The sequence below is a fragment of the Mobula hypostoma genome, chromosome 2, assembly GCF_963921235.1.
Source record: "Mobula hypostoma chromosome 2, sMobHyp1.1, whole genome shotgun sequence".
Taxonomy (NCBI): Eukaryota; Metazoa; Chordata; class Chondrichthyes; order Myliobatiformes; family Myliobatidae; genus Mobula; species Mobula hypostoma.
This window is the reverse complement of record NC_086098.1, coordinates 214364473-214508651: the sequence shown is the minus strand read 5'-3', so window position 1 is coordinate 214508651 and position 144179 is coordinate 214364473. Positions and strand designations below refer to the sequence as shown.

Sequence of the window (144179 nt, the reverse complement as noted above, 5' to 3'; positions counted from 1 at the left end):
GAGGTTTTACTCTCTTGAAAGATGTACTGAAGTTGGCCTCTGAAGCAGATAAAGCAGAGTTGCCAGGGATTCGCATGGGTATAGTTTTATTCTCTCTTTCAACACATAGGGGATTGAAGCATCATAGCCATTTCCGATTTTAAGGGTCACATTGTAGGAGGTAATAGCCTGAAAACCCTGCCATTGCTGACATCCATTTATTTCTTTCTCTAGCTTCACTAAGAATTGCTTTCACTCTTAAGATAGCCCTTGTAAGTTGTAACTGGGCATTCTGTAAAGCTCTGGATTACCAGTCTTGAATGCCACAGATCTAGCCCTCTGTAGACTGCAAAACCCATGTTTCATCCACAGCTTCTGGTTAGGTTGTGTGCAGTAGGCCTCAAAGGCACACATTCATCCACACAGGTTTTGATGCAAGTGATAACTGTGGAATATTCATTCAAATCTATAGATTAATCCCTGAATATGGTCCAGTCCACTCATTCAAAGCAATCCTGTTGTTGGCCTGTTTGAAATTCCCTACAGTGACTGGGAAGGCATCAGGGTATGCATTTTTTGACCACTGATCATGATGCTTAGCTACTCTAGTGCCAGCCTGATATAGACCAGGGGTGGAATATACACTGCTAACAGGAAAATGGCAGAGATCTCCCTCAGAGATAGATTGGACAAAAGTTATCTGCCAGATGTTCCGAGTCAGGGGAGCTGGATTGAGATAGACTTTACACATCTGTGCATTTTCATGAGTTAATCATGAAGCAAACACCACCACCTCTGCCTTTATTTGGTGCAGCTCTTCATCCATGCAGTTGATGGTGAAGCTCTCCAGAACGCTAGGGGTGAGCCATGTCTCTGTGAAGCAAAAAACACAGCAGTCCCTAATCTCCCACTCCTACTGTAAACATTCTCTGAGACCTTCGAATTTTATTTTCCAGAGACTGTACATTAACCAGAAAGATGATAAGATGTGGAGTCATTAGGGCCCTGCAGTTCCTGCCGCCCACATTGGCCATGCTTTCTTAAAAGAAAACTGCAATTACTACCTGGGTATTATCAGTTCAGAGTCTGCCAAATTTGAGGATTGATAGAATTTTTAAACATCTTAACACAATGTTGCTTATTGAAGTACCTATAACTATGAGGGTAGATTTCAACTATAGTAATCCTAAATGGAAATATTTGATGATTCCCTCAGGAGCTGCACACAAAGAGTTTGTGATTCTCCAGAGCTATATTAAATTTATCAGTGAAATGATGGGATATTTCAGAAACCCAAATGAACACTGGATAAGTTGTTTTTTATTGTAAGATGTACTAAGGTACAGTGAAAGAATTGTCTACACGCTGTCCATACAGATCATTTTATTACAACAGTGAACTTATCCAGAGTGCATTAAGGCAAAACAATAACAGAATCCACAATAAAATGTGACAGCCACAAAGTAAGTGCAGAGCAGTTAGATGATAAGGTGAAAGGCCATACTGAGATAGATTTTGAGGTCGAGTCCTTTTTATTTTAATTGAGGAGAGTTCAATAGTTTTAAACAAACAGGCTTTCCTTGAGCCTGGTGTTATGTGCATCTGGATAGGAAATGCTTTATGGTGCATTAATAAAAATCAGTGAGGGTCAAAGGGGACTTGTTACATTTCTTTAGCTTTCTGAAGTAAAGGTGCTGATGAGCTTTCTTGGCCATGGCGTCTGCATGGTTGGACTAGGACAACCTATTGATGATATTCTCTCCTAGGAACAAGAAACTGACAATCCTCTCAACCTCAGAAGCTTTGAAGTAACCAGGGGAAGTGCAAAGCCCCCCTTTATGAAATCAATTAGCAGCTCTTTTGTTTGGATAACATTGATGGAAAGGTTGTTGTCATGACACCATGTTATTAAGTCCCTATCTCTTCACTGTACTCTGAATAAATCTCATTATTTGAGATACTATCCTCTACGGTGGTACTATTTGCAAACTTGTACATGGAGTTGGAACTGAATCTGGCCACTCAGTTATAAGTGAACAGGGAGTAGAGTAGGGGGCTGAGGGTGCAGCTTTGTTGAAAATAAACGTAGGGGAGGTGTTGCTACATATTCCTACTGATTGACCTGGGCCTCAATCCCTCCTTGTGGAATTGGATTCTCAAGTTCCACCAGACCCCAGTCAGTTCGGAATGGCAGCAACATCTCCTCCACAATCTCCATCAGCACAAGACAGTGTGGTTAGTCCCCTGCTGTACTCACCTTACACTTATGACTGTGTGGCTAAGCACAGTTTCAATGCCATTTTTAACTCTGCTGATGACTCAACCATCCTCATAGGCTGAATCAATGGTGGTGATGAATCAGCTTATAGGATAAAGATTGAAAACCTAGCTGAGTGGTGCCACAACAACAACCTCTTACTCAATGTCAGCAAGACCAAGAAGATGATTATTGACTTCAAGAGGAGGAAACCAGAAGTCCATGAGCCAGCCTTCATCGGGGATCAGAGGAATAGAGGGACAGCAACTTTAAATTCCTTGGTAGTATCATTTCACAGGGCCTGTCCTGGGCTCAGAACATAAGTGCAATTACGAAAAAAGCATACCAGCACCCCTGCTTCCTTAAAAGTTAGCAAAGATTCGACATGACGTGACACTCAAAACTTTGACCAACTTCAGTTGATGTGTGGTGGATAGTGTATTGACTGGTTGCATCACAGTCTGGTATACAAACACCAATGCCTTTGAATGGAAAATCCTGCAAAAAGGCCCAGTCCAACAGGGGTAAAACATTCCCCACCACAGAGCACATCTACATGGAGTGTTGATGCAGGAAAGCACCATTCAACATAAGGTACCCACACCACCAAGATTGTGCTCTCTTCACACTGCTGCCATCAGGAAAAAGGTAAATGAGCCTCAGGACTCACATCACCAGTTCAGGAACAGTTATTACCCCTCAACCATCGGGTTCTTGAACCAGAGGGGATAACTTCGCTTGTCTCATTCATGAAATGCTCCTACAACCTATGAACTTACTTTAAAAGCAACACTCACAACATGCTGCAGGAACTCAGCAGGTCGGGCAGCATCCGTGGAAACGATCAGTCAACATTTCAGGCTGGAACCCTTCGTCAGGACTGAAGAGGGAAGGGGCAAAGGCCCTATAAAGAAGGTGGGGGGAGGGTGGGAAGGAAAAGGCAGGAAGGTTCCAGGTGAAAAACCAGTAAGGGGAAAGATAAAGGGGTGGGGGAGAGGAAGTGGGGAGGTGAAGGGCAGTAAAGGTGAAGAAGGAATAAGGGAAAACACAATGGGTAGTAGAAGGAGGTGGAACCATGAGGGAGGTGATAGGCAGCTGGGGGAGGGGGCAGAGTGAAATAGAGATAGGGGAAGGGAGGGGAGGGAATTACCAGAAGTTGGAGAATTCTATGTTCATAGCAAGGGGCTGGAGACTACCTAGACGGTATATGAGGTGTTGCTCCTCCAACCTGAGTTTAGCCTCATCATGGTAGTGGAGGAGGCCATATATGGACATATCCGAATGAGAATGGGAAGCAGAGTTGAACTGGGTGGCTATCAGGATCTCCCGGTAGCCACCCAGTTCAACTCTGCTTCCCATTCCCATTCGGATATGTCCATACATGGCCTCCTCTACTGCCATGATGATGCTAAACACAGGTTGGAGGAGCAACACCTCATATACCGTCTAGTTAGTCTCCAGCCCAATGGTATGAACATAGAATTCTCCAACTTCCGGTAATTCCCTCCCCCTCCCTTCCCCTATCTCTATTTCACTCTGCCCCCTCCCCCAGCTGCCTATCACCTCCATGGTTCCGCCTCCTTCTACTACCCATTCTGCTTTCCCCATCCCTTCTTCACCTTTACTGCCTATCACCTCCCCCCTCCCCCTCCCCCACCCCTTTATCTTTCCCCTTACTGGTTTTTCACCTGGAACCTTCCTGCCTTCTGCTTCCCACCCTCCCCCCACCTTCTTTATAGGGCCTCTGCCCCTTCTATCTTCAGTCCTGACGAAGGTTTAGGGCCCAAAACGTTGACTGATCATTTCCATGGATGCTGCCCGACTTGCTGAGTTCCTGTAGCGTGCTGTGAGTGTTGCTTTGACCCCAGCGTCTGCAGAGTATTTTGTGTTTTATGACTTACTTTAAAAGACTCTTCATCTCATGCTTTTGATATTTATTACTTATTTATTTAATATGTTGATGATGCTGAGGATGATGATTATTATTACTATAGCATATTTTTCTTAGCTCAAGCTGGTAAAACCTGAGGTGCAGGTATAACCAAGCTAGGAATGTTCAGACTATTCTAGTGGCATTTAGCATTGTAGCTTTCTGAAGATTTGCATAAAAATTGCTCTGTAGCCCTATTTGTTTAATGCTATTGTGTAGTGTCTTTGGGATGATACCAGTTGTAGATAATACTATTGGGACAATGGAAACCCTGTTCATGTTCCAAAATCTTTCTATTTCCTCTTTTAACTCAGCATATTTCTGGTATTTTTTCACTTATTAATTTCTGTAAGTTGTGCCTGTTTAGAATGGCTATATCATTTAATTAAGTTGTTTCTTGTTTACCTTGTATTATTACATCTGGACAGTTATTATAGATTGTTCTAACTAATAACAGATCAGTTGCAATATGATTTATGTGATTCTGACTCTAAAACTGAATCAGGCTTGTACTTATAGTAAGATATGATTTATTTTATGAGTTTGTATGTTAAGCAAAGGCTTTTTTGAATAATGCTTGCCACTTGATTGTGCCTGTGTAAGTAATTAGATTGAGTTAAACTGCTACAGAATCCTCTAATGTGTTGGATTATTTCTCTTTTTTCTTGCCATTTTCCACATCTATCATTTTGAATTTGTTGGTCTTTTATTATGAATTTTTGATAATTTTTTGTGTTAACTACCTGCTTCTGTATTACAACAAGGACCCCTTCTGATTCTGGGAAAAGGTCTTCAACTCTGATGCAGGCATTCAATGCTTTCTTCTCGACACCTAGTCTGCTCAGATCGTGGTGATGTCTTCCATGGAGGGTCATGCTCTTCCATTGGTTAACTTTTCTCTTTGATAGTGAAAATTTCTTCATATTGCTGAGTTGTGCTCTCATTTAAGTTTAGTGGTGTGTACTTTTAGATTAGATTAGATTATGAGTCCATCCATCCGAAAACTTCGAGCCTCCGACCAGCCCTTCCGATACAGCCTCCCGAGCGCCATTCTCTGCCGAGCACCTTCGACCTAGCCCTGGCTGCTGAAACAAGCAAAGCCAAGGATTTCGGGGCCTTCTGCTCCGGAGATTCTAGTTATCACACAGTAGCAGCGGCAGCGAAGCGGGCATTTCAGAAGTTTTCCAGATGTTCCTCTGTACTCTCACGTCCGTCTCCAACAAATCAGAATTGTGCACAGTCCCCTACTTGACAGATAACAGATATTCATCATCGGAAAGGCAGCGCACGCTGCCGTCACGCTGCCATCTTCTCCTCCTCCTTCTTACTAGAATTGCATATGCTCACCTGGAGTGCTGGATCCAGCTTTCATTGATGGAAGTGTATGTAACCTTGGAAGTTTTATCTGACTGTTGTGTAGATTTTTAATGTCCGTTATTCCTCTTCCCCCTTCTGTCCTAGGTAGTGTTAATCTAAGCACATCTGAGTCTACATGTTTTCTGAAATTAGTTATTTCCGTTCTTATTTTTCTTTGTAAATTTTCCAGATCAGTTTCAGACCAAGATATTATGCCAAAAAATACGTTCATATAGGTGTAGTGAAAATGTTCATTGCCTTTGTTAACTTTTCATTGTTGAACTCTGTTTGGCAGATTTTTGTAAGCCTTGAAGTAATTTCCGTCAAAAGTTTTTCTTTTATCACACTATGACCTATTTTCATTGCTTATTGATATCCAAGATCCTTATATGTTTCATATTTTTCCATCAGCTTTATTGTATCCTGCTGCTCTGTTTTGTATTTTATTAGCTTTATTGCACCTTACTTTATCTTTAATATTCTGCATTTATCCAGTACAAAGTTCATGTTTACATCTTTCAAATATGAACTTCTAATATTTGAATTAATTGCTTTAGCTTTGCTCGTGAAGGAATGTATAATTTCAAATTATCCATGTATAGAAGGTGTATTATTATTATTATTATTATTACTATTATTTATTTTTATTCATTTTTTTGTATTTGTACAGTTTATTGTCTGTTGTGCACTGGTTGTTTGTCCAGTGGTCTGAACATTCCTATATTCCATTATGGTGATTGGATTTATTGAGTATGCACACAAGAAAATGAATTTCAGTGTTGCGTATGGTGATATTTATGTACGTTGATAATAAATTTACTTTGAACTTTGAAATTTTGAACTTCGATTGTGGTCAGGAAGTCAAAGATCCAGCTGTTATGAGAGGTGCTGATTCATGGGTCTAGCTGTTTGGAGATGAATTTGCATGGAGCTATAGTAATAGATTGGTTAGGAGAACCAAACAACCTGTCAGTTTTGTCAAAGTGAAGACTAGGATTTTATTCAATCTTTGAATTAACATTGCTTTTACAGTTATTAAACATTGACTGTGTTGTATTTCAAAGGTAAGAAGAAAGAGCCAGCTTGAATATTGTTCTGAACTATATGTCTAATTTTGATTACACAAATCTAACAATTAACTAAAATGATTTACAATACCTGATGCTGCTGATGTGTAATCGGTGTTACAGTGTTATACTTCATCTCTTTATACTTACTGATCATGTGTATTTAAAAGTAATATGCAGTACTGTGCAAAAGTGTTAGGCACTTAAATATAACTAGGGCACATCAGACTTTTGTACAGTATGGTATTTGCCAACGTGGAGCAGAGAGCAAGTATGTAAATCTGGCAGGAACAAAGGATATTGGGAATGGCAAAGGTGGAGCACCATTGGAGGCTAGAGAAGGAATTCCAGAAGCAGGGGGCAGGGATGCAGACTCATTTGATTCCAAACAGTTGGTTTATTGATCATGACAGAATGTCTCTCTGGTGGTCCAGCTCCATACCCACTCTATTACTAACCAAAATTTTCCTCTCCCTATCCCTCTTCCCACACTCACAATCGCTGTCATGGTCCCGACTGAACAGTGGCAGACGTACAAGTGTTAGCGCTCCAATTCCCCTGACTATGTTCATCTGCTGCTGTCCCTTTGAGACTCAGACTGCCAATAATTCCTTCATGGAAAGTCTGTACTTAAAAGCCTTGTACTACTGTTTGCATTTAGATTTTATTTATGTTGTCTTGTTTATTTCGAGTTTGAGTCTGTGTGTATTCTAGACCTTACTCTGAACTTGGGTTCACTGCCATCCATAGTTCTCTCAGTACAGCACGACTGAGCTGTCATGAACCCAGCAGAGTATGAATGTTTGCAAACTACATTGGTTTACTAGAGAGCAACTGTAGGCAAACATGACAACATGGTCCAGGAGATCCTCTCCACTGTCCAGAACGGTAGCGGAGTGGTTAGCACAATGTTTTACAGTACAGGTGACCCATATTCAATTCCCGCCACTGCCTGTAAAAAGTTTGTACATTCTCCCTGTGACCACATGGGCTTCTTCCTGGTGCTCCAGTTCCCTCCCACAGTCCAAAACCTGCCAGTTGGTCGATCAATTGGTCGTTATAAGTTGTGCCATGATTAGGTTATAATTAAATTGTGGTAGTGTTGGGCGACACAGCTTGAAGGGCCAGAATGGCCTATTCTCAATAAATAAATAAATTCTCTGACTTTGGTAGGCAGGATTCAAGTTCGGCCAGAGCGGCTGTTCAGGCTGGAGACTGTTAGTACTTACAGATGATTGCTGCAACTATTGGGTCCTGAAGGGAACGATGGTAACCACAAAGTATGCCTAGGTTTCCAGGTATAATATTCCTTGCCCTTTGAGTTACAGCCATCTAAGTTCCCATCTCGCTCCTTACTGGAAGAGCCCTTGCCTGGCGGTTCAGAATAACAGAAAGGAGAAGAGATAGATGAAGGGCATTAATCTGAAAAGACTCTCTCCCTGAGTATATGCCATCCTCTCCAATTTCCTGGGATAAGATTCCTCCTCAACCAGTGCAAATCCCAGCCTCTGAAAAGCCGATGCAAATAGGCTGGACCAGGCGATCGTAAGCCAAAAGAGAGGGAAGGAAGGAGAGACGCTACATTTATTGTGGCGAGACCAGACATTATTGGACCTCTTGTCCCAAGCTGCTGGGACTGTTCAGCATAAGGAGGACTGTCACTGTTGCTAGCCTAACTCCCTGTTGAGCTTCCTCTAGAGTGGTGCTCTCAATGTTGCTTTCATGGTGAGACCAAAAACATTCCCCAAGTAGCTTTACTGACTTCGGTGCAGTGAGGAATTGTTTGGACCATGGACTGGCCAGACAATTGAAAATCCACTTTTCACATCTCTTGCTGCAGTTCATTGCCACAGCCCTGGATGGGAGAGATTTGGTGCTGGGGCAGATCAATCCCTGCTCGAGGTCAAGATTGGCCAGCACGTGGAATCAATCCATCTCCATTTCATTCACTCCCTAGAAATACCACTCATTCTGGGTGATCCCTGGCTGTCACCCCACAACCCAAGAGACAATTGGACTGCTGGCATCATTCTGGGCTGATCAAACCAGAGGAAAAAGAAATGCTTTCAAAAGACGCCTAAGATACCTTCTGAGTTACCTCCTGGAATACCTCATGAATTAACTTCTGAGACAATCTCCAAGACAACTTTTGACATTACCTGTCGAATTTACACCTCTAATCCCCAATATATTAGATTAGATTAGATTAGATTAGATTATGAGGACACTCAGTCCTCGTTTATTGTCATTTAGAAATGCATGCATTAAAAAATGATACAATGTTCCTCCGGTATGATATCACAGAAACACAGGACAGACCAAGACTAAAACTGACAAAAACCACATAATTATAACATATAGTTACAACAGTGCAAAGCAATACCGTAATTTCATAAGAGCAGACCATGGGCACGGTAAAAAAAAGTCTCAAAGTCCCAATAGCCCCAACATCTCACGCAGACGGTAGAAGGAAGAAAACTCTCCTTGCCATGAGCTTCCAGCGCCGCAAATTTGCCGATGCAGCACCCTGGAAACACCCGACTACAGTCTGACTCTGAGTCCGTCCGAAAACTGCAAGCCTCTGACCAACCCTCCGACACCGAGCACCATCTCTGCCGAGCGCTTCGACCCCGGCCCCAGACGCCAAGCAACAGGCAAAGCCAAGGATTCGGGTCCTTCCCCTCTGGAGATTTCGGATCACACAGTAGCAGTGGCAGCAAAGCAGGCATTTCAGAAGTTTCTCCAGATATTCTTCTGTGCTCTCACATCTGCCTCCATCAAATCAGAATTGTGCACGGCCTTCTACTTGACAGATTACAGATATTCATGACCGGAGAGGCCGCGCGTGCTGCTTCGCGTCGCCATCTTCTCCTCCTCCCGATATCTGATTTATTTAGAGTACCTCCAGAATATTCAGATCTGCTGGAGGTCTTCAGCAACAAAAATGGCCACCACTCTACTAACTCACTGAGACTATGACTGCGCCATTGATCTGCTGCTAGCTACTTGTCCTCCCTGAAATTGGCTCTACTCTCTATCAGACCCAGAGATAAAAGCCATGATGATCTGCATCTAAGAAGCTCTGGTTTCAGGGTTTATTCAACCATCTACATCTCCTGCTATGGCTGTATTTTCTCCATCACTAAGAAGGATGGAGGACTAATGGCCTGCATGGACTCTAGGGGGCTAAATAAGATCACTGCTAAAAACCAGTACACTCTCCCTCTCATGAACATGGTCTTTGAAATTCTCCAGGGAGCTACAATATTTACCAAAATTGGACCTCCATAGTGCCTAGAATCTAATCTGTATCTGTGAGGGAGATGAATAGAAAATGGCTTTCAACAGACCTACAGGTTACTACAAATACCAGGTCATACCTCTTGGATTGGCACGTGTTCTGATGGTATTTCAAGTTTTCATCAATGATGTGCTCCAAGAGATGCTGCACATCCTCATCTTTGTTTACCTTGTTGATATACTCATTTTCTGCTGGTTCACTCAAGAACACATCCAGCACATCTGGAAGATTCTACAACAGCTTCTCGAAAATCAACTAGTCCTGAAGCTCAAGAAGAGCGAATTCAATGTATCCACACTCTCTTTCATTGGGTATGTTATATTGAATGGCAACATACCAACAGACTTCAATAAGATCCAGGCTATATGGAATTGGCCATAGCACACCTCCGTGAAACAACCCTAGCGGTTTCTAGGTTTTGCCAACTTCTAAAGTAGTTCATCCACAATTTGAGTTCAGCAGCGGTGCCACTCACTAAATTCACGAAGAAAACTACTGGGCCCTTCCACTGGACTCCAGAGACCAAGACGGTTTTTACAGAGTCAAAACAAAGGTGAATTTCGGCACCTATCCTAGTTCCACCAGACCCGGACTTAGCTTTCAAGGTGGAGGTCAACACCTCAGACATGGGAATATGGACCATCTTGTACCAAAAACCATGCCTCGGACCACAAGCTGCATCCCTCTGCTTTCTCCAACATAGGCAAACTATGACATCAAGAATCAGGAACTGCCGGCAACTAAACTAGCTCTGAAGGAATGGAGGCGCTGGTTGGAGGGGTTCAAACATCCGTTTTTGGTATGGACCGATCACAAAATCCGAGCCTATATCCTGGATGTGAAGAGGCTGAATTCGACACAGGCACGCTGGTCTCTATTCTTTAATAAGTTCAACTTCCTTTTTACTTTCCACCTAGGATCAAAGCATCAAAAGCCAGATGCTCTCTCTCGACTGTTCAAAGCACTCAACAGATGGAACCCTCTTAACGTAGGCTTGTAATGAGATAGCTATTACTGTGAATCGAACCTAACAGCAACATAACTCTACAATGCATGGTGAATAATGATGAGAAGGCCATTTCCGATAAATAAACATGACTAGCGTAACTATGACTCAGGTAAATGCAACACATAAAAGTTTGAATGTTTCTTTAAGGGAAAATGAGGCTATCGTTCAGATGAACACTAACACACCTATGCAAATTTACTGTTTGCAGGAAGCAATAATTTAATTCACACCAGTATAAACTTAAATTGAAATTGTATTGATGAAATATTTTAAACCAGTGATTCCCAACGAGTGTGGTATTTGTTCTAATGGGGCATTGGATAAATAGAAGTAAAAGGGGCTATTTAAGATTTTTTTGGGAGGGAGTGGTAAGCAGCACTCTAACTTGAGGCACAAGATCTGACTGATCAAGTCAACTTGCTGCCGTTGTCAATATTCGATAGGCATTCCCAGTTTGTGTTAATTTTTAATTTTAATTTAGCCCCGCTAATGATAGATAAATAAGTAAGGCACAATCTTGAGTCTGAAGACTTGAATTCTAATCCTGCTAAGAAACAGAAACTACAGAAGGTGCATCAATATAATAGTGCGTCAATACCTGGAGTATGGTTTTATTCCATTCCTGTCAGATCAACGATGCTCCGTATGGTTTAACTGTAATACTATACTGTCTAACGAAGGCATGAAAGCATCAAGATTTCAGGAACACTTCGATAAAAGACACTGTGAAAAGGTTACTTACGGTATTACTCTGTTCCAGAAGATAAAAAAAGCATTTGAAAAATGTTGCACACTTGAGTGATTTGCCAAGAAAACTAAAAATAACCTTGATAGCGGTCTTATAACATTTCCAAAATTATAGCAAAGTGTGTAAAATCTCATAAAATTGGTGGAAGATTAATAATGCCTGCTGTATCAGAAGTGCTCACCACTGTTCTCAAACTGGATACCAGTATTTTAACATCAATTCCTCAGTAATAACTCTGTAGCTTGTCATATTGATAAAGTAAGTGAAGACACTGAAAATCAACTATGCACAGAGCTACAAAAAGCAGAATTTTGGATACAGCTGGATGAGTCAAATGTGCAAGACAGCGAGGTATTGATAATGGCATATTTATGGTTTATCAAAAATGGAAATGTTGATGAAGAGGTTCTCTTTTGTAAAAAGTTAAGAACAAATACCAATGGAAAATCAATCTATGACGAACTCAAAATGTATATTGAGGATAAAAGTATTCTGATTAAGAACATGATTTCATATATGGTGCAACAGATGGAGCACCATATACGAAATGTCACCATGCTGGTTTAGTGGCAATTATGAAAAATGAAATTTCAAGTATGTTTGCAATCCACTTTGTAATTCATCATCAACATATTGCAGCCAAAAACCCCAACCAGCAACTTTTTTCAAGCATGACCCTTGTAATATCTGCTATCAACAAAATTAAAGCTCATCCATTAAACATAGAACATAGAAATTTACAGCACATTACAGGCCCTTTGGCCCACAATGTTGTGCCAACCATGTAACCTACTCGAGAGACTGCCTAGAATTTCCATAGCGCATAGCCCTCTATTTTTCTAAACTCCATGTACCTATCTAAGAGGCTCTTAAAAGACCCGATTATACTTGCTTCCATCACCACCACTGGCAGTGCATTCCATACACACAACACTCTCTGTGTGAAAAACTTATCCCTGACGTCTCCTCCGTACCTTTTCCAAACACCTTAAAACTATGCCCCCTCCTGTTAGCCATTTCAGCCTTGGGAAAAAGCCTCTGGCAATCTACATGATCACTGCCCCTCATCATCTTATACACCTCTGTCAGGTTACCTCTCATCCTCCATCACTCCAAGGAGAAAAGCACAAGTACACTCAACCTTTTCTCATAAGTAACACCCTCCAATCCAGGCAACATCTTTGTAAATCTCCTGTAAGTATCCACATCCTTCCTGTAGTGGGGTGACCAGAACTGAACACAGTACTCCAAGTGGAGCCTGACCAATGTCTTATATAGCTGTAACATTACCTCATGGCTCTTGAACTCAATCCCACGATTGATGAATGCCAACACACTATTAGCCTTCTAAACACCACTGTCAACATGCGCAGCAGCTTTGAGTGTCCTATCGACATGGACTCCATGATCTGTCAGATCCTTCACACTGCCAAGAGTCTTACCATTTCTATTATATTCTGTCTTCAAATTGGACCTACCAAAATGAACCACTTCACATGTATCTGGGTTGAAACCCATCTGCCACTTCTTCATCCTATCGATGTCCCGCTGTAACCTCTGACAACCCTCCATACTATCCGCAACACCCCCAACTTTTGTGTCATCAGTAAACTTGCTACCCACCCTTCTACTTATTCATCCAGGTCATTTATAAAAATCACAAAGAAGAAGGGTCACAGAACAGATCCCTGCTGAACACCACTGGTCACTGATCTCTATGCAGAATATGAACCAACTACAACCACCCTTTGCCTTCTATGGGTAAGCCATTTCCGGATCCACAAAACAAGGACTCCTTGGATCCCATGCTTCCTTAATTTCTGAAAGAGACTTGCATAGGGAACCTTATCAAATGTGTTACTGAAATCCCTATACAATACATCCACTGTTCCACCCTCATCAATGTGTTTTGTTAAAGAGCATAATATTTCACTAGTTATACTAAGATAATGATGAAGAGTTTGAACGTTTGTTTCTTCACACTGAAGCAAATTGGTTGTCAAAAAGTTGCTGCTTAAAATGTTTCTATGATAGTTTTGACCCTGTGGTTGAATTTTTGCTCAATGTCATCAAGAGCTTGAAAAGTAAGATTGAGCTTCTACGTGGAGGTGTGACATACCTAGCTGATCTCTATGACAAAATGAATATTCTAAATATGAAACTGCAGGGTGAGAATTTCAATTTCATCCAGGCAAAAAGTGCAATGTCCACTTTTATCGAAAAATTGGAAATATATAAGAAAAGAATGTTCTCACAGTTTCCCTGCATGGAAAGTATGGCGCACTTTTTCATAAATGGTGATTTGCAAGAGTACTGATTACAACTGCAGTCACTGAAGAAGGATTTTCAAAATTGATTTAAAGATTTGAACAATCTGGAAATTCCAGACTGAATAATTAACCCATTTCTTTATAAGGTAGAAGATCAGGAAGAGAGCTTGCAAGAAGAAATTATGAAAATTGAAAATGATGAAGAAGCAAAAATGCTTTTCAAAAATGTCAGCTTTTGTGGTATGAGGCTACACTGTCATACGAAGTTTCCTTGTCTTTGGAGAACAACCAAACTACTTTTCACTGCATTTCCATCCTCCTATCTTGTTGACAGAGGATTCAGTGTAGTAAACCACATACTCAAAAAAAAAAATCAGAAACTGCAGGAACCTTGTTATGTGTGGGGACTTAAGGCCTTTGTTGTCACAACTTGAACCAGATATTTCAACTCTTGCTAAAAACCATCAAGCTCAAGGATTACATTGATATCGAAGCTGCTGTACCGTACACTGGTACTGTATAAGCTAGGTTTAAAGACAAGTAACAGTTTAAAGCAAGAATCATTTTTCTCATGTCAGCTTATGGTAGACATGTTTTTACACTATGGAGATGCTGGAAATTATATTGTGCCTAAAAGGGGATTTGGCAAATATGAAGGTACTTTCAGACGACATTGGCAAGTATGAAAGTACTTTGGGAGGTGGAAGTCATTAGGCTAATAAAAAGGTTGAGAAACACTATTTTAAACTATAACAAATAAAATGAAGAAAAGGGCCCTTTACACACATATGTCTATAATATGCATATATTCGTTGGAGCTCACTGCTGCATAGTCAATCCGATTTGCTTCATTTTGTTTACTCAAGGTGCTGAACAATTGTGGCTGATAGCACAGTCCAAGCAAAACATACATAAATATCTATACCATGTCCAAGGGCAAGGTGTCGAACATTCTGCAAGGTCATGTGATAACTAGCTAATTATAAGTTATCTATACATTCTCCATGAGATTACTGACTGCATGAAAATTTTCTGACAGCAGTATCTGTTCTTCCAAATGGTTTCTATGAATGTTTCAGCATGTTCTTCACACTTGTTTGTCTTCCATCTCCATTCTCCTATATCTCTCCTTCCTGCAGCTATCTCTAGAAAATGGCTATTCCAATCCCTTTAGAATGTTCCGGGCATCTTATTGGACAAAATGTTAACAAGAAAGATCCTGGAGGAACTCAGCAGGCCAGGCAGCATCTGTGGAATAGAGTACAGTCCAGATTTTGGGCCAAGACCTTTCAGCAGGAATGGAGAAAAAAATTAGATGAGGAGTAGATTTAAAAAGTAAAGGGAGGGGAGGGATAAACACAAGGTGATAAGTGAAACCAGGAAGGGGAGGGGTGAAGAAAAGAGCTGGGAAGTTAATTGGTGAAAGAGATACAGGGCTGGAGAAGAGGGAATCTAACAGGAAAGGCAGAAAGCCATGGAAGAAAGAAAATTGGAGAGGAGCACCAGAGGGAGGTGATGGGCAGGTAAGGAGATAAGGTGAGAGAAGAAATAGTAGATAGGGAATGGTGAAGGAGAGGGGGAGGTGGCATTACCAGAAGTTTGAGAAATCGAAATTCATGCCATCAGGATGGAGCCTACCCAGATAGAATAAAAGGTATTGTTCCTCCAATCTGATTGTGGCCTCATTGCAACAGTATAGGAGGCCAGGGATGGACATATCGGAATAGGAATGCGAAGTGGAATTAGAATGGATGGCCACTGGGAGATACTGCTTCTTCTGGTGTATGGAACATAGGTGCTCAGCGAAGCAGTCTCCCAATTTACATCCAAGGCAAGCTGTTTCGTACCCATTCCCTAACTGCCATCAGCTTCAGAGACTGCCAAGTTCAAGTTACAGCATGTCTTCATGATTCATGGTTTTCCCCAGGACATTGTCTCCGATCACGGCCCCAGTTTGTCTCCAGATTTTGGCAGGCAATTTGTGAGCTCATTGAAGTTCCATCCACAGACCAATTGGAAAATGGAGTGGGTCAACCAGGACCCAGAGAGAACACTCAGATGTCTAGCCATATCACCTGGAGTGAAGCTTGCACAAAGCACACTTCTGCATTCATTTATCAAGACATTTCTTTTCAAATGCCAATTTGGATACAGTCCTTTGCTGTTCCTGGAACAAGAAATGGAGGTGGGGGTTCCATCAGTGGACAACTGGTCCAGAGGTATCACCAGAAATCGATTTAGGTGAGAGAGATGCTGTTGGCCAATTTGTGGCAGCAACATGACCAAGCCAACTGCCAGAGAAATCAGGGACCAGCACTCCTTCTCAGTCAGTGGGTCATCTGGCTCTCAACTAGAGATATCCCCGTGCAGGTTGAATCCCAAAAATTGGCCCCTCATTATATTGGTCCATTCAAAATGCTGCAATGCATCAACCCAGTTACCTATCTTCTCCAGCTCCCAAACACAATGCGGATTCACCCCACATTCCAGCTTCCCACCTCAAGCCATTGAGAGCCAGTCCCTTGGCTCCAGTTCCCAAACCTCTTCTACCTCCCAGAATTAATGAGGGACAACCTGCTTACACTGTCCAGTGTCTTTTGGACACTCGCATTGATCAAGATAAAAGACAGTACCTCGTGGATTGAGAGGGATATGATCCAGAAGAAAGAAGCTGGATTCTTTCATGGGACATCCAGGACCCTACTTCAATCAAAGACTTGATTAAGTGTTGCCGTCCCCTTAAGACTCAGTCTACCACATTCCTTCATGGAAAGTCTGTTCTTAAAGACTCTGTGTTGAGCTCTCAGTTCTCAATTATATTTCGTCTTTGGATTTAGTTTGTGTTGTTCTGTCTATTTCAAGTCTGAGTCTATTCTAGATGTTACTCTACACTTGGGTTCACCACCATCCATAGCTCTCTTGTTCCATCCATATCAGAATCAAGTTTACTATCACTCACATACGTCATGATTTTATTTCTGGCAACAGTACAGTGCAATAGATAAAATTACTACAGTACAGACATCCCACCTCTCCCGAAGGTTCCGGGAGTCTCCCGCATATCGATAGTGGCTCCCTGACGCCCGGAAATTATATACAATATCCTGGAAATAGATTGTTTTGAGAGGGAGCGGGAGATGGGGAGCGAGCATTCTGATTGGTCTCTCTTCATGCTCAGAATGGTCCCCAACCACCGGGCTGCGAGGAAACAATATGATTTGGCTATATGAAACGATATGAGTTCAGCTTCACCTTTTCTCATTCCCTGTCAAGCACAGTTGAATTTTAACGCACTCGAGGTCATCAGTGATCCAAGACGTGCAAAGGAATGGGTCAAGGACCGATTTGTGAATGTCCCCAGTGAATCATCCATGGCAGCACGGGAAAAAGAGCAACTCCTTGAGCTTGCAAATGACGTCTCTGATTGCGTCGTCTCTGATCTGGGCCGACATTTACGTGCCGGGCGGCACCTAATCAATCAGCTTGTTTATTTTGGCTTTTTTCTTAAAGATGTGCTGGTTGTGTTCTGTCCACCGCTGTACCATTGCATTCTTCGCGGCCTGGAGGTTTAGGACCACTGTTATAAACCACTTATCACTACATTCATGCGAGGAAAATATGCGCTGTGTGTTTAATATTAAATTCATTAGATAAACCCCTCTAGAAATGAAATTGAGTGTATTAGCCACTTACAAGTGACTTATAGTTGACTTATCATCTATATTCCGGTCGTGATTAACACCTACCCCCCTCCCCGCCCCGGGTCAGCTGGTCCGCAAGAATATTGTCGATATTAAACCGGTCCGCAGTGCAAAACAGGTTGGGGACCCCTGGTTTAAACTAGCTGGCTAGCTGCCAAGGAACTATGCTATTGATATCCTACGTGATGAGGCCAAACTCCCTGTAGACTTGATTAAAGTTGTAATAGAATAAACATGATAGTATAATATAAGTACATATCTTAATGTCACATTTGCTGCATATACTCAAATTCGTTTACAGATTAGACAAAATAACTAAACAAAGTATTACATACACCCTTGGAGGTCAACGGAAGGGGATATAGGATTGCGGGAGTGGGGGGGGGGGGGTGCTACCTCCCTGAAATGAGTTTTTGCAGGGTGGGATGTCTGACAGTTCTGTGCAAAAGTCTTGGGCACCCTAGCCATATATATGTGCCCAAGTCTTTTGCACAATATTATACATATTAACCATGTTTTGTGGCCTGCTTGCTAATTTTTAGTTGGTTTATGACCTTGTTGGTCAAGAGTTTTGACAAAGCTTGACTGGATGAGTTGCTGTGTACTGGATTCTACTACCCATTGTGTTTTCCCCTATTCCTTCTTCACCTTTCCTGCCTATCACCTCCCTGCTTCCCCTCCCCCATCCCTTTATCTTTTCCCTTACTGGTTTTTCACCTGGAACCTACCAGGCTTCTCCTTCCCACCCTCCTCCCACCTTCTTTACAGGGCCTCTGCCCCTTCTGTCTTTAGTCCTGACGAAGGGTTCCGGCTCGAAACGTTGACTGATCGTTTCCACGGATGCTGCCCGACCTGCTGAGTTCCTCCAGCGTGTTGTGAGTGTTACTGGATTCAAGGATGCTCTCATTATGAATAGAATCACAGTTAAAATCTTTGATGTGTTCCCATGACAGCGCAGATTGCCTCTCTGTGCTTGATGATTCACCCCAAATTTTGGCTCTTATTGAGAAGGGGCAAAGGGTATTTGGGCTACAGATGGCCTTGGCAATACTGCAGAGTCAACACATGATCTGGCTGTTGGTGGATTAGCTGCCGCACAAATGATACCAGGGTTTTTCAGAGGCCAGATTAAGTGGCTAAACTAAAACAGCAAATTGTTAACATATCAGTGAAGTGCTTTTTCTTTACAGAAGGTTTGAAGCCTCCTGTGCTCAATTCTTTAGCTCGCTGGTTTTCTGCTGCCTACTGAGCTATTTGTTTTCCCTTGAGAAATGGTGGAGCTTCCAAACCAGAAACACATTATGTTTGTGCTTAATTAGCTTCTTTCTCTCCTGGGCACTCTCCGTGTTCCAGTCCTGGTTATTCCTGAAAGGGAAGGCAAGGATCTGTTTGCAAGTGCCTTTTATAGCAGACTTCAACGCATCCCACAAGTTGTTAACACTCTGTGGCTCAAGTACAGTGGGAGTTCGTTTCTTTCGGTCCGTGAGAGCTCTGACATTGTTCACATTACAGCACTGCTTTTATTGATGTTGATATTTTGGGCCTACTAGACACAATCACCCTTGAACCCAAGAGGCTGTTAAGAAGAAGGATGTTACCTGTCAAGAATAATAGACTATATTCCAGTTTGTGAGCTTTCATGTGCCCTATACAAAATTCTGCATGCTCAAAAATAGGGGAATGCATTCCAACTTCATTGATAAACCTTACCCATGAATAGCTGTCATCAAGTCTGACAAGTGATTGTGTTCTTTCTTTCACATTTAGCTTAAAGGGAGTTATCAAAGCTTTTTATCTGCAAACAAAAGTGAAAAATGTAATTTCAAGAAGAATGACAGAACTTGATTATTCCTCTAGAAAGTACACCACTTTCTAACACTGTTCTCTTCTTCCTGTATCCTTTATTTAGTGCTAAAAGCTGTATATCACAGAAGTACAGAATTTACTATTCCATCCAGACATAGATTACACTGTGTTTGGCATTCAATACTATCTGCTAATCCATCATTTCAACCAAGTGAGAATGTGTAATGGCACATTAATTAATTGGTCCTGTATCAATGTTTGCATTTCTCGAAACCAGTGCAAGTGCTTTTATTGCACACATACTTCGATTAATTTGGTTGAAGAAAGATATGGGTTTCATGATTAAATACTCACAATTCTCTAGGATATAATTGAATTTCAAATATTTTGCAAAGATTTCTTTCAGAGATAAATGAAACTTCTGTGCACATGATTAGCAGCAAAAGTATAAATATAGATTTGCTGGTTTGTGTGTGTGTGTTTAGGGGTGTAGTGAAGTCAAGCGAGAATGGGAAATATGGGGACATTAAATAAAAAGAGTGGGTGTATTTACGTTAGGTATCATCCAACATCTAGTTTCAATTTACCCAAGACATTCCCTTTGTTCTACCCATTTCACATTCACGTATTCTTTGCTACCTAGACTAACTTGTTTCTGCCTATTCAGTTCTGATGAAGGGTTCTGGATCTGATCCATGTCTGGTAGTGTGGTGAGAATGCTTGAGAGTTTGTCATTTCACAGATGCAGCTTGACTTGCTGACTGTTTTCAGCATTTTCTATTTTTATTTTAGATTTCCAGCATCTGCAGTTTTTGATTTGCGTTTACTGGCACACTGAGATTGAGATCCCACACCTTCTCACCACGTTACCAAGCTCCCAATTGTGGAAGTCTCTACCCTACAGCCTTCTGTTGCAGTTGCATTCTTGAAGAGGAAACATGGCTTTCAATGAGGTGAACCCCTGAAGTGGTTTAAGCTTGAAAATGATGCACAAGTCAAAATGGCACAATATAGAGAGAAATGTTGGCTCAGCGACTTCCTAATCCCTCCCAAATTCCAAATTCCTAATCCCTCTCAAAATCCAGCAAGGAAACATTAAGATGACGACGTACACCTTGTAAAAATGTTTGAATATAAGAATAATGTTTTCTTCTTTCTTTTCATTATACTAGTCAGATGGATGATGTTGGAAATGCTGGAATCTGAAAATATTTTTAGTCCCAAAACTTCCCAGTGGATGAAATATCCAAGTAATCTTCCAGGTTAGTTCTTGTTTTTGAGTTATAGATACAAAATAGCAAAGCTCCATTTACACTCATGACCAAAAGCCAACATTATAGACCCTTCTTATATATTTATAATGTGGATGCTACTGGTAATATCACCAATACTGCCTCTCCTTTAGTTGTCCTAGAGTTAATGACAGAGTTAAGATTTATCCACATTGTTTGGCCTTAAGCAACTGCCGACCATAAAAGGTAAGAACAGCAGATTTCTGTCAACAGAAGACATTGGTCAACCATATTAATTCTTCCACCAATCATGTAATTTCATGGTTATTGCTACTGATTATTTTTTTATATAAATACAGATGTATTCATTTTCTTGAATTTATTTCCCAGTTCCCTTCATTGAGATCAAACTCATGGTTCTGGATCAATGATCCAGATTGTTTGTTGTTCATTCTGTAACTTAATAATCATTTTGCACTTTATCCATCATGACCAAATATTTCTTCCCTTCCCTAACTACAAACTACCCCTGCAACATACACAAGATACTGGAGGAACTCAGCAGGCCAGGCAACATCTATGGAAAAGTGTAAACAGTTGACTTTTCAGGCTAGAGAAAAAGAGGAGGTAAGAGTAAGAAAGTGGCGGGAGGGGAGGAAGAAGTACAAAGTAGTAGGTGATAGTTGAAACCAGAAGAGACGGAGGGGTGAGGTAAAGAGCCAGGAAACTGATTTGGTGAAAGAGATAAAGGACTGGAGAACGAGGAATCAGGCTCTTCGATCATGTGACCTTCTCCTATCAGATTCCCCCTTCTGCAGCCCTTTATCTTGCCTCGGCCCAAAATGTTGACTGTTTACTGTTTTCCATAGATATTGCCTGGCTTCCTGAGTTCTTCCAGCATTTTGCATGTGTCACTTGGTCTACCAGCATCTGCAAACTTTTTGGTGTTTACGAACTAACCCTGCTTTATGGATCTCTTACCCTAATCTTACCACTTTAACCATAAGAGAGAATAAAAAAGTAAGAACTAAAATATAATTGAGAGGAAAAGAAGACACACTGGAAATTCTCTCAAATAACGGACATAGACCAAGAAGATCACATGGACTTTTGTTATCCATCCATGAAGTCTTTCTCTGGTTCTGTCAAGAACCACCAGCTCCAGTGTATTTTGTAGGATTGTAAAATGAATCAGTCTCTGTGCCAATTAACCCTCAGTCATCTATCCAATACCGTAGACAATAAAAGCACGGAAACTAAAAATTTAACATCACACTAGCAAGACATATTAATGGACTTTGCAATAGTTACAGCTGATTGGCAACTCATTCACTACTCACAGCAGTCACTCTCTCCATCTTCAGTGCATAGTGGCTGCGCTGTGTGCTGTTACTCAATGCTCTGCTGCTACCAGGCTAGGTGACGCAGGCATCACCTCCGAAACCAAGGCAGAAATGAGCAGCATTTCCATGGGAACATGAGAAGAAAAGCAGCAACAAAAGTTGAAGGAAATAAATGGAGCTGTGCCTGCAGAAATCCAGATGGAAGAAGGCGAGTTCACAGCAATTATAATCCTCCCAAGTGAAATCTTAGTTTTCAGATATATCAGGAACAGTGCTTGAAAAGTTTTATTTTTTGTGGAGTATTATATTGAATAAAACGTTGCTCTAATTTTATCAATAAAGGCAAACCAAAGGATGGCATGATGCAATTAAAAATGCACAGTGGTTAGGTTATACAGGTGCCAAATTTGTCCCAAATTGGCTTCCATAAGGTGTATTTTTTGCTGCAAGTCAAACTGGACACCAGATTGCTAAGAGTATTAAAGTAAATGTAGCTAGCATCTGCTGGAACTAGTGAGTGTAAGTAGATTCTTGTAGCAGTCAATGTACAATGCTGACCAGAAGGCTTATTGCAAGCCGGATTGCCTACATACAAGTTGTAGAAAAACTGGAATGAATGTGATATGTAGGTGTGAGCTTTGCGACAGAGTTTAACGTGGATTGGTGAGATGAACACTGATACTGTTATGTATTAGTGTTCATCTCACCAATCCACGTTAAACTCTGTCGCAAAGCTCACACCTACATATCACACTCATCCCAGTTTTGTTATGTAGCAAATTATAGTAGCATTCAGACGATCACGCACTGAGACCTGTCAACCACAAACGGTCAGATGAATACCTATGGATTTTGGGGGTGAGTTTATTTGTTTTAGTCACACATATAATGCCAGGTGTCTGTGGTGTCTGAAAACTGTTCAGTGAGCTTTTATTTGTGGACCTGGTGAGTGAAGATGTAGATCATCTCTAGAAAGATATCAGGAACTCCAGACTATATAAAAAATTGTATTGAAGACTAACAACACCATAGGGATTTATGATACATATGCAATTATGTCATTACTTCATATACTACACTCCTTGAATTTTTTGGAAGTGTCTTCAACTGTTTGTAAAGTTCAATTTGTAAGATGATTTTCTCAGGTAGTTGGAGATTCTTAACTCTATTTACTTCTTAATATTACTTCTTAAATTGAGAACAATGTGATAAGATAATTTATCTCAGTGTTAGCCTGTGTTTTCTCTTAAATAGCTGGATTATATCCATATTTAAAAAAATGCTTAATTATATCTTTTGTTTTGATGAATTGGTCAACATGGTAACCTCCACCCTCTCCATCAATTTTAATACATTTGGTTTAATATGGTAGATCTGTATTAACCCACCAGAATTCCACTTCTGCTTGTTGGAATTGTCCACCTTCCTACTCTCAATTTATCTTGTTACTTAAGGTGCTCCCTTTTTTAAATTTTTCCTTTGAAGTATAAGTTGCAAATCGTGAGCTTGTTTTTGTTTAACACTTGCACCCCTGTTTCAAACTGTAGCAAATGTGATTATGATTATAGTCTGTAACGCAACAATGGGTCTGCCAGGGAATACCCTTGGTAGAATGTAGCACCGTGGTACCAAAATAGGAATCTAACCACAATAACTTTTATAGTTAGACTCTAGTAATATCTGAAAACATGCAAAGAAGATCTTTTTGGCTGAAATATTAGAGACTGGATAGATTGGAGAGATTAATAAATACTTTTTAATTGTTCTTCCTTAAAGAACCTTCAAAGAAAATCCTGAATTGAGGTAGATTATCTCACATCAATTTGTCAGGTATATCAGGAAAATTGCTCTCCACTCCTCAGATATGCATGATCCAACACATCTGCATATATTTAATATATTGATAAGAGCATCAAAAACATAGCAAAATTGACAAAAAACTAATTGATCTGTTTTTCTGACAAAACTCAATGCTGTCTCTACGATATAGTCACATTGTTCATTTTCATGTCTACAGGTTTCTCTTTATGCTTTTATTTTTGCATCGTGGCAGACTACTTGTTGAAAAAACATTCTTGAGATCTTCGGCAACAGACCATTATATATTGCATATTACCGTTATAAATACTCTGCCTATAATTCATGCAAATTTGTCTTCTTCGTGCTTTGACAATGTCCTCAGATGCTCTTGATCAGGGGACAATTTAAGTACTGTGGTATAAATACAATTGCCTCAGTACTGTCTATGAGAGTGCATTTATAGATGTATTTCAGAAGGTTATGCTACCTTGTTATCTCAGTTATTTCTGTAGTTGCATTTTGAGAGTCACTGTCCTCTAGTTTTAACATAGTGTTCTCAGAATTTATTCAGAATTTTCCTGAGCCAGCATGAACAAAGTATCAATGGTTACATTTTGCTTGGAAGACCAAAGATTGAGTATCAAGATGGGAGGGGTGGAGTTGGGAGACAGCAGCTGGTGGTGATAGGTAAATACAGATGAGAGAGAAAAATGGCAGCGGATGGAGCCATGTGGGGGAGGGGCTTACATTCTGTCCACAATGGCCATGCTGACCTCCCCCTCCTGATTTTAACCATCTAACGTCTAACTCCTCACTTGGTACTACCTATCTCCAGCCAGACACTGCCTCATCCCTCCCTCTTACCTGTTCATACCTGCCATCTCCCCTCTACATGCTCAGTTTTGATACAAGATCTGGACCTGAATCATCAACTATCCTTTTGCCTTTATGAAGCTTATGAAAATAGAATGTAGAACATAGAAATTTACAGCATATTACAGGCCCTTCGGCCCACAATGTTGTGCCAGCCATGTAACCTACTCTAGAGACTGCCTAGAATTTCCCTAGCACATAGCCCTTTATTTTTGCAAGCTCTATTTACTTATCTAAGAGGCTCTTAAAAGACCCTACTATAACTGCTTCCATCACCGCCGCTTGCATACACCCACTACTCTCTGTGTGAAAAACTTACTCCTGACATCCGCTCGGTACTTATTTCCAAGCACCTTAAAACTATGCCCCCTTGTGTTATAATGCTGCGTGACCTGCTGACTTCCTGCTGTTCTTTGCTATGAACTTACTTTGCTGTATGTCCTTTTTCTAACTTCCATTACACTTCGTTTTTTCTAAAGAACAGACTTGGAATGAATGGATACAATTGAATTAATAGCAAAAATATGCACTCTTTTGATCCAGGCATTCTTTCTCAACTTAAGATATGAGTGTTGTCCTCTAATGATAAGCCCCTGTCATTATTATGCCAACAATACATAAAATATCTTGATAAGTTTTGTTGCCATTTCCAATTTTGCAAGCTGGATGAAATATAAGGCAATAGGCTTAACATTGTTGATTAAATCAGTTCAAAGTTTAAATCACACTCAAATCTAACCACTGCGCATAGTTTAAGAATTCAACAAAATTAGGAAGTCTGGACAAATCTTTTAACACAGCAATATGAACACATGTAATTTTCTAATTTTAAATTTGATGGAGACATAAAACAATCCTCTGATTTCAGCAAGTTATGTGAATAGAATATCTTTGGCTTTCAGTGGGAATATCAGATCAAACATTTGATCAGTTTCAGAACTAGCCTCTATCAAGTTCATCTTTAAAAGATTGTAAGCCATTGAGAACCTTCTTATGCTGTCATTGTCTGCCTGCACATTTTAAAAGGATCTACCACCTCCAAGATGCTATTTATGATAGCAGACACTTCCATTCTTTCTACATAGGTATGCTCAATTGTACACTCCTAAGCTGAATATTTATCCTGTTTAAACTTGACCTATTATCTTGTTCAATTCCTCACCTAAGCAGTGACAATGCAACACTCAAGCCTTCTGTGCACAATATTCAATTCTTTCTTGATTTATTCTCCAGTGCTTTTACTGCTTTTTCTATCTCAAATCCACCACTCTTTTTTTAATGTCTGACAATGAGACTGACTGACTCTTTGACATTGTACGTATTCCCTTTTCTGTGAACGCAGTTTTTGCCTTGTCCCAATGTAATCAATCATCAATTGTTTGTAGCTTCTTTGAAGAATTTGGTACATATTACCTTTTTATTTCTGGACCTGAAATGCATGGTATTTTAGGCTACTTTTGTCACCAGTTGCAGCCTACTTGACAGGAGTTGTGAACCACTATCATTAAGTTGGTCATCATCGCACTAAATAAGCCCTTAGAAATATCAGGAGCTTCACAACATATGTATGTCAACTTCATGGTGAAGGCTAATACCAGGTATGTCAACTTATTATAGCACACACATATGTGGCTCTTTTATGTAGTTAGATACCATAAGACCTGGGTTATTCACCTGGGATTGATTGCCTGGGATATACTTTTCTGCTGCATTTGCTATTTGCCTGAGCACAACTCCTTACTGTTATGTAGAACATTTCTCAAATTTCATCTCCACCTCTAGGCCCTTCAGAAAAACTTGTGGCATATTTATCTGCATTGTTGTGGTTTTCTTCAATATCTGCCAGTTCATCAGCCTGAAAGCAGGCTCAAGAACAGCTTCTACCCCACTATTATAAGACTGTTAAATAGTTCACTGGTACAATAAATGAACTCTTGACCTCAAAATCTAACTCATTATGATCTTATCACAAACAAGAGAAAATCTGCAGATGCTGGAAATCCAAGGAACACACACAAAATGCTGGAGGAACTCAGCAGGCCAGGCAGCATTAGTGGGAAAAAGTACAGTCGACATTTCAGACAGAAACCAGCCCTGCTGAAGTGTCTCGGCCTGAAACATCGACTGTAATTTTTTCCATAGATGCTACCTGGCCTGTTGAGTTCCTCCAGAATTTTGTGTGTGTCATTATGATCCAGGACCTTATTGTTTACCTGCATCACAGTTTTTCTGTAGCTGTTACAATTTATTCTGTATTGTTATCTTTCAGTGGGCCGAAATTAGCAGAAGAAATTGTATAAAAAGAGCTCAGGAACTTTCAGCTTTATTTCTGTGGGCTGAAAGGAGGTGTAAGTGGAGTGGTGATCGTTGGAATGGCCATTCTAGGAGTGGCCCAGCTTTGCCTCAACAGGCTTGGGCACACACAAGCTGAGGTTCTAAGTAAGTAAGTTCCTGTTAGTACAAAGCTAGTGTACAGAGAATAGGTCCAGAATTAGTGGTCTGTTCCTTGTGTGAGATGTGGGCATTTTGGCACACCTCTAATCTCCCTGATAACTACATCTGCACAAAGTGCATTGAACTGTGGCTCCTTAGAGACAGTGTTAAGGAACTGGAGCCGGATGACCATCGGCTCATATGGGAAAATGAGTAGGTGATAGATGGGAGCTACAGGGAAGTAGTCACCTCTAGGTTGCAGGAGGCAAATATCTGGGTGACTGTCAGAAGAGGGAAAGGGCACAGGCAGGCGGAGCAGACTACCTTTATGGCAGTTCCCCTCAAAAAATAAGTACACCGCTTTGTATACTGTTTGGAGGGATGATCTATTGGGGGAAGCCGCAGCTACAAGTCTCTGGCACTATGTCCAGCAGTCCAACTCAGAAGGAGAGGGGATGAGAAGAGGAATGCAGTAGTGATAGGAATTCCATTATTAGAGGAGCAAAAAGCAGATTGTGTGGACGTGAAAGAGACACCCAGATGGTGTGTTGTTGCTCAGGTGCCAGGGTCAGGGATGTCTCAGTTCTAAAAGGGAAGGGTGAACAGCCAGAAGTTGTGGTACATATTGGTACCAATGACATAGCTTGCAAAAAAGGACAGAATATAGGAAGTTAGGCAGTAAGTCGAAAAACAGAACCACTAGGGTAGTAAACTCTGGATTGCTGCCTGTGTCACATGCTAGTGAGTGTAAGAATAGGATGATATACCAGATGAATTGATCCCCCAGGATCAATAAAGTATGACTATGACTATGACTATGACTATGAATGCATGGCTGAGGAAATGGTACAGGGAGCAGGGTGCAGGGTATCAGATTTCTGGACCTTGGGATCTTGTCTGGGTAGGATATGACCTGTACAAAAATGAGGGGTTGCACATGAACCTGGGGGGGGGTGCAATATCTTTGCAGGCAGGTTTGCTAGAGCTGTTGGAGAAGGTTTAAACTAACTTAGCAGGGGGAAATAGGGCAGAGGATGGAGCATTTGGTGTACAATTAGTTGCAGTGTATAGTGAGGCAAAATTGCAGTCAGTGGGCTGAGTTAGAATATAACAGGAACCAAAACCAATGAGTGATAAAATCAGAACTGAAGGTGTTATATTTGAATACATGTAGTATACAGAATAAGGTAAGTGAGCTTGTAGCACAGTTACAGATTGGCAGGTAGGATGTTGTGGGGATCTTAGCATTGTAGGTGAAAGAAGATCATAGCTGGGAGCTTAACATCCAAGGATACATATTGTATCAAAAGGACAGATAGAAAGGCAGAGGAGGATGGGGTGGCTCTGTTGGTAAAAAAATCAAATAACAAAAATCCTTGGAATGAGGATAAGATGATGTAGTATTCTTGCAGGTAGAGTTAAGAAACTGCAAGGGTAAAAAGATCTGGATGGGAGTTATATACAGGCCTCTGAACAGTAGCCAGGATGTGGGCTACAAATTACAATGGGAGATAGAAATGACATGTAAAAAGACATGCAATAATATTTGGGGATTTTGATTTGCAAGTAGATTGGGAAAATCCGGTTGGTGCTGAATTCCAAGAGAGGGAATTTGAAGAATGCCTACAAGATGGCTTTTTAGAGCAACTTATATTTGAACCCAGTAGTGGAATGGATATTCAGTATTGGGTGCAATGTAATGACCCGGATTCAGGTAAAGCTTTAGATAAAGGAACCCTGAGGAGGCAGTGATCAGAATATGATAGAATTGACCCTGCATTTTGAGAAGAAGATAAAATTGAATGTATCAGTATTACAGTGGAGTAAAGGGAAATACAAAGGCATTAGAGAGGAGCTGGTCAAAGAAGATTGGAAGGGGACATTAGCAGGGGTGATGGCAGAACAATGACGGCTGATGTTTATGAGGGAAATCTGGAAGGTGCCTAAAAGATATCGTCGTCGTCATCGTCGTCATCATGGCTATCCTTCGAGGTCGAGGAAGATGGTCTTCATTCTGAAGAAGTGGCCCACAGAGTGAAGACTCCTGTGCATGTATTTGTTTAACGTGTTCTTGATGTTGCACTCCAAGAAGCACACGATACTTCACAAATCAACCAACTGATTCCAATTAACATACATCAAAGTTGCTGGTGAACGCAGCAGGCCAAGCAGCATCTATAGGAAGAGGCGCAGTCAACGTTTCAGGCCGAGACCCTTCGTCAGGACTAACTGAAGGAAGAGTGAGTAAGGGAAAATCCCTTACTCACTCTTCCTTCAGTTAGTCCTGTCGAAGGGTCTCGACCTGAAACGTCGACTGCGCCTCTTCCTATAGATGCTGCTTGGCCTGCTGCGTTCACCAGCAACTTTGATGTATGTTGCTTGAATTTCCAGCATCTGCAGAATTCCTGTTGTTTGCGTTTAAACTGATTCCAATTGCATGGAAACCACGACGATTGGAGCTGATGGATTTGTTGCAGCCTTCATTCGCCTTCACAGCTGTTGAGCTCAAAGTAACTTCATCCGCCTGTTCCACCGTTGAGGTCTTGGTTGGATTGTTCTTTGTCAGGGACCTCACCCTTGACCTTACCGCCATGGGTGACCCTACCAGGAGCATAGCTCCAGACGGCATTGCTCTCAGGATCACAGGACCACATACGCTTCTCCACAATGACAAGGTGACAATCCACGGAGGAGAAAAGATATCACAGTGATCAAGTGTCATTCTGAAGGGAGGAAGATGCAACTGTGGCTGACAAGGGAAGTCAAAGACAGCATAAAAGCAAAAGAGAGTGCTTTAGTGGGAAGATACAGCATTGGGAAACTTAAAAAAACAACAGGAGGCAACTAAAGCCATAAAGAGATAAAAGATGAAACATGAAACTAAGTTAACCAATAATATAAAGGAGGATACAAAAAGTTTTTGTTTTTAGAGAGATAAAGAGTAAAGGAGACAGGAGAGTGGATGTTGGACAATTAGAAAATGATGCTGGAGAGGTAGTAACGGGGGATAAAGAAATGAACATAATAAGTATTTAGTGTCAGTCTTCACTGTGGAAGAAACTAGCAAAATGCCAGAAATGTGAAGATGTCAGGGGGCAGAAGTGAGTGTTCTAAGGAGAAGGTGCTGAGGTAATTGAAGGTCTGAAAGGATGCAAATCATCTGGGCCAGATGGACTACACCCCAAGATACTGAAAAAGGTCGCTGAGGAGAATGTAGAGGTACTAGTAACGATATCTCAAGAATCGCTAGATTCAAGAATGGTTCCTGAGGTCTGGAAAATTGCAAATGTCACTCCACTCTTGAAGAAGGGAAATATGCAGAATAAAGGAAACTGTAGTCCAGTTAGACTACAGTAGTCAGTGTTTGGAAAGATTTTGCAGCCTATTACTAAGGATAAGATTTTAGAATACTTAAAGGTACACGATAAAGTACGCCAAAGTCAGGATGGTTTTCTAAAGGGGAAATCTTGCCTGACAACTCTGTTGGAATTCTTTGAGGAAATAGAAGGCAGGATAGTCAAAGAAGAGTCAATGGATGTTGTTTATTTGGATTTTCAAAAGTCCTTTGACAAAGTGCCACATATGAGGCTGCTTAACAAGATAAGAACCCATGGTATTACAGAAAAAATACTAGCATGGATTAAATCTTGGCTAACTGGTAGGAGACAAAGAGTGGTAATAAAGGTGGTTTTCTATGGTTGGCTAATGGTGGCTAGTGGTGTGCAACAGGGGTCGATGTTAGGACTGCTTCTTTTCACACTGTATGTCAGTATTTTTAATGAAGGAACTGATGACTTTGTGGCCAATTTTCGGACAAAAGGAAGACTGGTGGAGGGCAAGTGTTAAGGAAGCAGGGTGTCTGCAGAAGGACTTAGGCAAATTGGGGGAATGGGCGAAGAGGTGGCAGATGGAACATAATGAAGGGAAGTGCAGTTGGCAGAAGGAACGAAAGGCATGGAATATTTTCTAAATGAGGAGAAAATTCAAAAAACAGAGCTACAAAGGGACTTAGGAGTCCTTGTGTAGGATTCCCTAAAATTTAACTTGCAGGTGAGTCAGTGGTAAGGAAGGCAAATACAATGCTAGCATTCATTTTGAGAGGACGAGAATGCAAAAGTAAGGACATAATGTTGAGGCTTTATAAGACATTAGTCAGATTGCACGGAGTATTGTGAATAGTTTTGGGCCCATTATCTAAGAAACGGTGTCCTGGCATGGAAGAGGGTCAAGAGGAGGTTCAGGAGAATGATCCCAGGAATTAAAGAGTTAACATATGAAGAGCATTTGATAGCTCTGGGCCTGTAATCACTGGAGTTTAGAAGATTAAGGGCATCTCACTGCAACCTCAGGATAAAGTGGATGTGGAAAGGATATTTACATTAATATGGAAATTTAAGGCCGGAGGGCACAGCATCACAATTGAGGGATGTCCATTTAGAACAGAGATAAGGAAAAATTTCTTTAGCCGGAGGTGGTGAATCTGTGGAATTCATTGACATTAATGGCTGTACACGTCAAGTCATTGGGTAGAATTAAGACAAAGGTTAACAGGTTCTTGATTAATCAGTTCATCAAACGTTATGGGGTTATGGGGTTATGGGCAATGGCGTTGAGAGGGATAATAAATCAGCCATGATGGAATGGTGGAACAGACTTGATAGGCCAAATATCCTAATTCTTATGAACATATGGTTATTGTTTTACCTTCATTTACCACAGTGCAGTGTATAATGTTTTGATCTATATGAACAGTATGCAAGACAAGTTTTTCATTGTATCTTTGTACATGTGACAATAGTAAACCAAATCCAATTGCAAGTCCAGTTCCAGAACTCTGCTGCAGCCACAATGCACCAATTTTTTAAATTTTCAAGAACTAACCTGAGATGGTCCTCACCACTCATGATATGGATCTATTAAGAATTACCTCCATTTACTGATGCAGTTAGCAATGGTTGTATGTGGAATTCATACAAATTGGCAAGTAGCATGAAGTTGATAGGCTACTTATTTGCAAGTTCTTAATTCAGGGATTTGTCATTCAATATAATCCCCCTGCCATTTCACACAATTTAATTTAGGTCCCAAATACTATACCAGCAATTCAGTATGTGTTACCGTTTTCATTTTAGATGAGATTTTAAAGTAATTTTTAAGCTAAGTACAAAGGAATGATTTAAAAATGTTACCATTATTTCTTTGGTTTTGTATTCTATGTTCTTTGTATGATGCCATTTGTTTTATTGAACACCTTTGTCATCACCTCCTGAGACCTTTAAAGGTTGTTGTGGATACACAGCAAAATCCTTTTGTTCCTACACCTAACTTTAAAATCATACCATTTGTTTATGCTGCATGGCGACACGGCAGTGTAGCAGTTAGCGCAATGCTATTACAACTCAGGGAGTCAGAGATCAGAGTTCATTCCTAGCGTCCTCTATAATGGGTTTGTATACCTCCCTGTGAAATGCATGGGATCCAATTCCCTCCCACAGTCCAAAGATGTTCCAGTTAGTAGATTGATTAGTCATTGTAAATTGCCTCATGATTAGTTTGGGGTTAATTTGGGAATTGCCGGGTGGTGCAGCTCGAAGGGCTGGAATATCCTATTCTGCGTTGTAACTGTAAATGAAAAAAAAATTTCCTCTCCAATGCATTAATCTGTGCTTCTGTTCATTTCACTATCCTTTTTAAACCTTTCTGAAATTTGCATCCATTCCCCTTCCCACTCCAGACAATTACAAATTCATCTGTAAACATTGAAATAGACCCTATTCACAAAACTGCAATCAACAGCATATATTAAAAGTTGAGTTTTAATTCTGACCATAGGGACATTGCAGTAAACTTATCTCAAATAAAGACCAACTAACACTGCAGCTCTCTACATTTTGTCTGTCAGCTAGTTTTATACAGTACTTGTGCTACGATATTTGTGTTAATACCAAGATTTTCAGTTATCCAGAGAACGGAAAAGATTGGGCTAGTGAACAGAATCATTTTTATCAAGTCATACAATACAAAAAAAATTTCAGCCCACCAAATCTGCAATAACATTCAAGCACACATTAGTATTAATCCTAGGCAATGATTCCTCTTATTCTGAACAGAAAAAAAAATTTACAGATGCTGGAAATCCAAAGTAACACATACAAATGCTGGGGGAGTTCAGCAGACTGGGCAGCATCTACAGAAGAGAGTAAACAGTCGATGCTTCGGGTCGAGACCCTTCAACACGACTAGAAAGGAAGGTGAAACACGCTAGATTAAGAAGATGTGGGGAGTATCATGCCCCAAAACATTGACTGTTCACTCTTTTCCATAGATGCTGCCGGGCCTGCTGAGTTCCTCAAGCATTTTGTGTGTGTTGCTTAATTAAAATGAAATTAGACACTGGTTCGGCTGTTTCAGTCATTCTGCAAAATACCTCAGAGATGGTTTTTCCCAGCAGCTTGTGGTTGAATCCACTAGGGGATCAGCAATTATGGATTGGCTTTTGTGTAAGGAACCCAATATGATTAGGGAGATTATAGTAAAGGAACTCTTAGGAAACATGCAATCTGAGAGTGAGAAGAGTGAGAGTCAGATGTATCAGTATTACACATCTCATACACTCTCCTACACAGATGCATGAGAGAGAAGCTGGACAAATTTGATTGGAAGGTGACACCAGCAGGGATAACAGCAGAACAGCAATGGCTGGAGTTTCAAGGAGCAATTTGGAAGGTGCAGGACAGAGGCGTCTCAAGGAAGGGGAAGTATACTAAAGGCAGAATGGTGTAACCATGACTAACAAAGTTGAAGTCAACATAAAAACAAAAGAGAGTCAATATAATAAGAGCAAGAATTAATGTGAAGTTAGAGGATTGGAAACATTTTTAAAAACGACAGCAGGTAGCTAAAAAAACATAAGGGGAAAAGATGAAATATGAAGTTAAGCTGGCCAATAATATCAAAAATGATATCAATTTTTTTCAGGCATATGAAGAGTAAAAGAAAGACAAAAGTAGATATTGGACTACTGGAACATAACACTGGAGACAAGAAAATGACAGACAAACTGAATAAGTATTCTGTATCAATCTTCATTGTGGAAGACACAAATAGTATGCCAGAGGTTCAAAAGTGTCAAGGGGCAGAAGTGAGTGAAGTTGCTATTACTAAGGAGATGGTGCTTCAGAAACTGAAAGGTCTGAAGGTAGTTAAGTCACCTGGACCTGATGGTCTACAACTCAGGGTTCTCAAACAGGTAGCTGTGGAAGCATTAGTGATGATCTTTCAAGAGTCAATTGTTTCTGGCATGGTTCTGGAGGACTTCAAAATTGCAAATGTCACTCCACTCTTCAAAAGTGGGGGAGTCAGAAGAAAGGAAAGTATATGTAAATTAGCCTGACCTCACTGTTTGGGAAAATGTTGGAGCCAATTGTTAAGTATGTGGTTTTGGGGTACTGAGAGGCACATGACAAAATAAGCCTAGTCAGCATAGTTTTCTTGAGGTAAAATCTTGCCTTTCAAATCTGTTGGAATTCTTTGAAAAAATAACAAGCACAATAGTAAAAGGAGAATCGATTGATGTGTACTTGTATTTTCAGAAAGCCTTTGACAAGGTGACACACATGAGGCTGCTAAACAAGGTAATAGTCCATCGTATTACAGGAGAGATAGCAGCATGTATAGAGTATTGGCTGATTGGCAGGAAGCAATGTGTGGCAATAAAGAGATCCTTCTTGATTGGCTGCCGATGACTAGTGGTGTTCCACAGTGGTCTGTGTTAGGATCACTTGTTTTTACATTATATGACAATGATTTAGATGATGAAATTGATGGTTTTTTAGCCAAGTTTGTGGATGATACAAAGATAGTTGGAGGGGCAGGTAGTGTTGAGGAAGCAGAGAGTCTGCAAAAGGACTCAGACACATTAGTAGAATGGGCAAAAAGGTGGTAGATGGAATACAGTGTCGGGGAAGTGTATGGCCATGCACTTTGGTAGAAGGAACAAAAGGATGGACTGTTTTCTGAATGGGAAGGAAATTCAAAAATGCAATGTGCAAAGGGATTTTGGAGTCCTCGTGCAATATTCCCTGAAGGTTATTTTGCAGGCTGAATTGGTGGTGAGGAAGACGAACGCAATCCTGTCATTCATTTTAAGAAGACTAAAATATAAAAGTAAGGATGTAATGCTAAGGCTGTATAAGGCACTGGTGAGGTCTCACTTGGAGTATTGTGCACAGTTTTGGGCCCCTTATTTAAGAAAGGATGTGCTGACATTAGAGAGGGTTGAGAGGAGGTTCATGAGAATGATTCCAGGAATGAAAGGGTTTTCATATGAGCAGCGAATGAAAGATCTGGGCCTGTACTCACTGGAATTTAGAAGAATGAGGGGGGATCTCATTGAAATCTATTGAATGTTGAAAGGCCTGGACAAAATAATGTTCCCTTCAGTAGGGGAGTCTAGAACCAAAGGGCACAGCCTCAAGATAGAGGGATGTCAATTTAGATCAGAGATGCAAAGGAATTTTTTCAATCATATAGTGGTTAATCTTTGGAATTTGTTGCTACAGATAGCTGGAGGTCAGATCACTGGGTGCATTTAAGGCGGAGGCTAGTAGGTTCTTGATAAGCCAGAGTGTGATAGGGTATGAGGAAAAGGTGGGAGAATGGGGTTCAGAGGGACATGGATCAACTGTGGTGAAGTGACAGAGCAAATGGCCTATTTTTATTCCTATGTTTTATGGTCTTATGGTCTAAAATGAGTTTGAATGGCCTTTCAAAGATATCGAACTGAAAACTGCAGATATCCAACTATGAAGAAAGGATAACTCCTGTGGGGTTGTCATTTCCAACAGTGACATACAGCAACCAACAGGCCATATTAGGCTTGTCTGTGGTAAAAACAGGACGGCCAGCGTTCTGGGGCCATGATTGTCCAACACAATTATCACTTGATTGGTGATCCATCCACGTTTGCATGCAATATTCCCTGCAAAAGAGTCAACTGAAAGCAAATTTAAAAAGGTACTGGATGGTGCCACAGCAGTGTTCAAGTTTGGCATAGGAAAACTCTAACATATCAAGGGCCAAGTAGTGTTAAATAAAATGGCACACTCAAATTTTAGAAAGCACATCTGGTTCCTTATGCAATCTGTGATAAAGTAGCCAGTGAGCTAGATCACAAGGAGGCAGAAGGAATTATTTCCAAGGTTTAGTGGAGTCCATGGGCAACACCAGTAATTCCAGTAGCCAAGAAGAACTGGTTTGTCAGGATCTGTTGGGATTTTTATGGTCACCATCCACCTAGTACCGAAGGAAGAATGATACCCTCTGCCTAGAATAGATGATATCTTTGTAAACCTTTCTAGAGGAAAACACTTCAGCAAAGTGTTAGCTGAGGCTACCTACAAATGTAGATGGAGGAAGCGTCCAAAGTGTTTTTCACCATAAGTGCTCACAAAGGGCTTTGTTGCTATAACAGATTTATTTCTGGAGTAACATCTGTATCTGCACTCTGGCAGAAAGCTGCAAAGCTGCCCAGGCACTCACGGTTACCTGGATGACATCATTGTTATCAGTAAGCATGACAAGGATCATCTCCAAAATCTCAAGGCAGTGTTAAAAAGATTAGAAGATTATGAGCTCAGAGCAACAAATGTACATTCTTTAAAGCAAGCATCCATTGCTGTGGTCACACTATTGATGCACAAGAATTTACACATGTGTGCTGAGAAAATTGAAGCTGTGCTAGATATCCCAAGGCCAAAGAATATGTCATGGTTGCGGTCCTTCTTAGGATTTGTCAATTACTACAACAGGTTTCTTTCAAGCCTGGCTGCTATGGTCCACCCCATGAAATTATTACTACAGATTGGGAAGAAATAGCAATGGACCAAAGAAGTGTAAGATGGTTTTCAAAAAGATAAAGGAAGTGGTGGATGTCAGACACTGTACACACAAATTATGATCCACACTATCCAGTGAAGCTTACCTGTGACATCTCACCATGAGGTATAGGTGCAGTCATGTCACGTGTTATGAGTGATGGAAGTAAATGCCCTATAGCCTTTGCATCACATTCCCTTACAGCCGCAGACAAAAAATATGCATATTGACAGCGAGGTCTTGAGTCTGGTTTAGAGTGTAAAATATTTCAACTAGCACTTGTATGGTAGAGAGTTACCCTCATTACTAATCATCAACCACTAATGTTCATTTTCAGTCATCAGTAGGGTGTTCCACTAACAGCAGCAGCACAAAAGCACATTGGAGGACACATTACACATTCAAGAAGACGACCGTTCATGGAAATGCTGAAAGTTTGACCCACTTACCCTTGAATAAAGAAATACCTGAAATATTTACAAAAGAGGACATTCCTCTTAATGTATTCTTCATAATGCAAATTGAAGTTCTCTTTATAATGGAAGAGATGATCCAAAGGCAAACCAGAAAAGACTCCACACCGTTTCAGGTCTACATGGCAACACAAAATAGCTGGAATGTGCAGCAGAAATTTCTGTTCCCCCATTTTTATCAGCACAAGGATGAACTTGCTCTTGATGGGATTTGCATTTTTTGGGGATTAAGAGTTGTTGTACCATACAAGCTGAGGGCTAAAGTGTTGGAGGAGCTATGTGCTGGTCACCTAGGCATTAGTTCGAACCTTTGTCTGGTGGCCTGGAATAGAGCAGCAGATCAAGTAGCTTGCCAAGCACTGTTCAGGATGCCAACACGTCCAGAATATGCCAAGAGCAGCTCCTCTCCATCCCTTGGAATGGCCTGCATTGCCGTGACAGAGGATCTGTGTGGATTTAAGTTTGTTATGCTGTGGATGTCTATAAAATAGTTGTACTATACAGTATACTGTGAATATTCAAAGATTCAAAGTACATTTATTATCGAAGATTGCAAAAATTAAATGACCTTGAGATTTGTTTGCTTACGTGTAGTTACTAAGCAAGAAACCTAAAAGAACTCAGTTATAGAAATAAAGAAATAAAAGACAAACACCCAATGCACAAGAGAAAGGAAAGAAAACACAAATCCTGCAAGCAATTGAAGCGAACAACAACATTCCAAACCAAATTGAGTCCTCAGATCTGAACCCCGGAGCAGCCTCGCTTATCAGTTTATGACAGAGCACAGCAGCCGTAGCAGTCTTCATAGCCTCAGTGCCATGGGGAGAGGAATAACCATCACGGAGAGCAAGCGAAATTGGTTCTCATCTCAGATTCTGACACCCTGTTTTTTTTAGTCTAGCTGGGGCAGCATTTAAACTGATCAAACAACAGAACAGCGAAAGGCTCTGGCACCCTGGAAAGAGGAGTGAACATCGTGGAGAGCAATTGAAATCGGCTCTCATCTCCGATCTGGGCTGGCACTTCAATTGTTTAAACAGCAGATTGTACCTTGCACTAGGACCCGGCTACTGCGAAGGGCTCAGGGCCTAGACCATGTTGCCCAGTGTCTTGCTCCAGGACCAGATTTCACCACCCAGCCCGAAGCCGCTCTTAAGATCTTCAAATCTGCTTGGTGCCCAGAGCAATCCAACTTTCCAGCTGGGTCAGTTGTAAGTGAATCAGAACCCCACTGTGCCAACTGCTCCTTTCCAAATGGTTCTCCACATATGCATCGATTCTGCAAAATGCCATCTCGACTCATCCCCTTAACTCATCTCACCATTGCTCACCCCTCAATGGCTGCAGTGAAAATATAATACAATTTACTTCAGAAAATGTGTTTTTAGTGATGTTTTTAGTCAAATTTCTTGCCTTTTTAACCACCAATGAGCTGTCACACACGTTCGGTAGCACTATTTTAACCGGAAGTCATACAGTATAAGTAAATAAATACATAAATATATGTAAGAAGGGTTATATGTAAGAAGTAAGTGAATGCCAGACGTTATTGCGCCTCCACGTAAAAAATGAAGTAGACATGTTATACATGGCTCTGTGTTTTTCTTTTGATTTGTTTTAAGTTTTGGAGCTACAAAAAAATAACAATCCTTCAGGATTAAAAAGGAAGGGGGAAGAGGACACAATAAAAAGTTGGGGGGGAGGGGAAGGAGGATAGCTAGAAGGTGTTAAGTGAAGCCTAGTGGCTGGAAAAGGTAAAGGGCTGGAGAGGAAAGAATCCGATAGGAGAGGAGAGTGGACCAAAGGAGAAAGGGAAGGAGGAGGAGGAGGAGCCAGGGGGAGTTGATGGGCAAGTAAGAAGAAGTAAGAGGCCAGAGTGGGGAATTAAAGAGTGAAAGGAGAGAGATAAAAATTATGGAAGAAGATATCGATGTTCATTCCATCAGGTTGGAGTCTATCCCAGATGGAATATAAAGTGTTGTTCCTCCAGCCAGAGTGTGGCAGCATCATAGCACAAGAGAAGTCCATGGACCGACATGTCAGAACAGGAATGGGAATAGGAATTTAAATGTTTGGCTACCAGGAAATTCTGCCTTTGGCAGATGGAGTGGAACTACTCAACAAAGCTGTCCCCCAATTTATGACAAGTCTCACCAATGCAGAGGATCCCACATCAGGAGCACCAGATACAATAGATGACTCCAACAGTTTTGCGGGTGAAGTGTTGCCTCACCAGGAAGAGCTAATGGAGGCCCTGAATGGAGGTAAAGAGGTGAATGGGCAGGTGCAGCAGCCAAAGTGCTATAACGGCCCAGTCACCTCCTCTTCCATATCCATTTAGAGCCCGAAGCAGTCCTTCCAAGTGAGGCAACACTTTCATTTATTCATCTAGAGATACAGGGCAGAGTAGGCCCTTCCAGTCCTTTGAGCCATGCTCCCCCAAAACTTAACATCCAAGTTTGTTGGGGCCACCTCTTGTTTCTGGTGCTCCAAAAGCAGCCTTCTCTGTATTGGTGAGACACATTGTAAAGTGGGGGACTGCTTTGTTGAGCACCTCCGCTCCATCTGCCAAAAGCAGAATATCTTGGTGCCCAAAGATTTTAATTCCTACTCCCATTCCCTTTCTAATATGATCGTCTACAGACTCCTCTTATGCCATAATGAGGTCACTGTCATGCTGATGAAACAACACCTCGTATTTTGTCTGGTTATCCTCCAACCTAATGGCATGTAGTAAATCGATTTCTTCCTCTGGTCATTAAATCTTCCCCTCCCTTTTCCTACTTCTTCTATTATCTGCTCTGGCTTCTCACCTATGTCTATCACCACCCCCTGATGCCCCACCTTCTTCCCTTTCTCCCATGGTCTACTCTTCTCTCCTATTTGATTTGACCTCACCAACCCTTTACCTTTCCTACCCACCTGACTTCACCTATGATCTTCTACTTATCTTCCTTCCCCTCCCCCCAACCTTTTTTATTCTGGCGTCTTCCCCCTTCCCTTCCAGTCCTAATGAAGGGTCTCGGCCAGAAACATTGACCGTTTATTGATTTCCATAGATGCTGTCTGACCTGCTAAATTCCTCCTGCATTTTCTGAGTATTCCTCTTTATTCTCCAAATTTCCCACCTATTTCTGCCATATTCCACCACTTATTACAACATAGGGGCAATTTACTGTAACCAATAAACCTACCAACATGCAAAACTTTGGGAAGTGAGAGGAACTGGAGCATCTGAAGGAAACCAGTACAGTCACAGGAATAGCATCCAATGACTCTGGTTGCCAAGAATGAATCTGAGTCACTGAAGCTAAGAAGCTAGTAACCTTGTCACAATGCCACTGCATTGTGGTATATAGTTGATTACATCATAAATGAGACAGCTGTAGAAACAAAGTCCACATCCTATTAGTTCCTCTAAGTTAGTTTTGCTTCACTGTTCTAACTTCCCTGAATAGACCTCGCCTGGCTGGCGGTGAGAGGGGCCCTCCCAGTCAGATCCCTCCTGTATGACAGAAATGTCATCTCTGCACCGCTCTGCCCACGGGAGGAATGTAATGGGGTGGAGTCGGTGGCTCACCTCTTTGCCCACTGTGGGTTCACAAAGAAGGTGTGGAAGTGAATGGAAGGGACAGTACTAAGATTCATGCCCAGCAGCTGCGTTACCGAGGACTCCGTGATCTACGGGCTGCTCCCGGGGACGCACACGGAGACAAAGATCCGGTGCTGCTGGCAGATCATCAATTCGGTGAAAGACGCGCTTTGGTCTGCCCGAAACTTGGTGGTCTGCCAGCATATGGAGATGTCCATGACTGAATGCTGACGACTGGCTCACTCTCACCTGCAGGGGTACGTGCTGAGGGATGCACTCAAGCTTGATGCGGCCACTGCGAAGGCCCGGTGGAGAAGGACCACAGTTTAAGGTTCATCACCCATGGGAGTGTGAGGGGTCAGGTGGGGAGGAGAATAATCCTCATCAGCGGTGTGGACAGATGAATCAACATGGTGCCCCAGGAATGGGTGGAATTGTTAATTTGGAAAAGGAATTAGAGCCAACGCCTGCCTTTATTGTTGATAATTTTATTGTAAATAATTCTTAACTCTTGACCAAGGGTTGAGCGTAAATGAACGATTTATTGTAAACATCTTTCATTTGTATATGAACAGAGAGTCAATGCATAATTTTATTGTAAATAACTTTATTTATTGAATAAGGACTCGGGGTCAACAATTTTTTTTTTATGCATGTAACTTTATTTTGTAATACTTCTGAATAAAGTATTTTTGGAGGAGAAAAAAAACTTCCCTGAATAGACAATGAAAATCCAATTCATGTATACAGATGATATTTCTACTGCAACACACACAAAATGCTGGAGGGACTTAGCAGGTCAGGTAACAACTGTGGAAAGGAATAAGCAGTCAATTTTTCTTGCCGAGACCCTTCTTCAGGATGGGAAAGGACAGGGAAAGACACCAGAATAAAATATGGGGGGAGGCTTGGAAACATAAAAAGCTGAAGAGGAGGGTATATAACAGGAGAGGAGAGTGGACCATAGGAGAAAGGGAATGAGATTGAGAACCAGGGGGAGGTGATAGGTAGGTGAGAAGAGGTAAGAGACCAGAGAGCTTAATGGAGGAAGAGGGAACAGGGAGGGAAATCTTGTTTAGCAGAAAGAAAAATCATTATTCCTGCCATCAGGTTGGAAGCTACCCTGATGGAATATAATGCGTTGCTGCCCCACCCTGATGGTTGGCCTCATTGTGGTACGAAAGGAAGCTATGCCCCGACATGTCGTAACGGGAATGAGAATAGGAATTAAAATGTCTGGCCAGCGGGAAATTCTGGTGCTCGACTGGTCTCACTAATGTAGAGGATACTGCATCTGGAGCACTAGATACAATAGATGACACTGACAGATATGCAGATGAAGAGTTGCCTCACCAGGAGAGACTGTGGGGAACCCTGGACTGAGCTGAGGGCAGAGGTGAATGGGCAGGTGTGCGGCCAAAGAACTATATCTGACCATTCCCCTCCTTCCTTATTTCCATTTCAGGCCTCTAGCATGAACATCAAATTCTCCTTCTGGTAATTAAATTTTTCCCTCCTCCTTCCTCAACTTCCGTTTCCCACTCTGGCTGCTTACCTCTTCTCCCCTGCCGATCACCTCTCCCTGATTGCACCACCTCTTCCCTTTCTCCCATGATCCACTTACCTGTCCTATCAGGTTATTTCCTCTCCAGCACTTTACATTCCCACCCATCGGGATTCACCTATCACTTTCTAGCTATGCTCTTTGTCCTCTCTCAACCGTTTAATTCTGGCATCTTCCCCCCCACTTTCCAGTCCTGAAGAAGGGTCTTGACCCAAAATGTCAGCTGTTTATTCATTTCCATAGATGCTGCCTGACTTGCTGAGTTCCTCCGATAATCTGTGTGTGTTCCTCTTTATTCTCCCCATTTCTCACCTATTCCTCCCGCATTCTACCACTTATTACATTATAGGAGCAATTTACTATAACCAATAAACCTACAATTATGCATAACATTGGGAAATGGAAGGAGAGCATCTGAAGGAAACCAGTACAATCACAGGAAGAACATCCAAATGACACTGCCTGCCAGGGGTGAATCTGAGTCACTGAAGCTATAAGACAAAGCTCTAGTAACCATGTAACAATGGCACAATATTGTGATATTTTTGATTAAATCATAAATGAAATTGCAGGTGAAACAAAGTTCACTTCCCATTATTTCCTCTAATTTAGTTTTGCTTCACTGTTATAATTTCCCTGAATACACAATGGAAACCAATTCATGTTTACTGATATATTTCTACTGCAACACACACAAAATTATGGAGGGACTCAGCAGGTTCTGCAGCATGTAATGAAATAAATGAACAGGTGATGTTTCATGCCGAGACCCTTCTTCAGGACTGGAAATGAAGGGAAAAAATGACAGAATAAAAAGATTGGGGGGGGTAAGAAGGAGAGGTAGAGAGTGGTAGGTGAGGCCAAGTAGTGGGAAAGGCCAAGGGCAGGTGAGGAAGGTATCTGATAGTAGATCAGATTGGACCATCGGAGAATGAAACAGCAGAGGTTACCATAAGGGTGGTTATAAGCAGGTGAGAGGAGGTAACAGGACAGAGTGAATAGGTGAGGAGGTGGGAAATATTTTTAACCAGAAGGAGAAATCAATATTCAAGCCACCAGGTTGGAGACTCCACAGATGGAATATTAGATTTTGTTTCCCAATACTGAGCGTGTCTTCATCGTGGCACGAGAAGGCCACAGATTGATATTTCGGAATGGGAATGGAAATTGGAATTAAAATATTTAGTCACTGGTAATTTCTGCTTTTGGCAGGTAGAGTAGAGGTGCTCGACAAAGCAGTCACCCCATTGATGACAGGTTTCACCAATATAGAGGAGGCTGCATCAAGAGAACCAGATACAATAGAAATGTTGCCTCACCTGGAAGGACTGTTTGTGGCCCTGAATGGAAATGAAGAAGGAGATGAATGGGCAAATGTGGCAGCCAAAGTGCTATGGCTTCCCATTCCCCTCCTCCTTCACTTCCATTCAGAGCCCCGAACAGTCATTGTATTTGGTCACTTAGCGATGCATTGCAAAGCAAGCCCTTCCGGACCTTCAGGTTATGCGCCCAACAGGTAACCCACGAATCTGTTGGGGTCAGCTCCTGAAACCGCTGCTCCCAATGCCCCCCATTCGGCCAGCTCTACATTGGTGTTACCCATTGTAAATTGGGGGACTGCTTTGTAGAGCACCTCCGCTTCATCTGCCAAAAACAGAATTTCCCAGTGGCCAAAGATTTTAATCCTTATTCACATTCACTTCCTCTACCTCTTCTCACCTGTCTATCATCTCCCCCTTGGGCATCTCCTTCTTCCCTTTCTCCCATGGTCAACTCTCCTCTCCTGTCAGATCCCTTCCTCGCCAGCACCTTACCTATCCCACTTAGCTGGCATTACCTACCATCTTCTGGATATCCTCCTTCTCCTCCATGACTTTTTTTTTAAATTCTGGCCTCATCCTCCTTCCTTTCCAGTCCTGAAGAAGGGTCTTGGCACAAAATGTGAAATGTTTTTTTTCATTTCTATAGATGCTGCCTGACCTGCTGAGTTCCTCCAGCATTATGAGTGTGTTCCTCTTTATTCTCTGCATTTCCCACCTATCCCTCCCACATTCTACCACTTATTACATCTTAGAAGCAATTTAATGTAACCAATAAAACTACCAGTATGCATAACATCGGGAAGTCAGGAGAAGCCAGAGCATCTGAAAAAAACAGTGCCGTCACAGGAATAACACCCAAATGACACTGGTTGACAGGAGTGAATCTGAGTCACTGCAGCTAAGAGATGGTAGCTCTAGTAACCATGTCACAATGTCACAGGATTGTGATATTATTGATTACATCATAAATTAGATTGCCATTGAAATAAAGTTCATAAACCATTATTTTCTCTAAGTTAGTCTTGCTTCACAATGGAAACCTGATTCATGTTTACTGATAATATTTCTACCGCAACACACAAACTGCTGGAGAAACTCAGCAGGTGAGGCAGCATCTATGGAAATGAATAAACATTTGATGCTGCAGGCCGAGACCCTTCTTCTGAACTTGAAAGGAAGGGGACAGACGCCAGAATAAAATGATGGGGCTAAAGGAAGGAGCAGGAGCTAGAAAGTGATAGATGATACCAGGTGCCTAAGAAAAATAAAGAAAAAGAGAGGAAGAAATCTGAAAGGACCATAGGAGAAAGTGATGGAGTTGAGACCACGGGTGTGGTTATTGGCAGGTGATAAGAGGTAAGAGGCCAGAGTGTGGAATAGAAGAGAGAAAGGGGAGAGAAGTTTTTTTCTTGAGAAGCAGAAATCAATATTTATTCCATCAGGTTGAAGGCTACCCAAATGAAATCTAAAGTGTTGGTTCTCCACACTGAGGATGGACCCATAACGACACAAAAGGAGGCCATGGACTGACATGTTAGAACGGGAATGGAAATTGCAATTAAGATATTTGGCCAAAGGGAAACTCTACTTTTGTTTTGGCCAATGGAACAGAAGTGAATGACAACGCTGTCCCCCAATTTACGACAGGTCTCACTAATGTGGAAGAGGCTGCATTGGGAGCTCCAGATGCAATCAACAACCCCAACAAATTCACAGGTGAAGTGTTGCCTCATCTGGACTGACTGCTCGGGGCCTTGAATGAAGGTGTGTGATGAGGTGAATGGGTAAGTGTGGCAGCTATATCTGCCCATTCACCTTCTCCCTCACTTCCACTCAGGGGCCCAAACAGTACTTCCAGGTGAAGCAACACTGTATTTATCTATCTATCTATCTGACTATCTATCTATCTATCTATTTCTGAATCTGTTGCATTTGTCTCTTGTATCCAGTGCTCCCAATGTGGCCTCCTCTACATTGGCAAAGCAGGTCGTAGACTGGGGGACCACTTTGTCGAGCACTTCCGCTCCATCCACCAAAAGTGAAACTTGATCAGTGGCCAAGGATTTTAATTTCTATTCCCATTGCCTTTCTGACAGGTCAGTACATGGCCTCATCATATGCCATAATGAGGCCCCACTCAGTCTGGAGAAGCAACACTTCATATTCTATCTGAATGTCCTCCAACCTGGTGGCATAAACATTAATTTCTCCTTCCAGTAAATAAATTTTTCTCTCCTCTTCCCTCTTCTTCTATTTCCCTCTCGGGCCTCCTACCTCTTCTGACCCGCCTATCACCTCCTTCTGATGCCCTTCCTTCTCCCCTTTCTCCCGTGGTCCACTTTACTCTCCGAACATATTCACTTCTCTCCAGCCCTTTACCTTTGCCACATATCTGGCTTCACCTATCATCTTCGCACTAACGCCTTTGCTTTCCTCCACCCCTTCACTCCTTTCAAGTCCTGAAGAAGGGACACACGCTGAAATATCAGCTGCATATTCATTTCCATTTACATTGCCTAACCTACTGATTTCCTTCAGTGTTTTGTGTGTTCCTCATTATGCTCCCCCTTTCCCACCTAATCTTCCTCCATTATACCACTTATTACATCTTAGAAGCAATTTAGTAAACCTACAAATATGCATAACATTGGGGAGTGGGAGGAACCAGCGCATCTGAAAGAAACAGATGCATTTACAAGAATAACATATTAATGACACTGGTTGCCAAGAGTGAATCTGAGTCACTGAAGCTCCAGCACTAGTAACCATGTCACAATGCCACTGTATTGTGATATAGTTGATTACATTATCCACATATTGAATGGTAATCCATGCAAGGAGGCAAAAGAGATAGGGAGATCTTAAGTTGATTTTTTGCATTTTTATTTATTCAGGATAGACACAGTCTGTAGAAGTAATGTAAAACAGCAACAACTTCATGGACCCTATAGAGATTAGACAGAAAGATGTATTTGTTGTTTTGAGGCAAATTAGGGCGGATAAATCCCTAGGACCTGAAAAGGTGTTCCTTCAGACATTGCAGGAGGCAAGTACAAAAGTTGCCAGGGCCCCAGCAGAGATATTTGCTGTATATCATCCTTGGCGACAGGTGAGGTGCCAGAGGATTGGAGGATAACCAATGTTGTTCCACTGTTTAAGAAAGGCTCTAAAAATAAACCAGGAAATTATAGGCTGGTGAGCCTGACATCAATAACGGGAAGGTTATTGGAAGTTTTTCTAAGGGACAGGATATATCAGTACTTGGATAGACATGGACTGATTAAGAAGAGTCAACTTGGCTTTTTGCCTGGTAGGTTATGTCTAACCATGTTTTTTGAGGAAGTTGCCAAGAAAGATAATGTCAAGGCAGTGGATGTTGTCTACATGGACTTTAGCAAGGCATATGGTAAGGTCCCACATGAGAGATTGGTCAAGAAGTTCAGTCACTTGGCATTGAAGATAAGGTAGTAAATTGGATGAGACATTGGCTTTGTGGGAGAAGCCAGAGAGTGGTATTAGATGGTTGCTCCTCTGACACCAGTGAGGATTAATTTGAATTGACTTGAATTGAATTGAATCGACTTTATTTATTACATCTTTTGTATACATGAGGAGTAAAATTCTTACATTACATCTCCACCTAAATGTGCAATGTGCAATTTATAATAAATTGCTACTGAAGTACTGCTTGAATGTAGGTTTTGATCACCTACATTCAAGGATTAGGGTTCAAGGTACATGTACATTTATTATCAAAGTATGTATGCAGTATAAAAGCAAGAAGAACATTAAACCACCAAACCTCAACCCCCAACCCCTGCTCAAAAAACAAACAAATAAATTACAGAAGTGGCAACAACAACACAGAATATAAAACACAAATCTGAATGAGTCTGAGAGAATCACAGTCCAATCCATAAATTGCAGACATAGAAGCTTGGTATCATCCTCTGACAGCACCATGTGATAGAGAGAGAGAGGGAGGGGGAGAGAGAGAGAGAGAGAGAGAGAGAGAGAGAGAGAGAGAGAGAGAGAGACCACCCAAATGTAATGGCTTTCCTCTAGAGCAGCAAGCCTACCTACAGGAAAGATGTAAATAAGGTTGAAAGAGTACAGGGAAAATTTACAAGGATGTTGCTGGGTCTGGAGGACCTGAGCTATATGGAAAGATTGAATAGGTTAGAATTTTATTCCTTGGAATGTAGACAATTTAGAGGAGATTTGATAGAGGTGTACAAAATCATGAGAGGTATAGATAGGATAAATACAAGCAGCCTTTTCCATTGAGCTTGGATGGGACAACAAACAGACGCCATGAGTTATGTGTGAAAGGTGAAAAGTTTAAAGGAAACATGAGGGGAAACTTCTTCACTTGGAGGGTAATGGAAATGCAGAACAAGCTGTCGATGGAAGTGGTGCATGCCAGCTCGATTTCAACGGTTAAGAGAAATTTGGATAGATACATGGATAGCAGGGATATGGTGGGCTATGGTCTCAGTGCAGGTTGATGTGAGTAGGCAGATTAAAAGACTCAGCACAGACTAGATGGGCCAAAAGGCCTGTTTCAGTGATGTACTTTTCTATGACTCTGTGGCTGTATTATAAATGAGATAATGATTGAAATAAGGTTCACATCCATTTATTTCCTCTACTTTAGTTTTGCTTCACGGTTATAGTTTCCCTGGATACACAATGGAAACCCAATTCACATTTACTGATTATATTTCTCCTGCAATGCACACAAAATGTTGGAAGAATTCAGCAGATCAGGCAGCATCATGGAAATGAATAACAAGTCAACGTTCTAGGGTGAGACACTCCTTCAGAACAGGAAAGCAAGGGAAAATACACCAGAATAAAAAAGTGGGTTGAGGGAAGGAAGGAGAGGTGAAGGTGATAGGTGAAGCTAGTTGGCTAGGAAAGGTAAGTGGCGGAGAGGAAGATATCTGATAGTAGAGAAGATTGGATCATAGGAGAAAGAAATGGAGGAGGTCTCCTACAGGATGGTTAAAAGCAGGTGAGAAGAGGTATAAGGCCAGAGTAGGAATAGAAGAAGAGGAAAGGGGAGAGAAAAATTTAATTACAAGAAGGAGACATTGATGCAATTGCCTCAGGTTGGAAGACACCCAGGAGGAATGTGAGTTGTAGCTCCTTGACACTGAGAGTGACCTCATTATAAGAGGAGGCCATGGACCAGAATGTTGGAACGGGAATAGGAACAGGAATTAAAATTTTTGACCATGGGGAAATTCTGCTTTTGGATGATGGAGTGGAGAAGCTTGCCAAAGTGGTTCCCCAATTTTCAATGGGTCTCACCAATGAAGAGGAGGCTACTTTTAGAACATTAGATTCAACAGAGGACCCTAACAGATCTGGAGGTTAAGTGTTGGGCAGCGTGGCTCAAAAGACTGGAATAGTCCACTCTGCACTGTATGGTTAAATAAATAAATAAAATACAATATTCCCTCACTGGGAAGGACTGTTTGGGGCCCTGAATGGAAGTGAGGGAGGAGGTGAATGGTCAGTTTTAGTACTTTGGGTGCCACACTTGCCCATTCACCTCCTTCCTCAACTTCAGTCAGGACCTCAAACACTCCTTCCAGGTTAGGCAACACTCCTCTTGCAAATCTGTTGGTGTTGTCTACTGTATCTGGTTCTCCCGACGTGGCCTATTTCTACATTGGTGAGGCCCGTTGTAACTTGGGGGACTGCTTTGTCAAACACCTGTGCTCCATCTGCCGAAAAGTGGAATTTCCCGGTGGCCAAAAATTTTAATTCCAATTCCCATTCCTGCTGTGACATGTCAGTCCATGGCTTCCTCTTGTACCACAATGAGGCCACCCTCAAGATAGACGAGCAAATCCTTATATTCCATCTTGGTAGCCTCCACCCTGATGGAATGAATATTGATGGCTGAGGCAATAGGCTCCAGGCCTAGACCACGTCACCCATAGACTCACTGCAGGCCTAGATTTCACCGTCCAGCCTGACGCCACTCTCAAGCTCTTCAAATCAGGTTGGTGCCCAAAGCAATCCAACCTCACACCCAGGCCAGTTGTTCGGGGACCAAATCTTTCCTGCCCGGATCCCAGTTTCTACTTATGGTACCCAGAGTGATCCAACCTTGGTCCTCTTGGATTTGCAACACACCATCTTGGCTCAACAACCGAACTCGCCTTGCTATCACTCTCCTCTTCACTGTTTGTGGCAATAATTTAACACCATTTACCTCAGAAAAGGTATTCTTATTTATGTTTTTAGTCAGATTTCTTAGATGCTTGATGACCAGCAAGCTGTCACACATGTTCGGCTGCGCCATCTTAACATTTCTCTCTGTCAATCTGTGCTTAATTTTCTCTGCAGCGGTAAGGGAATATGAAGCAAAGTCTATGGGGCGTTCACTTCCATCACTCATAACATGTGACATGATACCAAAATGTGAGGTATTACAGGCAAGCTTCACTGGACAATATGTATCATAATGTGTGAGTACAGTGTCTGACATGACCATTTATTTTCTGCTTTGAATGCCACTTCACACTGCTTTCTCCATTGCCACTTCTTCCTGATCTGCAGTAATGAGTTCAAGGGGTGAAGCACAGTAGCCAGGTTTGGCTGGAATCTGTTAACGTAATTAACAAATACAAAAAAGGACTGCAACCGTGACAAGTCTTTTGGCTATGAATCTTCTCTGCACACTTGTGTCAATTGTGTGACCACAGTAAGTGATGCTTCGTTTAAAGAATTTACATTTGCTGCGTCATTCCCCGAGTCCATAATCTTCTAACCTTTTTAGCACGGTTCTGAGACTTTGGAGACGACCCTTGTCATTCTTACCAGTAACAATGTAAGCAACACTGAGTGCCTGGGGAGCCTTGCAGTACCTGATCCACAGCTTTCTGCCAGAGGGCAAGTGCACTTGTCACACAATAAATAAGCCTATTGTAGTAATAAAGCCATTTGTGAGTGTTAATTGTGAGAAACACTTTGGAGTCTTCTTCCAGCAAAACACACAGAATGCTAGAGGAACTCAGAGTTCCTTCAGCATTTTGTGTGAGTTGCTTGGATTTCCAGCATCTGCAGGTTTTCTCTTGTTTGGAGTCTTCTTCCATTTCCATTTGTAGGTAGGTAGGCCTCGGCTAAGTCCAATTTGGCGCAGTCTTTTCTTCCAGAAAGGTTTGCAAAGATATCTGCTATCCTGGGCACATGTTATTAATCTGCTTTCAGTGTGGGGTTGATGGTAACTTTGAAATCAGCACAGATCCTGACAGACACATTCTTCTTGTCTACTGAGACCACTGGCATTGCACCTGGGCTCCTCTCAGCCTTTGAAAGAATTCCTTCAGCCTTCATGCAATCTAGCTCACTGGCTACTTTATCAAGGTTGATATAAGGAACCAGACTGGCTTTCCAAAACTTTGGTGCTGAACTTTCATTTAACACTACTTTACCTTTGATACCTCTGAGTTTTCCAATGCCATCCGTGAACACTGCTGTGGCATCATCCAGTATCTTTCTTAGTTTGATTTCATATGGCTTTATTCTTCCAAAAAGAATGAGAATCCTATCTACAGGCTGAGAATAAACGGGGAAGACATAAAACAAGTACAGAACTTTTGCTACTTAGGAAGCTGGGTGACATCAGAATGCAGGTGCGACATAGACAACAAAAGAAGAATAGGGATGGCAAAAAGCACCTTTATGAGAATGAAGAGTATACTGACCAACACTAAACTAGGCATGACAACCCACCTCAGAGCACTGAAATGTTAAGTTTATCCAGTGATGTTACATGGCTCAGAATGTTGGACAATATCTAGTAACATGAGGAAATGAATTGAAGCAGCAGAGATGTATTTTTTGAGGACGATGCAAAGAATGTCATGGATGAAATGAATATCTAATGAGGATATCATGAACAGAGCAAGCACAAAAAGAGAAATAATTTATGAGATCATGAAAAGGCAATGTAACTTCATTGGACATGTGATTAGGAAAGAGGAGTTAGAATGCATGGTAACTATGAGAAAGATCGAAGGGAAGAAAACAAGAGGAAAGCAAAGACAAATGATGATGGAGACAGCACCCAGAGAACTGGAAATGAAGTCCAATCAATTGAACCAATTGACCCGAAACAGGAGTATGTGGGCCATGACAGTCAAAGCTCAAACTGGGCATGGCACCTGATGATGATGATGATGATGATGATGGTGATGATGATGGCTTTATTGCAGAAGATGAGGCATGCAAGTTATGGATGGATCTCCAGTGAGGCTATAGTTGTCTCAGCCAATCATGCTCCCACAATGCCGGTCCTTCAGTTTTTACCATATGTTGGCTCAATGTAGCTTGGTGGTTGTTGTACTTCACTGTTATTCTCACAGGAATTATCTTTTCTCTACTATAAGAAAAAATATCAGTTGGATATCTGCAGGCTTAAGTTTTCTACCATTGAAATGCCATTCTAACTTATTTTCTGGAACGTCTAAAAAGCTGAACCAGCTTCTAATTCCATTTTAATTAATTTGCCGTTCACTTCTGGGATAAGCCATATTGCTCGTTCATTGTTCATTTTCACACTGTAAATCTTAAGGCTACACAATCCTGTTTTTACAAAATACAAGTCCAATGTGGCTTGTTGTTGGTTGTACTTCACTGCTACAAATGTCAGTCCCACGGAAGTTATCATTTCTCCATTTTAAGTCTTTGTTGGATATCCGCAGACTTTAGTTAGTTGCCTTTGTAATGCTGGTCAATACATTTTGTAGGATGACTGAAACAGCCAAGTCAGTGTCCAGTTCAGCTTTAATTAATTTGCTATTCATGTCTGGTGTAAGCCTGTTGTTTGTCTTTTGTTAGTTTTCATATTGTAAATCTCAAAGTCTCACATGCTCATTATATGTGTCCTAATCATTGCATCTTCTGCAAGTTTTGCCCTTAAATCTGCATTTATTTGGTATATGTCAGCCCCTACCATAATGGTAACACAATTTGTTTGGTCAAGCTGATTTCTATTTCTATGCTGTAATTTTATTCAAGCTCAATTTCATTCCCAACTACAATTCAAATGCACCTCTGTGAGCAGTTTCCATTGAAATAACGATTTCCCTTGCTTGTTTAAATGTAAGTTGTGCATCAATTATACGTTTTTGAATCCGCAAACACGAGGAATTCTGCAGATGCTGGAAATTCAAGCAACACACATCAAAGTTGCTGGTGAACGCAGCAGGCCAGGCAGCATCTCTAGGAAGAGGTACAGTCGACGTTTCAGGCCGAGACCCTTTGTCAGTCTCGGCCTGAAACGTTGACTGTACCTCTTCCTAGAGATGCTGCCTGGCCTGCTGTGTTCACCAGCAAATTCAATGTGTGTTGCATACCTTTTTGAATGCTTTCTTTTAAAATTCCACAAACTAAACCATCTCTCAGCACATCCTTAAGCCCATTACCAAATTGACTATGCTCAGATAGTCTCTTCAATTCAGCCCGTACACTGAAATGGATTCTCCTTCTTCTTGATTCCACTTATGAAACCTAAAGTGTTCTTCAATTAACAGTGGCATTAGTTCCAAGTGTTCCTGCATTACTTTGCCAATATCACCAAATCTCCTTTCTGCAGATTTAATTGGAGCAGTCAAGCTTTGAAGCAAACTATATGCCTTTGACCCAGGCAACCTTCTCTTATTCTAAACCTTCACAATATGGTCCAGGTCAATTTTGACCTGGCCCAAGAATCCCCTCATAACAAATGTCTATACAAAATTTTGAACCACAGATCTATTTAGAATGCCTATCTGACATTAATAAATGGATGATTAATCCTTAATTAATATTTCAGAGATCTAAAATCCATTTCAATAGATACGGGTCAAATTTGACCTGGAACAGCCTCAATATACAAAAATTTGTAGCACCTGTACAAAAGTATAGAATCTTTAAATATTCTCATTTTTGCACATTTTGGGTCACTTTAGAAAAAATTTCGGCTGAAAAAATGGCATTTAGGGTGTTTTTACTGCTGTTAAATGTCAAAATGTGTCAAATTTGACCCGAGCAGCATGTAAGCACCTAATGCACTCAGCAAAACTGGCACTCGCTCCTCATTGGTTATTTCATTTGCTTCAAAATACTGTTCCAATAGTTCAGTGTATATGAACCAATTACCTATTGTGTATCGAACTCGTCAATCTTTCTGACGTATTCCACCATTTCTGCCCTTTTTTAGATGATTATTATCACACATTACTCACTCTTTATGAATCTTTAATTCTTCCGTTTAAGGTCTCTCAATCGCATGTTTTTTTTCGGAGGAATGGTGCTTTATCTTAAAAACTCGACCTGCCTGCATATGTTGGGCTGTTTCTTTCTACTCACTAGTACAGCTGCCTCATTTTATTTTATTTCAAACATTTCACTCACTTTAGCAGGTCGGTAGCCATGTCAGGTTTGTTTTAAAAAATACATTGTTGCCAATGTTATGTTTTGTAACTTCAAAACATTAAACACATTAAAGAAAACACAGAAGTCTAAAGATACATGAGTAGTTCAAGTTTACTTTTTTTAAAAAGGCACGCATGTATCATTTGGTAGCATGATGATTTATATAGTTAATGTATTTCTACATATAACCTGTAATTATTAATTATGTAAAGAACAAGAATGCTTAATCAATCAATATATAAGCAAGATTACTCAAATATTATTGAAATATTAAATACACAACACCTGCACAATTACCGCTTATTACATCTTAGGGCAATTTACTGTAACCAATAAACCTACCAACACGAAAACTTTGGGAGGTTATGCATGTTGCTAGGAAACCAGTGGGATTACAGGAATAGTATCCAAATGACACTGGGTGCAAGGAGTGAATCTGAGTCACTGAAGCTAAGAGGAAGTAGCTCTAGTTACCATGTCACAATGTCACTGCATTGTGATATAGTTGATTACATCATAACTGAGGTAGCTGTTGAAACAAAGTTCACATCATATTATTTCCTCTAAGTTAGTTTGCCTTCGCTTATAATTTCTTTATGATTGAAAAGGAATGGGAAAGAGGAAAGAATAAAAAGGTGGGGGTGGGGAAGGAGAAGAGCTAGAAGATGATAAGTGAGGACGTGGGTGGGAAAGGCAAAGGGTAGGAGAGGAAGCTATATGATAGTAGAGCAGATTAGTCCATAGGAGGAAGGAAACGAGGATGAGACCAAGGGGGTGATGATGAGAAAAGATAAGAGGTGAGAGGGAGGAATAGAGGAAGAGAGGAGGGGGAGGCAAAAAATTTTACCGAAAATGAAATTGAAATTCGTGCCATCAGTTGTAGGCTACTCAGTTGGAATATAATGTGTTGTTTCTCCGCCCTGAGGGTGGCCTCATTGTAGCACAAGAGGAGGCTGTGATCCGACAAGTCAGAATGGAAATGGGAATTAATGTTTGGCCCCAGGAGCTAAGCATTTGGAAGATGTAGCAAGGGGGCTTGACAAAGTGATCGCTCAATTTACGATGGGTCTCACCAATATAGAGAAGGTTGCATCCGGAGCACCAGATACAGTAGACGATCCCAACAGATTTTCAGGTGAAATGTTGCCTCACCTGGAAGGACTGCTTGTAGTCTTGAATGGAGGTGAATGCATAGGTGTGGCAGCCAAAGTGCTCTACTTGCTCATTCCCTTCCTCACTCAGTTCCATTTCAAACCAAAGATCCTGCCAGGTGAGGCAACATTGTATTTATTTATTTATTGATTGATTGATTGATGCAGCATAGAGTAGGCTCTTCAGGCATTTTGAGCCTCGCTGCCCCACGCAGCCTTAATCTGCTGGGGTCCTCTACTTTTCCATGCTCCCAATGCGGCCTCCTCTACATTGTAAATTGGGGGTACCGCTTTGTTGAACTTCTCTGTTCAATCCGCTAAAATGAGAACTTCGCGGTAGCCAAACATTTCAATTCCTAATTCCTTTCCTGTTTTGACATGTCAGTCCATGGTCTCCACAAAGAAGCCATTCTACGGGTGGAGGGGCAAACCTCAGACTCTGTCTGGGTATCCTCAAACCAAATGACATGAACAATGATTTCTCCTGGTAAAAATTTCTCCTCCACACCCCTCTTCGATTTCCCACTCTGTCCTGATACTTCTTCTCACCTGCTTATCACCTCCCCCTGGGTCCCCTCTTTCCTTTTCTCCCATGGTTCACTCTCAGCTCCTATCAGCTTCCTTCCTCTCTAGCCCTTTACCTCCTCCACCCACCTGGCTTCACTGATCACCTTCTAGCTCTCCTCCTTTCCCTCACACATGTTCCTCTTCTGAAGTCTTTCCCCTTTCTTGCCAATCCTAAAGAAGAGTCTCGGCACAAAATGTCAATTGTTTATTGATTTCCATAGATGCTGCCTGAGTTCCTCCAGCATTTTGAGTGTGTTCCTCTTTATTCTCCCCATTTCCCACCTATTTCACCCCACATTCCACCACTGATTATATGTTAGTGGCAATTTACTGTAACCATTAAACATATGAAGTGGCATAACCTTGAGAAGTAGGGGGAAGCTAGTTATTCTCCAGATAAGAATAGAGTGATGAAAGTGTGAAAAACAAAAAGCATCCAGTGAGCAACAATTCTATGGGCGAAAATATGTTGTTAATGAGAGAGGCCAGAGATTGGTCAGACTGGTCCAAGCTGACAGGAAGGCAACAGTAACTCAAGTAACCCTGCATTAGAGCAGTGGTGTGCAGAAGAACATCTCTGAATGCACCACACATCAAACCTTCTGCATTCTACCTATTTCCTCAACACTACCTGCCCTTTCACCAATCTTCGTATCATCTTCAAACTTGGCAACAAAGCTATCTATTCCATCATCTTAATCATTTACATACAGCATAAAAAGAAGCGGTCCCAACACCGACCACTGCAGAACACCACTAGTCACTGGCAGCCAACCAGAAAAGAATTCTTTTATTCTCACGCATTGTCTCCTAACAATCAACCAAGGCTCTAACCATGCTAGTAACTTTCTTGTAATTCCATGGGCTCTTAACTTGGTAAGCAGCCTCATGTGTGGCACCTTGTCAAAGGTCTTCTGAAAGACCAAATATACAATATCCATTGCATCCCCTTTATCTATCCTACTTGTAATCTCCTCAAAGAATTTCTACAGGTTTGTCAGGCAGGATTTTCCCTGAAAGAAACCATGCTGACTTTGTATTATCTTGTCCTGTGTCACCAAATATTCCATAACCTCATCCTTAACACTGACTCCAACATCTTCCCAACCACTGATGCCAGGTTAACTGGTCTATAATTTCCTTTCTGCTGCCTTCCTCCTTTCTTAAAGAGTGGAGTGACATTTGCAATTTTCCGGTTCTCTGGTACCATGCCAGAAAGATCGTTTCTAATGCCACCACAATCTCTAATGCTACCTCTTTCAGAACCCTGGGGTGCAGTTCATCTGGTCTGGGTGACTTATGTTCCTTTAGGTCTTTTAGCTTTTTGAGTACCTTCTCTCTTGTAATAGTAACTGGACCCAATTCTCTTCCTTCACACATTACAACATCAGGCATACTGTCACTGTCTTCCACAGTATTTACTGATAATATTCTCCTGCAACACACAAAATGCTGGAGGAATTCAGTAGGTTAGGTGGCATCTATAGAAATGAATATCCAGTCGACATCTTGGGCTGAGACCCTCCTTCAGGACTGGTAAGGAAAGGGAAAAGGGTGGGGGAAGGCAAGGAGCTAGAAAATGATAGATGAAGTCAGGAGGTAAAGAGTATCTAGATGGATTATAACTTATATCTCCTCCACCCTGAGGATGGCCTCATTGTGGCACAAGAAGAGGCCCTGGGCTGACATGTCGGAACAAGATTGGTAATCGGAATTAAAATGTTTGGCTCAACAAAGCGGGTTAAGGTGAAGTATACCCCAACAGGTTCCCAGGTGAAGTGTGCCCCAGTATGTTCGCAGGAGGATTATACCTCAGCAGGTTCCCAGGTGAAGCATAATTGTAAGAATAAGAGCAACTCTGCTCTCAAACGCATCTCCCCCATTTCACGCACATCTGCTCTCACTCCATCCCCCCGCCACCCCACTAGGAATAGGGTTCCCCTGTCCTCACCTACCACCTCACCAGCCTCCGGGTCCAACATATAATTCTCCTTAACTTCCGCCACCTCCAACGGGATGCCACCACAAAGCGCATCTTTCCCTCACCCGCCCCCCCGCTTTCCACAGGAATCACTCCCTACGCGACTCCCTTGTCCATTCGTCCCCCCCTATCCCTCCCCACCAATCTTCCTCCTGGCACTTATCATTGTAAGTGGAACAAGTGCTACACATGCCCTTACACTTCCTCCCTCACTACCATTCAGGGACCCAGACAGTCCTTCCAGGTGAGGCGACACTTCACCTGTGAGTCGGCTGGGGTGATATACTGCATCCAGTGCTCCCGATGCGGCCTTCTATATATTGGTGAGACCCGACGTAGACTGGGAGATCATTACGCTGATCACCTATCCTCTGTCCGCCAGAAAAAGCAGGATCTCCCAGTGGCCACACATTTTAATTCCACATCCCATTTCCATTCTGATATGTCTATCCACGGCCTCCTCTACGGTAAAGATGAAGCCACACTCAGGTTGGAGGAACAACACCTTATATTCCATCTGGGTAGCCTCCAACCTGATGGCATGAACATTGACTTCTCAAACTTCCACTAATGCCCCACCACCCCTCATACCCGTCCGTTATTTATTTATTTATATACACACATTCTTTTTCTCTCTCTCCTTTTTCTCCCTCTGTCCCTCTCACTATACTCCTTGCCAATCCTCTGGGCTTCCCCCTCCCCCTTTCTTTCTCCCTGGGCCTCCTGTCCCATGATCCTCTCATATTCCTTTTGCCAATCAACTGTCCAGCTCTTGGCTCCATCCCTCCCCCTCCGGTCTTCTCCTATCATTTCCGATCTCACCCTCCCCCTCCCACTTTCAAATCTCTTACTAGCTCTTCTTTCAGTTAGTCCTGACGAAGGGTCTCGGCCCGAAACATCGACTGTACCGCTTCCTAGAGATGCTGCCTGGCCTGCTGTGTTCACCAGCAACTTTGATGTGTGTTGCTTGAAATTCCAGCATCTGCAAATTTCCTCGTGCTTGCATAAGAATAAGAGTATTAGGTTTTGAGAGGACATAATAGATTTCTGTTACACTGAGAGTGACTGAGGTTTAGAATACGTTGCCGGTAAATGTGATAGAGGCAGAGACTTTCACATTTAAAATGCATCAAGACAAACACTTGAACCAACATACACAAAATGCTGGTGGTATGCAGCAGGCCAGGCAGCATTTATAGGAAGAAGTACAGTTGACGTTTCGGGCTGAGACCTTTCGTCAGGACTAACTGAAAGAAGTCTTACTATCTCTTCTTTCAGTTAGTCCTAATGAATGGTCTCAGCCCGAAATATCCACTGTACCTCTTCCTATAGATGCTGCCTGGCCTGCTGCGTTCCACCAATATTTTGAGTGTATTGCTTGAATTTCCAGCATCTGCAGATTTTCTCGCATTTGCGTTTTTAAAAACACTTGAATCATCAAGGTATAGAAAAATATGGACCAAATACTAATAAATGGGGTTAGAGTAGATGGTCAATACAGACTGGTTGTGCAGCATTTCTACCATATGCAATGCAGCTTAAGAAGATCAAACAATTCTTAATTTATAAGTAGTTGAAGAAAATTTATTTGAAGGACTGAGGAACAATAGTAGAATCATAACATAATGATTAATTTTTATTTGGTGAAATTTACACCACTTCCAATACAAATCTAGGTATTGTTACAAAATGCACACAGCATTATCTGGCTTCTGATCTTTTGCCAATATTGGTAGAGTCATTATATACTGGACTACTGTTATTCAGCAAAATGTACAACATGGAATCTAGTCCTCCATTTCAATCAATCCATGTTACAATCATACAGTACAGGTTGGTGAATTTGTGGAATTTGTTGCCATTTGCAGCTGTGGAGGCCAGGTCGTTGAGTGTGTTGCCCCCCGGCCAGTCTTGGGGTCGCTTAGCTCGCTGTCGTCTAGGGAGACAGCCCTCGGCCCTGCCAAACTGGGTAATCAGTTTGTGTGGATGCTGTGTGATGTACCCCACCCCGTCCAAATAACACACAATACACCAGATACAATTAAATGATTTACAGTTTATAGATATTACTGGAACTATATAATTAATAGAGAATAAAATATAAAAGGAAAATCAAAGGCGCCACACTTATCAAAGTTCAATCTCTTCGTGCACAAACAGTTGGAGCTCAGGACCTTCTTTTTCACCCTATGACCCCTCGGACCACCTCAACCGGCCGCCTGGGACCAACAACAGGGGTTGACCAGACACTCCGCACGAGTCCGTCTCCATCTCCGCTCCGCGCCAAACGCCCCGCTTAGGGTCCGACCCTGTTAGCAGACTCACAGCACCTGGTCCATCCTCTGTCTCTCTCTCCCGCCTTCTCTCCCAAAACCCCACGCATACAACATCTTCAGATACACCAAAAACATAACAACTATCCCAATTGGTTCATAACATCTTATCACAGTCTAACCCAAAACAAGCTGTTAGCGCAAGAACTTTCTCAGCTTAACATAACAAAGAAGCATTCCCAAGTATAACATAACTAAGAAGCCATGTTAATTAGCAACATAAAAGACGAAACCCTCTTACAAGTGTATTTAAGCCATGAGATTGATAGGTTCTTGATTGGACATGGCATCAAAGGTTACGGGGAGAAGGCCAGGAAATGGGGTTGAGAGGGAGAAAAAAAAGGATCAGCCATGATTGAATGGTGGAGCAGACTCAATGGGCCAGATGGCCTAATACTGCTCCTATGTCTTCTGGTCATATGGGCTTATAGTACAGAATCTGGCCTCTCAGCCCTCCAGTCTATACTGACCATCTATTCTAATCCAATTTACTAGCATTTGATCCATAGTTTTCTATGACTTGATGACTCTAGTGTTTGTCTGGATACATTTTAAACCAGATGGGGGTCTTCATCACTGCTTCAACTACCACGGACTGAATAAAATCACCATTTCATCAGGAACTACAGTCAAACTGCTGCTCCTCTCACCTCCCTCACAAAATCACCTACCTCACAGATAACCTGGTATCTTACAGTTGACCAACACTTTCAAAGACCTCAAGAGACACTTCCTTACCACTCAGATGCTCTGCTATCTGAACTCCTCCAGACCTTTTGTTGTAAATGTGAATGCATCTGACGTGAGCGTTGAGACTGTCCTTTCCGAATGAGAACCAGATGGGAAGACATACCCTCATGCCTTCTTCTAATGCAAGTTCAATTCCACACAGCACCGTGGAATAGGAGACATGGAACTACTCGAAAACAAATGGGCCTTGGAGGAATGGAGACATTGGCTGATGGGAAACACTGAGCCCTTCCGAATCTGGACTGACCAATAGAATCTCATATCCATACAACACACTCACCAACTCAACCCATATCAGGCTGGTTAGGCCATTGTCTTTGAATAATTCAACTTCACATCCTCCTACGGACTTGGCTGAAGAGCATCAAGGCAGGCGCACTGTCATGACAGTTCAACCCAGCTGAAATGGAGATCGACCCTCAGCTCATCAGTTCATCATCAAATATCCTTGCTCTGATCATCTGGTATCTTGAGAACCAGATCTTGCGTGCCCTACAGCATGGCCTGGATCCGTGCAACACACCTGAAGACGGCGTGTATGTGCCGGTGACTGTGCGCTCTGAGGCACTCCAGTAGTCCCACTCCTCGCCCCTTTCTGGTCCTTCAAGTGCACAGCAGACTCTGGATTTTCTGCGATGTTAGTTTTGGTGGCTCACCATGATTGCAGACGTATGTCAGTTCCTCTTTTCAATGTGCCCAGTCCAAATCCTCCTACCAACAGCCTTTTGGACTCTTGCGGCCCCGACCAGTCCCCCAACTTCTGTCGTCCCACATCAGCATGAAATTCATCATAGCTTTGCCACTTTCCAGTGGGGCCATGATGATCATTACAGAGGTGGGCTACACCCCCAAGACAGCCCACTTTATTTCCCTCATCAAACATCTGTCAGCTGCTGAGACCATGGTCTTAGTTCTCCAGCATATAGTTCACCTCCACAGTTTCCCTCAAGCCATTGTGTTGGACTGGGGCCTCAACTTATCTCCCATTTCTGGTGAGTTTCTGCTCCCTCCTCTGCAACTCAGTGAGTTTATCCTCAGACTATAATCTACATACCAACAGTCAGTTCGTAAGAGCCAATCAGCAAGTGGAGAAGTTTTTACGTTGTTTCGCTGCCTCTAATCCTTCCACATGGAAAAAGTATCTATTCTGGGCTGAGCTGTCCCACAATCTGCACACCTCTTCTGCCACAGGTGTGTCAGCCTGTAAAGTGCTCCATGACTATCAACCCCGCTGTTCCCTGCAGAGGAAAATATGGAGGAGGTCTTGTCTGCCAAGGCCTTGGTTTGCTAATGCCAGAAAGCTTGGATAAGGACACAGATGGACATTCTAGCTGCCAACTGTGCCTTCTGTCAACAGAGTAACCACAGTCAGTGCTCAGCCAGACTCTTCCAATGTGGGGACAATGTCTGTCTGTCCTCCCTTGATCTGCCCATGCGTACTGACTCCTGCAAGCTCTTGCCCTGTTCATTGGTCCCTTTAAGATTAATCATCACATCAACCCAGTCAGTTACCACCTCCAGCTTCCACCATCCCTCAGGATCACACCTACCTTCCATGTGCCCTGCTTCAAGCCCATTGTCCATGAAGTATTCAACCTATCCAAGCATGCATCTTTGGAACCAAAGATAGCGGAAGGTGGTCCAGTGTACACGGTTTGCTGCTTGATGGATTCAGACCATTGTGAAAACTGGTGCAGTACCTTGTCAATTGGGAAAAGTATGGCCCAGAGCAGAGGCCCTGGGTGCCACTTTCATCTTGGATCCATCACTCATCAAGGAGTTCCACCAGACCTTTATGGATCATCCTGGGCTATAGGTTGCTGGCAAAACGTGGGGAGTGCTGGTTCTGTCAGGCCTACACAGGCAGTCAAATCCCAGTCTTCAACCAGCTAAGAGGAGTCAGCTGCTACTTGTTTCCAACTCATCACCTGCAGCCTATTTAAACCCAGCTCACATCCACTGTCCTTTGTTCACCCATTGAACCAGCCGACCTCAAGCAGTTTCTCCAAACTGTTGTTACCTTATTGCCTTATTGTATTAAGTATATTTCTTCTCTTCTTTTGTTGCCCTCATGGTTTGTTATTTTGTAATTCATTAGTAAATTATTGTTTACTGCTAAATTGAATTCCCTGCTCTGACTTTGGGTTAAGCCTCCTCTATAATTCTTAATAAATCATATTTTAATCCTATTTAGTAATCACAAACCATCTTAATTTGCTGTATTTCATTTAGATTTATTTAGGAAGTTTGAAGTTATAAAATTAACTAAAACTAGATTTTTCTCGGTAACTTGCTGAATAGTAAACAGAGAAATATAATTACTTTTTACTTAACTTAAGCCATATGTTTCACTCAGAATCCATAGAATTAAATGAAATTCATTTGGTGAGCTGTGTGATGTTGTTGGTTACACACAAAATACTCTGCAGATGCTGAGGTCAAAGCAACACTCACAACACGTTGGAGGAACTCAGCAGGTCGGGCAGGGTCCGTGGAAACGATCAGTCAATGTTTCAGGCCAGAACCCTTCGTCAGGACTGAAGAGGGATGGGGCAAAGGCCCTATAAAGAAGGTGGGGGGAGGGTGGGAAGGAGAAGGCTGGTAGGTTCCAGGTGAAAAACCAGTAAGGGGAAAGATAAAGGGGTGGGGGATGGGAAGCAGGGAGGGGATAGGCAGGGCAGGTGAAGAAGGAAAAGGGTGGAATGGGTGGTAGAAGGAGGTGGAACCATAAGGGAGGTAGTAGGCAGCTGGGGGAGGTGGCAGAGTGAAACTATTATAGAGGAATGGAGGGGGAGGGAATTACCGGAAGTTGGAGAATTCTATGTTCATACCAAGGGGCTGGAGACTACTTAGACGGTATATGAGGTGTTGCTCCTCCAACCTGAGTTTAGCCTCATCATGGCAGTAGAGGAGGCCATGTATGGACATATCTGAATGGGAGTGGGAAGCAGAGTTGAAGTGGGTGGCTACCAGGAGATCCTGTCTGTTTTGGTGGATGGAGTGGAGGTGCTCGACGAAGCGGTCCCCCAATCTGTGTCAGGTTACACCGATGTAGAGGAGGCCGCACCGGGAGCACCAGATGCAATAGATGACCCAAACAGACTCACAAGTGAAGTGTTGCCTCACCTGGAAGGACTGATTGGGACCCTGAATGGTGGCAAGAGAGGAGGTGTAGGGACGGGTGTAGTACTTACACTTACAGGGATAAGTGCCGGGTGGGAGATCCGTGGGAAGGGACATGTGGACCAGGGAGTCGTGGAGGGAACGATCCCTGCGAAAGCAGAGAGGGGTGGAGAGGGAAAGATGTGATTAGTGGTGGAGTCCTGTTGAAGGTGGTGGAAGTTGCGGAGGATAATGTGCAGGATCTGGAGGCTGGTGGGGTGGTAGGTGAGGACAAGGGGAACTCTGTCCCTGTTGTGGTGACGGGAGGATGGGGTGAGGGCTGAAGTGCGGGAAATGGAAGAGATGCGGGTAAGGGCATCATTGATGCCAGCAGAAGGGAAACCACGATCCTTAAAGAAAGAGGACATTTGAGATGTCCTGGAACAGAAAGCCTCATCCTGGGAGCAGGTGCGGCAGAGACGCAGGAACTGGGAATAGGGAATGGCAGGTTGGGAAGAGGTATAGTTGAGGTAGTTATGAGGGTCAGTAGGGTTATAGAAGATGTCAGTGGACAGTCTGTCTCCAGAGAAGGAGACCGAGAGATCGAGAAAAGGGAAAGAAGTGTCCGAGATGGACCAAGTGAATTTGAGGGCTGGGTGGAAGTTTGAAGTAAAGTCGATGAAATTGACGAGCTCAGCATGGGTGCAAGAAGCAGCACCAATGTAGTCGTCAATGTTGTGAAGGAAAAGTTGGGGAGCAGTACCAGTATAGGTTTGAAGCATAGACTGTTTGGAGCATAGATGTCGTTGGTTATAAGCTAGGTATTTTTTTTATCAACATCATCCTGCACAGGACCCTGCCTTGTGCTTCTGGATCCTGGACTTCCTGTCAGATCGCCAGCAGGTTGTAAGAGTGGGCTCCCTCACGTCCAACCCCATGACTCTCAACACAAGAGCCCTTCAGGGCTGTGTACTGAGTCCCCTCCTTTACTCCCTGTATACCCATGACTGTATCACCACCAATCTGTTAATTAAATTTGCTGACGACACTACATTGATTGAACTAATCTCAAACAGGGAAGAAGTCATATTTCTGACACAGTGGTGTCAAGAAAACAACCTCTCTCTCAATATCGCAAAAACAAAGGAGCTGGTTATGGATTACAGGAGGAATGGAGACAGGCTAACCCCTATTGACATGAAAGGATCTGGGGTTGAGAGGGTAAGCAGCTTTAAGTTCCTTGGCATACACATCACCAAGGACCTCACGTGGACTGTACACACCAGCTGTGTGGTGAAAAATGCGCATCAGCGCCTCTTTCACCTCAGACAGTTGAGTAAATTAGGTATTGGCCCCCAAATCCTAAGAATTTTCTACAGGGGCACAACTGAGAACATCCTGACTGGCTGCATCAGTGCCTGGTATGGGAACTGTACCTCCCTTAATTGCAGGACTCTGCAGAGAGTGGTGCAGACAGCCCAGTACATCTGTAGTTGTGAACTTCCCATGATTCAGGGGATTTACAAGGACAGGTGTGTAAAAAGAGCCCGTAGGATCATTGGGGGACCCAAGTCACCCCAACCGCAATCTATTCCAGCTGCTACCATCTGGGAAATGGTACTGCAGTATAAAAGCTAGGACCAATAGGTCCCGGGACAGCTTCTTCCACCAGGCCATCAGACTGATGAACTCATGCTGATTTGAGTGTACTCTATATTACATTGACTGCTCTATTTATTATAAATTATTATAATTTACTATGATTGCACATTGCACATTTAGATGGAGACATAACTTAAAGATTTTTACTCCTCATGTATGTGAAGGATGTAAGAAATAAAGTCAATTCAATTCAATCATCACTGAAGATTGTTTGAGTGAAATCTTTGCACCTTAATTGTGCAGGTTAGATGGAAAGCTTTTGTTCATTTACTTTGGAGAAAAATACAGTTATAGAAGGGATTGGATTATGATCCATAAATTAAGGATTGGAGGATAGCTAATGTGGTCCTTCTGTTTAACAAAGGCTCCAAAAATAATCCAGAAAATTATAGGCCGGTGAGCCTGACATCAGTAGTGGGAAAGCTTTTGGAAGGTATTCTGAGAGACCAGATATATATGTATTTAGATAGACATGGACTGATTAGGGATAGTCAACATGGCGTTGTGCATGGTAGGTCATGTCTAAATAATTTTAGAGAGCTTTTTGAGGAAGTTACAAAGAAAGCTGATGAAGGAAAGGCAGTGGATGTTGTCTACAGGGATTTTAGCAAGACCTTTGACAAGCTCCTGCACAGGAGGTTGGTTAAGAAGGTTCATTCACTTGGCATTCAAGATGAGGCAGTAAATTGGATTAGACATTGGATTTAAGGGAGAAGCCAGAGAGTGGTAGTAGATGGTTGCCTCTCTGACTGGAAGCCTGTGATCAATAGAGTGCCACAGGGATCAGTACCGGGTGTGTTGTTTATCTATATCAATGATCTGGATGATAATATGGCTAACTAAATCAGCAAAGTTGCAGTTGTACTAACATTGGGGCAGTAGTGGACAGTGAGGAAGACTGTCAGAGCTAGCAGTGGGATCTGGACCAGATGGAAAAATGGCAGATGGAATTTAATGCAGATAAGTGTGAGGTGTTGCACTTTGGTAGGATCAACCAGGGAAAGTCTTACACAGTGAATGGTACGGCACTGAGAAATGTGGGAGAACAAAGGGATCTGGGAATACAGGTCCATAATTTATTGAAAGTGGCAGCACAGGTAGATAGAGACATAAAGAAAGCTTTTGGCATATTGGCCTTCATAAATCAAAGTATTGAGTGCAAGAGATGGGATCTTATGTTGAAGTTGTATAAGGCATTGTTGAGGCTTTGTTTGGAGCTTTGTGTGCAGTTTTGGTCACCTATCTACAGGAATGTTGCAAATAGGTTTGAAAGAGTACAAGGAAAAATTACAAGGATTTTACCTCTGACTGGAGGACCTGAGATACAGGGAAAGATTGGATAAGTTAAGGCTTTATTCCTTGGAAAATAGAAGATTGAAGGGAGATTGTACAAGGGGCAGGTCGACGGGAGTAGGCAGTTTAAAATGCTTTGCCTTGGACTAATGTGCTGAAGCGTCTGTTTCTTTAGTGTACTTTTCTCTGACTCTATGTGTAAGATCAGATGCATTCCAGTTAGTTAGATCTTCTTAACAGGATGCAATGGTTAGAATATACGTTGTATCTTTGGAGCTAGTCACCATTCCCTTCTATAATAAACCAATTTTAGATGTAGAAAGTGTACATTTGCTCTAATTTCTTTGAAACAAAGCATGGCAAATTCTCACAAGATTTGGATAATTGGTTAAATTTTCATTGAATTCCCATCAGTTTCAAGATACTAAATTGATTAAAGGAATTTTTTTTAATCCCACAGTTAACTTTAAAGCTTAATACAAGCATATTTAAATATACTTCTTTACATATTCTCCGCCTTCACATTCCAATCCACTTGACTGATACTACAGCTCTTTTTTTAACAGGCGCATCACAGAATAGAGGTGTGTGATTGATAGTTGTAATTGTTAATAATTTTGATTGAGCACATGTTATATGAAATAATCTAAAATTTCCATTTTACAGCTAAAACATTTTTTCCAATTGGCTTACAGTAACTCTAAGTACATGTCAAAAGAGAAAAGAATGAATGCATGGAAACGATTGCATTGGAAGCTCAGAGTATTATCTGCCCTATCTATACCCCTCATAATTTGGTATACCTCTATCAAATCTCCTATCAATCTTCTACGTTCCTTAGAACATAGTCCTCATCTACTTAATCTTTTCTTATAACTCAGGTCCTCCAGACTCGGCAACATCCTTGTAAATGTTATCTGTACTCTTCTAACCTTATTTATATCTTTCCTGTTGGCTGGGAACCAAAACTGCAAACAATACTCCAAATTAGGCTTCAGCAATGTCTTATAAAATTTCAACATTCCATTTTCTGTACTCAGTGCTTTGATCTATGAAGCCTAATGTGCCAAACGTCTTCTTTACAGCCCTATCAATGAATGTTTGACCTCTATTCTCAGACTCCTTTGTTCTACCACATTCATCAGAACCCTACCATTCACAATGTAAGACCTGTCCCGGTTGGCCCTACCAAAGAGCAACACTTCGCACTTGTCTGCATTAAATTCCATCTGCCATTTTTCAGCCCATTTTTACAGCTGGTCCAGATCCTATTGCAAGCCATGATAGTCTTCCTGGCTGTCCACTACTGCCCCAGTCTTGGTTTCACCCACACATTTGCTGATCCAGTTAACCACATTATCATCCAGATCATTAATATAGATTATAAACAACAACAGACCCAGCACTAATCCCTGCGGCACTCTGCTAGCCATAGTCCTCCAGTCAGAGAGGCAACTATCTACTACCATTCTCTGGGTTCTCCCACAAAGCCATTGTCTAATCCAATCTACTACTTTATCTTGAATGCCAAGCAAATGAACCTTCTTAACCAACCTCCTGTGCAGGAGCTTGTCAAAGGCCTTGCTAAAGTCCCTGTAGACAACATCCACTGCCTTGCCTTCCATGATCTATCATGCACAAAGCCATGTTGACTATACCTAATCTGTCCATGTCTGTTCAAATATTTATATACCCGCTCCCTCAGAATACCTTCCAATAATTTTCCCACCACTGATGTCAGGCTCACTGGCCTATAATTTCCTGGTTTATTTTTTGACCCTTTCTTGAACAGCGGAACAACTTTAGCTATCTTCCAATCCTCTGGTATCTCATTTCTTGCTAAGGATAATTTAAATACATCTGCTGGGGCCCAACAATTTCTGAATTGTCATAGTTTACAGGTGAAAGTTGAAATGTTCAAGGGGAATCTGATGGAGAACTTCACTCAGAGGATGGTGCAAGTATGGAATGCGCTGCTAGCAGAAGTGGTGTATGTGGGTATGATTGCAACATTTAAGAGAGGTTCATTTAAGAGAGGTTCTGTTAAGTACATTGGTGGAAGGGCTATGGTCCAACCGAGGGTCGATGGAACTCAGCAGAATAACAGTTTGGTCCAGACTAGATGGGCTGTAGATCCTGTCTCTGTGTTGTAGTGCCCTGTGTCTCTATGATTATGACAATAAGGTGGAAGATCATCATTAGGCAGATTGTAAGGTTACGTTATTGTAATAGGGTACTGTTCAATTGCCTTTTAACAACAGGATAGAAGCTTTCCTTGAGTCTGGTAGTACGTGTCTTCAGACTTCTGTATTTTGTGCCTGATTGGAAGAGGGGTCAAAATAGATTACCTGGGGTGGGTGGGATCTTTGTTTATGCTGGCTGCTTCACTGAGGTTGTGAGAGAAGTATAGTCAAAGTCCATGGATGGGTGGCAAATTTCATAATTTTTTTGAGTTGTGTCCACAACTCTCTGCAGTACCTTACAGTCCCAGGTAGATCAGGTGCCATACCAAGCTGTAATGCATCCAGATAGGATGCTTTCTATGGTAAGTGTTAATGGGACCTGCCACATTTCTTTAACCTCCTGAGGAATTAGAGGCATTTGTGAGCGTTCTTGGCCATAGCTTCTGTATAGTTGGACCAAGACAGACTTTTGGTGATGTTTACTCCTAAGAACTTGAAGCTCTCAAATCTCTCAACTTCAGCACCGTTGACAAAGACAGGAGCATGTGTACTGGCCCCCTTCCTGAAATTAATGACTTGCTTTTTTATTTTGCTGACATTGAGGGAAAGGTTGTTGTCATGACACCATATCACTGCGTTCTCCATCTCCTTTCTGTACTCTGACTCATTGTCGCTTGAGGTACGACCACTGCTGTGATATCATCTGCCAACTTGCAGATGGAGTTAGAGCAGAATCTGGCCATGCAGTCGTGAGTGTACAGGGAGAATAGGAAGTGGGTAAGGACACAGCCTTATGGGGTGTCAGCATTGAGAGTAACTGGAGGTGTTGCCTCCTATCCTTACTAACTGTGGTTTATTGGTCAAGAAATCAAGGATGCAATGGCAGAAGGAGGTGTTGACTACCAGGTATCAGAGTTTGGTAATTATTGTATTAAAGGAAGAATTACAGTCAATAAACAACAGTCTAATGTAGGTAACTTGACTGAGCAGACACTCCAACGACAAGTGTAGGGCCAGGAAGATGGCATCGCCATTGACTTGTTTTGAAAGTCGGAGAATTGCAAAGGTTTTTTGAGTGGCTGGAGTTAATATATGCCACGATCAGCCTCATGAAGCACTTTATGCTGGTGGACGTCAAAACAGCTGAGCAGTAGACGTGAAGACAGTCCTGAACAAAGCAATGTGACAATGGCCTAGAAGTCGATAAAGTGAAGCATTTGAACCAATGGACATCTGTCAGGGTGAGGAGAGTACAAGTGAGAAAACAAAACTCCCTAGTGGTTGATCCATTGGATAAAGCTGCCTTGTGTTTTTCCATTCACAATTAAGTTATTGCCAGAAAATTTTATTTCCCTCCCTTCCCAGTAAAGAAAAACTAATGAACATTTTTCTGGTCTCCCAACAGTACTACATGTTGGGAATGGTGAGGATAGTGCACCACAGCAGGGATGTGGGACGGGTGGCAGAGAAAGAGTGCCAGTGCAGGAGGTGGAGTGCGGGTGCAGAAACACCAGGCCCTGAGACACTAGGCAAGGTCATTGGATTCCAAACAACTGGTTTATTGATCATTACTGAATGCTTCTCCAGTGCTTCCTGTTCCCTCAACCTTGCCTTTTTCCAACCATGATTCCTGTCTCACTTTCCTCCTTCCCACTCTCAATCCACAATATCAGAATCAGGTTTATCACTACTCAGATATATCATGAAATGTGTTTATTTTTGTGGCAGCCGTACATTGGAATACATAAAATTACTATTGCACTATGCAAAAGTCTTAGGAAACTTAGCTGTATATATATGCTTAAGACTTGCACAGTACTGTATTTGTGTGCAATGCGTGTGCTTATGAGAATGGATTTGAATTGAGCAAGTACGAATCATCAAATATTTTATTCAATTCAGTAGTTTTGTCTTTTAAGATTTCATTATTACAGGAATATGTATGAGATGAAACTGGAGCAGAAATTTTGTAGTCAAAGGAACAGAAAGACAGTGATATTTAATAAATCTCTCATCCATCCTTAATAAAATCTCAGAAATAAAACTTTATATTTGATCTTGCAGCTATCAGAAATTGGTTAGTGTGTTACACGGAACTTAGCACAATATTAAAATTTCTTTGTGGTTAAAAAATATGAAATTCTGATTTAAAACCTCTGAGAGAAAATGTCAGCAATATTAGTAGCTGTCAAGAGGTCTAAGAGAGTGTAGGTGTCACTTTGTGATTGGTGAGATTAAATTTATTCTCATTGTTCATCATGTGAAGTTCCAAACCACCCAGAGATAATAAAATATCCTAAAAAGCATGCCTAGTGCATGGTTAAAATGGCTTTCATATATCTTTTACTAGTCATTAATGTTAGAATTCATTTAGAATGTATTAACCTTCAGGGGATATAAGATAAATCATGGAAATGTCTCAGAGTTGTATCTCTAACTGTTCTCAATCAATGACTGTGTCAAGGTCTGAAGTACTGAAAAATGTGAGTGTTTTCATACCTCATCAGAGGCAAGATTACTATTACTGTAGATTTTGTGACTGTGAATTTTTTTTGTGTTTGTGTGTATGTGTGTGCACATGTTGAAGTGCGCATGCGTTTGTGTGTGTGTGTGAGAGAGAGAGGAAGAGAAAGAATCAGAGGGAGAGAAAGAATGGTATGAGTGTGTATCCATTAGTGTGAGTATGCCAAGTCTAATAGGAATGAAGTATGACCTTAAGAATCATTTCCCTGTTCATTTGGTGCATGACACATAGTGCAAGTACAGCATCAATGTTGGAATGCAGTGAAACTTTAGGAACAGCTAAATGGTAGACATAATGCAAGAGGCTGTTGTGCTTTTAGTGAGAAAATATTCTTCAATCTTGATATACCCTACAGATGGTGGAGTAATGAGTTGAGTACCACTTAGCAGCATACATAACCTCCAATGTACTCTGAACAATTAAATATTAGGAACAAATCGTTTTCTGATGACTGTGAGATAAAGTGGGACATGGTTATGCCACCGAATGTCAAGCAGAAATAATGGGGCCTACAACTGCTGGAAATGATAACTGCTCATGCAACATTATTCTGACACAATTTAATGCCATTTATCACTCAAGAATGAATGTTGGAACTTCTGTATGGAATGCCTCAGTCTGAGACTTTATAATGTGAGTGAGTTTGTATCTGTGTCTCAGTAATATTCTGAAAGTTCTGACAGCATGTCCACAGATTACCTTTCTTTATCATTAGTCACATTCTTCCTTTAAATCTTCCTCCTCCTCCTCCTCCTCATCCTCCTGCCACAGATTGTTTAAGGACTGTGGACTGAGGATGAAACAAAAGTCAACAAAGCCAGAGATTTGCAGAGTAATACAGGGACAGCCTCTGAGTAGTCCATGCCATAGAATGTCATCTTGAGATAGCTGACAGCAATCACTCTTGTGGTCAACGATGACTGTCATCAGGATTCAATGCTGCAGCATTTGCACGAACAATGACAAGAATGAAGAGCCACAGACAGATGGGGAAGCCTGTACTCAATGGCCATCTATCTGGAGCTAAGGCAAGATACAAATATCACAATATTAATGATGACTATGTATTGATAGAGATTATGTTTAATCTTGGAACCAACTACATTTATTGTCGGTAATGCCTGGAGCATTCTGAGCATAACATACTGCATATGGAGCTTATCACTCCGTTATTCTTAGGATAGCCTGAAATCTGTATCCCCACACTTCCTGTTGCCCACTATTCAAGGACAAGGAGATGGATTTCGCTCCTTCATAAGTCTCTGAATTGCTGACTATGACATATGACAACATCTGCCACCACTTGAAATTATCCTGTAGCTAAGGTGTTCATAATGATGGTGATTTTTAGTGGCCCGAGCAAGGACGTATCGCTGAAGCTCTACTCATAGAAAATGGCAACTCGCCACATTTGAGAATCTTACTTTCTAGATGCATTACTCCGTCCGCGTCACAACCGCGGGCACGCCGCAGTGCGGGCGGGCAACTGAATAAATGAGGCATGGTGACACTGGCTGGAGGGAGCAAATATACCTTTTTTGGTATGGACAGATCACAAAAACCTCTCCTGCATTTGTGAGAATATGAGATTTAACTCCCATCAAGCCCAATGGGCTCTTTTTTTCACCCAGTTTAATTTCACCCTCATGTACATTACCACCCCGGCAGCAAGAATACCAAGGCCAATGTTCTCTCCCACCAGTCTGACACCACTGAGGACAACACCAATCCAGAGCCTGTCCTTCCTCACTCATGCATAACTGCTCTAGTGATTTGGTAATAGAAACAGAGTTGAAAGCTGCAGAAATATTGTATCCAGGCCTAGGTGAGGAGTCTCCCATAGAGTGTTGGGGTGGGATAGTCTTCCCATCTGGTTAGCCACCCAGAGATTCCAACAGACCTTGGAATTTATAAAGAGATTATTTTGGTGGCCTTCCATGTCCCAACCTCCAAAAGAGCTACAACCATGACGTGGTTTGGAGGTTTGTGTGCCTCAATGACCCAGAGAGCTATTTTGTCTGGAGTCAGGGCTTTATGCTTTGGCTCTTGGTAAGGCCACCCTTGCCAAACAGGTCAAAAGGTAGAGGCCAGATGAAGAGTGGACCACTGGTCCTCCAGGTTTGGGAGTTCAGCTCATGACTAACAGTCCTGAGCTGAACCCCCAAACCTGAGTCTCCACCTGGGACTTGCATGACTGACAGTAGTAAAAAACAAGAGGAAGCTACTGACACAATAAAGAAAACCCTGAACATGGCCAGAAATGCAGTACTCTCATTGCACTCCTAAACATAAGTTGTATAACCAGCAATAAGGACAATGTCCCAAGATGTCCATAACTTTGTATCTGCTTGTGCAGATAAAGGGATCATGTCAGTGCCCTGGCTGTCAGCTCTGCTCACTGCCTTACTTCATCACCCCTGGTCCCACCTCTTGGTGGATTTTATCTCCGGTTTTCCTCTGTCAGATGGAACACCACCACTCTGGTCGTTGTAGTCTGGATTTTTAAACTCAGCCTGCTTTATTGCTCTCCCCAAACTCCCGTCAGCTCATGAGAAAGCCAGCCTCATGGTTCAGCACGTGTACAGGCTGCACGATAGACACAGTATCTGATTGAGGGACACAGTTCACATCCCATTTTTGCAAGGCTTTCTGGTTATTTTTTGAGAGCCACATCCAGACTCTCATTTATTTCCATTCCAATTGAATGGCTAGACTGACAGAATGAATCAGGAGCTGGTTCTGCCTTGTTTCTTCCAACACTACAACCTGGAGCTCCCAATAGGTTTAGGCAGAGATTGTCCATAATAACCTCCATTTGTCCTCCACTGACATGTCCCCCTTTGAATGCTCAAAGCGATTCTAGCTGCCTTTCCTCCCTGGCCAAAAGATTAATGTGGGAGTTCCCTACTGCTGAACTGTTGGGCTAACTCTGCAAGCACACATAGAGATGGGCCAGGGCTTCCCTGCTGCATCCCCAGAAACAATATACCTGAGAGGCACATTGGCTCCGCTGAGAGCTGAGGCATCTCAGGCCAAGGGAAAAAATCTGGCTGGTGTCTAGAGATCTTCCGGTGAGAGCAGAGAGCTACAGGATGGCCCTACGCTATGTGAGATCATTTGAATTGGAGAAGGCTATCAACAGAGCCTCCTGTAGGCAGAGTCTACCATCGTCCATGAAGATTCACCGAGTATTCCATGTTTCCCAGCTCAAACTGGTGACTTCTTCCCCCTTTGCTCCAGTTACCCCTCCCTTCCCCACCTCTCCACTAGATAGGTAAGTTCCTAGTCTATCCTATGTAGCACACCCTGTCATCCGTCTGGGTGTGAGCAGTGTCCAGTAACTCTTTGATTGGGAGGCATGTGGCCTAGAGGAACGTTCTTGGATTCCAGCTCAAGACATTCTGGTCAAGTTTCTTATCTGGGACTTCTAACAGGCACAAGCCTCTAGTGCCTCTGAACTGAGTCTAGGGTGGGCGGCCCTGTCACAACCGTGGACACCCTGCAGAGTCTGGACGCTCTTGCAGCAGGCAGCTGAAAAAGACACCAATTACGCACATGAGAAAGCACACATTCCAGCCAATTAGTGTTTCTTTGTAATTACATTTAACTCTCTTCCTTTTGCTTCTGTCTTTTTAAGTCTTGGTCGAAGCACAGCAAAAGCAATGTTCCCTGCTCACCTAAGTCAGCATTCTGAGAAAGAGGATGAATGATTTAATGAGGCACTGTATTGAAGCGGTACTAATTTAGTTCCATGTTACTACTTTTGAGCTAGAGTGACAGCATAAGTTTTTAGTTTGAAGTTTTTAGTTAGAGGCCTTGCATTTACAATTTTCCTTTGTTCTGTACAGTTCATATTAAACTCAGTGAACTGCTTCATCCGTGTCTGTGTCTCTCCCTCTGCACTTGTACCATCAAGATGGGCACAGTGGAGAGAGAACAGCTGAAATTGGCTATGAATATCATTGGTCGGGTGGAGAAGTTAAAGTCAGTGGAGGCTCTCACGGTGCAATAGATACTCTCAAAGTGGCAAGCCCACTCTGAGCTGGAAGAGCAGATACATCAAAGTTTCTGGTGAACGCAGCCGGCCAGGCAGCATCTATAGGAGGAGGTACAGTCGATGTTTCAGGCTGAGACCCTTCGTCAGGACTAACTGAAAGAAGAGCTAGTAAGAGATTTGAAAGTGGGAGGGGGAGAGGGATATCGGAAATGATAGGAGAAGACAAGAGGGGGAAGGATGGAGCCAAGAGCTGGAGAATTGATTGGCAAAAGGGATATGAGAGGATCATGGGCCGGAGGCCCAGGGAGAAAGAAAAAGGGGAGGGGGGAAAAACCCAGAGGATGTGCAAGGGGTATAGTGAGATGGACAGAGGAAGAAAAAGGAGAGAGAGAGAAAGAATGTGTGTATATTGCCAATCACCTGTCCAGCTCTTGGCTCCATCCTTCCCCCTCCTGTCTTCTCCTATCATTTTGGATCTCACCCTCCCCCTCCCACTTTCAAATCTCTTACTATCTCTTCTTTCAGTTAGTCCTGACGAAGGGACTCAGCCAGAAACGTCGACTGTACCTCTTCCTAGAGATGCTGCCTGGCCTGCTGCGTTCACCAGCAACTTTGATGTGTGTTGCTTGAATTTCCAGCATCTGCAGAATACCTTATGTTTGGAAGAGCAGATGTCAGCACTCGCAACGACTGTTCAGCAACTCTCAGCAGGCAACCAGAATCAGGTGGCAGCAATTACTACTCTCTCTGCCGCTATTCAGCAGCTCTGCTAGGACAGCTGACCCTCTAGCACAGGCACCTCCTCTATCCTCCTCTATTGCAGATTCATCAGCCTCAGCCCCAAATGTCCCGATTCCCTTGGCTGTTTGTGGATCTGAATCAAGTATTCCTTCATCAGACGGATAGCCAGTGACTCCAATGGCTGCAGAAACTGTATTACCCAGTATGGGGTATTTCAGTATTACCCAGGGTTTTGACCCAAAACATCGACTGTACTCTTTTCTCAGATGCTGCCTGGCCTGCTGAGTTCCACTCGCATTCTGTGAGTGTTACCCAGTTGACTTTCCAAGCCCAGCCAGCTAGGTTCAGTGAGGATGCATGTAACTGGCTTACATGGTGAATCTTTTAGATAGACCTCAGTCAGCCTGTACGGTCCCCTACAAAACCAAAGCTCTCCTGCAGCCCAGTCTGTCCCGCAATTTGTCATTATGCTCAAGTAAATGCTTGACCTTCCAGTACTGGATCAGGAGGCTGCCCACCAACTCCCTGACCTGCGCCAAGGGAGAGGGTCAGTGGGACACTATGCAGTAGGGTTCTGCACTCTTGTGGTTGAAATGGGCGGAACAACACGTTTATCGTCACTACTTACCAGCATGGACTGAGCACTGAGTTCCAGCTTGAGATGGCAGTGCATGATGAGCAGGACAGCTTGGATGATCTGATAAATTTGGCCATTCGCATAGACAACCAGGCAGCTGAGTAGCACAGAGAAGGTATGCCTTGAGCCCCCTTCTCATCAGATCACCATCTGTCTTCACGCAGTTCACAGTCCACGGTGGAGCCCATACCTATCACAAGATAATGATATTGGTGCAGAACCGATTGCTGCCCTACTGTGTCTCTGCAGGACACTTCTGGGCATTGTGTTCAGCAGAACTTTTAGAATGGGAATTCTGATGGGTTGACTCTCACTGCAAGCATTCTCACTACTGCCATGGTGCTCTCCTCATGACACACACCACTGTTTCCATGTGTCAAATGTTTCCTCTGGTGTCTTCAGTTATTCCCCAGATGAGAATGGAGTGATGAAAGTGTGAAAAACAAAACAAAAGCATCCAGTGAGCAGCAGGTCTATGGGTGAAAATACCTTGTTAATGAGAGAGGTCAGAGGAGATTAGCGGGACAGGAAGGCAACAGTAACTCAAATAACCGTGCATTACAACAGTGGTGTGCAGAAGAACATCTCTTAATGCATAACACATCAAACCTTGAAGTGTATAGGCCTCAGCAGCAGAAGACCACATTGGGTTCCTGTTCTGTACCTAATAAAGCATCTACTAAGTGTACATACTGCACACAAAAGCAACATTCATATTTTATCTTTAAGACAGAAAAAGTCTGCTTTTGTTTTGCAAGCATCATTTTTTTTCATGAAAGAGAAGGATTGCTCCCTTGGCAGCTGCCATGGTGAATTAAATTGAAGACAATCTACTCAGATATGATGTGATATCCATGGCTGAGCACACTTCCAGGGAGGTCACAAATACCCTTTGCAGACATGGTTGATGGTAGCCGAGCAGCTTTCCTGGACTTTGACTGAGCATAAGTACTGGGCTGCTTTGCAACCAGCAGTTTCATAAGTAAGTTGACTGACAGCAAGTTACAGACAGATCAAATCACCAAAGCAATATAGTCCAACTTAAGTATCACATGATTAGGAATCAAACGGTGGCTATTTGACAAAATTCCTTTACAAAGAGATCTCATGATGGAGATCTAGAAAAACATGCATAATGACAGATATGTAGAAACGTTGTCAAATAAATATAAAAGAAAGCCCTTATTACATGAAACCACTCATTCCATCACAGACCATTGTCTTTTTCTTATTGGTGGTACAGGTCATGGGTTTGTGAGGAGTTGTGTGAATAGTATATAGGACTGGTACTATGGGCATATTATCTACCTGGTATTCCTTCCTTTCATTACCAGCACATTATGGTAACTAATATCCATGAATCTGAATTAGTGCAGGAAGTTCCATTGATATTGTTCCTACAGGCACTTTGCTTTGCAACTGACAACTAATCATGTAGGTTGTGAGTAAACGTAGTGCGTTTTGCATGATGAAGCTGTCAGGTATCAGTGAAGACAATGGTTATTGAGCGAGGATGGTATTCCAGTGTTATGAACAGTGTTGTCTGGATTTTGTCAAGCTTCTCGAGTGGAATTTGAGGTGCAATAATCTAGGTAAGTCATCACATTCTAGATGTATGCATTGTTGATGGGAAAAGTTTTTATTGGAGTCAAGAGTGCATCACTCCCTGCGATATATTTAACCTCTGACCTGCTCCTGTTTCACACTTCATACATGGCTGGTCTAATCAAGATTCTGGTTTAGTGGTCACTTTCAAGATATTGATAATGAAACAGTCAACAAGTATAATATAATTGAATATCAAGAGTAAGTGATTAGCTGGTTATTGCGTCTCTCTGATGTAGAGTGAATATTACCTGTCATTTATCAGCCCGTGCTTAATCATTGTCAAGGCCTTGTACACACATATCTGGATCATTCCTTGTCTGAGGAGTCATAAATGGAAATAGCACTTGCATTTACAAGAGGTTAATTGGAAAAGACAAGTTCAAGCAAGTTCATCCTTTATGTTAATTGTTCACCACCTTTCACAGATTTAGTCTGGCACCCTTCATAGCTGGATTAGCAGCAGAGTTATCAAGCCATTTGGTGATGGACATTGGTGTATAATATTCAGAACACATCCAGTGATACAGGGCTTCTTCAAATTATAACATGGAGGAGGACTGATTTACTCTCTGAGAGAGGACATTAGCTGGTAGATTCATTGCCCATGTTTGACAACAAGATTAATTTCAATTGGAAGTAAGCCTGCAATTTGGAGTCAACATTGAACGATGATTGTTCCTCCTGCCAACAACATGGCACATCTGCCAGGACTGTCCTGTTGGTATAATAGGACGTACCCAGGGTTTATGATGAATGTGTCTGAGCATTGGCTGGAAATTATCTGAGAATGAAAATAAGGTGAGACATAGTTGTGGCATATTTCGACCACCTCAGAAGTTTGATCACAAAGTCAAGGCTCATACTTCAGTGGAATACTGTGGGATTACAAAAAGAGCATTATAGGTGTTTGATCCCCAAATTTAGACTATTCTGTTTCTTCCAAACTAGGTCCTGGTGCAGTTTTTGGATGGAAGTTAACTCAAAATGATTGAAAACGTACCTCAGGTCTTCCAGACAATAGTTGGGTGGTAGACTTCAACATCTGGTGAAGCCTTGCCCAATCCTACCAGCTCTAAAAGGTGAGTCTGAAGGCCAGTGGCATTAGAGAAATCTGTTACAATGTCAGACTCACACTAAGGAAAGATCAGGAATACAGTCTGCCATCAGTTGCATATGTTGCATTCTTTGCAAACTGCATTCCAGACTTTTCTTCAGTTTCTTCTTTCCTCAATTAAAATCATGTCTTCAGTGAGATTACAAATAAATGAAAGGTAACAAAGCAAGTAATATAATTTCTCTTCTTTCAATCAGCATTCACTGCTAGACTGAACAATCCACGAGAAAGCATCATAGTACATTATATAACAAATACTAAACATTTATCCCAACTACTTGCCATTGCGGGCACCCATTACTGGTGGTGAGAATAGTAAAGTAAAGATAACTAATGATGGATAATACTACACTCCTTAAATCTGGCCTGTCCAGATCTTTAGTAAGAACAATGGTGAAAGAATGGAGTTTCTTTGGCGTCCAAGGAATAGTCTCATAGTGCCTGTCTGCAGAAAAATAGGTAAGAACCCATGAGGGGAATGAATGAATGAAACAACTTTCACAGAATCCTAAGGAATCACAACTTAGTCAACTATGGCTCCGTACTTCTTCCTGATATGGTGAATCTGTATGAGGAAGTTTTTGTCACGTGGGTATCATCAATGGATTTGCTTACTAACGTAGAGGACTTCCAAAACAAAACTTCACCTGACATCTACTTAGATGGTATATGCTAATGGGTCTTGTGCAACACGGTAGATAGTCATAGTCATATTTTATTGATCCCAAGGGAAATTGGTTTTCATTATAGTTACACCAGCCAAGAATAGAGTATAAATATAGCAATATAAAACCATAAATAATTAAATAGTAATATGTAAGTTATGCCAGGAAATAAGTCCAGGACCAGCCTATTGGCTCAGGGTGTCTGACTCTCCAAGGGAGGAGTTGTAAAGTTTCATGGCCACAGGCAGGAATGTCTTCCTATGATGCTTAGTGCTGCATCTCGGTGGAATGAGTCTCTGGCTGAATGTACTCCTGTGCCCAACCAGTACATTATGTAGTGGATGGGAGACATTGTCCAAGATGGCATGCAACTTGGACAGCATCCTCTTTTCAGACACCACTATCAGAGAGTCCAGTTCCATCCCCACAACATCACTGGCCTTATGAATGTTTGCCTTTGATGGTAATGCACCTATTCCACCAGTGGCTTCACAATCTCCTGGCAGTCAAGACATAATCTGGCATAGTCAGGATGGAAAGGGATCTTAACTTTGGTTCTATGCAATGCATAGTGTTGTAGCACATGGCTTCTGTCATTGGCATTCTAAGAACTGGAATCTCAAAATTTCAATTTAGTTATTAATTTAAGCTAAAGCGTAAAGCACCTCAACAATTGATTTTATAGATATTATTTCATTTAATATGCACTGATGCAAACTTAAGTTGGAGGCCTTTTTTTTAGTGAGGGTGGGAATAGGGATAGATTTGTGAGATGGTTGTGGTAGGGATTTTACAGGTGCACTCAACAGAGATTGGGCATTTTTTCTAAGTGTGAACATTATATATGTTCATAGTACACTTGGCACTGGTTCTTATACAGTAGATGCATTGTATTTCATATACATCCAAATTTCATGTTATACTATTGGCAAATATATCATTCAATTGCTATATTGATTTATTATTGTCACATTTCCTGAGGTACAATGAAAAACATGCCTTGTATTCAGTTCATTACAACAGTGCTTTGAAGTAGTAGAAGATTAAACAAAAACAGAGTGCAGAATGAAGTGTTACAGTTACAGAGAAAGTACAGTGTAGGTAGACAATAAGATGCATGGCTTTAATGCAGTAATTTGTGAGGTAAAGATTCCACCTTGTACCAGGGGAAGTTCAGGACCTGTATGCATAATTAAATCAGACACATGAGAAAATAATTTAAAAACTAGCCAGAAGAAAATGGCAAACAATGTGAATTCTAGCAACCAATCCAAATTGCAGGAATGTTCTAAATTGTACAAAAGATATACTATTGAGATTGGCAGCAGAATACTTCCTGGTTGTGTCAAAACAATATGCTGTAGTTGTTGGAAATCTTAAATAAAATAAAATTAATTGTAAATATTCAGGATATCAGGTAGCAAGGTAGCCTCTTCCGAGAGATTTCAGGTCAATGTCCTTTCATCAGAGCACAAATACTAACTGTGCACGATTGTTAATCAGTAGTCGGAGCTGTATTGTACTCATGTTACAACTAAAATATTGTTTGAGGTTTATTCATCTCTGCTTTAAAGAAGGCAGCATGTTGCAGTCACAGATAGATTTCTGTACGGTGACAATCTGAACCCATTAGCTGTGCATATCCTTCTTGTTCCAATTATAGGCCAGGAGCATTAGTAATTCTACCTTTGCGATCTCATGCTTCAGTTTTATAAATAAATAATAGTCTTATGATTTAATTTTCTGTTTCATGGCATTTCTGTCTTTTAAGAATTTGCTAAAATTTAATTTTCTGCTATAATATTTTATTCAATGGGAGTTCATTTTAAATACAACATTCAAAAATTTAAGGAACAAGTAGGGGATAAATTAAACATATCATGTCTGGTTGATTTTTTTCAGTAAATTATTTAAATGCAACTTTTAAATAAAGGTCATGCTTACTAATGTTAAAAAATATATATATAACCTAATGCAATTTGCTGCAGGAACTCATTTGTGAAAATGTTTTTTATTGTCCCGCTGGCTGTTTCCAAGGTAATGTTCCTCACCATTCTTCAAGATAAGCTGAACAATAATAGATAATTAAAATTCATGGTGTTTTAATTATTACCAGAACTCATATTATGTTGAGTATGTGAGGACTTTACAGACCATCTGAGGAAGAACTGTGTTAAATTTATGCTTCGTGCTGGGGATAATGAGAGTAGTTTTCACCTCTGTAGCATGTCATACAGGAAATGATCTGTGTTTTTCTAGAAGAAATTGGCATAAGACCCATGCCACTTAAATAGCTAAACTTAAATTTAGTTAAATTACAAAGCTTCCAGTTAAAAAAAAATGTAGCTTGCCAACTGCGAACTTCACCTTCATTTAAAGAGAAATTGCAGCATCTAAGGAGGAAGTGCTGTTAAAGTGTTAGTGCGATTGATCTGCTGAGCAGCAGGAAGGTGATCCTCTTCCCTTCTAATTGGTAGTAAATGTTACAACATATTAGTCAGTTAGTATGAACAAGTTTTCATCTGATGTAGAAAGAGACTACCTGTCACTTCAATTCTCTGCTCACTCTCGAGAAATCGTGTTATTCCTCTTATTTTCCTGTTAGCTATTTCTCTTACATGCCCACTAATATCTCCCTAATTCTCTTGCCATATACCTAGGTTAGGGTGAATTTACTACACCCAGGTAATCTACCAGCATGTCTTTTATCTGTGCGTTGAAACCACAGAGAAGGTACTGCAGGTCATGATGAAACCTGAATAACTGGAACTGTGTGGCAGCAACACTAAAGGATGGACGAGGGGTGATTGAAAAGTTTGTGGCCTAAGGTAGAAGGAGTCAATTTTAGAAAACCTAGCACATTTATTTTTCAGCATAGTCCCCTCCTACATTTACACACTTAGTCCAGCGGTCGTGGAGATAACGGATCCCTTCTTTGTAGAAGTCGGGGTCTTGGACCTCCAGAAAGTGGTCCACAGCAGAGGTGATTGATAAGTTTGTGTCCTAAGGTAGAAGGAGATGAGTTATTAACTTCAAACTTTCTGCATAATCACTCAAAGAGTTGAACTGCACATGCATGTAATGAGAGCTGTATACCTCATTTCCTCAAAGTTGCTGGTGAACGCAGCAGGCCAGGCAGCATGCAACTTTGATGTGTGTTGCTTGAATTTCCAGCATCTGCAGAATTCCTCGTGTTTACCTCATTTCCTTCTACCTTAGGCCACAAACTTATCAATCACCCCTGCTGGGGACCACTTTCTGGAGGTCCAAGATGCCGACTTCTACAAACAAGGAACCCGTATGCTCCACGACCACTGGACTAAGTGTGTAAATGTAGGAGGGGACTATGTTGAAAAATAAATGTGCTAGATTTTCTAAAATTGACTATTTCTACCTTAGGCCACAAACTTATCAATCACCCCTCGTACCATGAAATATGGAAAATAGGATTGACTATATTGTCCTGCATGGCTATCCCACTATCTAAAAAGATAGTGGCTGATTGTTTAACGCAATCACTCTTTCCTCAACTAACTACACATCCCTCGATTCCCTTTGTATCAAAGAATCTCTGTCTTGAATGTACTGCCATTGCACACCTCGCTATTGAATTCCATAGACTCACCATTCTTATGAAAGTTCAGCATGGTAGGTGGGAAGTAACTGTCAAATCAGCCATGATTTTACTGAATTTCGGATGAGCCTAGGAGGGCCCTGTGGCTGACTGCTGCCTTTCATTCATATACATAAATTTAACATGTTGTGACTGTTAAATTTATGTTTGGAAAATGTTTCTTGGCATTCTGGCTAGGAGAACTTTCACATCTCCTTCATTAAGGAGATAAGACAGGAGAACACATTAACCATTAATATAATACGCACATTTTGCCTAAAAAGTAGGAATAAACAGGTTATAATGCCTGTAGAAAGCATACGAACCTATGGTGTGTAGTTACTGGGTGAGTTGCACTCTGCAATAGATATCACCAACAGTCACTTTTGAAAGTTCTTACCATGGTCTTCTGTTAAATATTTTAAGCTAAAGGAAGCCATCTGAAGATTCGTCTTGTCATGATTTCTTCCCTGATCGGAATACCTTCTTCACTCGTATTACAGTGTGTGATTAGTATTCAGGCAGGAAGTGACAATGCATCTATTACTGAGTTTTCAACATATTAATCATCTCATGTCAGAACTCTACACTATGCCATGATGAGAAAAGTAAAAAGAAGGAATAACTTCAGTTTTCACCTTAGAAGGATTTTTTTTCTGCCTTAATCTGTTCATCACAAATCTGTTGAAGTAATGAAAGGTCCTGAAGATAACTTCATTGTCATCATGTGGTCATAAGGATTTCTCAGCAGACCTGAAGGAATCAGTTAGTCCAACCAAATGGGTTTAGTATGTATTGAAATGCAGATGTATTGCGATAAAAATAACAGTAGTCCCAGTAGACATGGGATAACCAATCATACAATTGTACATTTGAGTACACCAGGTGTATTTTAATTTGTTGTGCTAGGGGTGAGGTGGAGAAAATTAAGGGAATGTCTGTAATAGGGTAAAGACAAAATGAGATTGGACAACACAGATTAGTAGGTGACTGAAAGAGTCTTCTGAAGACTTTTCAGTGGCAGTTAATCTATCTGAAGATATAAATAGGGGGAGAAACAATATGAGAGAGAAATAGGAGAGAGTACCAAACAAAAAGTACCATATATTCCGGAGTATAAGCCGACCCCCCCCACCAACCCCCACCCCCCATTTTCAAGGTTAAAAAAGTGACTTTTTCATATTACCTTTGTATAAGCCAGCCCCTTTTGTAGATGTTTCTGATTTAACCAGAAAAGATCACAAGATCTCACATGCCGGTACTCAGCTTTGCCGGATCCGGAACCTGGAAATTTTGTGACCCAGTACCTGCTGAGAAAACAGGCCTACACATTGTAGAGCATTATAAGCGAATTCTTAATAAATAAATCAGGAAGGGAAATTTTGCATTAGGTCTCCAATGGTAAAGAATCCTCTGGAATGTAACCCCCGTGAAACCATTTAGTGCCCATTTTAATCTCGTTAAAACATAACACGGGGTGGCGGGATCAGTATGGGTACTCAGTATTGAGTTTGCGACCTCCGTGTACAAAAGATTAAAACAAATGCGATATGATGCTGGCTTCAAGCTGAAGCTTGTTGATTTTGCTGAAGGAACGAATAATTCTGCAGCTGATAAGAAGTTCAGTGTAAACAAGAAACAAGTGAGAGAGTGGAAAAAGGCAGAAGACACGCTGAGGAAAATGCCAAAGATGAAATGTGCAAACCGCGGGAAAACATGCCAGTGGCCAGAACTGGAAGAAAATGTTTTGGAGTGGGTGAATCACCAGCGATCGTCTGGATGCATTGTTATCAGAGAAATGATTCGAGTTCAAGCGTTGAAATGGGACAAAAGACACCGTGAGGTCAGAGAAAATGTCAAAGCTACGCGAAGTTGGTGCACCGGATTTATGAATAGATGTGATGTTGTGTTGAGACAAGAAACAAAGATTGCACAGAAAATTCTGTGGGGGTGTTGTTCACTTCCAAAAACACTGCTGGATGGACGAAGCGGGTTGCTTGAAGTGGGTTAAAGAGGTGTGGCATCGACGTCCCGAAGGTTTCAGGAAGGAAAAGTCGTTACTTGTCTGGGACATGTTCAAAGCACACCTGTCAGGTGAGACAGAAGCAGCGTTGAAAGCTGAAAATACAGACATTTCAGTCATCCCTGGTGGTTTGACGTCTGTGCTGCAGCCACTAGATGTGAGTTTAAACAAACATTCAAAGAATTCATGCATTGACAGTGGAACGAATTTGACTCAAAAACAACCAATAAATACGACCTGTCTTCTGTGTATTCGTTTTTCCAAAGTTGGCACCCTCTGTATAAGCCAACCCCCTAATTTTAGGGCCAAATTCTCGGCTTATACACCGGAGTTTACGGTAACTTGATAATATTTCATTGTCAGTGAGGCCAACATTTGAAGTACTATGTAGAGGTTTGTCATTATGTTATAGGAAAGACATGGTTAAAATGGAAGTGCAGAAAAGATTTACAAGGATGTTGCCAGGACTAGAGAACCTGAGTTATAGGGAGAGGCTTGCCAGGCAAGAACTTTATTGCTTGGTGCATAGGAGAATGATGGATGACCTTATAAAGGTTTATAACATCACAAGGGGCATAGATAAGATGGATAATTCTTTCCCATGATAGTGGAGTCAAAAATTAGACGGCATAGTTTAGAAACCTGAGGGATAACTTTTTCACACAGGGAGTGATGAGCATATGGAATGAGCTGCTAGGGGAGGTGGATAAGGCAGATATAATGAAGGTATATGGAAGATGGCACTCAGAAGAATATGAACCAAATGTACGAAGTTGGGTCTAACTGAGTAGGCACCAATGTTGGCATGGATCGTTAGTCTGAAATGTTCTATGACTCTGAGACTCTATAACATTGTTTCTCTGTGCACAGGTGCCACCTATCTGACTGTTGTGCCTGTACAACTGCATATCAAATAAATAATGGCACACACTCAGAGGAGAAGATAACATGTATATTCTCTTTGCAGACAGAGCAACAAAACAATACACATGCGTAAGTCATCAGTCAATAATTAATGCTAAAGGGAGTTATTGTGCTAAAAGAAATAGATCCGTATATTACACCCCCTTTAGATTAATGTAACTTAAAACTGTATATGTAACAAAGCATTCAATTTCCCTTTAACAGACAATATTTAAATAAACATGCTTTCAAAATAACAATTCATAACGAATTTCACTATACAGTCTTTCAGGTGCTTTTTTTCTTTCTTTTAAGATTGCGCCTTTGGACGTGTGGAGTGGCATCAGGTTTGGCAGGCGACTTGTCAAAGATAACTTTCTTTATGACATATGTCACATTGCTGTTTTTGACATGATCATTACTGAGAGATAAGTCCAGTGGATGCAATGTTTCTGTCTTATTGGATGCAGTCGAATCAGGTATGTTCTTCAGCTAAGCATGCAGGATCTAATCCACATGACATCTCCATGTATGATCTTCAACGTCCACTGTGTACATCAGTGCTCTGGTTCTTGTAGCTATCCTACTGGGTGTCCACGTCTTCTCAGTAATCACACATTAGGACTTCCTGTCCAACCTCAATCTCGAAGCTCCTTGCTGACTTACTTGGCAACTGGCTGTACTGTTTATTCTGCACTTCCTTCCATAGATCAGATTTTCGGCCTATAAGAGATCTCAGATTCCTACTCATGAACAGCATTGTAGTTGTTGGATTTGTCATTGCATGAACAGAATTCCGAAATGCAGAAAGAAAGGTGCCCTTTTTGTGCTCCTTGTCTATAGCTTTACTAGACTTCCTGAAGGTTTAGATAAACCTTTCAGTTAACCCATTCGTTGCTCGGTGGTGAGGAGCTGACTTGAAATATTTGATGCTATTTTTCTTTATGAATAGTCTGAAATCCTCTGATGTGTATTGTGGTCTGTTGTCACTCACAATTTGTTCAGGTAAGCCATTTCTGGAGAAGATAGACCACAAAGTGGAAACAGACTTTTCGAATGTGGTTGACTTCACTGGTATGACCTCAGGCAACTTCAAATTAGTATCCACAGCAATCAGAAACATGGAGTCCATGAATAGCCCAGAAAAGTCAATATTCACTCTTTTCCATGGTGAAGATGGCCACTCACATGGGTGTAATGGTGCCTGTGAGGGTGCATTTTGAACTTTGTGATATCCGGAACTGCTTTTCATCAAGCCTTCAATATGTTTATCTATTCCCAGCCACCACACATAGCTCCAGAAGAGACTCTTCATCTTGACTGTACCCAGGTGTCCTTCATGCAGTTTCTCTAACACTCTGGTGTGCAATTTAGAGGGAACCACAACACCAGACCTACACCTCCGTTTTCTTCGACGTACAGACAGTTGGATTCTTCTCACTGAGAACTCTGGAAACATAGCATTACCATGAGCTGGCCATTCTAGCACAGTGATTTCATGGACTTTTGACAATGTCAGGTCATTCCTTGTTTCCCTTTGTATTTCAGAATTTGTTACCAGAAACTGGTGCACCAATGGGGTGTGGAATACCTCCGCTAGGTCATAGAAAGAAGATTTTTCTTCTTCAGTTGTCAACAGTGGAAGTCGAGACAAGCTGGTAATATTGCTGTGTTTCTTGGTACCATTGAACCCTAAGTCATGAGAGTGAGCTCCTAGGAAAAGTGGCCGAAGTTGCAACTGGGTAACAGACATCATTGGGATTCCCTTCCTGGGATGAAAAATGGACACAAGTGGCTGGTGGTCTGTCACTGAGAAAACTTTTGTCTGTAGAAGTAGTGGTGGAACTTCTTTACTCCCCATACTAATCTAAGGGCTTTTCAGTTGCACTCATCAGTGATCTTGAAGCAAATACAACTGGACATTTGTCTCTTACTGGTTATTAGTCTCTTTGTTTCCTTGAATGCCCTTTCACATCTTTCTGACCACTCCCTCTTTGCATTTGGGCAGGGCATTCAATGAGTGCAGAACCGTAGCAAGATTTGGGAGAATCCGTGGAAGTAGTTTACAATGTCCAAGTATGACCTGAGTTGTGACATATTTTCTGGTTTGGGTGCCTGCAGCACTGCTTCAATCTTCTTTTGTGACTTATCTAAGCCATGCTTGTCAATGAAATGACCACAATATGAAATTTAATTCTTAAAAAGCTCCCATTTGTCTTTCTTTGCATGCAGACCATACTCACTCAGCCTGGCAAGCACTTTACAAAGGTTCTGGAGGTTTTCTTCATCATTCTTGTCAGTTACGATGCTGTTGTCAAGGTAACATTGTGTTCCTAAGATATCTTGGAGCACTTAGTCCGTTTCTTCTTGCCAAATTGCTCGAACTGATGTGATGCCAAAGACAAGATGATTATACTGGAACAGCTCCTTGTGAGTGTTAATTGTGAGGAACTCTTGACCTCTTAATTTCCATTTGCAGATAGGCTTGTGACAAGTCAACCTTTGAAAACCTCTCCCCGCCTACCAAACCTCTCCCGCAGAACAGGGTTGATGCTCATTTTGAAATCCCCGCATATGCAAACAGCTCAGGCCTTCCCTTTCCCTTCCACAGATCCCTGAAAGCTGCCTCACAGGTAGCTAGGGTAGTTAAGAAAGCTTATGGGGTGTTAGCTTTCATAAGTCAAGGATAGAGTTTAAGAGTCACGAGGTAATGATGCAGCTCTATAAAACTCTGGTTAGGCCACACTTGGAGTACTGTGTCCAGTTCTGGTCACTTCACTATAGGAAGGATGTGGGAGCATTGGAAAAGGTACAGAGGAGATTTACCAGGATGCAGCCTGGTTTAGAGAGTATGGATTATGATCAGAAATTAAGGGAGCTAGGGCTTTAATCCTTGGAGAGAAGGAGGATGAGAGGAGATATGATAGAGGTATACAAGATATTAAGAGGGATAGATAGAGTGGACAGCCAGCGCCTCTTCCCCAGGGCACTACTGCTCAGAACAAGAGGACATGGCTTTAAGGTAAGGGGCGGGAAGTTCAAGGGAGATATTAGAAGAAGGTTTTTTACTCAGAGAGTGGTTGGCACGTGGAATACACTGCCTGAGTCAGTGGTGGAGGCAGACACACTAGTGAAATTTAAGAGACTACTAGACAGGTATATGGAGGAATTTAAGGTGGGGGTTATATGGGAGGCAGGGTTTGAGGGTCAGCACAACAATGTGGGCTGAAGGGCCTGTACTGTGCTGTACTATTCTATGTTCTATGTTAAATGGGATACCTAAGTCCCTCATCAGCTGTTCAGAGAATCAAATTTAGGCTGATTAACATCAGACTGGTCTTACATATTCAGGAATTCAAGCAAGAGGAGATAATATGACCAAACTCACTTAAAGGAGCTGTCCTGCTGGAGAGCCACGGCTTCAGTGCCGACGTAGAGTGCTGTCCCCTACACTTCCACACGGACTCCCCAGCAGGACAGCAGGTCCAGGCCAAGGATGCAGGACTCCTGGATGTCAGCTAGCCACACCTTATGCTTCATTGTGTTTTTCCTCAGTGCGATGCTCAGAAACCTCTTCAACCTCATCACCGCACATTCACCAGTGACTGTAGCCCAGCTGGACCACCATCGTTTTCACCCAGGTGGGGATAGCTGGTCCGTGTTGGGGAGGACACCAGGATGGATGATAGTGATGGTTGACCATGTGTCCATCAACACATGGAATCTGATGCCGTCCACCATGCAGCCCATGTATAAGCCTTGTCCTTCACCCAAATAGCCCAGTCAGAAGGGCAACAATGGAGAGATTCTTCTGGAGGTCTTGGGCAGCACTGCCCACTCAGTATTTTCTGACGGCTGTGCTGAGTTGTGTTGTGGTGTGGCATGGGGCAGTCCTGGGGCCAAACGGACTGATTCACCGCACTGGTAGCAAAGATCATTTCGTGGCCCATGGCGGGGTCAGCGTGGCACTGGTTGGACCTGTCTCACAGGCTCCTCCTCATTCGTTTCCTCCTCTGCCTTGGTGACACAAGCCCGAGCTCACGCTGTGTGGGGCGATGCTGGAACACCTTGGGGGACTAAAATTGCTTCTGCCTTCTCTGGCTCTGCCAGCGCCTCAGCCAGCGATGATGGTAGTGTCAGCCAAATGTTCAGCCAAAGGCACCTTGGCGTTAGCATCATTACAAAGGCGTGGAGGATAAAAGCACTTCCTGGGCTGCAGGAGGGTATCGTGGGTACTGATGTCAAGCACAGTGGCGGCGATCTGCTGCAAGCACCCCCAAGCTTTCACCATATAGTGCCATTGGCTATACAGTTCTTCTCTCATTGCTTCCACCAATGGTTTCTGCTCTAAACGCTGTTCCAGCACCACTACACCCTGTAGTCACGCTAGGTTGAGGATGGCCCACGGGCATCTCCCTACAGTGCCAGGGCAAGTAACCCCACCATGGTGCCCATCCTCCCATGCTATGGCATCTTGGGTTTCCCCAATGCAGATCACAACGTAGGTGGATGACACTCTCGATTTTCTACCCCAGGTTGAGGAGCCTAGGTACGCTTGCTCTATCAAGGCTCCCTAGGAAGGCACGATGCTCAGTTCCCAGATCCTCCCTCTGGGTCTCGTCTTCATGGGCCCGGACCAGGGGTGCAAGGGAGGCATACTACTCACTCTCTTGTCTTATTCCCCGGGTCTTAAGGCACTCCATCTGAACTCATAGCTCTTCAATCACGTTGTCAATTTTAAATCCCTCTCCTGACACCAATGTCGCGAGTATTTGGTCCATAATGACAGACAAAGAAACTCTGTTTTATTGTGGTAAAAACACAACAGACCTGGCACCATGACCTGGAGAGTGAATCCAACCAGCCTCATACAGAAAGGGGAGGTGACCATCACACACCCCGGTTATAGTTAGGGTGACCCACAAGTACACAACGGAATAACTGTACAACCCAAGCTCCAATGTAACAATAAGTGAACTGGAACTTCCCACTACGATGCCGCAAAGACATTTTAACACAAGAACAATAAACAGTGCTGGTTATCAGAAATGCGGGTGAGCTGTCAACCACGTCCCCAGAGCGTCACAAAACTTTAGAATAATATGGCAGAGTCCTGTTGATATTGATAAATAATATTGATAATTAGGCAAATTATGATTATATGTATCAGTTAATTAAAATGATTTTATATTTTTATTGAGTGCTTAATGTTTACCTTGCTCCATCTGTACAATGAGAATTTAAATAACCTCATGACTCTGTTAAATAGTATTTGCTGGTCAGTATAATTCCACCTAACTGTTAATGGAAAATCTGCTCACAAAACCTAATTTCATTTTTAAATTGTTTTCTTTATTTTATGAAGGACAATCTACAATTATCATTGGAGTTACTAGTAAAAAGGCACAGCTTGGGTTTCTACAATGATTTGCATTAGATCCTAATCTTTGTACTAAAAGCAGTCTTAAATACTTTCAAGATGAATTATTTGCCATTGAGAATATTCAACAATAGCCATTTTTCGCTTTCAAACATTTAACTCATATTCTGGGTGATGCTAGACACATGTGTTGAAATATTTTTTATATTTATAAATTTACTAAAGATCTACTCTTCCTTTTGAGTCAAATATTGGAACAATAGATATCATTCCCAGTTGAAGATTGTTAAAAAGTCCCAAACTCTTAGGAGACAGGGTGTATCTCAATAAAATCACCACCAATGGTTACACTGTGAATAATTTGATGAGATTTACAATAGTTACAGCTCTCAAAACTTCCTTTTTTTTGTGTGTGGCATGGCTAAGGCAACTATGATCTACTGAGATCTGAGAAAACCTTTTCCATATTTGCCCCAGTTAGTATCCATGCTGCTAAAAATTGTGTGTTCATTTCAGATCCTGGTTTCTCATTCCATAATCTCCTCCCAACAAATAGAGTTTCTGATGTCCCACAAGGGCGTGGGTATGAGTCCAAAACATTTCAAGAAGATCAAGTGATGAGCTCAAAGATTTATGAATTCTCTATTGTATGGAAGTTTGGGTTTCTTAGCAAGTCCTCCTTATATAGGATGATAATCACACATTCCCCAAATTGCCATGTGATGCTTCACTACCAGATGAACTCAAAGCCTTCTATGCACGCTTTGAGAACACAACTACAGCTGTGAAGATCTCTGCTGCACCTGTTGACCCTATGATCTCTGTCTCAAAGGCCGATGTTAGACTGTCTTTAAAGAGCGTGAACCCTCGCAAGGCAGAAGGTCCCGATGGAGCACCTGATAAGGCTCTGAAAACCTGTGCCAACCAACTAATGGGATTATTCAAGTACGTGTTCGACCTCTCACTGCTACGGGCAGAAGTTCCCACTTGCTTCAAAAAGGCAACAATTATACCAGTGCCAAAGAAGAATAATGTGGGCTGCCTTAATAACTATCACCCGGTAGCACTCACATCGACAGTGCTGAAATGCTTTGAGAGGTTGGTTATGACTAGACTGAACTCCTGCCTCAACAACAACCTGGACCCATTGCAATTTGCCTATCGTCACAATAGATCAATGGCAGATGCCATCTCCATGGCTCTTCACACGGCTTTAGATCACCTAGACAATACAAACACCTACGTCAGGATGCTGCCCATCGACTATGGCTCAGCATTTAATACCATCATTCCCACAATCCTGATTGAGAAGTTGCAGAACCTGGACCTCTGTACCTCCCTCTGTAACTGGATCCTTGACTTCCTAACCGGAAGATCACAGTCTGTGCGGATTGCTGATAACATATCCTCTTCGCTGACGATAAACACTGGCGCACCTCAGGGGAAGGCGCTTAGCCCACTGCTCTACTCTCTGTATACACATGACTGTGTGGCTAGGCATAGCTCAAATACCATTTACAAATGTGCTGATGATACAGCCATTGTTGGTAGAATCTCAGGTTGTGAGGAGAGAGCGTACAGGAGTGAGATATGCCAACTAGTGGAGTGGTACTGCAGCAACAACCTGGCACTTAACATCTGTAAGTCGAAAGAGCTGATTGTGAACTTCAGGAAGGGTAAGACGAAGCAACACATACCAATCCTCATAGAGGGATCAGAAGCAGAGGGAGTGAGCAGCTTCAAGTTCCTGGGTGTCAAGATCTCTGAGGATCTAACCTGGTCCCAACATATTGATGTAGTCATAAAGAAAGCAAGAAAGCAGCTATACTTTATTAGGAGTTTGAAGCGATTTGGTATGTCAATAAATACACTCAAAAACTTCTATAGTTGTACCGTGGAGAGCATTCTGACAGGTTGCATCACTGTTTGGTATGGAAGGGCTACTGCACAGGACCGAAAGAAGCTGCTGAAGGTTGTAAATCTAGTCAGCTCCATCTTGGGCACTAGCCTACAAAGTATCCAGGACATCTTCAGGGAGCGGTGTCTCAGAAAGGCAGCGTCCGTTATTAAGGACCTCCAGCACCCAGGGCATGCCCTTTCTCACTGTTACCATCAGGTAGGAGATATAGAAGCCTGAAGGCACACACTCAACGATTCAGGAACAGCTTCTTCCCCTCTGCCATCCGATTCCTAAATGGACTTTGAAGCTTTGGACACTACCTCACTTTTTTAATATACAGTATTTCTGTTTTTGCACATTTTTAATAATCTATTCAATATATGTAATTGATTTACTTGTTTATGTATTATTATGTTTTATTTTATTTGCTATTATTATTTTTTCTCTCTCTGCTAGATTATGTATTGCATTGAACTGCTGCTGCTAAGTTAACAAATTTCACGTCACGTGCCGGTGATAATAAACCTGATTCTGATTCTGATTCTGATATTGAAATCTATAAATAATCTACTTGAATAGTGACCAACTGAAAATCAACAGAAAATGACTAAACAATTCATTGCATCCTAATCAGATTAGGAGGCTGTTCTTACCATTTAAAATGATTTTCATTAATGAAAATGTTGGTTCAGAGAAAAATATATTTTGAGTGTGACAAAAATAAACCTGAATGGAACTTTTTTTGTGTGTGCTATGCTCTGCCAGAGCCTCGGCGACCATTTTATTTTCAAATGGTTGTCTTGGAGGAAAGATTTTGTGAGTGGTCCCCCACATCCTTCTCACAGAGCAGTCTTTCTTTTTACAAGACCAAGTTGCGAGCTCGACACTCAACCCGGCACAAATGAGAAGTGTGCCAGGAGTGGCCCAACTGGGGTCGAACTCAGGAACCTTTGCTCCAGAGTCCGGCGTATGATGTCACTGCACCACCAGCCAGCCTGAATGGAACAGCATGCCATCAAAACGTTAGAACCGGCATCATTTTGGATACAATTTTTACTGAATTCAAAAACCACACCCAAAGTGAAAGCACTGATTAATAATGTAATTCTTTAAGCAGAATCTGTTAAAGATCATTCCAAAGTATTTACAATTGGTACCATTTTTGAAGGGTAAATTATTGTGCTGGAAAGTTCTGAACAGAAAATTATTGCTGTTAATAATTGAAACTTATCAATTGTTCATCAGTAAAGTCAATTAAGTTTATTTATTTAACTATATTACGCATATTGTGTGTACAGTCAAGGACCATCTCTACTGCTTATTCCAAATAAAGGACTTCCAAGTGAAAATAGGCTTTTTTTTCCTTCTCAGAAGCCAATAGCTTCAAAGTTCATTGCACAAGCCCACAAATAGCACAGCTGGACAAATTTCATTGCTGTTCATTTTATTTGTGCCTTTTGGTTGACTCTGACAGCCCACACTGATCATTGTAATGCAATAAAATGCTAATAATATCAATCACTCAAAAAACAATTTCTGTTTCTGTGACTTACTTCTCTGATAGGTCAGCATGGTTTATATTGATTGCTTTCAAAGTGCCAGCTGTAAAATTGTACCACATAATCTCAAATCAATTCTGTAATGCAACTTATAATTTGTAAGCTGTTGTGCTGTTGTTGTCATGATGTCATGGGAACCTCCCTATGATCAGTTTGATGACTGTTTTATTCTTTACTTTATTGTTAAATATTGAGATAACAACACAATACGATTGAATGCAAAAGTTTCTACTTGGAAGAACAATCTAAACAATGTAAATACGGCTGCTATAAAAATACGCATTGATTTATTTCTGAAATGAAAGGTATCATGCAACCTTTCAGAGCACATTTCTTTATGGCATGGTGGTTGTATGGCATTCAGCAAGCTCTTTTAACTTCAGAAAACACTTCTGAATTTGATGCTGGAAAAAACTAAATCTATGCCACTTTGCCATTTATTAGTTTTTTTTTCCTGGTGCATAGTGATTTTTAGAAAATTGTATTTCATAAAATGTAGCAAGCGATATATTATTATGAGGGCTGATTGAATAAATCAGATTATGTTCTATTGAATTTTACTCTTAGTGTTAATGTTATCTGGTAGAAATTCATTGATTTTGTAAATATTTGCAAAGAAACTATTTCAGAGTTCTATTTAGTATGAAATTTTAATTTAAATGTAGTTTTTTATCACTTAATGTAAAAAGTAATAATACAGAAAAAAGGAAAGAAATATTGTAGATACTGAGTAATTGTTGAACATGCAATTTCAACGAAGTAAGCGACTTTGAAAGGAGGGAGACTGCACAGTTTGCTGACATTGCAAGTGATGTTTGATTTTAAAAGCACTAATGATTTTTGAAAGATCTTTCAAGAGCCTTCTATGGATAACCACTAGACTGGATTTTTACCACTGCAGTGATGGTGGAGAGGAACTGTTTAGATTTAGGGTTCAAGAACTTGGCTAATAGTCAGCAGTGGAAATGGAGAGTGACAGCTGTGGGCCGGTGTAAGAATTAGCAAGAAGAGCTGAGATGAAATAACTGGGGACAACAGCACCACAGGAACAACCTCCATCAGAAGAAGCTGTGAAATCTTAGAAACAATGTCCATTGTTGTCACTTTCCATTTGGAGGACTTAAGCAGTTGTAAATAAAATGAACACATTTAAATGAGGGATAAAAGAAGTTGCTCCACTCTTTAAAAAGGGAGGGAAGCAAAAGACAAGAAATCACATACCAGTTAAGCTGAATTCAGTGGTTGTCAAAATGCCAGAGTCCATTATAAAGGATGAGGTTTTGGGCACTTGGTAGTTTACTTGGATTTTCAGAAAACCTTTGACATGTTGCCACAATGAGGCTGCTAAACAAGATAAGAGCACATGGTATCACAGAAAAGTTAATAGCGTGGGTAGAAGATTGGCAGACTGGCAGAGGCAAAGAGTGAGAATAAAGGTGACCTTTTCAACATGGCTGCCAGAGACGAGTGTTTTTTTTTAGGTGTCAGTGTTAGGTCTGCTACATTTGACATTTTGTGTTACTGATCTTGATGACAGAATTGGTAGACTTGTAGCCAGGCTTGTTTCAATACAAAGATGGATGGAAGGACAGGTAGTGTTGAGGAAGCAGCGAGTCTGGAAGATGACTTGGCCAGGTTGGGAGAACGGGCAAAAGGAATGGCAGATGAAGTAGAATATATGGAAGTGTATGGTCATGCACTTCAGTAGAAGGAATAAAGATGTAGGCTATTTTCTAAATTGGAAGAGCATTCAGAACTTGGAGATGCAAAGGTACTAGTGCAGGATTCCCTAAAGGTTGAGGTCGAGTCGGTAGAAAGGAAGGCAAATACAATGTTCATAGGACTAGAATGGGAAAGTAAGGGTGAATTGCCAAAGGAAAGGGAACCTGTGGATTTCATTGTCACAGATGGCTGTGAAGGCAATATCATAATGCGGAGATTGATACATTCCTCAATAGTAAGGGTGTCAAACATTACAGGGAGAGGCATATTGAGTTATATTGGAGAATAAATCAATTGTGATCAAACAGAGGAGCAAATTCAATGGGCCAAAAGGCCTAATTCTTTTCCCGTATTTTATGGTCTTATAAAAAATGATAGAAATCATGTAATATCTGGAGTGATAGTGAGAAATAATTATCTACCTACAAGAGGTGCATACATGCAGAGAGCTTTTAATGAATGTCATCTTGGACAGAGAAAGAAGAACAAACTGTTTTATCTCTTTAAGAGAATGCATCATAATTGTTCTAAACTAATTGATTAATATATCTATTGCCTTCGTTATATGTTTGCACTTGAGATAAACTATATTTATATCTATATTTGCTTCTCTGCTTCAACTGAATTGCTGGTAATCAATGTGCATGGGCATCTTAATTCTCTGGCATCATTATATTGTGTGTTTATAACACTGTGCATTTATATTGTGCTTCTAACATTATAAAACTTCACCATTCTAAGTTTATGAACATAAATATCAACACTGAGACAAGAACTGAGATATTAAGATACATAACAAAGAATTGGGTTAAAGGTAACTAAACAACAACTGAAAAAAGGAAAATGAGGTGGGGAATTATAGAATTTATGATTGAGGTTTCCAAACAGTGAGGTACACCCCTCTGGAAAGATGGAGTAGCTTGGGGAAGGGTGATGGATAAACAAGGGCATAGGTGTCAATCAGTATAGCAATCATAACATACACTATGTGCTTGTCATGTAGGCCACTTGCTGTATGAGAAGGAGATACTGTTGCTCACTCACCTCCTGGTGCACATGTATGCTCTGTTGTTTACAGTTGTCTGTAGTAGAGCAATAGCCTCAGTTACTGACAAGCTACTGCTGCTCATGTTAACATGTTTCAGCAGCCAGAGTGAAAATGAGAACATTCCCCAACTAGAGCCCAACTCCTTCACTGGGTTACTAGGAAGTAAGTTAGCCTTGGCTTGGAGATAATGGTAGGCAATAGACTCAATGGATGGGAGCTGAGAGACTTGCCAGTAAACCTGGGCACACCATTCAGACTGGGTGTGGAGAACAGGGTGCAATTGCCAAGCCCCAGGATATTCCTCCTACTGAAATTACTAGATTGGCGTGTGGTTATTTTCAAACTCTGAATGGATCTCAAGGTTAATTTTTCTGGGGGAAAACAATCAACCATTTGCTCCAAAATGTTTGCGAGGGAACTCGTGGAACTAACAGACTTTAGATCTTAACTGTGCAATGTGCTCATTGAACTGAAGTTTGATAAGAGTTGGCAAGCTCCAATCTAACCTCCAATGTAATGAACACTGTGCACAGCTAATTCATATCAAGCCCTTTCACTTATCAACAATGAATTTGGTGACCAACATTGAGCCCTGGAACCCAAGTACTTTGATTTTAAATTCCAGTGTTTAAACCTTTCCATGTCTTCACCTTTTCCCATCTTTGGAACCTCTTCCAGTCCTCTGAGATCTCAGCACATTTCCAGCATTGGCCATTTGATCATCCTCATATCTTCAGCTGCAAAGGCTTTAGACAATGGATATCATCTGTATTGCTCTTCACTTTCCCTCCTCTCTTTCCTTCTTTATGGTTCATTCCAAGCATCCCCAAGAAATGATGTGGAGAACAATCTCAGAATGAAAGTTTAAGAAAAACCTGCAAGTCTAAATAAGAATGAGAAAGAGGCATCCAAGGTGACGTCTCTGGCAAGAGAAGAATTCAATAATTCAGGTCAAAAACTTAATGGTGTTCCGACGAAGGTTTGTAGACACAGAGCTACTGTTTCATGTTGAAGACTATGTCTGTTCTGAGATATTATGTTTGTCTCTCTTTCAGCAGGTGCTGCCTGGCCTAAATTTCAGAAGGACAGTTTCAAGAACATTCCCACTATATTTAGAAGAGAAACATATACACTCTGAATGTTAACATGTCACTATTTACGTACTTGAAGTGCATGGGGGTCAGTATTTTCATGATAGATATTTGTTACAGAACCTGTTATTTATACAAGTACACTCTCAAACATATTTAATGCCCTTCTGTATGGACCTTGCAAGAATGGGAGACATGATATGGCATTGGGAAGCAAGGGGAAATTGCTCAAAAATCTTTGAAGGACATTACTTTTGGATCAGCTGAAGGCTACATTGATAAAGACTTGTCAGGAGATGAAGGGATTTGAAAATAAATGTGAGGGTTTTAAAATGTATTTGAAACAATTCTAATAAAAAGTTTTGACCTGAAACATTAACTCAGTTTTCTTTCCATAAATACTACCTGACCTGTTGAACACTTCCAGCATTTCCTTTTATTTTACTGTCAGCTTTCATACAATGGCTGTTTTGTTGTTGAGGTTTGATCACATTAAGCATTAGGCTTTTAAGTTACCAAACATGATATCAGATATTGAAATATCTATTCAGCCTCTGGAATATAATTGTATATCTAACTCCCTTGACCTGCAAGGTCTCGTGTTCTCCGTTGGAAGTTTATAAAATAGTGAGATGCATAAATAGGTTAAGCCAGAATCTTTCTAATAGGGTAGAAATGTCAAATGCATTTAGGGTGAAAGGGCTAAAGTTAAAGGGAGATATGTGAATCAAGTTTTTTTTTTACAGAAAGAGTGGTTGTTGGCTGGAACTGACTAGCAATGTAGTAGAGGAAGCAGATATCAGAGTGATGTTTAAAAGGTTGTTAGATTGACAAATGAATTTGTAGTGAATGGAGGGATATGGATGAGGTACAGGCAAAAGAGATTTCAGTTTATGTCAACGTTATGTTCAACACAGACATTATGTGCAAAAGGTCCTGTCTCCATGCTCTGTTCTTTATTAAAAGGCATGAATTCTCTATCCTGATTTGAAGTGAAATTATACAGTGAAAGTGTGTGAGCAACCAACTAGAAATGACCAATAAATAACTATTGAAGTTATCCAAAACTGTTACTCTATCTGCTTCCTTTTAGGATAGAGCAGCCTTTCTCAACTTATTTGCCCAGGAGCAACCCTTGAAATAATTTTCAAGTCTCAGGAACCCCTGCATAAAAAATTATTATATCTCAAGCTCATGGTACGTAAGTTGTGGATATAATAATCCAAAAATAATTGTCAATGCTCTTTTGAGTAGAGAATGAATTTTGACCCAACCTTTCTTGGGAAAAAAAAGTCAAGCTTAGCCTACCTTTCTTGGAATTACTCTTTTTTTCCCATTCATAAATTTTTAAAGCATAAGCAAACATAATAAATTTCTCAATTCTGGGTCAAACTTGAGATAAGCACACATGGATTCACTTTCAACTGAAATGAGACAATTTCTATCCTTGCTCTTGATACTTGTTAAACAAGAAAAAAACCGCTCACACATGTAAGAAGTTGAAAACTGCAGCAAAATGTTTCATGATTTTTCCAAAGATTCAGTTTCCTTTTAAGAATCTTGTCACTTGAAGTCAACACATTTTCTCCAGGGCATTGCAGAGACTTGTTCAACTGGTTCATATGATGACAAATATCTACAGGTGTCCCCCGCTTTTCGAAGGTTCGCTTTACGACACCTCGCTGTTACGAAAGACCTACATTAGTTACCTGTTTTAGCTAACAGGTGTCTTCACTGTTATGAAAGAAGACAGCGCCCGAAAAAGGCAGCGCGCAAAAAAGGTAGCACGTGCCCCGAGCAGCCAAGTTCCTCCCCTAAAACTGCATTCTAGCCGACATTGCTTAAACACGTGCCTGTGAGCATCTGTGCTTTATGTCGATTTATTTTGAACATCCGTTATCAAGATGTGTTCTAAGGTAACGGAAAAGCCTAAAAGAGCTCATAAGGGTGTTACACTTGGCGTAAAACTAGACATAATTAAGTATTTCGTCGTGGTGAACGAAGTAAGGAAAAAGTGAGTTTGGCTTGTGGAAGTTAACAAAGATATGTTGAAGAGGTTTTGGCATCCCATGACCAAGAACTGATAGATGAAGAGCTGATGCAATTGGAAGAGGAAAGGATAACAATCGAAACTGAATGCAGTAGCAAACGGACCGAAAGTGAAGTCATCCAGGAACTGAACATGAAGCAACTGCATGAGATTTTTGCTGCAATGATTGCAGAAAGTACGACTTTAATTTTGAAAGGGTACATAGGTTTAGGGCATATATGCAGGATGGTTTGGGTACTTACAAAGAACTGTATGATAGGAAAATGCGCAAGGCTAAGCAGTCAAGCATACTGTCGTTTTTCAAGCCTTCCACATCAGCTACAGCAGACGGCGAACCTCGAACATCGACATTGAGGCAGACAGACATAGAAGAAGATGATCTACCTGCCCTGATGGAAACAGACGACGATGAGATGACACCACACTGTCCCACCACCTCAACCTCCGGGCCGCAGACCGATACATTGCTGCGAAGCATGCAGGGGTACAGCGGTAGCCGGGACACACCGAGCACATCTTTAAGAAAAAAGCCGAAATAAACAAGCTAATTAATTAGGTGCCGCCTGACACGTAAATGTCAGCCCAGATCAGAAGCAATTGCCAATTGCGTCGCCTCTGATCTGGGCCGACATTTACGTGCCAGGCAGCACCTAATTAATTAGCTTGTTTATTTCGGCTTTTTTCTTAAAGATGTGCTGGGAGCGTTCTGGCTACCGCTGCACCACTGCATTCTTCGCGGATTGGTATCGGTCCACGGCCCGGAGGTTAGGGACCAATGCACCACTCCCAACCTCCGACAACTCAGCCTAACACACCACCATCAGTCTGCTCGGCACTGTCTTCCCGATTCTGGTAAGTGATACTATACTGTACATACATGATTTCTACTACATAGGCTGTGTATTTTTATGTGTTAATTGGTATGATCTAGCAGCTTCATAACTTAAAGGTTACTGGAGAAAGTGTTTCGGCCAAGAGCGCTTGCGTGAGATTTTCGCTACGGTGGACAGTGCGACAATAATTGTAGAAAAGTATTTCTACTTTATATAGGCTGTGTATTTATCATATCATTCTTGCTTTTACTATATGTTAGTGCTATTTTAGGTTTTATGTGTTATTTGGCATGATTTGGTAGGTTATTTTTTGGGTCTGCGAACGCTCACAAATTTTTCCCATATAAATAAATGGTAATCGCTTCTTCACTTTACGACATTCCGGCTTACGAACCATTTCATAGAAACACTCTACCTTCAGATGGCGGGGGAACCCTGTATTAAGTGGGTTAGTTTCTACAGCCATTCTTCATCTTCAAAGCGCTTAAATCTGTTCTACTATTTTCTTGAAAGTACTCCTGTAAGTCACCATTCAGTTCAAACACTCTGTTGAGAACTTTTGTCTTATAAGCCACCAGTTTTCTGTATGTAGCAAGAGAATGGCATGCTCCTTGTTCAGGTTGTCACACAGTTTTCAAATGTCCTTGAGTGAACTTGTCTTAAAGCTACTGAATAACTTGCTTCCTGATCGCTTTACTGACTGTGATTTTATTTTCAAAAGTTTTAATCTGTTTGTTTTGCGATTCTAATAGTCTTTTAAATAATCAGCCCTTTTATGTGTCAGATGGCTATGATTTCTAGTTAAGACCATAAGACACAAGAGCAGAATTAGGCCATTCAGTCCATCGAATCTGCTCCACCATTCCATCATGGCTGATCTTAGATCCCACTCAACCCCACACACCTGCTTTCTCGCAGTTAAGTGTCTTTTCAATTTTGCTGGAGCCATTATACATTTGTAAGTTGTTTGCCAGAGACGAGGCACAATGGAATAGGACAACTTCTGACTGGTTGCTTCACAATCTGGTATGGAGGGACCACTGTGCAGGTTGAGAAAAAGCGGCAGGAAGTTACAAACTCAGCCAGCTCCATCATGGGCATCAGCATCGAGGACATTTTCAAAAAGATGTCTTAAAGAGGCAGCATCCATCATTAAGGACTCTCATCACCCAGAATATGCTCTCTTCTCATTTCTACCATCAAGGATGAGGTATAGGAGCCTGAAGACACATATTGAGTGTTTAAGGAACAGCTTCTTCTTCTCCACAATTAGATTTCTGAATGGATAATGAACTCATGTAGTGTACACCACCTTACTATTTCCTTTTTATTTGCTCTGTTTTTGTACTACTTATTTAATTTTATTTCTATATTTCTTATTGTAACTTATAGAGGTATTTAGTATGCATTGCTCAATACTGTTGCCACAAAACAATAGAATCCCTGACATATGCCGGTGATATTAAACCTGATCCTGATTCTCTTCTGTTACCAGTAAGGCTGTTTGCCTGGACAGATGGGTTTCGACAATAGGAGGTAATACACTCAACCTCCAACCATTTTCACGGCATTCATATGTTCCTGAATACCTGGATACTGGTTTCTCTAAGCCATCTTGGATGCTTCTTCTCTACTTAGAGTGTTCATAAGCTGGTATTCCCAGCAGTCACATAGGATGATACTTTTCCTGAGAACTTTATTCAATCTTTTTCTACATCAGGTAATAATATCTTGCTTTGTAGTTGCTTAGAGTGTATTTTCATGAAATCTAGTGTTGTATGTGCAAACAACGTACCTTGCTCATCACAGCTGATTGAGTGTAATTGGGACCTTCCTACTGGGAAATGTTGGCCAGTGAAATGACATAGTCTCTGCCTGTTACGCGGCTGGCGTTTATGGCAGCAATGAAGGTCCTCCATCTCTGTCTGTTCATACCGTCACACACAGATGTTGAAGGATTCTTCATTGCTATTTCTGTAACAATTCTTTTCTTGACCAGTCTGGGTTGTTATCCCTGAGCTGAACCCCAGAACCTGGAGGACCACGAGACCTTCCTTAGTCTGGCCTCTATTCTTCAATCTGTTTGGTATGGGTGACTCTACCAAGAGCCAAAATACACACCCCTTACTCTAGCCAACATAGCTCCCCAGGTCATTAAGGCATGCAAGCCTCCAAACCCTACGACAAGGTTGCCTTGGAGGAAATGACTTCAGCATTTGTTCGCTTATCCTTTTAATAGTTGGAAAAAAAGTTTAGAGGGAATTCTGTTTGTTTCTCTGCAGTGAATTGAGCCTCTTACCTCATGTAATCCATGTCTCAGAAGCTTTCAGACAGGTGAAGGATCATTACTGCCCAGATGAACATAATGTTTGTGCCAAGTTTGAAAACTTTGAAAATTTTAGAAAATGTTTCTTTATCACAGAATTTCTTAAGTACATCTAAAGTAAAAACTGTATGCCAGCTTCAGGAGATGCAAAATTTAATCAATAAACAATAATGTAATTCAGATATATTGTGATTTATAATATCCATTAGCCACACTGAATTATAAAAAAGATGAAATTATTTGAATTTGTTTCATCATGTAGAAAATAGGGACCTTATCAGGGAACTTAAACTCTTATTAAGTAACATGAGAGTATCTGATTCCACTTTCATTTGAAGGAATGCAACATACCAGCCAGCTATCAGTTGCGTCCATTGATGTAAATGTATACACCCAGTGGCCATTTTATTAAGTACATGTGTACACTTGCTTGTTAATGCAAATATCTAATCAGCCAACCATGTGGCAGCAACTCAATGCATAAAAGCACGCAGACATGGTCAAGAGGTTCAGATGTTATTCAGAACAAACATCAGAATGGAGAAGAAATTTGATCTATGTAACTTTGACTGTGTAATGATAGTTGGTACCAGATGGGGTGGTTCAAGTATCTTAGAACCTGCTGATCTCCTGGGAATTTCACATACAACAGTCTCTGGAGTTAACAGAGAATGATGCAAAAAAAAAAGACTAAAAACATCCAGTGAGCAACAGTTCTGTGGTTGAAAATGTCTTGTTAGTGAGAGAGGTCAGAAGAGATTGGCCAGACAGGTTCAAGCTGATAGGAAGGTGACAGTAACTTAAATAACCATGTATTACAACAGTGGTGTGCTGAAAAGCATCTCTGAATGCACAAAACGTCAAACCACGAACTGTATGGACTACAACAGCTGAAAACCATGAAGGTACACCCAGTGGCCACTTTATTAGGTGCAGAAGACACCTAACCAAGTAGGCACTGTGTTCATGTTTCAGATTGTGTTAATGCTCCTTTAACATACTATAACTGTTTGGATGAGGGGAGATTGAAGTAAGGTCAACAAAATTATGAAAGAATGACAGAGGGTACAGAGTAAGTGGAAAGGTCAAGGCAGTAAAAATTGGAGAGGGAACATGGATTTGAGGTCATTGTTGGGAAATTCAGAGGGTAGAAGCGGGAGCCTAGAACTCGGTGTTTTAAAGATTGGATTAGATTATGAGGACACACAGTCCTCGTTTATTGTCATTTAGTAATGCATGCATTGATACAATATTCCTCCGGTATGATATCACAGAAACACAAGACAGACCAAGACTAAAAAACTGACAAAAATCACATAATTATAACATATAGTTACAACAGTGCAAAGCAATACCGTAATTTGATAAAGAACAGACCATGGGCACAGTAAAAAAAAAAGTCTCAAATCCTGATTGCCCCATCATCTCACATAGATGGTAAGAGGAAGAAAACTCTCCCTGCCATGAACCTCCAGCACCGCAAACTTGCCGATGCAGCACCGTGGAAACACCCGACCACAGCCTATTCTTGAGTCCATCCGAAAACTTCGAGCCTCCGACCAGTCCTCCGACACCAAGCACCGAGCACCAAGCACCATCACTGCTGAGCGCTTCGACCCCAGCCCCAGCCGCCAAGCAACAGGCAAAGCCAAGGATTCGGGGCCTTCCCTTTCCGGATAGTCTCGATCGCACAGTAGCAACGGCAGCGAAGTGGACATTTCAGAAGTTTCTCCAGATGTTCCTCCATGCTTCTCATGTCTGTTTCCATCAAATCAGGATTGTGCATGGCATCCCACTTAACAAATACAGGTATCATTTACTGGAGAGGCCACACGCGCTGCATTGCACCGCCATCTTCTCCTCCTGTGGTAGATGCAGAAACATTCTTGATATTCAAAGACTTCATATAGATATTGAGAGACAAAGACCAAGCCATGGAGGTTAGGTTTAACTACATAACACTTTCTCATCCAGCTTAGATAAAATGGGTTTACTAGCCTCCTTTTGTCATTTTAATTTTCCATGATTCTTTGACCTTCTTCAAAGCCTGGACATTCCTGGATTAGGTTGAATGACAATGCCATCAATGGAAAGGGAATATGTCCAAATCAGTATTCTCACTAAGAAAACTAATTGGTTTCAGTTTGTACATGTGGCTCATCCACCACCACAGTGCTCAGATAGTAATCTGGAATAAAATAAATCTCACAACATAACAGTATACATCCTGCAATGCCTCGCTTGCTTGGCTTTGACGCATACAGGATATGAAATTATATCCAAAATATTGTGGATCTGCTAATTAAATTCACTCCTAAAAGGATGCAGATGGCAAGCAAAGACAAACTCAGATGCTTCCTGAATGTCTTCTTAATGCAAATCCTTTCCTCAACAGCCAAGATTCCTCCTTTCCAAGAAATGAATAACAATCAGTATGAGAACACATTCCAACAAAAAAATCAGAATCAGAATCAGATTCAGGCTTTAAAAGACATGATCTTCTTGAGTAGGCCCAAATGTATTCTCTAGCACAGAAAACGAACATACTATAGCAGAGGACCCAAGCATGAAACACTTGTCAAGGACGCCAGCACATGAAAAGTACATCTGCTAGCAAAGCAGATCAAGACACATACTAGAGAATTAACCCAGGGTTATTAACTAACATGTGGCGAATGGCCAAGTGGTTAGGGTGTTGGACTAGCGATCTGAAGGTTTGAGCCTCGGCCGAGGCAACGTGTGCGTCCTTGAGAAAGGCAGTTAACCACACAATGCTCCAGTCTATCCAGCTGAGAATAGGTACCGGCAAAAATGCTGGGGGTTAACCTCACGATAGACTGGCGTCCTATCCGGGGGAGGGGGCAGTCCCGTACTCTCAGTCGCTTCACGCCACGGAAACCAGCATAAGCACTGGCCTGATAGGCCATAAGGCTCGTGACAGACTTTAAAAAAAAAATTAACTAACATAGGGCCCAAGAGTAGTAGGTGGAGATATACAGGAACAGGATGCAGAACAGGACGGTGACAATGGAAGAAGATGTTTAGTGATATTAGTAAAAGTAATTCCTTAGCATAGAAAGTGAATTTAAAATGCTGTAGGCCAACTCCTCCTATAATCTTTATACCTCAAACTCATAAGAATTCTGGAGATGTAATAAAATCACGGCAGTTCTGATGCATGTATCATTTCCAATACATAAATCACTATTTCACCAAAATCAATCTGCCAAGACAATTTTATTCTTATTTATCACCACCTAGATGATGTTGAATTTAGAAAATTTGGATGTATAAAAGGATCTTCTCAAATAAAAGAAGGAACTTTCTTTTCATAATCTCTGGATTTACCAAAGTACTTTAGTGCCACTGACAATATTTTGAAAAATGGTTACTACAGGTAAGAAAATACGCATTATAAGGTTGCATAAACAACAAAGTCAAATAAATGCAGCTATTGATGAATGCAATATCTTGGTCAAAATACTGCAGAGAGGTTTTGTGTTCTTTAGTAAATTCCACATAATGGTTATAAACCACTCAAGAGGCAAGACCCATTCATGCAGTCAAACTTAATGTCTTGAAAAAGCTGAAAGCGTGACTCAAAGCTAAAGAGTTTTTGGTAAGGAGTTCTGAAGGAGATCAGTGTTTCAAGTAGCATCTGTGATTTGAGCAGCGTCCGTTAGGGGAGAAAGTAGTCTACATTATGTTGTAGGGTATTGAAGCAAAATGTCAACAACTCCAATCCCCACACAGACACAACTTGACCTGCTGAGTTCCTCCAGCCGATTGGTTTTTTTGCTCCAGATTCCAGCAGCTGCAGTCTAGTATGATTGGGTTTTGAATAAAAGCTGATAACAAATAATATTTATTCACTTTTGGTAATCATTTATTCATAACTCTGTGGAAATGTGACGTAGTTATTTTGGTGTAATTATTTGCAGGGTGAGTCCTAAATAATTTTTGCGTTCAAAGTATTGAAGTAGAAAATAATCTCAGTGAGATTAAAATGCTTTTGAACACACAAAAGGTTTACAAGCTTCTGAACATTCTCAAATATTTAGTTTTGTTGTTGTTTACCAGACATTTAACATATGCAATTTTACAAACTGACTGAAATTCTAAATAACAAAATATATCAAAGATCACAAGACACAGGAGCAGAAGTAGACCATTCGGCCCATCGAGTCTGCTCCGCCACTCCACCATGAGCTAAACTACTCTCCCATCTAGTTCCAATTTCCGGCTTTTTCCCCGTATCCCTTGATACCCTGACTAATTAGATACCTATCAATCTCCTCCTTAAACACCCTCAATGATTGGACCACCACAGCTGTATGTGGCAACGAATTCCATAAATCCATGACCTTCTGGCTAAAAAAATTTCTGCTCATCTCTGTTTGAAATGGGTACCCACTAATTCTAAAACTGTGATCTCTTGTCCTGGACTCAACACACCAAGGGAAACAGCCTTTCCACATCTACTCTGTCCAACCTTTCAACATTCGAAATGTTTCTATGAGATCCCCTCTTATTCTTCTGTACTCTAATGAATACAGTCCAAGAGCCGACAAACGCTCCTCACATGTTAGCCCCTGCATTCGAGGATTCATCCTCGTAAATCTTCTCTGAACTCTTTCCAACATCAGGATATCGCTTCTAAGATAGAGGGCCCAAAACTGCACACAGTATTCCAAATAAGGTCTCATTAGTGCCCCACAGAACCTCATCAACACCTCCTTACTCTTATACACTACTCCTCTTGAAATTTATGCCAACATCGCATTCGCTTTCCTTACTGCTGATCCAACCTGGTGGTTAACCTTTAGGGTATCCTACATGAGGACCCCCTAGTCCCTTTGCACTTCCGATTTTTGAATTTTCTCCCCATCTAAATGATAATCTGCCCAATTATTTCTTCTTCCAAAATCTACAACCGTACATTTCTCAACATTGTATCTCATCTGCCATTTCTTTGCCCACTCTCCTAAACTGACCAAGTCTCTCTGCAACCTTTCCGTTTCTTCAACACTTCCTGCTCCTCCTCCTATCTTGGTGTCATCCTACACTTAGCCACAAAACCATTTAATCCATAATCCAAATCATCGATATACATCGTAAAAAGAAGCGGCCCCAACACCGACCCCTGCGGAACACCACTAGTAACCGGCAACAATCAGAATAGGATCCCTTTATTCCCACCCTTTGCTTTCTGGCTATCAGCCAATGCTCCATCCATTTCAATATCTTTCCTATAATTCCATGGGCTCTCATCTTATTAAGCAGCCTCTTATGCGGCACCTTATCGAAGGCCTTTTGAAAATCCAAATACACAACATCCACACCCTCTCCCTTATCAATCTTATTTGAGTTTACTTCAAAAAATTCCAATAGGTTGGTGAGGGAGGATCTTCCCTTCATGAAACCATGCTGGCTTAGGCCTATCTTGTCATGCACCTTGAGGTATTTCATAAACTCGTCCTTGAGATCGACTCCATTAACTTTCCAACTACTGATGTCAAATTAATAGGTCAGTAATTTTCTTATTGCTGCCTCCTTCCTTTTTTAAACAGTGGAACTACATTTGTGACCCTCCAGTCCTCTGAAACCATGCCAGAGTCTATTGATTCCTAGAAGATCATTTCCAATGCCTCCACAATCTCCAAAGCCACCTCTTTCAGAACCCATGGGTGCACCTCATCCGGTCCAGGAAACTTATCTATTCTTAGTCCATTTAGCTTCCCAAGCACTTTCTCTCTAGTAATCTTGACTGTACCTAATTCTATTCTCTGAGCTCTCTGGCTATCAGGTGTGTTGCCAATGTCTTCCACTGTGAAGGCTGATGCAAAATACTCATTTAGTTCTTTTGCCATCTCTTTGTTACCCATTATAATTTCTCCAGCATCATTTTCAATCGGTCCTATATCAACCCATGTTATTCTTTTACTCTTCATATATTTAAAAAAAAACTTAGTATCCTTTATAATGTTAATTTCCATCTTCCTTTCATAATTCATCTTTTATACCTAATGACCTTCTTAGTTTCCTTCTATAAGTTTTTAAAAGTCGTCCAGTCCTCAGTTTTCCCACTAATTTTTGCTTCTTTGTACGCCATCTCTTTTGCTTTTATTTTAGCCTTAACCTCTCTCGTTAGTCTGAATACAAAAGAAAATGAAATAGCAGAATGATTTTTCTATTCATGATTTTCTTTTTTCTTGGAATATATTTTTCCTGCGCTTTCCTTATTTCTTGCAGGAATTTCATCCAATTCTGCTCTACCGTCCCTCCATCTAGCTTACTTTTCCAATCTACTTGGGCCAGTTCCTCTCTCATACCACTGTAATTTTCTTTGTTCCACTGAAATATCGATACACCTGATACCAGCTTCTCCTTTTCAAATTTGAAACTAAACTCAATCATATTATGATCACTAGAATCTATATATCTAGAACTATGCTTACCATTTACTAGTACAGTACTTCAAATGCATGTAAAAATATTCTATCTACCAGTAGCTCCAGACGTCAGTTTCATATTGAGATGTTGAGATGAGAATCCTAAGCATTGCTGAATATGAATACAGAAGCTGGGCATTACTGTAGTTTTCAATTAATGTTTCAGAGTTCAAAGTTCAAATTTTATTATCAGAGTACATATATATCACCATGTACAACCCTGAGATTCATTTTCCTGCAGGCATACTCAGCAAATCCATAGAATAGTGTCTAGAACAAGATCAATGAAAGATCAAGTAGAGTACATAAGACAACAAACTGCAAATGCAAATATAAATAAGTAGCAATAAATAACAAGAAAATGAAATAACAAGATTAAGATTCCTTAAAAGGGACATCTCAATGGATGGGCAAGTGAGTGTAGTCATCCCCTTTTTTTCAAATGCCTGATGGTTGAGGGGTAGTAACTGTTCTTGAACCAACATTTTCTACTGGGTTTTAAAATGAAACAATTCAATGAATCAAATCATCTAATTTATGGCACATCGAACTAATGCAGTGAATAGTATAATACCGAGCAAAAAGAACAATTATGCTTTATACTCTTTCCATCTCTTGGTCCTTAAATGTATAAGATGCAACATATCGGGCTGTCACTGTAATATGTTCTAAGTATGATCAATGTTTTTGCCTCTACCATTCTTTCAGGGAAAGTGTTCCAGAATTCTTAGTGCCACCAGGGTGAGGCATTTTTTCCCTTTAATTTTTCCACAATTATTTTAAATCCCTGGATAAATAAATTGTAGTGCATCTTATTGAGCGTATAATATTTTTTCATATAAATGCAGATTTTAGACTTCTAACAATACACATCAAAGTTGCTGGTGAACCCAGCAGGCCAGGCAGCATCTCTAGGAAGAGGTACAGTCGACGTTTCAGGCCGAGACCCTTCGTCAGGACTAACTGAAGGAAGAGTGAGTAAGAGATTTGAAAGTGGGAGAGGGAGGGGGAGATCCAAAATGATAGGAGAAGACAGGAGGGGGAGGGATGGAGCCAAGAGCTGGACAGGTGATTGACTAAAGGGATATGAGAGGATCATGGGACAGGAGGCCCAGGGAGAAGGAAAAGGGGGAGGGGGGGAACAGAGGATGGGCAAGGGGTATAGTCAGAGGGACAGAGGGAGAAAAAGGAGAGTGAAAGAAAGAATGTGTGTATATAAATAATGGATGGGGTATGAGGGGAAGGTGGGGCATTAGCGGAAGTTAGAGAAGTCAATGTTCATGCCATCAAGTTGGAGGCTACCCAGATGAAATATAAGGTCTTGTTCTTCCAACCTGAGTGTGGCTTCATCTTTACAGTAGAGGAAGCCATGGATACTAGCTCTTCCTTCAGTTAGTCCTGACGAAGGGTCTCGACCTGAAACATCGACTGTACCTCTTACTAGAGATGCTGCCTGGCCTGCTGCGTTCACCAGCAACTTTGATGTGTGTTGCTTGAATTTCCAGCATCTGCAGAATTCCTCGCGTTTGTGTTTTTAAATTCACTACTGCAAAGCTTCTTCCGGTGATGCCTACACTGAAGAAGTTTAAATCTTCTCTTCGACGGGAGTTCAGTGAAACCATCTCTCACTGCTCCCCATCTGTAATTTCTTTGGCTCTTCAACTTTTCGACCACATTTTGACTCAGACTCGCTATCCATCCCTCCCCCTCCTGTCTTCTCCTATCATTTTGGATCTCCCCCTCCCCCTCTCAAATCTCTTACTAGCTCTTCCTTCAGTTAGTCCTGACGAAGGGTCTCGGCCGAAATGTCGACTGTACCTCTTCCTAGAGATGCTGCCTGGCCTGCTGCGTTCACCAGCAACTTTGATGTGTGTTGCTTGAATTTCCAGCATCTGCAGAATTCCTTGTGTTTGCGATTTTTGACTTCTATAAGGTTTGACCATTTATTCGTGTTATCAAAATAGCTAGCAACCCCAACACACACCTACTTCCAAAGACTAATCAAAGTATCCAAAATCTAAGGCATTGCTGATTTCCCAGAACATTAATTGTAATGATGAATTCATCAGGTTAGAAAGGCTAAACAACAGGAATTCTGCAGATGCTGGAAATTCAAGCAACATACATCAAAGTTGCTGGTGAACGCAGCAGGCCAAGCAGCATCTATAGGAAGAGGCGCAGTCGACGTTTCAGGCCGAGACCCTTCGTCAGGACTAACTGAAGGAAGAGTGAGTAAGGGATTTGAAAGCTGGAGGGGGAGGGGGAGATGCAAAATGATAGGAGAAGACAGGAGGGGGAGGGATAGAGCCAAGAGCTGGACAGGTGATAGGCAAAAGGGGATACGAGAGGATCATGGGACAGGAGGCCTAGGGAGAAAGACGGGGGGGGGTTGACCCAGAAGATGGGCAAGAGGTATATTCAGAGGGACAGAGGGAGAAAAAGGAGAGTGAGAGAAAGAATGTGTGCATAAAAAGGAGTAACAGCTGGGGTACGAGGGGGAGGTGGGGCCTAGCGGAAGTTAGAGAAGTCAATGTTCATGCCATCAGGTTGGAGGCTACCCAGACGGAATATAAGGTGTTGTTCCTCCAACCTGAGTGTGGCTTCATCTTTACAGTAGAGGAGGCCGTGGATAGACATGTCAGAATGGGAATGGGATGTGGAATTAAAATGTGTGGCCACTGGGAGATCCTGCTTTCTCTGGCGGACAGAGCGTAGATGTTCAGCAAAGCGGTCTCCCAGTCTGCGTCGGGTCTCACCAATATATAAAAGGCCACATCGGGAGCACCGGACGCAGTATATCACCCCAGTCGACTCACAGGTGAAGTGATGCCTCACCTGGAAGGACTGTTTGGGGCCCTGAATGGTGGTAAGGGAGGAAGTGTAAGGGCATGTGTAGCACTTGTTCCGCTTACACGGATAAGTGCCAGGAGGGAGATCAGTGGGGAGGGATGAGGGGGACGAATGGACAAGGGAGTTGTGTAGGGAGCGATCCCTGCGGAATGCAGAGAGAGGGGGGGAGGGAAAGATGTGCTTAGTGGTGGGATCCCGTTGGAGGTGGCGGAAGTTACGGAGAATAATATGTTGGACCCGGAGGCTGGTGGGGTGGTAGGTGAGGACCAGGGGAACCCTATTCCTAGTGGGGTGGTGGGAGGATGGAGTGAGAGCAGATGTACGTGAAATGGAGGAGATGCGTTTAAGAGCAGAGTTGATAGTGGAGGAAGGGAAGCCCCTTTCTTTAAAAAATGAAGACATCTCCTTCGTCCTAGAATGAAAAGCCTCATCCTGAGAGCAGATGCGGCGGAGACGGAGGAATTGAGAGAAGGGGATGGCGTTTTTGCAAGAGACAGGGTGAGAAGAGGAATAGCCCAGATAGCTGTGAGAGTCAGTAGGCTTATAGTAGATATCAGTGGATAAGCTGTCTCCAGAGACAGAGACAGAAAGATCTAGAAAGGGGAGGGAGGTGTCGGAAATAGACCAGGTAAACTTGAGGGCAGGGTGAAAGTTGGAGGCAAAGTTAATAAAGTCAACGAGTTCTGACTTTATTAACTTTGCCTCCAACTTTCACCCTGCCCTCAAGTTTACCTGGTCTATTTCCGACACCTCCCTCCCCTTTCTAGATCTTTCTGTCTCTGTCTCTGGAGACAGCTTATCCACTGATATCTACTATAAGCCTACTGACTCTCACAGCTATCTGGGCTATTCCTCTTCTCACCCTGTCTCTTGCAAAAACGCCATCCCCTTCTCGCAATTCCTCCGTCTCCGCCGCATCTGCTCTCAGGATGAGGCTTTTCATTCTAGGACGAGGGAGATGTCTTCATTTTTTAAAGAAAGGGGCTTCCCTTCCTCCACTATCAACTCTGCTCTTAAACGCATCTCCTCCATTTCACGTACATCTGCTCTCACTCCATCCTCCCACCACCCCACTAGGAATAGGGTTCCCCTGGTCCTCACCTACCACCCCACCAGCCTCCGGGTCCAACATATTATTCTCCGTAACTTCCGCCACCTCCAACGGGATCCCACCACTAAGCACATCTTTCCCTCCCCCACTCTCTCTGCATTCCGCAGGGATCGCTCCCTACACAACTCCCTTGTCCATTCGTCCCCCCCATCCCTCCCCACAGATCTCCCACCTGGCACTTATCCGTGTAAGCGGAACAAGTGCTACACATGCCCTTACACTTCCTCCCTTACCACCATTCAGGGCCCCAAACAGTCCTTCCAGGTGAGGCATCACTTCACCTGTGAGTCGACTGGGGTGATATACTGCGTCCGGTGCTCCCGATGTGGCCTTTTATAGATTGGTGAGACCCGACGCTGACTGGGAGACCGCTTTGCTGAACATCTATGCTCTGTCCGCCAGAGAAAGCAGGATCTCCCAGTGGCCACACATTTTAATTCCACATCCCATTCCCATTCTGACATGTCTATCCACGGCCTCCTCTACTGTAAAGATGAAGCCACACTCAGGTTGGAGGAACAACACCTTATATTCCGTCTGGGTAGCCTCCAACCTGATGGCATGAACATTGACTTCTCTAACTTCCGCTAGGCCCCACCTCCCCCTCGTACCCCAGCTGTTACTCCTTTTTATGCACACATTCTTTCTCTCACTCTCCTTTTTCTCCCTCTGTCCCTCTGAATATACCTCTTGCCCATCCTCTGGGTCACCCCCCCCCCGTCTTTCTCCCTAGGCCTCCTGTCCCATGATCCTCTCGTATCCCCTTTTGCCTATCACCTGTCCAGCTCTCGGCTCTATCCCTCCCCCTCCTGTCTTCTCCTATCATTTTGCATCTCCCCCTCCCCCTCCAGCTTTCAAATCCCTTACTCACTCTTCCTTCAGTTAGTCCTGACGAAGGGTCTCGGCCTGAAACGTCGACTGCGCCTCTTCCTATAGATGCTGCTTGGCCTGCTGCGTTCACCAGCAACTTTGATGTAGGTTAGAAAGGCTGCAGCCTTTTCTAGGCAAACAAAATAATTCAAAAGTGAATTACACCTTATGCTTTTAACACCAGAAAACAAGCTTAAAGTCAGCTCTATATAAATAGTACTTATTTCCCATGCAAACAACCAAGTGACATTAGAAAAGAACATCATTCTGCAGTAATTTCTGAGTTTCCATGAAGCCTGACATTGAAGTCTGAATACAAAAAGGGAAACACATGATAAATAATTTCTCCCCAGTGAGTCAACAAAATTAAGTTTAAGGCAAAACAAATTATGTTTTCTACCTTGAATTTTGTTTTATAGGTCTGCTGCTGACTCCCTTTATGTGCTGTACATTCTTACCCTAATACTGGCCACAACTGTGCTTATCTTATGTGCCACAGCATCAGAAGTAAAATAATGTTTTACCTCCAAAGGTAATGGCTGTGGACTTCTTGATGCAATAGACCTTTGGTGGTAATATATGTGAGATATAAGGCCTGTAAGAATGCATTCAAATTACAAATTACAATTGTAGAATTTATGTAAAACTGTTCCAGAATTATAACCACATGGTGATGAGGTAGTAAAATGAGGCTGCCTCCTCTCGAGTTACTTATTATAATATCGCTGTATCATCCTGAACTCTACAAAGCAAAAGTACAAAGAAAACAGTTGCCTTACCATTTTTGGAACTTAATAATCAGACAAAAGTTTTCTTTCTATAATCCAGTAAGAGTTTTCAGGTATAACGGTCTAAAGAAATGCACGGCATTGAGCAAGGAGTCAACTAGGCCTCAGTGGATAAAACGTGTTCAGATCTGGAGAGAATTGTACTTTTATTACAGGAAAAGCAAAGGGAGAATTCACATAAATAAGATTAATTCACTATTACATCAACCGATAATATGCAAAAGCAAAATTAATTTAGAAAAGCAATAATATTCTCCTTGGTTTGGAAATTTTGGCTTCATAATCAGTGAAAAAAAATCATTTTCCAACAAAATGTAAAATACAGTGCCTTGAAGGAATATTTATCCCACAACCCTCTAATCACATAAATGAGTATTACAACCAGGGATTTTGATCAATTTGACTGAGAATTTTTCTTTGTGAATCACATGCTCCATTTTTTTCACAGAGTGGGTTTCACAGGAGAGACCAAAAAAAAGGGAAAAGTCAAAAGCATGAAAAATGAAAAATTCAAAATCTGAAATGTCAGCAGTTCAAAAATATTTATCCCCTCTGTACTTAGTTGAACCACCACTCACAGCTATTATAACTAGTAGTCTTGTTTGATAAGTCTCTATTAGCTTTGCACAACATGATGGAACAAGATTTGTCCATTTCTCCCAGAAGAGCAGGAAAAGTATAAAAAGACCACCATATCCAGTGGGCAGCGGAGTGATAGGGCTTTGGCTCAACGAGCTAAGGCGATAACGAGGTGAGATAGGTTTATCTGTGTTAATAGCGGAAAGGAAGTAGTATGTGTGTGAGGCCAGCTTTCAATGCTCAATGTCAGATGTGGGAAGTCCTGGAGTCTCCCAGCCTCCCAGACGGCCATATCTGCACAGGTGTGTCGAGCTGCAGCTCCTAAGGGACCGCATTAGGGAACTGGCGATGCAGCTCGATGACCTTTGTCTGGTCGGGGAGAGTGAGGAGGTGATAGATAGGAGTTATAGGCAGGTGGTCACATCAGGGCCATGGGAGACAGACGTGGGTCACAGTCAGGAGAGGGAAGGGGAAGAATCAGGTACTAGGTAGTACCCCTGTGGCTGTACCCCTTGACAATAAGTACTCCTGTTTGAGTACTGCTGAGGGGGCAGCCTACCTGGTGGAAGCAACAGTGGCTGTGCCTCTGGCACAGAGTCCGGCCCTGTGGCTCAGAAGGGTAGGAAAAGGAAGAGGAAGGCAGTAGTGATAGAGGACTCTATAGTTAGGGGATTGGACAGGCAATTCTGTGGACACAGGAAAGAAACTCGGATGGTAGCTTGCCTCCCAGGTGCCAGAGTCCGGGATGTTTCAGATCGTGTCCAAGATATCCTGCAGTGGGAGGGAGAACAGCCAGAGGTCACGGTACATATTGGTACCAATGACATAGGTAGGCAAAGGGAAGGGGTCCTGAAAAAAGATTACAGGGAGTTAGGAAGGAAGTTGAGAAGCAGGACCGCAAAGGTAGTCATCTCAGGATTAGGGCCTGTGCCACGCGTCAGTGAGTATAGGAATAGAATGAGGTGGAGGATAAATGTGTGGCTGGGGGATTGGAGCAGGGGTCAGGGATTCAGGTACCTGGATCATTGGGACCTTTTTTGGGGCAGGTGTGACCTGTACAAAAAGGACGGGTTGCACTTGAATCCCAAGGGGACCAATATCCTGGCCGGGAGGTTTGCTAAGACTACTGGGGAGAGTTTAAACTAGAATTGTTGGAGGGTGGGAACCAAACTGAAGAGACTGGGGAAGAGGTAGTTGTCTCACAAATAGAGAAAGCTTAGAGACAGTGTGTGAGGGAGGATAGGCAGGTGATAGAGAAGGGGCGTGCTCAGATGGACGGTTTGAGATGCATCTATTTTAACGCAAGGGGTATTGTGAACAAAGCGGATGAGCTTAGAGCGTGGATCAGTACTTGGAGCTATGGTTACAGAGACTTGGATGACTCAGGGACAGGAATGGTTATTTCAAGTGCCGGGTTTTAGATGTTTCAGAAAGGACAGGGAGGGAGGCAAAAGAGGTGAGGGCATGGCACTGTTGATCAGAGATAGTGTCACGGCTGCAGAGAAGGTGGACGTCATGAAGGGATTATCTACGGATAAGATAGGACCAATCAAGTGAGAAAGTGGAGAAGTGTGTATGGAACCAGAGAAAATAGCAAAGGTACTTAATGAATTCTTTGCTTCAGTGTTTGCTACGGAAAAGGATCTTGGAACTTGTAGGGATAACTTACAGTGAACTGAAAAGTTTGAGCATGTAGTATTAAGAAAGAGCATGTGCTGGAGCTTCTGGAAAGCATCAAGTTGGATAAGTTACCGGGACTGGACGACATGTTCCCTAGGCTGCTGTAGGAGGTGAGGGAGGAGATTGCTGAGCCTCTGGCAATGATCTTTGCATCATCAATAGGGACGGGAGAAGTTCCAGAGGATTGGACGGTTGTGAATGTCGTTCCCTTATTCAACAAAGGGAATAGAGATAGCCCAGGAAATTATAGACCAGAGAGTCTTACATCACTGGTTGGTAAGTTGATGGAGAAGATCCTGAGAGGCAGGATTTATGAACATTTGGAGAGGCATAACATGATTAGGAATAGTCAGCATGGCTTTGTCAAAGGCAGGTTATGCCTTATGAGCCTGATTGAATTTTTTGAGGATGTGCCTAAACACATTGATGAAGGTAGAGCAGTAGATGTAGTGTACATGGATTTCAGCAAGGTATTTGACAAGGTACCCCATGCAAGACTTATTGAGAAAGTCTGGAGGCATGGGATCCCAAAGGACATTGCTTTGTGGAACTAGAACTAGCTTGTCCCCAGAAAGCAAAGAGTGGTTGTAGATGGGTCATCTTCTGCATGGAAGTCGGTAACCAGTGGTGTGCCTCAGGGATCTGTTCTTGGACCCCTACTCTTTGTGATTTTTATAAATGACCTGGATGAAGAAGAGAAGAGATGGGTTAATAAATTTGCTGATGACACAAAGTATAGAGGTGTTGTGGATAGTGTGGAGGCCATGGAGGGATTGTTTATTGTAGGCGGAGGTTAGGAACAGGAGGGGGTCAATAACTTTACAGGGTGTTTTTATAGGCCACCCAATAGTAACAGGGATATAGAGGAGCAGATATGGAAACAGATCCTGGAAAGGTGTAATAATAACAGAGTTGGCGTGATGGGAGATTTTAATTTCCCAAATATTGATTGGCATCTCCCTAGAGCAAGGGGTTTAGATGGGGTGGAGTTTGTTAGGTGTCTTCAGGAAGGTTTCTTGACACAATATGTAGATAAGTCTACAAGAGGAGAGACTGTACTTGATTTGGTATTGGGAAATGAACCTGGTCAGTTGTCAGATCTCTCAGTGGGAGAGCACTTGGGAGATAGCGATCATAACTCTATCTCCTTTACAATAGCATTGGAGAGAGATAGTAAAAGACAAGTTAGAAAAGCTTTTAATTGGAGTAAGGGGAATTATGAGGCTATCAGGCAGGAAATTGGAAGCTTAAATTGGGAACGGATGTTCTCAGGAAAAAGTATGGAAGAAATGTGGCAAATGTTCGGGGGATATTTGTGTAGAGTTCTGCATAGGTACATTCCAATGAGTCAGGGAAGTTATGGTAGGGTACAGGAACCGTGGTGTACAAAGGCTGTAATAAACCTAGTCAAGAAGAAAAGAAAAGCTTACAAAAGGTTCAGAGAGCTAGGTAATTTTAGAGATCTAGAAGATTATAAGGCTAACAAGAAGGAGCTTAAAAAGGAAATTAGGAGAGCCAGAAGGGGCCATGAGAAGGCCTTGGCAAGCAGGATTAAGGAAACCCCCAAGGCATTCTATAAGTATGTGAAAAGCAAGACTATAAGATGTGAAAGGATAGGACCTACGAAGTGTGACAGTGGGAAAGTATGTATGGAACTGGAGGAAATAGCAGAGGTAATGAATACTTTACTTCAGCAGTCACTATGGAAAAGAATCTTGGAGATTGTAGTGCTGATTTGGAGCAGACTGAAAAGCTTGAGCATGTAGATATTAAGAAAGAGGATGTGCTGGAGTTTTTGAAAAGCATCAAGTTGGATAAGTCACCGGGACCGGATGAGATGGACCCCAAGCTACGTGGGAGGCGAGGGAGGAGATTGCTGAGTCTCTGGTATGAACTTTGAATCATCAATGGGGACGGGAGAGGTTCCGGAGGGTTGGAGGGTTGCGGATGTTGTTCCCTTATTCAAGAAAGGGAGTAGAGATAGCCCAGGAAATTATAGACCAGTGAGTCTTACTTCAGTGGTTGGTAAGTTGATGGGGAAGATCCTGAGAGGCAGGATTTGTGAACATTTGGAGAGGTATAATATGATTAGGAATAGTCAGCATGGCTTTGTCAAGGGCTGGTCGTGCCTCACAAGCCTGATTGAATTTTTTGAGGATGTGACTAAACATATTGATGAAGAAAGAGCAGTAAATGTAGTGCATATGGATTTCAGCAAGGCATTTGATAAGGTACCCCATGCAATGCTTATTGAAAAAGTAAGGAGGCATGGGATCCAAGGGGACATTGCTTTGTGGATCCAGAACCAGCTTGCTCACAGAAGGCAAAGAGTGGTTGTAGATGGGTCATATTCTGCATGGAGGTCGGTAGCCAGGGATCTGTTCTGGGTGGCAGATGGAGTTCAACCCAGATAAGTGTGAAGTGGTTCATTTTGGTAGGTCAAATATGATGGTAGAATATAGTATTAATGGTAAGACTCTTGGCAGTGTGGAGGATCAGAGGGATCTTGGGGTCTGAGTCCATAGGAGACTCAAAGCAGCAGTGCAGGTTGACTCTGTGGTTAAGAAGGCATACAGTGTATTGGCCTTCATCAACTGTGGGATTGAATTTAGGAGCCAAGAGGTAATGTTGCAGCTATATAGGACCCTTGTCAGACCCCACTTGGAGTACTGTGCTTAGTTCTGGTCGCCTCACTACAGGAAGGATGTGGAAGCCATAGAAAGGGTGCAGAGCAGATTTACAAAAATGTTGCCTGAATTGGAGAGCATGCCTTATGAAAACAGGTTGAGTGAACTTGGCCGTTTCTCCTTGGAGCGACTGAGTATGCGAGGTGACCTAATAGAGATATATAAGATGATGAGAGGCATTGATCGTGTGGATAGTCAGAGGCTTTTTCCCAGGGCTGAAATGGTTGCCATTGAGGACACATGTTTAAGGTACTGGGGAGTAGGTACACAGGAGATGTCAGGGGTAAGATTTTTACTTAGAGGGTGGCGAGTGTGTGGAATGGGCTGCTGGCAACGGTGGTAGAGGCAGATACGATATGGTCTTTTAAGAGACCTTTGGATAGGTACATTGAGCTTAGAAAACTAGAGGGCTATGGGTTAGCTAAGTAATTTCTAAGGTAGGGACATGTTCGGCACAACTTTGAGGGGTGAAGGGCCTGTATTGTGCTGTAGGGTTTCTATGTTCTATGTTCAAAATTTCACAAGCTGTCCCAGGTTAGTTAAAGACAGAAGTGCACAGAAATTTTGACGTTTGCCAAAGATGTTCTATCAGGTTAAGGTCAGGACTCTGAATGGGCCACTCAACAATTGGATCATTGTCCTGCTGAAAGACAAACTTCCGTAAGAAAATAAGATCATAAGATATAGGAGGAAAATTGGGCCATTTGACCCATCGAGACTGTTCCACCATATCATCATGGCTGATCCAATTTTCCTCTTAGCCCCAAACTTCTGCCTTCCCCCATGTAACCCTTCATGCCCTGATCAATCAAGAATCTATCAACCTCTGCTTTAAACATACATAAAGACTTGGCCTGCACAAATAACTGTGGCAATAAGTTTTTGCTCTATTATATACTCTTCTTTGGCTTTTATTTTGACTTTGACTTCCCTTGTTAATCATAATTGTGTCATATTGCCTTTTGAATACTTCTCCCTCTTTGGGATGTATATATCCTGTGCCTTCTGAACACCCAAACCAGAAAAGCTGATCCCCTAGTGGGGTGTACCACGAGCTGCTCTAAAAAGCCATCTTGTAGGCAATCTAACAATTCTCCCTCTTGGAATCCCATAACAACCTGATTTTCCCAATCTAGCTGCAAACTGAAGTCCCCCTTGACTATTGTAACATTGCCCTTTTGGCATGCATTTTCTATCTCTCGTTGCAACTTGTAGACCATATTCTTACTACTGTTTGGATATAACTTCCATCAGGATCTTTTACCCTTGCAGTTCCTTAGCTCAATCCACACTGATTCACACCTTCTGACCCTGTGTCACCTCTTTCTAATGACTGATTTCATTTTTTATCAACAGAGCCATGCCACCCCTTCTGTGAAAAAAAAAGCATATGATTTAGAAATAAAAATTCTCAATTAAATTGTTCAAAATCCACAGTTGTAATACTCATTTATGTGAACAAATGTTTGGGGGCTGCATAATTTTCAAGTGACTGTATTTCTTTGATCAATGCAGACCCTGTTTCAAATAGGCAATTAATATTATAACTTGCTTTGAAAAACAAATAATATATAGGTGTCATTATATTTCTAACAGAAATAAAATGTTGTTTGTCAATGAAAGTTCACAAATTACTCCATTCTGTAACTCAGTAATGGGTCGAAATATTGTTCATTTCCTCATTATTATTGAATACATTTTAATTAAACTTTAATTAGTCCTTAAACATAGAAACATAGAAAATAGGTACAGGAGTAGGCCATTCGGCCCTTCGAGCCTGCACCGCCATTCAGTATGATGATGGCTGATCATCCAACTCAGAACACTGTACCTGCCTTCTCTCCATACCCCCGATCCCTTTAGCCCCAAGGGCCATATCTAACTCCCTCTTAAATTCAGTATAGCCAATGAACTGGCCTCAACTGTTTCCCGTGGCAGAGAATCTTCGGGAACAATCTTCCTGCATCTAGCCTGTCGAATCCCTTTAGGATTTTATATGTTTCAATGAGATCCCCTCTCAATCTTCTAACTTCCAATGAGTATAAACCTAGACAATCCAGTCTTTCATCAAATGAAAGTCCTGCCATCCCAGGAATCAATCTGGTGAACCTTCTTTGTACTCCCTCTATTAAACACAATTTAATACCATTTTGAGTAAAAGAAGTTTCTTTTGCTATACACTTTTAATAAGGGCATCAAGAAAATAATTATACAGGGGTGGAGTGGTAAGATAGAATTGTTCTCATTCTCTGTATGATGGATGATGTCATTCAAACATGGATTGATGGAGCTGACAAAGATATTGGATTGTTTCTTTTGGCTGATCAAGAAACCAAATGACTTAGTGAAAAGACAAATAATCAATAATCTATTATTGAGTTGAAGATAGCAAATCTTTGGAATTCTTTTTCCCAGAGGGTGAAGATGCTCAGTTTTCATGCTAAGGCCATTAAGTTATTGGGCATCAAAGGCTCATTGGTTTTACAGAATTATGGAGCAGGCATGAAAGCTTGCCAAGTGTGAATAGCTATCAAATCCATTTTTGAGGTGTCTGGACAAATAAGGCACAGGTCCCCTGGAAACTACTAGAGAAATTGTGATGTTTAGCATGAACTGCTCCAAAGTTGGAAAATTTGAATCATGTACTCAACTTGACATTTTCTACCTCAAATGTTCTATTAAAAATGATATAATCTCCAACACAAAAGCCTGGCGAGAACAGTAAAAAAATGGTCTCATTATGGAGAGGGGGCATTTGTGAACATGTCTCAACTGTTGTTGCAGAGGATAAAATTGGTTTAGTTCTATGAAGGTAGAAATCATCACATTCACTAAACCAAAACAATAGTTAGCATTGACTTTCCATTAGAATCAATCTAACCTCACAGTGATATGTACTTCCGAAGCAATTTAAATGCTGTTGATAGATCCTACAGCAAGAGTAGCTTTTATCAATTCTCTTGTCTTTTGTAAATCTTGAATTCATTGGAAAACAAGCAATTATCAACATCTTTATTTCTGGAGCTGTGAGCAATCGTATTTCAAGAAAGTAATAAACAAATACAAGAATCCAATACTATATTGTCAAAAAACAAGATACTACTGAAGATATTGAGTTTAAAAAGCCAGCCTCAGAGAATTTGGCATTCAGTAAGGATGCCACGCCATTACATTAATCAAAATGATAATTTTAATTGTTATTTTCAAGGTACATAATTAATAAGGAGGGGAGAGCCCACCACTGTGCCCAGAGAGTGTTGCCCAGATTTTCTGTGTTTTGGATGTGGACTTGGACTATAGACTTTCTTTCAGTCTTCAGTTTTCTATATTCTGTGTTTCTCCCCCAATATTCCTCATTTTTCTTGTGTGGGGGCTGGATTTCGGGGTCGATCTGCTTGATCCATTTTATCCTTTATTTTCGCAGGAGAGGGATTTGAGGGTTGATGTGCTTATTCTGTTTTTGTTTGTATTTTTTGTACAGGGAGCTGGGATTTTGGAGGTTGATGATCATACTGCTTTTCTTTTCTTTCTTAGGCTACAGCCACACTAGACTGGATAATTTTGAAAATGCCAGTTTTGTGTGAAAACGACAGGCATCCACATTAGGTGTTTTTAAAAATACCTCTGTCCACATTAAAGCGGATATTTGGGCGAATCTCCTCCTACTGGGCATGCGCAGGACACACAGAAAACAAGCGAAGAGGAAACGGTATACCTGGTGCGCGTTTGTCCAGAAATATTTCCTACAGCCATAGTCTCTTCATCGATGAAAGGGACGACAGCTACAACTAAATGCCATAAGGCTTGTTACTGGGCAAAAGTGAAATTTGCTGTTACCTCATTTGTCTGCCTTTACGTTTGCCATGTCTTTGTGTATTATTTTGTTGTATTTAACATGTGCAGTAAAATGAGTTACTGGGCAAAAGTGACAATTGCACCTATTGAATATTTGAACAAGAAATACCATAATAAAGCACCTTGTTACATGTATAAAACATGTCTGCATCAGTGTTATCTTGTGATTCCATACAATGTTACATTAGGCTGTTACGCATCTATTGTCAGATATTGTGGCAAAAGAGGTTGCGTTCAAGAAAACAATGAAATGTCGCGCTGCCGCCACCATTTAATCCGGCACGTCATGACAGCGGTTTTAAAAATAGCCAGTTATGCCGGATATTAGGTGTTTTCAGATTTATTCACTGTGGAGAGTGTTTCTGAAAATCTCCGTTTTCAGGGGAGGAAAACGCCATTTCAGTGTTGTTACGTACCCCGTAACTGGGTTGCCAAACCAGCAGAAATGGAACACTCAGTTGGAGTCTGGAGTACTAGAACTAAGAAAGTTTTATTAAAGAAACAAGCAACACAGTAATCGAAAGGATAATAAATGCAACAGTTCAGCAATGATAAACACACATGTGCACAGAATTAAGATAACAGCATCAATCAAGCTCTATCGTTGTCTAGGGGTAAATGACCAAATTTCAAAGTGACTCAAAGTTCAGTCCAATTTAGTAGTTCAGTTCGCAGTAATCGTTGCCATGGCGATGGACAACGTGGGGGGGAGAGAGAGAGAGAGAACGGGAACAAATGATCATTCAGACACGGCTTCACTCACAGACCGGCGATATGGCTCACAAGCAACTTTTGGGCAGGTCCTTGGTGATGTCACCTGAGGTCACCGACTGTGACCCCTCCTCCAGATGCGGTCGATCCTCTGCAGTGAACCCGGCACCCAGGCAAGGGCGGACACACACCGGGTTCCCGCTGATCGTACCTTTCCACCCTGGCCGTTGTCTGATACTTCCCACCGACTCGTGAGAGGCGTACCGCTTCCAGGGTCTCGTTACCTCGGGTGTCGTGTGTGTCCTGCCTTAGCGAACCTGTCCCTTTTTATCCCCCTGCTGGGGTATCGCCTGTCCATCACTTCAAACAGTTCAGGGTTCAAAGGGGGAGCCGCTCCAGACAGCTCTCTCTCCCACGTCCCTTCATTACACATCTCCAGACGCTGCTCCATTGTTCCTTATCTCTCCTTCCCCTGAGGGCAGGTGGCAGACCACTTGCTGATGTCACTGATGCTAACCCAGGCCAGCAAACATCTTAATTTTATGTGTATTCTCGTCACAGTGTGGACGGAGGGTCAAAACAAAGAGAAAAAGCTTTGGTTACAGATTTATCCAGTCGAGTGTGGATGTAGCCTTAGTTTTATGGCCACCCAGAAAAGAAGAATTTCAGATTTGTATATCTTGATAATAAATGAACCTTTGATCTTTGAATTAATGACACTTAGGGCCCATCAAGATCATATTTCAAATCTATTAAAGAATCGACAACTGCTATATAGATTATCCACAGTATTGAATACCTTGTCATATATCTTTACAAGAATCTGGATAATAGGTTTGATTGTAAAGCACTTGCAGAGCTTTATGACTGTGCAAATGATAGTATCACACTGCAAATTTAACCACATTGTCCTGAGAGAAAACCACCATCAAACGCTCATGGAACAACTAGATTTTAAAACCAGAACTCCAGACTGGGACTCCACTAATGTAGATCTCTGAACTTCTATCTTTTATGGATCTTCTACCCATTGCCCTCATCCACTATTCACTTCTCCCTCATTAGTCCAGACCTCTGACACCAATGTAACCCAGGTTAATTAAACCCGAAGATGTAATGTTAGATAGGTCCACCTATGAGGAGGTGAAAACCAGCCTCGCAAAAATAAGCTACGAAAAAAAATAGCTATGGGAGAATGAGATGTGGCTGTCACAGGCATGGGAAGTGACAGAAATGCAGCAAACTATAGAAACTAACCAAAGATAAAAACTGTAAAAAGTGGAATTAGTAGTTAGTATCTCTACCCTACTTTCTGGAAATCCTCAGTGTGAAATCCCTGGAGGACAGGCGATATCGATAAAAGATTCATTGAAGCTATGGTTATAACAAGCATCAGCTATAGCGAGACAATAGCGGCAGAGAGTAGTGTCCAAGATCTCTACCATGTAACCGGGAATTAGTTCTGTTAAATCATACAAAGAGATCTGGTCAATTTTTTTTTCTGTGTAAGTATTGTGAATTGACTTTCCGTGGATGATCCATTATTTCATCCAACAAACCAAGAAGCAAGATGATGTGCCACCCAAGACTGAAGAACCAGCACAGAAACAGAATGTTTCAAGATGTAGAAGACTTAATGTTTGGATGTATAAGTATACTTCTTATTTAAAGGATCTGAATTTGATTATTGCAAAGACTTTGATAAATTACTGAATGGGATTTAATTTGTTTAAAAGTTGTGATATTGGAAATTTGTTGGGAAAGGAGTTAAGATATATATATATAATTTTGGGTTTCAATTTGAATTTGAAGACACACTGACATGAACTGAAACTGAGGTTAACCATAATAATTCAGAATAGGAATCCAAGTAGTTTTCTAACTAACTAGCGATAAATAAAAAGGCAAATGTTAGTCTGTAAACCTTTAAATAGGGAATAAAACTAGATCTAATTAATTAGAGAAATTGGAGTAATAAAGGTTATTCTAATAAATCTCGCTGCCTCTAACTAAGAAGGAGTTTGGTTTTCTTTCGATATCTGCGATTTGGAACCTTATCAGAATGTTGAAATTTTGAATTGTGCTTACTCATGTAAGTATTTTGTATATGTTGCTAATTTTTATAAACAAACTTACTTCCAGAAGTGTGCATTTTCTATTCACTGCCTCCTTCTGATACCTAGAGCTTCTGATGGCCTACTATCGCCTAGTGTAGAACTATGTAATTTGATTTTCTCATAAATAGTGTGGCAACCAGTCACACGAGGTAAGACAAGCGCAACACAGGTGGTGTACTAGCATGCCATGACCATCAATGCTCCAAATTTCCCAATCCACCAGACTCATTATCCCTCTTGACTATGGGCTCCCCAAATAACATTTCCCCCACCAACTGCTCTCCACAAGCAGCTGATCAAACCAAACTGCCCTTCACCTCACAGCGGAGCTAACATTTGTTGTTGATCAGGGCTCCTCAGATCTGCAGATTATTATTGGGCTTCAACTATCTAGCTCTCCATCACATCAGCACTTGGCCTAATGTTATATGTTCCTTTATGTAGTTGAATTTGAACAAAAGAATATGTGTAACAGTGGTTTAATAAAGCCCACTGTATATTTAATTCAGTTTTTGGTAACATCACTAGCTTTCATTGCTCAGCTCTAGTTGCCTGTGAGGAACATAGAAACATAGAAAGTCTACAGCACAATATAGGCCCTTTGGCCCACAAAGCTGTGCCAAACATGTCTTTACCTTAGAAATTGCCTGGGCTTACCCATAGCCCTCTATTTTTCTAAGCTCCATGTACCAATCCAGGAGAATCTTAAAAGACCCTATCATTTCCACCTCCACCACTGCCGCTGGCAGCCCATTCCACACATTCACCACTCTCTGTGTAAAAAACTTACCCCTGACATCTCCTCCATACTTACTTCCAATCACCTTAAAACTATGCCCTCTCGTGCTAGCTATTTCAGCCCTGGGAGAAAGCCTCTGACTATCCACACGATCAATGCTTCTCATTATCTTGTACACCTCTATCAGGTCACCTCTCATTCTCCGTCACTCCAAGGAGAAAAGGCCGAGTTCACTCAACCTATTCTCATAAGGCATGAACCCCAAACCAGGCAACATCCTTGTAAATCTCCTCTGCACCAGTCCTATGGTTTCCACATCCTTCCTGTAGTGAGGTGACCAGAACTGAGCAGAGTGGGGTCTGCCCAGGTACCTGTATAACTGCAACATTACCTCTCAGCTCTTAAAGTCAATCTCACGACTGATGAAGGCCAATGCACCGTATGGCTTCTTACCCACAGAGTCAACTTGCACAGTAGTTTTGAGTGTCTTATGGACTCGGACCCCAAGATCCTTCTGATCCTTCACACTGCCAAAACTCTTACCATTAATACTATATTCTGCCATCATATTTGACCTACCAAAATGAACAACCTCATATTTATCTGGGTTGAACTCCATCTGCCACTTCTCAGCCCAGTTTTGCATCCTATCAATGTTCCGCTATAACCTCTGACAGCCCTCCACACTATCCACAACACACTCAACCTTTGTGTCATCAGCAAATTTACTAACCAATCCCTCAACTTCCTCATCCAGGTCATTTATAAAAATCACAAAGGTGTCCCAGAACAGATCCCTGAGGCATACCATTGGTCACCGACCTCAATGCAGAATATGACCCATCTATAACCACTCTTTGCCTTTTGTGAGCAAGCCAATTCCGGATCCACAAAGCTAGGTTCCCTTGGATCCCATGCCTCCTTACTTTCTCAATAAGCCTGGCATGGGGTACCTTATCAAATGCCTTGTTGAAATCCATATACACAACATCTATGGTTCTACCTTCAACAATGTGTTTAGTCACATCCTCAAAAATTTCAAACAGGCTCATAAGGCAAGACCTGCCTTTGACAAAGCCATGCTGACTATTCCTAATCATATTATGCCTCTGCATATGTTCATAAATCCTGCCTCTCAGGATCTTCTCCATCAACTTACCGAACACTGAATTAAGACTCACTGGTCTATAATTTCCTGGGCTAGCTCTACTCCCTTTCTTGAATAAAGGAACAACATCTGCAACCCTCCAATCCTCCAGAACCTATTCTGTCCTCAGTGATGATGCAAAGATCATTGCCAGAGACTCAGCAATCTCCTCCCTCACCTCCCACAGTAGCCTGGGGTATATCCCGTCCGATCCTGGTGACTTATCCAACTTGATGCTTTCCAAAAGCTCCAGCACATCCTCTTCCTTAATATCTACATGCTCAAGCTTTTCAGTCCACTGCAAGTCATTCCTAAAATAGCCAAGATCTTTTTCCATAGTGAATATTGAAGCAACGTATTCATTAACTACGCAAACATGAGGAATTCTGCAGATGCTGGAAATTCAAGCAACACACATCAAATTTGCTAGTAAACGCAGCAGGCTAAGCAGCATCTCTAGGAAGAGGTACAGTCGACGTTTCGGGCCGAGACCCTTCGTCAGGACTAACTGAAGGAAGAGCTAGTAAGAGATTTGAAAGTGGGAGGGGGGGGAATCCAAAATGATAGGAGAAGACAGGAGGGGGAGGGATGGAGCCAAGAGCTGGACAGGTGATTGGCAAAAGGGCTATGAGGGGATCATGGGACAGGAGGCCCAGGGAGAAGGAAAAGGGGGGGGGACCCAGAGGATGGGCAAGGGGTATTGTCAGAGGAACAACGGAGAGAGAGAGAAATAATGTGTGTATTTAAATAAATAACAGATGGGGTACGACGGGGAGGTGGGGCATTAGCGGAAGTTAGAGAAGTCAACGTTCGTGCCATCAGGTTGGAGGCTACTCAGACGGAATAGAAGGTGTTGTTCCTCCAACCTAAGTGTGGCTTCATCTTTACAGCAGAGGAGGCCGTGGATAAACATATCAGAATGGGAATGGGATGTGGAATTAAAATGTTCATTAACTACCTCTGCTATTTTTTCCGGTTCCATACACACTTTTCCTCTGTCACACTTGATTGGTCAGAAGGTGTTGGTGAACAACTGCAGTCCTCTGTGAAAGTATTCTGTTAGGAAGTTTGGGTCAGTGATGATGAAGGAATGAAGCTATATTTCCATATCAGGATACTCTGTGACTTAGAAGAAAACCTATAGGCATTAGTGATCCCACTTGCTTGTTGCCCTTGGTTTCCCTGGTAATACAGGTTAAAGCTTAGACATGCAAATAAAGTAGCCTAGCCAAGTGATGACAGTGCATAGTGTAGGTGGTAAACATTAATACCATGTGAGTCAGCAGCCTAGTTCAACCATGTGTCATCCAGTATGAGCCTGCCACTGGTTCCATAGCAATATTTCCTAGATAAAACTTTCTTTTTGGAGAATTGCCATGGAAATTAGACTATGTTATTATGTGGACCAGATGTCACTGGTTACTCTTGGAACAACTTGGTTTTAGTTGTATTAAGAATACTTCTAAATCAGCTAATGTTTTCATCATGATTTAACCCACCAATCAGCCTTGGCCCTGGCCCCCCAGTTAACTAAATGTGCAATTGGCCCATGTACATTTTGCTAGCTTTGGGTGTACGCCGTGGCATGCTGTGCAACAACCATGTGGCTGGGTTTTTACAGCACATCAGTTTCTAGGCCATGATATTCCATTATTACCACATAATTTAGCTTCTTTCATAGCAAGCTGCAAAAATTTTCTGAACAGGAATTGATTGAAGAAAAATCATTTTAATTGAGACTAGTGACATCTAATTATAGACTGCCTGCACAAAAACACAACTCCTGTCAGAAACTAATTAGATAAAACTGACTAACTTAATAGTTAAAGTGTTATTTGGTTGTATGTTTACTGAATTATAACACTTGCTTTGAGCATTCATATATTTCAGTAGCTATGATAGTTAGTTGTAAATGAAAATTCATCTGTCTCAGGCCAAAACTTTCTCCCCACTTATTACACCTTCTTCAAGTCAGGAGATGATAAATGAATGAAGTACATATAAGAGGATTCAGGAAAGGGTTATATGGGGAAAAAAATCAGTCCCAACTTAATTTACTGCATGACTTTCTTGCTTCCATTTAAGTCAAGAATATACACTTCTGAGGCAGACTACAATCTGCTGATGATACAAGATGGTAACTTTAACACTACTAAGTGGAGATAAATTTTGAGACAATTATAAATTATATAAAAAATAATTAAATCGTTCTTTTTCAGAAACCAAATAATTATATTTGGAATTCCTGCGTCTGACGGTTAAAGCTGCAGCTATTAATCATCAGTGATTGCAAGTGCCATGAGTGGAAATGTTTGGCTGCAAGAAATGATGCATTTCTTGCCATACTCTCTCTCTGAAAGTTTGAAAGTTTCAAGTTTGAACTTTGAAATGGGGTGTTAAGGGATAGTCCTGTTTGGTCTCTCAGCTAAAAGTCCAGGCTGGATGCAGAGATGGCATGTTGCTTCTGATCACTGTATGTTAGCAAACATAGAGGCAAAAGTAATTTCATTCCCTCAACTTCAAACAATTGTCTGGTCAAGATACTTTATGCTAGCAACAGTCTTGATGGCTTCATACCTTGTCATTAGAGTTATAGTGTAAGCACTGAGCAGACCCTTCAGTCCAGTTTGTCCATTCTGACTAAGACACATACTTCAACTAGTTGAACCTTATCCCTTTAAAACTTCAGATTTCTAGCATGTGCAGTCTCTTGTTGTTTTTGTTTTCTGCCAAAGGAATTGATTCTTACTACGCAGTTAGTCATTACAGGCTTGAGTAAAAGCAATTACCAAAGCATGAGCTTGAAATACATTTTTTTTAGCTGGATATTTATTTTTTATATGTACATAACCTATATTGGATATTTTGTTTCTCTCATTGGTGAATGCTGTGAATTGTGCTAGCAAACTAATTTGCCATCTGTGTTTGAGTCAGTGAAATAAATCAAAGAGTGGTTATTGGCTTATGCTTCCTAAATATGCACATGCATCTGGGGTATGCCCACAACACTGATGTACACTGGGCATAACACCTCCTGAAATATGATGGAGTTATTAGAATATGGAATCAATGATCCGGCCCAGCATCAAAGTTGAATAATGAGTTCAAAATGGTGGTGCAAGATTTGGCAATGTGATATTTTCCTACTAGCTGGACTAGCATTGATGACAAGGAACAATGTATAAAAGGGATACAAGCTCTTCCGGAAGTAGTGTTAGTCTGAGAAGGGCTGTGCTTGAGGTTCAAGTGCAGATATTTTAATGAGCAAGGGTTCTGTGAGAATGTTGAGCAGGGAAGAGGTAAGTCAGGGCAAAGTCTTCCCTTTTTGCTTCTTTCCTTTTCAGCAGGATATCGCAAGGAGGCGGCTTGGACGACTAGCGCGCCTTCAGGGTGCTGGATTTTGGTGGCTCTGAAGAAGAGCTGATTCAAGGTTAGTGCCCCCGACTGAGGTGTCGCAGGAGAACACGGAACATCGGGAGCAATGGGTTAGCTGACAACTGTGTGTCCAGAGACCTGAGCCTTTCCAGGGCCGATTCTCCGGGCGTAGAGCTTGAGAAAAGCGACACAACAGATTTTTAACATTATAAATCAGCAAGTTGTTTATTATGTCTCCCCTCTTGCTGTGAAACGGTGACATTTCTTTTTCCCTGATTAGGGAGAGAGGGAGCCTGTGGTATGTCAAATTACTGCATGAACGAGTAGTCTTGTGAGTACTGGAAACCTATGTCTTTATTAATGCTTTGCTGCAATGTTGAGGTCTTGGTGGAGGGTTCCAGTGCTTTTTTTGCTGGTGGAGGAGGGGGGATTGTTGCCCTGCTGGCACTTGTGTGTGGGAGGGGGAAGCTAGGGGAGTGCTTTGGGGTTCTAATGTTTAACTGCCATTCATTCTTTGGGGCACTCCTCTGTTTTCGTGGTGGTGTCACCGTTTCACAGCAAGAGGAGAGACATAATAAACAACTCGCTGAGTTATGATGTTAAAAATCTGTTGCGTTGCGTGGATGTTTGCAGAGAAAAAGAATTTCAGGATGTATATTGTATACATTTCTCTGACACTACATGTAACTATTGAACCTATTGAAAGGTAACCAGAAGGGTAGAACCAACTGTAAGTGGAGTGTAATGCTCCACCTATGAAAGGCGGAAGATCAGGGAGAGGTCAAGTGTCCTTGACAACTACATTTGCAGGACGTGTGGCCTGCTGCAGCTCCTCTCTGACTGCTTGAATCATATGGAGTGGCAACTGGACTCTCTAAAGGAGTCTACTGGAGGCATATATCATCATTGGTAGGAATTTCAGGGAGATAATCACACCTCAAGCTCAGACAGGTTGATGGATGACTGCCTGAAAGGGCAAGAAGAGTAGTTCTGGAGTCCTCTTGTGCCAATTCTGCTATCCTCTCAAACAAGTATAACACTTTTACTACTGTTAGTGAGGGCAGAGGGGGTGGAGAAAGCCTCTGAGAGAATAGGAGCTGCAGTGAAATCAATGGCAGCAGTAGTGGCTCAGTTGTACAACAGGAAAGGTTAAAGTCTAGGCATGTGATAGCCATAGGTGACATAAAGTATGAAAAAAAGAAGCTATTCCATCATCGAACACATGACCCTTATAGACTGCAGGTTGAATGAATTGATTGTAGAGTGAGTTAGCATCATCATGCAAGATCTTGTGCTTTATATGATGCTGAATGCAAAGGTCCATTGCAATACAATCCTAATGATGTCAAGATGCAAATAATTTGCATTATATGAATCATAATGTTAAAGAAACACAACAGTTGAGATATTGTGAAGATTACACTGCAAGCAATTAAGTTTCTGTACACATACTGTATGTTGCTACTCATGCTGAAATTCAGCCGCCCGTACCAAAAAAACAGCATGCTGAAAATTAAGGACAGTTTACTGTACTTGAAATATCCTTATAACACTGTCTGGTAACCAAACTAAGTGCTTACATCAAAGAGTATATTTTGGATAAATAAATAAAACTAAATGCAGTATACTTTTCAGTCTGTCTGTCTGAGGCCTCTGTCGGTCAGAGTTGACCATGGATATTGCATACTATCCGTCTAGATATGCAAGCCTGGGCAGTACGATATGGAGAGCAAGCTGTTGTCCACGTAGTAAGCTCCCCCACTCTATGCAACTGATGAAGCCAAAGGAACAGCAGAGACAAATACAGATTGATACCAGCAGTGTCGCTGGATTTGCCAGTCAGCATTGAACTCATCGTAGGACTGCCTTAGGGACTTCAGCTCCAGACTTTACCCTTGGGGTTTACACCCAAAACCTTCCCCATGAGTGGGTGTAGCTGCAAGGCAGCGGAGGTTTGAGATCAGAGTTTTCTTTCTCCTAGATGAGCTGCCAACCATGGCTGATGAGCCCATCTGCCCGAAGTGACTGGTTTTCATGCTTTTGCCCTTTCTCCTGTCAGTAAAAAATGGTTCTGTTGGGCTTAGTAGCTAGGCCACACATGAAGGCCAGGAGCAGGACTTGGTTGTCAGGGGTGATTTGAGGTGCACGCCATTGGGAGCACCTGGGCAGTAAGTTATCACATTAAGATTTATTCACTTCCGATTTTCAATTGTAGGAGTAAGTTAATTATAGAAAATTCCTATACATCGAGTGACAGGATGAATACTACAGAAAGACTCTTCTAACTATGTTAGCTTAATTTGGTGATCAATGGGGAATTTGATGATCAATTGCACAATATTCTGAAAAATGTTTAAATCATTCGGGAGTCACAATTCATTACATCACCAAAAGTCTGTATCGCCCTTTGACAGTAACAAACAAAAGTTATGGAGAACAGTGGAAATGCTCTTTTCTGCCAGACGTTCATGATACCAATGGGAATCCAGTGGTATCATTACAGCCAAGCAGCAATTGCCTCCAAAAGCAAAGGAAAACAGATTGCACTTCATTATTTGAAATTATTCCAGGCACAGCATGCATAATCACTTACTTTGTATGATATGCTTGTTAACGTATAAATTTAATTTCTTTCCAAGCTGTTGCTGGAGCACAGTTTGGAATCAGTAAACGTTATTGTTGGAAGAAGATTGATGCCAGTCAGTCACTCTAATGCTGGAAACAAGTTAGTGTATTAAGGTTAACCAACCACTTTAAAGGGTGAGAATACACTGACAATCTGGTTACACTTGATGACAGATTCTTTTGCATATCCTAGCTGGGAGATGATCATGAACATAGAACACAGAAATCTCTAGCACATTACAGGCCCTTTGGCCCACAATGTTTTCCGACCATGTAACCTACTCTAGAAACCTACGTTGATGGAGAATGGACATGAAAGCACAGAGGAACATCTGGAGAAATTTCTGAAACGCTCGTTCGCTGCTGTCATTACTGCATGGTCGGGAATCTTTCGGAGGGTAGGCCTCAAAATCCCCGGCCTTGCCTGCTTTTGGTGACCGAGAAGGAGGTCGAATCGTTCGGACAGAGATGGCGCTCAGTACTCGGTGTCGGAGAGCTGATCAGGGCTCAAAGTTTTCGGATGACTCAGAGTTGGATTGTGGTCGGCATGGCAGGGAGAGTTTTTCTTCCTTCTCCCGTCTGCATGAGATGTGGGACATTTGAGAGACTTTGAACTTTTACTGTGCTCATGGACTTCTTCATCAAGTTATGGTATTGTTGCACTGTTGTAACTATATGTTATAATTATGTGGTTTTGTTTAGTAGGAAGAAGGTACTTGGGAAGCTGAGAGGTCTGTAGATAGATAAATCACCAGATGGACTACTTCCCAGGGTTCTGAAAGAGGTAGCTGAAGAGATTGTGGAGGCATTAGTAATGATCTTCCAAGAATCACTAGATTCTGGCACTGGTTCAGGAGGACTGGAAAATTGCAAATGACACTCCAGTCTTCAAGAAGTGAGGGAGGCAGAAGAAAGGAAGTAAAAGACCAGTTAGCCTGATCTCAGTGGTTCAGAGAATGTTGGAGTCAATTGTTAAGGATGAGGTTTTGGGGTACTTGGAGGCACATGGATAAAATGGGCTGTAGTCAGCATGGTTTCCTCAAGGGAAAGTCTTGCCAGGGAAACCTGTTGAAATTGTTTGAGGAAATAACAAGCAAGATAGACAAAGGGCAATCAGTAGATGTTAGTACTTAGTTTTTCAGAAGGCTTTTGACAAAATAGCACACATAAGACCACTTAACAAGATAAGATCCCATGGTATTACAGTAAACATTCCAACATGGATAAAACAGTGGCTGATTGGCAGGAGACAAAGAGTGAGAAAACAGGAACCTTTTCTGATTGGCTGCCAGCGACTAGTGCTGCAGGGATCGGTATTGGGACTTCTTTTTAAGATGTATGTCTTTGATATGGATGATGGAATTGATGGCTTTGTGGCCAGTCTTGCGGATGACACAAAGATAGGTGCAGGGGCAGGTAGTTCTGAGGAAGCAGGGAGCCTGCAAAGGACTTAGACAGATTAGTCGATTGGGCAAAGAAGTGTCAAATGGAATACAGTGTTGGTAAGTATATGGTCATGCACTTTGGCAGAAGGAATACAAGCATACATTGTCTTCTAAATAGGGCAAAACTTAAAAAATGCAAGGGGACATGGGAGTCATCGTGCAGGATTCCCTAAAGATTAACTTGCAGGTTGAGTCAGAGGTGAGGAAGGAAAATGCAATGGCAACTTTCATTTTGAGAGGACTAGAATATAATAACAGTGATGTAATGCTAACGTCTTATAAGGCATTGATGAGGCCGCACTTGGAGTATCGTCAGCAGTTTTGAGCCCCTTATCTAAGAAAGGATGGGCTGATATTGGAGAGGGTTAAGAGGAGGTTCATGAGAATGATTCCTGGAATGAAAGGCTTACGTTATAAGGAATGTTTGATTGCTGTGGGCCTGTACTTATTGGAATTTAGAAAAATGAGTTGGAGGGGGGTGGAGAAATCACAATGAAACCTATTGAATGTTGAAGGGCCTTCATAGAGGGGATGTGGAGAGGATGTTTCTTGTAGTAGGGAAGTCTAGGAAGAGGGGGCACAGCCTCAAAATATAGGGATGCCCATTTAGAACTGAGATAACCAGGCACATGGTGGTGAATCTGTCGAAGTTGATGCCACAGACGGTTGTGGAGGCCAGGTCACTGAATGTATTAAGGTCCTTGATAAGTCAAGGAGTGAAAGGTTGAGGAGTGATGGCAGAAGATAGGGTTGTGAAGGAAACAGATCAGCCATAAACAAATGGTGCAGCAAACTTGATTGGTCGAATGGCCTAATTCTGCTCCAGTGTGTTATGGTCTTATGGTGTTAATGATGGATGCCACCTTTCTGCAGCATTGCCTTTTGAAGGTATACTCAAGACTAGGGAGGCTAAGTGACTAAGATAGAGTTGGATGAGTCTGCAACTTTTTGCAGCTTTTTCTGATCCTGTACACTAGCCCCCATACCAGATGTTGATGCAACCAGTTCGAATAATATCCGTGGTACATCTGTAGAAATTTCCAAATGTCTTTCATAACATACCAATTCTCCTCAAACTCCTAATGAAATATAGCTGCTGTTGTGGCTTCTTTGTAATTGCATCCATATGGTGGGCCAGATTAGATCCTTAGAGATGATTTGACAGTCAGGACTTTGAAACTGCTCATTCTTTCCACCTCTAATCCCTTGATAAGGACTGGTGTGTGTTCCACAACTTTCCCTTCCTGAAGTCTACGGTCAGTTCCTTGGTCTTACTGATGTCGAATTGTATGGTTGTTGCTGCAACACTACTCAACCAGCTGATCTATCTCACTCCTGTACATCTTCTCATTATCATCTCAAACTCTACCAACAATAGCTGTGTCATCGGCAAATTTATAGATGGCATTTGTGTGGGCCTAACCACAGATTCATGGGTGTAGAGACCGTAGAGCAGTAAGCTAAGCACGCATCCTTGAGGTGCTCCAGTGTTGATTGTCAGTGATGAGCACAGACTGTGCGGTCCAGATGAGGAAGTCAAGGATCCAGCTGCAGAGGCGGGTACAAAGGCCCAAGTTTTGGAGCTTGTAATGATGGCATGTTTGTGTTTGACATTGACCTGTAGTCAATAAAGAACAGCCTAATGTAGGCATTGCTACTTTCCAGGTGATCTAAGGCCAAATGAAAAGCTGATGAGATTGCAACTACTGTAGACCTATCGTGGCGATCGGCACATTGCAGTGGAGCCAGGTCCTTGCGTTAGCAGGAGTTAGTTTGAGCCCATGACCAACCTCTTGAACTATTTTATCACAGTAGATGTCAGTGGCACTAGCTGATAGTCATTGACGCAGCTCACCCTGCTCTTCTTAGGCACTGGTGTGATTGGTGCTCCTCCGATGCAGGTGAGGACCTCCAACTGCAGCAGTGAGAGATTGAAGATTCTGGAACACTCCCACCATTTGTTTGGGATAAGTTTTCAGAGCCTCCACCAGGTACACCAGCAGGGGATGGCCCTCTTGAAAAATGTTCTAACGTCGGCCTCCGAAACAGAAATCACAGGATCACCAGGAGCTGCAGGGATTCACGCAGGTATAGTTATATTTTCCCTTTCAAAGTGTGCATAAAAGGCATTGATCTCATCTGGGGGAGACTCAGCCATTTTTCTAACTTCAATCAGAATTGTTTATTGGCCCTTGCACTATGGACAAGTCTCCAATGGTTCAGAAAATTGCTCAAACTCAGTGGGCTTGAGATATTGCGAGCAGTCAACTGTTCAGAGGATTGAGTGTAATCTTTAAAAAACGAGCAGAGCCTTTTGGAACTTTTTGGAGGGCTTGAGAAATTCTGATTTATTAGGTATTTGGCAACAGTCTAAACAAAAAGAAGCAACGTTTAAACAGAGCAGCCATTGTGGGTCTGGCCTTTGTTGGAGTGGAGCTACAGGGAGGTAGTCACCCTTAAGCTGCAGAAGCAGATAGCTGTGTGACAGCCAGGGGAGGGAATGGGAATAGGCAGATAGGCAGAGTACAGCTGCGGCCTTTTTCCTCAATAATAAGTACTGCATGTCGCCTTAGACTATATACTGTATACCGGGTCTCTTGCACTGAGACTGGCTCTGTGGATCAGAAGAAGAGGAATGCCATTCTGATAAGGGATTAAATAGTTAGGGGAGTAGTCAGGAGATTCTGTGGATGTGAAAGAGACACCTAGATAGTAAGCTTCCACCGAGTTTTAAGCAAGATCGGGTATACAGCATTTTAAATAGAGAATGTAGCAGCCAGAAATTTTGGATGACAGAAAAATGGTGGGCTATGTAGGGGGGAAGGGTTAGGTTGTCCCTAAAGTAAGTTAAAAAATCAGCACTACACCATGGACCAAAGGGCCTGTATGTTTTTCTCATTGAAACCTTTCGAATGTTGAAAGGCCTAGACAGAGCAGAAGTTGAAGGGATGTTTCCCGTGGTGGGAGAGTCTAGAACAAGAGGGCACAGCCTCAGGATACAGGGGCGCCCTTTCAAAACAGAGATGTGGAGAAATTTCTTTAGCCAAAGCGTGGTGAATTTGTGGAACTTGTTGCCACATGCAGCTGTGGAGCCCAGGTCATTGGGTGTATTTAAGGCAGAGATTGATAGTTCTTGATTGGACATGGCATTAGAGGTTACAGAGAGAAGGCCAGGAGCTGAGGTTGAGGAGGAGAAAAAAATAGGATCAGCATTATTGAATGGCGGAGCAGACTCGATGGGCCAGATGGCCTAATTCTGTTCCTATGTCTTATGGTCTTCTTTGATCTAAGAAATGAGAATTCCCCCAAATAAGACGAACTAACAGTTAGGGTCAACAAAAACACAAAAAAATTAAATTTTTGATTCATATCGATGAATAGCTTTAACCCCTGCAAGAGCTGCAACATCCAATTATACCAAAATAAAATCTATATGTACCTGCTCTTAAAGATCAATAACCTCTCCACAAAATGGGACATTATGTTTTGCAACAGGCTTTGAATACATTCCTTGTAAATCACAGCTTCAAAGTTACAATGTAACATTTTTTTGCCAATCCTTTCAGAAAATAAATCCCAATATTTCAGATCTTAATAAAAAAAATCACCGTTTTTTGTCAGAATGTTGCAGAGGAAGTTTATATGTTAATTTATTATTATTGGTAACACTGATCCCAGCAACCTGTTATATTATCTGAAATAGATCAATACTTGAAAAGGGGAAAGATTTTATAGATTACGTGGCTAAACTGACTGTAGTCTTGGATTTTGTCCATTTATAGCCTAATCTCTTTTCTCAGTGAAGGACTCAATATGCTCACAATTGCAATTATCATTCCAGCTGGCTCAAGGGAATTAAACCTAAAGTACTGGGAAATTGTATTAATTATTTCAAAATAAAATAGCTTTACAGTAGTTCCTTTGGGCAACTGTTCTTACACAACATTTAGTGGAGTAAATTTTATCCTTTAAAATACAAACAAAATGCATTCTGTTAAAAAAAATCGTTCAAGCACCTTATTGTTTGAAAACTTAATTACCTTCCAATTATGATAGAAATTATACAGAAATTAAACAGAAATTCAAAGTCTCTATATAAATTCAATAAATGGATAACATTATTGACTTGTGTCATATACCAGGGTGCTCTCTTCAGTTACCTGATGAAGTAATCGTAGACTTTGGCCTGGAGCAGATGTCGTCAGGTGGTGCCCAACCTTCAGTGTGTTTCAACCCCTTAACCACTACACTCTCCAGTTGGTGGGTCAGCAGTGGTGGCTAAGTCACTACCCGTCTGTTCCTGACTTCCTGCTCAACTCCTCTTGCTTGCTCTATATCCAGCAAAAGGCTCTTTTTGCTTCCTTCCCCAATCCTGCAAGCTGCTTGGTTCTTGCTCTTTTCATCCAGGTCCAGCGTAGATAGCAACCTCCATGCTGACCTTACCAGGAACTCTCTATAGCCGATCTCCATAGGGAATGTGCAGCTGCTATCCTTTGTCCCTGCACTCCTAGACTAAGGACTGGTGTTTCAGGGCCTTCCCCTCATGAGCCTCCTCACATCCTTCCTCCCGTGGTACTGTGAGCTCAACCAGGATGATTTTCTTGTCTTCAGTGGACCACAGTAAGGTATCTGGTCAAAGTGGGGTTTGCACCACCTCCAGGAACTGCAGCTTCCTCCACACATCGACCCTCTCTCCCATGATTTTGCAGTTTACAGCAGATTGGATTTAGGCCTCTTTGATATGACTGACGTGGCTCTGTCCTTGATGAAAATCACCACAAAGCCTGAAGTCCTCTCTCAGCCCCCATGTGTCCAGCTGTGATGGCATAGGGAGAGTGTCATACACACTCTGAAGGAGGAAAGAAATGAAGAAGGGCTCCATTTTCTGAAGCTCTGCCCAAATGGTCTTGCATTTGAGAAGATCCCATTTCATCCAGGCGCCCTGTGACCCCAACTTCACTGCCTTCAATACCCGCCTTTTGTCCTCATGGTTCCATACCTTTGCCTGGACCATGTCACACCTAACCCTTGCACTTGCACTCGCCATCATTGGAAGTTTGCTGAGTCAAGGCTTTGCCGTCCCAGGTGTGGGTTGCCAATGATGTCTCTCAATTGCAGGGAGCTCACTGCCTAGTCTATGGCTGAGCTGACAGTCCACTTTCATCCCAATCTTCTTATGACTCCTTTATTAGCTTGTCATCAGAGCCACTGTCTTAACACAACTCTACATTTTGCCACTTTGAACTCCTCCACTACTGATGACAACGGGAGCTGTGGAGCCCCATTGAAGGAAAACATAAGCGGATCCCCAGCCTCCTCGACTGGTGCCTGGTGACTTTCCCCTCGATGCCTTCTACAGTGGTCATGGGGAACTCATACACTGTGAAAAGCCAAAGCAGCCTTGATAGAGTATAATGTTGGTACAGCAATGTTTTAAATTTACCAGGGAGTCTTTTTTTGTTGGGCTTCTTCGGCCACTCTTCAGTCTGCTTTACGGTGTCAGTGATGTCTGTCATTGCTGTATTAAACCACTTTTCAAGCCACTTTGCTGGGTTGTCCTCTATGGATGGAATGACTTCTCCCTGTACTCAGTGACGGAATTTGCTAGAAAAACTTGCCCTTTTCGATCATCATGTATCTGGACTACCTGGACTTGAAGGTCATTCTATGCCAGGTGTCTACATTGTCCAGGGTTTCCAATACCCATCTTGCTTGGACATGGGTTACAGCAGATATTCTGATGTCATCCATAAATCCCTGTATTGCAGGTTGTCGGATGCCGAGATCCAACACTGGGCCTCGAGTTATGTCTGCTGCTTCTGATATGAAGAGGTTCATACCTATGATGATCAAATGGGAGAGATGGTACAGCCTGTTGGAATCCCTTTTTGGAGGTCTTGCCACCTGGTTGTATAGTAGCCCAAGGTGAAGCATAGCTTGAGTACTCCTAGGTAGCTGGTTATCATGTCTCGTGTTACTGGTGGGATTATGGTAGTGGTCCAAGCCAACCTGAATAAGCT

General features: G+C 41.8%; 1 long non-coding RNA gene across 3 annotated transcripts; it reads left to right on the top strand.

Moving 5' to 3' along the window:
• Positions 1 to 22789: 22789 nt before the first annotated feature.
• LOC134336775 (uncharacterized) lies at positions 22790 to 126113 on the top strand. 3 transcript variants are annotated; one of them, XR_010015880.1, is made up of 4 exons: positions 22790 to 22857; positions 79850 to 79980; positions 99650 to 99807; positions 125680 to 126113. It is a non-coding gene; the product is annotated as an uncharacterized LOC134336775 (long non-coding RNA). The 3 variants fall into 3 exon arrangements; XR_010015883.1 differs by lacking the exon at positions 125680 to 126113 and adding an exon at positions 99887 to 100214 and having other exon boundaries at positions 99650 to 99778; XR_010015882.1 differs by lacking the exon at positions 99650 to 99807.
• The last annotated feature ends 18066 nt before the right edge of the window (positions 126114 to 144179 follow it).